General features: G+C 43.2%; 2 protein-coding genes, 4 long non-coding RNA genes and 3 other non-coding genes across 14 annotated transcripts in view; 4 read left to right on the top strand and 5 right to left on the bottom strand.

Annotated features, from left to right (window-relative positions):
* Positions 1–20,276, bottom strand: part of LOC122448400 — a 33,166-nt gene extending 12,890 nt beyond the window's left edge. The window contains exons 1-3 of the long non-coding RNA XR_006271596.1: positions 20,151–20,276; positions 17,238–17,362; positions 16,594–16,686 (exon numbers count right to left, since the gene is read on the bottom strand). This is a non-coding gene — a long non-coding RNA (uncharacterized LOC122448400). The remainder of the gene's footprint in view (positions 1–16,593; positions 16,687–17,237; positions 17,363–20,150) is intronic.
* An 8,603-nt stretch (positions 20,277–28,879) lies between these two features.
* On the bottom strand, positions 28,880–28,986 carry LOC122449108. Its single transcript, XR_006271910.1, has one exon. It is a non-coding gene; the product is annotated as a U6 spliceosomal RNA (small nuclear RNA).
* A 1,742-nt stretch (positions 28,987–30,728) lies between these two features.
* On the bottom strand, positions 30,729–30,801 carry TRNAG-CCC. The gene has a single exon. It is a non-coding gene; the product is annotated as a tRNA-Gly (tRNA).
* Positions 30,802–43,171: 12,370 nt separating this feature from the next.
* On the bottom strand, positions 43,172–43,278 carry LOC122448994. The gene has a single exon (XR_006271815.1). It is a non-coding gene; the product is annotated as a U6 spliceosomal RNA (small nuclear RNA).
* Positions 43,279–48,558: 5,280 nt separating this feature from the next.
* Positions 48,559–55,816, top strand: LOC122448729. The gene is made up of 3 exons (XR_006271732.1): positions 48,559–48,583; positions 50,686–50,769; positions 55,632–55,816. It is a non-coding gene; the product is annotated as an uncharacterized LOC122448729 (long non-coding RNA).
* A 15,027-nt stretch (positions 55,817–70,843) lies between these two features.
* On the top strand, positions 70,844–95,926 carry SEPHS1 (selenophosphate synthetase 1). Of its 3 annotated transcripts, none has more exons than XM_043479456.1 (9): positions 70,844–70,980; positions 73,665–73,934; positions 78,953–79,056; positions 80,921–81,028; positions 81,721–81,842; positions 83,639–83,729; positions 85,636–85,735; positions 92,337–92,549; positions 94,035–95,926. In XM_043479456.1, exons 2-9 carry the CDS (start codon positions 73,742–73,744, stop codon positions 94,247–94,249), a joined length of 1,146 nt encoding a protein of 381 aa, XP_043335391.1. In that variant the 5' UTR covers positions 70,844–70,980; positions 73,665–73,741; the 3' UTR covers positions 94,250–95,926. The 3 variants fall into 3 exon arrangements, with proteins under 3 accessions (XP_043335391.1, XP_043335389.1, XP_043335390.1); XM_043479454.1 differs by having other exon boundaries at positions 81,688–81,842; XM_043479455.1 differs by lacking the exon at positions 70,844–70,980 and adding an exon at positions 71,661–71,797 and having other exon boundaries at positions 81,688–81,842.
* A 14,413-nt stretch (positions 95,927–110,339) lies between these two features.
* On the top strand, positions 110,340–126,688 carry PHYH (phytanoyl-CoA 2-hydroxylase). Its single transcript, XM_043479545.1, has 9 exons — positions 110,340–110,492; positions 114,171–114,229; positions 115,229–115,339; positions 115,977–116,145; positions 119,000–119,081; positions 120,874–121,055; positions 123,265–123,414; positions 125,075–125,206; positions 126,377–126,688. The coding sequence occupies exons 1-9, from the start codon at positions 110,418–110,420 to the stop codon at positions 126,428–126,430; spliced, it is 1,014 nt and encodes a 337-aa protein (XP_043335480.1). The 5' UTR covers positions 110,340–110,417; the 3' UTR covers positions 126,431–126,688.
* On the top strand, positions 110,499–114,163 carry LOC122448316. 3 transcript variants are annotated; one of them, XR_006271569.1, is made up of 3 exons: positions 110,499–111,369; positions 111,937–112,100; positions 113,185–114,163. It is a non-coding gene; the product is annotated as an uncharacterized LOC122448316 (long non-coding RNA). The 3 variants fall into 3 exon arrangements; XR_006271568.1 differs by having other exon boundaries at positions 113,095–114,163; XR_006271567.1 differs by having other exon boundaries at positions 113,086–114,163.
* LOC122448318 lies at positions 117,973–138,324 on the bottom strand. Of its 2 annotated transcripts, XR_006271570.1 has the most exons (5): positions 138,230–138,324; positions 133,887–134,023; positions 132,169–132,232; positions 131,768–131,840; positions 117,973–118,110 (listed from the first exon to the last, which is right to left on the bottom strand). It is a non-coding gene; the product is annotated as an uncharacterized LOC122448318 (long non-coding RNA). The 2 variants fall into 2 exon arrangements; XR_006271571.1 differs by lacking the exon at positions 133,887–134,023 and having other exon boundaries at positions 138,230–138,283.
* Between the last annotated feature and the right edge of the window lie 5,855 nt (positions 138,325–144,179).

The following is a 144,179-nucleotide window of genomic DNA, read 5'->3' as shown; positions in this document are numbered from 1 at the left end:
ATTGTACCTTATTTTTATTTTGTTGTACTTTATTTTTGTTTTGATTTTGCTTGTGGGTGTATAGTTATATGTGTATATTCAGTCACACTTTCTATTATTGTTATAAACCTCTCCCTCTACATTGGGCTTTTGCAGTTCTGTGGAGTTTTCCTTTTTTTCCCTTTATTCTTTCTTCTGTTTTTTTTTTTTTTCTTTTCTCTTTTTTATAATTTTAATTTTTAATTTTTCAAACCTACTATATTTTTTCTACATTTATTCATTTGCCTTTTCTACTGTTCTTTTCCCTTGTAGTTAATCTTTAATGTATATAAATCTTCATCTACCTCTATTTAACTTTGCATATCTATTCTTTCTTTCTTTCCTTTCCTCTCAACATATTTGTTAGCTTTGTTTTCATTGCTTTATTCCCCACTTGGCACCTTGCTTTAGTTTTGTTTTCCAGTTTGTGCTTAAGTTAGTTTTGTTCTTAACTAGTAAATATAATTTTTGATTTCCTCTGTTTGCTGGGTCAATCTACTGTACGTTATTTTTGCTGGATTGTTGTCACTTTGCTCATGGGTGTATATGTATATGTATATATTCCACTATTTTAATTATTATTTGTCCGATTTCGTAACTGCCATTTGTCTGGGGTTCATCTTTGGTTTCTAGCTTTCGGATATTTTTTTTAATCTCACTTAATGCCATAACAAACCACTTGTGGAATCTTTTTCCTGACCAGAGATCAACCCCTGAGCCTTTGGAGTGGGAGCACTGACTCCAAGACCCTAGACTACCAGAGAACTAACCCTAGGGAGTATCAAATAGTGAGAACTCACACAAAGGAAACCACTTAAATACAAGACCCAGCATCACCCAACCACCAGTAGCACCCTGTGCAGGATGCCTCATCTAAACAACAAACAAAACAAAACAAAAATACAAGCCCAATCATCAGCAGACAGGATTACCACCTCACTAAGCCTTGCCCACCAGAGGAAAAACAAACAAACAAAAACTCAGCACAAATCTCACCCTATATGAAGCTCACAAACCACTGGACCAACCTTAGGAGGGCAGAAACCAAAAGGAAGAAAGAATTCAACCTTCTTCAAGGAAAGAATTCAACTTCCTTTGAAGCCTGGGAAAAGGAGACCTCAAACACGATAACTTTAAAAAATAATAATGAAAAGGCAGAGAAATACTGCACAAATGAAGGAACAAACTAGAAACGCAGAAGTCCAAATAAACGAAAGGAAATAGGCAAATTACTTCAAAAAGAATTCAGAATAATGATAGTAAAGATGATCAAAAACCTTGAAAACAAAATGGAGAAAATGCAGGAATCAATTAACAAAGACCTAGAAGAATTAAAGAATAAACATACAGAGACAAACAACACAATTACTGAAATTAAAAATACTCTAGAAGGAATCAATAGCAGAATATCTGAAGCAGAAGAATGAATCAGTGAGCTGGAAGATAAAATGGTGGAAATAACTTCTGAAGAGCAGAATAAAGCAAAAAGAATGAAAAGAGCTGAGGACAGTCTCAGAGACCTCTGGGACCAAACCAAATGCACCAACATTCGAATTATAGGGGTCCAAGAAGAAGAGAAAAAGAAAAAGAAAATCTCTTTTGAAGAGATTATAGTTGAAAATTTCCCCAACACGGAAAAGGAAAGAGTCAATCAAGTTCAAGAGGCACAAAGAGTCCTATACAGGATAAACCCAAGGAGAAACACGCCAAGACACATACTAAGTGTTAGTCACTCAGTCGTGCCCTACTCTCTGTGGCCCCATGGACTGCAGCCCACCAGGCCACTGTGTCCATGAGATTTTCCAGGCAAGGATACTGGAGTGGGTTGCCATTTCCTTCTCCAGGGGATCTTCCCAATCCAGGGATCGAACCCAGGTCTCCTATACTGCAGGCAGATTCTTTACTGACTGAGCTACAAGGGAAGCCCAGACATATAGCCTTTGTTAGTTTAATTAGACACATACTAATCAAACTAACAAAGACTAAACACAAACAAGGAATATTAAAAGCAGCAAGGGAGGAGCAACAAGTAACATACAAGGGAAACCCCATACACTTAACAGCTGATCTTTCAGCAGAAACTCTACAGGCCAGAAGGGAGTGGCAGGATATATTTAAAGTACTGAAAGGGGAAAATATACAACCAAGATTACTGTATCCAGCAAGAATCTCATTCAAAATTGATAGCAGAAAAAAAAGCTTTTCAGATAAGCAAAAGTTAAGAGAATTCAGTACCACCAAACCAGCTTTACAACAAATGTTAAAGGGACTTATATAGTCAAGAAATACAAGAGAAGAAAAAAAAATCTACAAAATCAACTCCAAACAATTAGAAAGTGGCAATAGGAACCTATATATCAATAATTACTTTAAATGCAAATGGATTAAATGCTCCAACCAAAAGACACAGACTGGCTGAATGGATAAAAAAACAAGACCCGTATATACACTGTCTACAAGAAACCCACTTCAGACCTCAAGACACATATAGACTGAAGTGAGAGGATGAAAAAATATATTCCATGCAAATGGGAAGCAAAAGAAAGCTGGAGTAGCAATCCTCGTATCAGACAAAATAGACCTTAAAATAAAGAAGATTACAAGAGATAAGGAAGGGCACTACATAATGATCAAGGGATCAATCCAAGAGGAAGACATAACAATTGTAACTATCTATGCACTCAACCGGAGCACCTCAATACATAAGACAAACACTAACAGACATAAAAGGAGAAGTTGACAATAACACAATAATAGTAGGAGACTTTTTAACATCCCACTCACACCAATGGACAGATCATCAAAACAGAAAATTAATAATGAAACACACCTTAAATGATACATTAGATGAGATGGATCTCATTGATAACTTCAGGACATTCCATCCAACTGCAGAAAATACACCTTATTCTCAAGTGCTCATGGAACATTCTCCAGGATAGACCACATCTTGGGTCACAAATCAAACCTCAGTATATTTAAGAAAATTGAAATCATATCAAGATTCTTCTTTGACCACAATGCTGTGAGACTAGATACATGGAGATTAAAGAACACATTTCTAAATAACCAATAGGTTACTGAAGAAATCAAAAGGGAAATAAAAAAATTTCTAGAAACAAATGACAATGAAAACACGACAACTCAAAACCTATGGGATGCAGCAAAAGCAGTTCTAAGAGGGAAGTTTATAGCAATACAATCCTACCTCAAGAAACAAGAAAAACATCAAACAGACAATCTAACTTTACACCTAAAACTGGAAAAAGAACAACAACAACAAAAAAAAAAAAACAAAATTAGTAGAAGGAAATAAATCATAAAGATCCAAGCAGAAATAAATGAAAAAGAAATGAAAGAAACAATAGTAGAGATTAATAATAAAACTAAAAACTGGTTCTATGAGAAGATAAAAAAAATTGACAAACCTTTAGTCAGACTCATCAAGAAAAAAAGAGGGAAGAATCAAATCAACAAAATTAGACATGAAAAAGGAGAGGTCACAACGGACAATGCAGAAATACAAACGATTATAAGAGACTATTGTGAACAACTATATGGCAATAAAAAAGATAAACTGGAAGAAATGGACAGATTCTTTGAAAAGTTCAATATCCCAAGACTGAACCAGAAAGAAATAGAAATTATGAATAACCCAATTACAAGCACTGAAATTGAAGCTGTGATAAAAAATCTCCCAAAAAACAAAAGCCCAGGAACAGATGGCTTCACAGGAGAATTCTATCAAACATTTAGAGAAGAACTAATGCCTATCCTTCTAAAACTTTTTCAAAAAATTGCAGAGGAAAGAACACTTCCAAACTCATTCCGTGAGGTTACCATCACCCTGATACCGAAACCAGACTAAGACAACACAGAAAACTACAGGCCAATATCACTGATAAACTTAGGTGCAAAAATTCTGAACAAAATTTTAGCAAACAGAATTCAGCAACACATAAAAAAGCTCATACACCATGATCAAGTCGGGTTTATCCCAGGGATGCAAGGATTCTTCAATATACACAAATCAATCAATGTGATACACCATATTAACAAACTGAAAGATGAAAACCATATGATCATATCAACAGATGCAGAAAAAGCCTTTGACAAAATGCAGCACCCATTTATGATTAAAACTCTTAAAAAAATGGGCATAGAAGGAACCTACCTCAACATAGTAAAGGCCATATATGATAAGCCTACAGCAAACATTATTCTCAGTGGTGAAAAACTGAAAGCATTCCCCCTAAGATCAAGAACAAGACAAGGGTGTCCACTTTCACCACTATTATTCAACATAGTTCTGGAAGTCCTAGCTATAGCAATCAGAGAAGAAAAAGAGATAAGAGGAATCTGGATTGGAAAAGAAGTAAAGCTCTCACTGTTTGCAGATGACATGATACTGTACATAGAAAACCCTAAAAATAGTATCAGAAAATTACTAAAGCTAATCAGTGAATTTAGCAAAATTTCAGGACACAAAATCAATACACAGAAATCACTTGCATTTCTATATACTAACAATGAAAAATCAGAAAAAGAAATTAAGAATCAATCCCATTCACCACTGCAACAAAAAGAATCAAATATCTAGGAATAAACCTACCTAAGGGGACAGAACTGTACACAGAAAATTATAAGACACTAATGAAAGAAATCAAAGATGACATAAACAGATGGAAAGATAGTCCATGTTCCTGGGTAGGAAGAATCAATATTGTGAAAATAACTATACTACCAAATGCAATCTACAGGTTCAAAGTGATCCCTATCAAATGACCAAAGGCATTTTTCACAGAACTAGAACAAAAAATTTCCCAATTCATATGGAAACACAAAAGACCACAAATAGCCAAAGCAGTCTCGAGAAAGAAAAATGAAGCTGGAGGAATCAACCTTCCTGACTTCAGAGTATACTACAAAGCTACAATCATCAAGACAGTAGGGTACTGGCACAAAAACAGAAATATAGACCAATGGAACAAGATAGAAAGCCCAGAAATAAACCCAAATGCACATATGGGTATCTTATTTTTGACAAAGGAGACAAGAATATACAACAGGGCAAAGACAGTCTCTTCAATAAGTAGTGCTGGGAAAACTGGACAGCTACATGTAAAAGAATGAAATTAGAACACTTCCTAACACCATACACAAAGATAAACTCAAAATGGATTAAAGACCTAAATGTAAGACCAGAAACTATAAAACTCTTAGAGGAAAACATAGGCAGAACACTCGATGACATAAATCGAAGCAAGATCCTCTATGACCCACTTCCTAGAGTAATGAAAATAAAAACAAAAGCAAGCAAATGGGACCTGATTAAACTTAAAAGCATTTGCACAGCAAAGGAAACTATAAGCAAGGTGAAAAGAAAACCCTCAGAATGGGAGATAATAATAGCAAATGAAACAACTGAAAAAGGATTAATTTCCAAAATACACAAGCAGTTCATACAACTCAATACCAGAAAAACAAACAACCCAATCAAAAGGTGGGGAAAAGACCTAAACAGACATTTCTCCAAAGAAGATATACAGATAGCTAACAGACACATGAAAAAATGCTCAACATCGCTCATTATTAGAGAAATGCAAATCAAAACTACAATGAGATATCACCTCACACTGGTCAGAATGGCCATCATCAGAAAGTCTGCAAACAATAAATGCTGGAGAGGGTGTAGAGAAAAGAGAACACTCTTGCACTGTTGGTGGGAATATAAATTGATACAGCCACTATGGAAGACGGTATGGAGATTCCTTAAAAAAACTAGGAATAAAACCACCATATGACCCAGCAATCCCACTCCTAGGCATATACCCTGAGGAAACCAAAACTGAAAAAGACACATGTATCCCATTGTTCATTGCAGCACTATTTACAATAGCAAGAACATGGAAGCAACCTAGATGTCCATCTACAGATGAATAGATAAAGAAGTTGTGGTACATATACACAATGGAATATTACTCACCCATAAAAAGGAATGCATTTGAGTCAGTACTAATGCATTTGAAGTCAGTACTTCACTTTGAGTGAAGTACGTCAGAAAGAGAAATAAATACCATATTCTAATGCATATATATGGAATCTAGAAAAATGGTACTGAAGAATTTACTTACACAGCAACAATGGAGAAACAGACATAGAGAATAGACTTGACTTGTGGACATGGGGAGAGGGAGGGAGAGGGTGAGATGTATGGAAAGAGTAACATGGAAACTTATATTACCACATGTAAAATAGATAGCCCATGGGAATTTGCTGTATGGCTAAAGAAACTCAAACAGGAGCTCTGTAACAACCTGGAGGGGTAGGATGGGGAGGCAGATCGGAGGGAGTTTCAAAAGGGAGGGGATACATGTATGCTATGGCTGATTCATGTTGAGGTTTGACAGAAAACAGCAAAATTCTGTAAAGCAATTATCCTTCAATAAAAAATAAATTAATTTTTTAAAAAAGAAGATATATGTAACTGAATCACTTTGCTGTACAAGAGAAATTAACACAACACTGTCACTGTAAATCAATTCTACTTCAATAAAATAATCTTTTAAAAAAAAAAGATTGCCCTTCAAGATTGGTGCTAGGCCTGGGATCTACCTTGCCAGCCCTCCAGGCAAACCCAGATGAGTCTTGAATCCTGGAGATTCAGCATTGGTCAGCAATTCCCAACATATCAGAAGTATAAGGTCTAGGGGTGTGTTACAGCAGAGAAACACTAGTATATCTTAAGTCTCTTCTCCTTCCCCTCTTTTTAAAAAAAATTTTTTTTAAATAATTTTATTTATCTTTGGCTGTGCTGGTTTTTTGTTTATGTGCAGGCTACTCTCTAGTTGTGGTGCTCGGGCTTCTCATTGCAGTGGCTTCTTTTGTTGAGGAGCGTGGGCTCCAGGGGCACATGGGCTCAGTAGTTGCAGCTCCCAGTCTCTAGAGCACAGGCTCAGCTGTTGCAGTACATGGACTTGGTAGCTCAGTAGCATGTGGGATCTTCTTGTAGCAGGGATTGAATCCTTGTCTCATGCATTGGCAAGCAGCCACCAGGGAAGCCCTCCTTCCCCTCTTAAGGTGTAAGTTTTAGCATCAGAGAGATGAACATGCACCACGATTCAACTACCTTTGTCAGGGCTTTAGTCAAACCAGTCTTCTTTCAACCATGTAGAATAGACCTGCTTTTTCTAATGTCTTTGAATCAAAAGACACTATCTTTGGAAAATGTATGGGACTATTAGGACTGTCTCATCTATGGAGGGGATCCTCCCCAGTCATACTCTTGTTCACCACTCCACCCCTCCACCATTCACAGAAGGCTTCCTTTGCAAAACTGTACCCTTGCCAGGCTCTGGCAAATTCATCTTTTTGACCTTTGCAAGGACACATTTGCTGTAAGCACCCACACTCATTACATCTTCCTAGGCTAGTCCTTTGTCTGGTACAGAAAGAAGGTCTAGAAGTCAGCATCTGAGGATCTTGATTTCTGGCCCAGCTTTCTATTATATAACCAATCCTCTGCTCCCTAATCCCTGAGTTTCTCTTTTGTCATCTGGGAAAAATATTGAACGTGAGGATCAAATTAAGAATGTGTGTTAAGCTCTAAATGCTTTGCACATCGTCAATCACAGTGCATGGGAGAAATTGTGTCCCTTTGATCCGCCTAGCTGAACTCTTGAGTCTGGGAGTTCCTGGGGATCACACTCAGGAGAGGTAATCACATGCTTTCTGATCATATTCTTTAAGAAGCTGCCCAGAATGTCACCACTCCTTGGGCAAGTTTAGCTTAGAAGACCATTGTAGTAAGACCCTCCCTTGCTGAAAAAGATTTTACCAGTAACAGAGTGTGAAGAAGAGAGCTATATGTGGGGGCAGACAGGATACGGTTGGGGGAGACCCCTGGCTGGTGAACTTGACCCTACTTTGGGAAGATTGGAAAGTTCTTAGGGATAGAATTCAGTGGAAATATGTGTTTTCTGATACAGAATCTTCCCACTTAAAGGAAGAGTAAACACAATAGAAATTGTGGAAATTGATCCATCAGCCTGCTCCAGAGTGGCAAGCATGGACCTCAGAACAGGAAGACTTCTCCCTTGTCACAGGAACCATAGACTTGTCACAGGAACCACAGACTCTATCAATAGAGCCATTATCAATGGGAAGACCAACTGGGGGATGGTCTTCAGTATAGTTCAGTTCCCTGTTCCCGCCACATGCAGGGAGGACTACTCCAAGGAAGCAAAGCAGGAAGGGACAACCCAGGGCACAAGAGGACGATGGAGGAGGCTGAGGAATGAGCCACTGCATGCCAGCCTGAGAGAGAACATTATAGCATTCTGGAAACCAAAATGGCCCCCTCTCCACCTCTTTATGCAAAGTCACCCCTGAGCTCCTCCCAAACTGCTTCCTTCAAAAACTCACGGTATGTAACATAGCCAACAAAAAATGTGCTGTGTAACTCCAGGAACTTAAACCAGGGCTCTGTAACAACCTAGAGGGGCAGGAAGAGGTGCGAGGTGGGAGGGAGGTTCAAGAGGGAAGGGACATATGTAAAGCTATGGCTGATTCATGCTGGTGTATGGCAGAAACCAATGCAATATTGTAAAACAATTATCCTTTAATTAAAAATAAATAAATTGAAAGCACACAAAAAAACTCATGGAACCCTGAGTGCCCACAGAAATGTTCAACAGCCCTGCCATCGGATCATGCTACTGGGAACATTAAACTCACCCCTGGAGCACAGATGCACTTCCCCCCTAAAACACACCCAGGAGGAAAGGGCACATGCACCATTCCTTGCTTTACATAACCATCAGCAAACAAACTCTAGGCTGAATCAGAGGAAGGCAAAACCAAGGGAGCCCAGCTGAATGATTCACCTGCTTGTCAAAGTTTAATACGTGTAAATCTATTGCTGATTCATGTCAATGTATGACAAAACCCACTGAAAAAATAAATAAATTAATTTTTAAAAAAATAAAAAATAATAAAAATAAAAAAAATTAAACTAATAATAACATTAAAAAAAAAAAAAGATGCCATGGACCAGCTTTCACAGCCTGTTGGTTACTACAGGGTCATTGTTATGGCCTTGATTCCCTATAGGGACTCCATGTTGTACAAGCCATAAAATTAAGCCTTGAAATTATAATCTAACCCACAGATTCAGTATAGTTCAGTTCAGTCGCTCAGTCATGTCCGGACTCTTTGCAACCCCATGAATCGCAGCACGCCAGGCCTCCCTGTCCATCACCAATTCCCGTAGTTTACTCAAACACATGTCCATCAAGTCAGTGATGCCATCCAGCCATCTCATCCTCTGTCGTCCCCTTCTCCTCCTGCCCCCAATCCCTCCCAGCATCAGGGTCTTTTCCAGTGAGTCAACTCTTCACAGGAGGTGGCCAAAGTGTTGGAGTTTCAGCTTCAGCATCAGTCCTTCCAATGAACACCCAGGACTGATCTGCTTTAGGATGGACTGGTTGGATCTCCTTGCAGTCCAAGGGACTCTCAAGAGTCTTCTCCAACACCACAGTTCAAAAGCATCAATTCTTCGGCGCTCAGCTTTCTTCACAGTCCAACTCTCACATCCATACATGACCACTGGAAAAACCATAGCCTTGACTAGACGGACCTTTGTTGGCAAAGTAAATAGTCTCTGCTTTTTAATATGCTATCTAGGTTGGTCATAACTTTCCTTCTAAGGAGTAAGCGTCTTTTAATTTCATGGCTGCAATCACCATCTGCAGTGATTTTGGAACCCAGAAAAATAAAGTCAGCCACTGTTTCCACTGTTTCCCCATCTATTTCCCATGAAGTGATAGGACCAGATGCCATGATCTTAATTTTCTGAATGTTGAGCTTTAAGCCAACTTTTTCACTCTCCTCTTTCACTTTCATCAAGAGGCTTTTTAGTTCCTCTTCACTTTCTGCCATAAGGGTGGTGTCATCAGCATATGTGAGATTACTGATATTTCTCCTGGCAATCTTGATTCCAGCTTGTGCTTCATTTAGTCCAGCGTTTCTCATGATGTACTCTGCATACAGGTTAAATAAGCAGGATGACAATATACAGCCTGGACGTACTCCTTTTCCTATTTGGAAACAGTCTGTTGTTCCATGTCCAGTTCTAACTGTTGCTTCCTGACTTGCATATAGGTTTCTCAAGAGGCAGGTCAGATGGTCTGGTATGCCCATCTCTTTCAGAATTTTCCACAGTTTATTGTGATCCACACAGTCAAAGGCTTTGGCATAGTCAATAAAGCAGAAATAGATGTTTTTCTGGAACTCTCTTGCTTTTTCGATGATCCAGCAGATGTTGGCAATTTGATCTCTGGTTCCTCTGCCTTTTCTAAAACCAGCTTGAACATCTGGAAGTTCACGGTTGACGTATTGCTGAAGCCTGGCTTGGAGAATTTTGGGCATTACTTTACTAGCATGTGAAATGACTGCAACTGTGCAGTAGTTTGAGCATTCTTTGGGATTGCCTTTCTTTGGGATTGGAATTTAAACTGACCTTTTCCACAGATTAGGGAAGCACAAAGACCAGAAAAGCTACAGAGCTGTTCTTAGAACACTAGGTAACAAATAGCTTTCAACATACAGACCCTAACTGCTTGGAATGTGTCCCCAGCTCCTTGAATTTCTGGTCCCTGGGTAACACCCCCTTCTACCTTTTAGCTCTCCCAGCTCTTCCACCAGCTTTATGACTGAATTCCGCGTATTAAATCCCTCTCTGTTTGAAATACCTAAAGTGATTTACAGTTCTAATGAATAAACTGATGAATCTTTCTTCAATTTTTTCCCCCCTTTTGGACATTTGTGTACAGGCAGACCTCATTTTATTGTGCTTCACAGACACTTCATTTTTTTTACAAATTGAAGATCTGCGGCAATTCTGTATCGAAGAAGTCTATTAGTGCTGTTTTCCCAATAGCATTTGCTCCTCTTGTGTCTCTGAGTCACATTTTGCTAATTCTCACATTTCAAAATTTTCTCATTATTATTATATTTGTTGGTGATCCGTGATCTCTCATGTTACTACTACAACTTGTGGAATGTTGATGCCGGTTAACTGAGATGCCGGTTAACAATTTTTGGCAAGAAAACATTTTTTCATTAAAGTACATATATATGTTTTTAGACAATGCTTCGCACACTTAATTGACTATGGTGTGGTGTAAACAAAACTTTTACAAGCCCTGGGAAACCAAAAACAGTGTGCAACTCAATTTATTACAATATTCACTTTATTGCAGTAATTTGGAACCAAATTTTCAGTATCTCCAAAGAATACCTGTAAATATCCAAGTTTTCGTGTTTGGGTGCTGACCTTTGTCCTCATGTGGATGAATTCTTTGACATGATCTTTTTAATTTTTTCAGTTGTCAATGTTTATCCTCACTACCCTCTCAACATTGGCAAAGTTTGCCACTTGTCCTTAATTGGGCTTCTCTGCTTTTAGACTTCTGTTACATTAAACTTAGGGCTTCCTTGGTGGCACAGTGTTCAAGAATCCACCTGTACTGCAGGAGACAGGTCATCAGTCCCTGGGTCAAGAAGATCCTCTGCAGAAGGAAATGGCCACCCACTCCAGTATTCTTGCCTGGGAAATCCCATGGACAAAGGAGCCTGGTGGGCTACAGTCCATGGGGTCGCAAAGAATCAGACATGACTGAGCGACTGGACAGGCACACACACACAAACACACATGTATATTATATACACACATGTATATTAAACTGCAGAACAAACTTAAAGCACTGGGCAGACCCAATCCCTTCCTCTGGGGACACTCAGGGCGCCACGGAATCTTTTACTCCACTGGGTCATTAACAAGAAAGGTCTGCCACAGCAGGACCCTGCCTCTGTTGATGGGAGCAATGCATAACTAATGAAGAGGAAAACTGGAAGCCTAACTGCCTGAGCAGTCTCAACATCTTTCTAACAATCTCTACATCTCCCAACCTTCACTTTCCTGGATACCTTCCAAAATGAGTACTCCAAATCCACTTCAGCCCACTAAAATTTTTTAAGGTTTTTAAAAATAGCTTTCCATTTATTTATGCATTTTCTTTTTGGCCATGTGGCATGCAGGATCCCACTTCCCTGATTAGGGATCCAACCCGTGCTCCCTGAAGCAGAAGCATGGAGTGTTCACCACTGGACCACCAGGGAAGCCCCCACTAACATTCTCAAGTCTATACTTTCTCTTCTTTTCCTCCCTATCTTATGACACTTGGTTTCACAGACAGACGTTAGGCCCAACTTCTTAGTTCCCTGTGACACTTTAAATACGACTTGCCTTGGTCTCTGGCTGTGGATCCTAAGACGTCAGAGATATCCAATAACCTGGGAGATTGAAGAGGAGATACTGTAGTGAACTTCCCTGGTGGTCCAGTGGTTAAGACTCTGTGCTCCCAATGCAGGTGGCTCAGGTTGGATCCCTGGGCAAGGTACTAGATCTCACAAAAATCAAAGATCCCATGTGACACAACTAAGACCTGGCACAGCCAAATAAATAAATGTTTATTTTAGAAGAGTAGGTACTGCAAACACCCCAGAGATAGGTACTAGGTCTCTGTTTCAAATTTGAAGTCGTGATGCTTCCATGACCTAGGAAGGGTTCATTACAAAATTTATTAACATCACAGAGACCATAAGAGGCAAAGCCAGGATCTGAACCCAGGTCTTTATGCTGCCACAGCTCTAGCTGGGTCTATCATTCAGAAGCTAAGCTTCTAATAGTGACAAGGGAGTTCAGAAAGCCTAGCCACGGGCAGAGATGCCAGCCACCTGCAGTGAGCCTAGAAAAAATAAACAAAACACTGGATTTTCCATTCTATCCCTACTCTGTCAACACAAGGTACCTCTTGGGTGAACATTCCCTTCAGGTGTCTCCCAGCAACTCTAGAAGCATTATCATGACAACCTCCAGTTCAGAAGAGTCTTTCAGAGTTCATTTCTCCTGAATCGCACAGGAACATGAAGTATGTTATAGGAACAAGGACAGAGGTGTGGCAGGGAGGGGAACGTGAGGAGAGGCTGGAAGTAGTAAGGAGATGACTGGTCTCACCTTCATACACTTATTTCACTTGCTACAATAAACATGCATTAATGTGGAAGGTATCAAATAAGAAAAGTTAGCTCGTGGCAAAGACAATACTATATGTACATCAAATCCATTTTATTATCTTCTTTCTGCATAGATACTTCCACGTGGAAACAGCCTTTCAGTGTTTTTGCTAACTGGATTTTTTTCAGGTTCTAAGTTTGTAAAAGGGTATCTTTCTGAGTATAGTTCCTTTCCCTTCTTCTGCCTCTGAATCACCTACCCATTCTCATTTTGTTGTGGTGGGTTTGTTCCAAAGGGGAATAAATCATAGAGGAAATAGTACATGTACTTTACATTCTCATTTAAACAAGGCCTAAAAAGGCGGGGGGGAAATCTTATTAACACTTTTATCCTCCCCTCAGGGACCATTCTGAATTTTACTATCCTAATATTTACTCACTGCTACAGTAAAACCTTGGATAAACCAACAGGGACGGAGTTGTTTTAGAAAAACATGTGCTTCACAGAACTGGAATTTACACATTTGGGCAATAAAATGCTATTGACTTTTAAATGTTCTGAGGAAAATATTTATGAGCATAGTGAATGAAAGATGGTGACACAGACACACCCAAGTTCCCTGAACACGCCACGCTCCCAGGAGGGGCTTGCACATGCTGTGACCTTTGCTTAGAGCAATCTTCCCCTGCCTTTGCATGTTTAAATCCTCTGCATCCTTAGGCTGTTAGCAGCCAAGACCATTTTCCTCAGGTACACTATATCAAATTTTACTAAAACACATGAACTGTTCACTTAAAATGGGTGAATTCTGCCGTATATAAATTGTACCTCAGTAGAGCTATGAAGAACAAAACACACTGTCCAGGAAGCGAAGCCCACCAACCCTTCCCTCAAATGCAGCAGCTTTACGGTATGGAAATGGGGAGGGAAAGAGTCACACTGGAGAAACCTGATGAAAACTCTATCAGCCAGGACTTCCCTGGTGGTCCAGTGCCTAAGACTCCCCCCTCCAAACAGGGGATCCGGGTTTGAACCCTGGTCACCATGTGGCAACTAAGAGTTTGCATGCCTCAACTAAGACCCAGCACAACCAAATAAACAATAAATATTTTTAAAAAATTAACCCCATCACCATATACAATTATGCTTGTGTGATTTGTTTGCTATATCTTTGGCACGAGGTAAGGACCTGGTTCTTGATACACATTTAGTAATAAACATAGAGCAAGTACAGTGTCGGAGACTGTAAGTTCCATGACAACGGAATTGTGTCTGTCCTGTAGTCCTCTGTATCCTCATCACCTAGAGGTGCCTGGCACATGGAGACAGTCAACAAAGACTCTTCCCCAAGTTGAGCCAAGGAATTCTTTCCCCAATGGTTTGTTTGAATTTGGTATAAAGACATTTTAGCTCAATCTGCCACGTTTCTTCAATAAAAGCCTATGGAAATATTGATGGAAATAATGTTTCTCACCAGATAAACAAAGAGGCACACAGGTCTTGGCCGTAATGAGAGAAGAAAGAAGCCAACACTCAGAGTGAAGGAGGGAAAAGAGGCGGAGCAGGAGGCCACCGGGATGCCCCCCAGGGATGTCCTGTCTGGTTCCCAGGCAACTGGGATCTTCTGTGTCCTGGCTGCCATGCGAAGTCCAATGAACTTGACCATGAGATCCTGTTGCTTGATTCAACTTCACCAAGACTTTATCTGTGACATGTTTGACTAGCCTGTGTTTCTGTTATGAAAGATGTTGGATCAAATAAATGTGGGAAATAAGAGAAGGAAAAGAGACAATAGAGCAGAAATGGGGATCAGAAAGGGAATGTAGAGGCTATAAAAAGGAAAGAAGAGGAAGAACTGAAAGAAATGAAAATGGCCTGATGAGTACACAGAAACAAGCATGAGTTTCAAAGTGTTATGAATTTATAAGAGCTGAAATTCCAAAATATGCAAACAGCTCATACAACTCAATAACAAAAAGACCAGAAAATCCAATCAAATAATGGATAGAAGACCTAATTATTTCTCCAAAGAAGAATGGCCAATAGGCACAAGGAAAAGATGCTCATCATTGCTAATCACTGCTGCTGCTGCTGCTGCTGCTGCTAAGTCATGTCAGTTGTGTCCGACTCTGTGTGACCCCATAGACGGCAGCCCACCAGGCTCCTCTGTCCCTGGGATTCTCCAGGCAAGAATACTGGAATGGGTTGCCATTTCCTTCTCCTTGCTAATCACTAGAGAAATGCAAATTAAAACTACAGCGAGATACTACCTCATACCAGTCAGAATGACCATGATTAAAAATAATAAATGCCGGAGAGGATGTGGAGAAAATGGAACTGTCCTACACTGCTATAGCAGGTGAAGTGAAAGTGTTAGTTGCTCAGCTGTGTCGACTCTTTGAGACCCCATGGACTGTAGCTCGCCAGGCTCCTCTGTTCATGCAATTCTCCAGGCAAGAATACTGGAGTGGGTAGCCATTCCCTTCTCCAGTGGATCTTCCCAACCCAGGGATCGAACCCAGGTCTCCCTCATTGCAGGCAGATTCTTTACCATCTGAGTCACCAGGAAAGATAGTGTGGAAGTCCTTTTAAAAACTAAAAATAGAGTTGCCTTATGATCAAGCAATCCCACTCCTGGCCAAGTATCCAAAGGAAACTATAATTCGAAAAAATACATGCATCCTAATGTTCATAGCAGCCCTGTTTACAATAGCCAGGACATGGAAACATCCCAAATGTCCATCAACAGATGAATGGATAAAAAGATGTGGTACATTTATACAATGGAATATTACTCAGCCATAATGCCATTTGCAGCACCATGGATGAACCTACAGATTATTATACTAAGTCAGACAGAAAGACAAATATCATATGATATCACTTTTATGTTGGATCTAAAATATGATATAAATAAACTTACTTACAAAACAGAAACAGACTCACAGACATAGAAAATAAATTTATGGTTACCAAAGGCGAAAGGTAGGAGGGATAAATTAGGAGTCTAGGATTATCAAATATGCACTACTGTATATAAAATAAACAACAAGGCCCTACTGTATAGCACAGGGAACTATATTCAACATTCTGTAATAAACCATAACGGAAAAGGATTTGAAAAAGTATACACAGATATATAACTGAATCACTTTGCTGTATACCTGAAATGAACTCAATGTTGTAAATCAACTATGCTTCAATTTAAAAATAAGTAAATAAGAATCAAAGTGTTGTGGATTCATTCATTCAGCAAGGATGCATTGCATGTGTTTTAAATCTTTTCGGTCATCTCTGACTCTCTGCGACCCCATGGACTGTAATCCACCAAACTTCTCTGTCCCTGGGATTCTCCAGGCAAGAATACTGGAGAGGGTTGCCATGCCCGTCTCCAGGGGATCTTGCCAACCCAGTGATTGAACCCGAGTCTCTTATGTCTCCTGCATTGGCAAGTGGGTTCTCTACCTGGGAAGCCTAAAGATACACTAAGCACTTACCATATGCCAGGTTCCACTCCAGGTGTCAGGAATACGGCACTCAACCAAAATGACAGACATGACCACTCTAAAGAGCTTGCATCCTGGTGGGGGCTGGAGGGGAGGGACAGAAAGTAAGCAAACAAATAATTAAACAAGAGTGAAACCAGAGACTGGTGAGTATTTAGATAGCAATCTCAAATACAGTGTGACTGAGAGACAACTTTATATTGGTTGATCAGGGAAAGTGAAAGTGAAAGTCACTCAGTTGTGTCCAACACTTTGCAATGAATGCCATGGACTCTACAGTCCACGGAATTCTCCAGACCAAATACTGGAGTGGGTAGCCATTCCCTTCTCCAGGGGATCTTCCCAACCCAGGGATCAAACCCACGTCTCCCACATGGCAGGCAGATTCTTTGCTCTTCGAAGGACAAGAAGATGCAACCGGAGTGAAGGTGGTAGAGGGTGTGTGGGGGCAATGATCCAGTCTGAAGGAGGAACCACGGCTTTAGGGCTCCAAGGAAGGTTCTGAAGCACAGGAAGCGGGTGGCCCTGGGGGGACTTTTGGTAATGTCCAGGGACATTCTGTCCTCACAAGGTGGTGGCAGGGGGTGGTGACACTGGCATCTAAGGGTTAGAGGTCAGGGATACTGCTGACCTACCATGCAAGGGACAAACCCACAGGAAAAGGGTTATCCAAAATGTCAGTGGTGCCAGGTGGAAAAACTCTGCCCTGAGACCATTCCAGCCTTGGCGTCTTCAAGGTGTAGAACACAGGAAACCATGCCTGGAAAAGAAAAGAGGAACACACAGGGCTATGAAATCACCCGCTTTGTACACCTTGGTGAGAAGCTGACATCTCCTTCTATACGTGGCAAGGAGCCCACAAATGTTTTAAAACCGGGCAGTAAACATGGACTCGTTTATTTTTGGAGACAATCACACCAGCTTGTGTGTGGAATGTAGGGGGAGGGGCAAGTGTGAGTGAAAGAAGCCAGGTGGGTGGCTTCTAATAGTAGACAGAAGTGACGGCAGCTTGGATGTTCATCATGGCAGGAGAGACAGAGAAGTAAAGAGCTGAGATGGATTTCAGAGGTCGGACTCATAGGTCTTGATGATAAAGTGAACTTAGAAGATCAGGAAAAAAGGAATCCAAGATTCACAGAAGGATTCGCGGCCAGCTTCATGGGGGTGTGATCAATGCCAAGAGATGTCCCCACCCCAGGCTGGTGGGGACCTCAGTGGAGGTTCAGGGCCACCCTGGATCCAGGTACTGGGCAGGTCCCAGCACAGAGGCTTCAATGCCCCCAGGATGGCCAGTACACTGGGGATGGGGGCACAACCCTGTAAGGAGGCGGAATTCACCACCCTATTCCTGCCCATCTTCATGTAGCACCAGGTCTGGCAAATTCTATAGCTGATCCTGCTTAAAAGCTATTTGGGGCAACCAGACGCTCAGTTAGTGTCATTTACCAAAACAGAAAAGAGCAGGGTGGGGTAAGAGGTGCAGTTTGGGACATATTTAAACTCAAGATGCCTGTGAGACATCACACTGACAAGACCCAGTAGGCAATTGTGTACATCTACCTACAGCTCCCTACCTCCCTCCGTGCTGGGCTTCTGGTGGCTCAGCTGGTAAAAATCCACCTGCAATGCAGGAGACCTGGGTTCAGTCCCTGGGTTGGGAAGATCCCCTGGAGAAGGGAACGGCTACCCACTCCAGTATTCTGACCTGGAGAATTCCAGGGACTGTATGGTCCATGAGGTCACAAAGAATCAGACACAACTGAGCAACTTTCACTCTCACTTCACCTACAGCTCAGGAAAGGTATGAAGTCATATAGAATTCATCTGCTGGTAGATAGTGTTTAAAGCCATGAGAATGATGGTGCAGCTGTTATGAAAAACAGTAGGATGGTTCCTAACACCATTAAACACAGAATTACCAGAGAATCCAGCAATTTCACTTCTGGGCAAAAGAAGAGAAAGCAGGGACTCGGGCCCATATTTGTACACCCGTGTTCACAGCAACATTATTCACTGTAGCTGAAATGTGGAAACAACTCAAATGTTCAAATGCCCATTTACAGATGAAGGAATAAACAGAATGTCGTGTAGACAATGTGATATTGCATGAGTGTGTGCTCAGTTGTGCCCAACTCTTTGTGATCCTATGGACTGTAGCCCACCAGGCTCCTCTGTCAATGGGATTCTCCCAGCAAGAATACTGGAGTGGGTTACCATTTCCTCCTCCAGGGGATCTTCCCAATCCAGGGATTGAACCCAGGTCTCCCGCATCTCCTGTACTGTAGGTGGATTCTTTACCACTGAGCCACCAGGGAAGCCCCACAATGTGATATTACTCAGTTTTAAAAGAGAAGGAAATTCTGACACGTGCTACAACATGAATGAACTTTCAGGCCATTCGGCTCAGTGAAAGAAGCCAGTCACAAAAAGACAATACTGCAGGATTCCACTTATGTGAGGAACCTGAAAGAGTCAAATTCATAAAATGGTGGTTACCAGGGGCTGGGAGCAGAGCAGGATGGGGAGTCATTACTTAATGAGTGTAGAGTCCCAGTTCTACAAGATGAAGACGTTCTGGAGGTGAATGGTGGTGATGGCCACAAAATGTGAACGCACTTAGCGCCACTGACCTGAGCACCTAGAAATGACTAAAATGGTAAATTTTGTGTTATCCACATTTTACAATTTAAAAATGAACTTATTCATTATTATTCAATGCTTCCTGTATCCTCAGCACTGTTCTAAATGCTTTCCATGTTTAAAACTCATATAACCCGGGGGACACGGGTTCAAGCCCTAGTCGGGAAAGATGCCTCATGCCTCGAAGCAACTAAACCCGAGTGCCACAGCTACTGAAGCCCATGCTCTAGAGCCCTTGAGTCACAACTACTGAAGCCTGTGAGCCTAGAACCCATGCTCCATAACAAGAGAAGCCACTGCAATAAGAAGCCTGTGCACTGCTACTAGAGAGTAGCCCCCGTTCTCCATAGCTAGAGAAAATCTGCATGCCACAATGAAGACTCAGTGCAGCCAAACATAAATAAATAAATAATTTAAATATTAAAAAACCCCTCATATAACCCCTCATCACCATCTCTAAGGTAGGTCTGACGTTATCAAGACATTTTACAAACAAGGAAACTAGTGACCAGAGATGTTAAGGAACAGACCTAAGCGCACCCAGCTTCCAACTGGCTAGGGTAGAATTTAACTCAGGTGGTCTGGTTCCAGAACCCAGGCTTTTTTTTTTTTTTTAACATACTGTACTACCTGCCAACTGAGATTATGTCATATGCTATAAGAATACACATTTCACAATAAAACACTAATTTTTAAAGTTAAAGGCTGAAAAAATAAAAAAAAAAAAGTTAAAGGCTGAATTTACGGCCCACAAGCAGTTAGGTCCTGGCTTTTCATCATATTTCAACATCACTTCCCAGCACAGAGCCTGGCATTGCAGATGCAATGAGAAATCATCCAGAGGTGATCACTGTACCATGTCTGAGAAAACCACTCTATGACCAGAGACACTTTTAGGAAATACATACCAGGGGGTCTCCTCTGAGTGCAAAAAGGCCAGGATCCCCCACGGCCCCTTTCCTGGTCCTTAGGAGGATTCAGCCTGGACTCAGCCAGCAGCGGGGCAGGAGGCCAGGAGGGCAGGGCCCCAGTCCCAGGACAGGTAGGCCTGGGGGAGAGAGGTGCAGATCTTTGGCGTCAGAGAGAGGCAGTTACTGGGCTATTTTTAAGTTGCTCTGCTATGTTATCAGTTAAACCTCTCAAGCAGAAGCAACACCAAGGCCACAGAAACTCCAGGCCTGCAGCTAGGAAAAATATGGTGGCTGGACCATGATATACAAAAGTTCTCATTTATGAAGCAAAGTTGGAACTGGCTGGCAGAGGGTAGGTAAAAACCACCCATGTAGATTCACTCTAGGGGTCAGAATTCCCTTGCTCAGAAACACATCCCAGGGACCTCCCTGGTGATCCAGTGGCTAAGACTCTGCACTCCTAACGCAAGGGGCACGGGTTCCATCCCCAGTCAGGGAACTGGATCCCACAAGCCACAACTAAGAGTTCGCCTGCCGCAACTAAGACCCCACGCAGCCAAAAAATAAATAAATAAATAAATACTTAAAAAGAAAGAAACAAATGCATCCCAGACTGTTAGGAACCCACAGCCAGTGTCAGCTCTGGGAGAGCCTGAGTCACTGAAGTGGATAGAATGCAGGAAAGGGCCAGGTGAAAGGATGCAAAATGTCCTCTTGGCTCAAGTCTTAGGCGATTGGAAAAGGGTGAGCAGCCTTATATTGATCCCAAGGTCAGAATCTCCATGTCCGAATGGCTCTTTCAGACACGGGGAGGCCCAGGCCCCAGAGCAGTGAGCAGGCAGCCCCCCTCAGGTGGAATTTAAGGTGACCCATAGCCACTGCCTTTGAGTATCCTTACCTCTCAGGCCCATTCGTGTGGTGGGAAGGACCCTGACCTCCACTACAGGAGCTGGGTCAGACGTTCTGGGTGGGCAAGACCAGCCCTCAAGACCAAGGAGGTTCTGCTGAATACAGCATTAGCATAGCCCAGAGAAAATGTTTCGTTTAACTTATCGGAAATAGCTAAATTTATATGAAAGGAGGCAGAGAAACGAGACTGTTCCATCATCTTCACTTCCATTCTTACCACTTTTCAAAGAAATGTCGAAAACAACACCTATAATAGTAATCTCAGCGCTCATTAGCTATGTTTTTTTTTTTTTTTAATTTTGAAAATTTCAGCTGCACTGGGTCTTCACTGTGGTGCTCAGGTTTTCTCTAGTTACGGCTCCCGGGTTTTGTTGCTCCACGGCATGTGGGATCTGGATCAAACCTGCGTGCCCTGCATTGGAAGGCAGATTCTTAACCACTGGGCCACCAGGGAAGTCCTTCACCAGCTATGGTTTTCTCCTAGATTTTAATACTTCAGTTCTCTGATCCTTCCTCAAAGCAAGGCAAATACCAAAAGAACAAACCAACATGTTAACATCATCCCTAGGAAATGACAACACAATAAGCAAGAGAACACAGCCTTCCCGGATTACTGAGTTCACATCCAGAATTCCACCAAGCAGAAGAAACAAGTGGTAACATTTGGTGCATCCTTCTGCTTTTTCTTAACCCCTCTTTTCCTCCCTATCAGTACATTATGTTGCTGAGAACACAGTTCACATTGAAAGCAGTCTTGTTTTTTCTTTTACACTTGATCAGACTCATTTCCCAACATCGTTAAAAATTATTAATCGAGGTGTTGAACAGCGGCATAATATTACAAGGTGTTTCATGCGGTCATGTATCTAACCATATCCAATTGTAGGAAGCAACACTGAGGTCGTTTCCAGTCTTTCACGATTACAAATGATGCTGACAGACATCTCTGGTTTATATCCTAGTCTGCGTTTCCGAGCATTTCTTTTGGGGAGATTCTATTAGTGAGATGACTGTCTATAATGTATGTATACTAGTTCTGAAGGCTTTGGGAACACAGGAAAAGAGCTGTTTTTTCAGATTCTGTGACTTCATGGGTCAGGCCCTCCCCCGATACTAATCCAGCATTTAGCCCTATGTTCTTACCAAGGTATCTTCACCCTCTGCCACCTTTCCACCCAAGCACAATTACTACCTCCGATAATTATAGGCTTCTATGATAGGTATGAGGAATTAAAAGGCACCACAGCTGCTACTGGGGGAAAAGGGTGAGGAAGGGTGTAGAAATGCTTGCGTTTACGAAGCGCTTTTCCTCCAAAGAGCTCAAAGGTTTTCTGAGACATGGTCTCATTAATCTCCACAGGTCTGTTATTTTTCCTTCTGATACAGGTCCAGACATAAACCTTATTTGTTAGCTTGTATTTATCCACTCACTGTGTGCCAGCTTTCGTGATGTTCCTAAAGTAGCTTTTATATTTGGGACTTCTGGTTCACGCGGATGACAAAAAAGCCCCATAGCTCACCCTTAAAGGCCCAGAGGAGGAAAACAGGAAGGACAATTGGTTCTCATTTTAAAAACAAACATCGGACTTCCCTGGTGGTTCACTGGTGAAGAATCCACCCACCAGTGCAGGGGACACAGGTTCCATCCTTGGTCCAGAAAGATCCCACGTGCCTAGGGGCAGCTAAGCCCATGCATCACAACTCCTGAGCCTGGGTTCTAGAGACTGTGTTCCCCAACAAGAGAAGCCACCGCAAGAAGCCAGTGCATCACGACCAAAGAGTAGCCCACTCACAACAATGAAGACTGTAGCCAAAAATTAACAAATAAATATATTTACATTAAAAAAGAAAGAAAGAATGAACAGAGAAGCTAAGTAACCCAGCACAGAGTGAAAGGGGGACTGAGGGCAGAAGCCCTACATGACAGTTGTACACGAGACAGGTTGCTTTCTTGAAAGTCACTTGCTTATACCTTTTTGCATGAATACAGTCACAATTTCTGACTTTGTAGATATCCTGAAATGAATTGTGCTAGATGGAATATTGGCTTAGCCAAAGATGTCCACCTCCTAGCCGCAGAACCTGTGAATACATTACATGGCAAAATCAGATGTGATTAAATTAAGGATCTTGAGAAAGTAAGACTATTTGGATGGCATCACTGACTCAATGGACATGAATTTGAGCAAGCTCCATGAGACGGTGAAGGACAGGGAAGCCTGGAGTGCTATGGTCCATGCGATTGCAGAGTTGGATATGACTGAGTGACTGAACAAATTCTGGATAATGGGTGTAGTCACAAGCATCCTTATAAGAGGGAGGCAAAACTTTTATGCATCAAAGGACACTATTGGATTGACATATATACACTACTATATAAGGAATGGGCTTCCCTGGTAGCTCAGACAGTAAAGAATATGCCTGCAATACAGGAGACCCAGGTTTATCCATGGGCCGGGAAGGTTCCCTGGAGAAGGGAATGGCTATCCACTCCAGTATTCCTGCTGGAGAATTCCATGGACAGCGGGGCCTGGTGGGCTACAGTCCATGGGGTCTCAAAGAATCGGACACAACTAAGCAACTTTCACTTCACTTTACTTCTTATAAAGCATAAAGAATAGCACGGGCACAGGCAATTCTACTCGGTGCTCTGTGGTGACCTAAATGTGAAGGAAATCCAAAAAAGAGGGGATATATGTTTAGGAATGACTGGTTCACTTTGCTGTACTCTATGAACTAACACAGCACTGTAAAGTGACTATGCTCCAATGAAAACAAAAAGGACACTGTTACGAATGAAAAGACAAACCAAGAATGGAAGAATATATCAGCGAATTGTATGTCTGATAAGGAATTAATATCCAGAATGCGTAAAGAACTCCTACACCTCAACAACAAAAAGACAAACAACCCAATTAAAAAACGGACTTAAATAGACATTTCTCCAAAGAAGATAAACAAATGGCCAATAAGCACATGAAAGATGTTCTATATCAATAGTCATTAAAGAAATCAAATCCACAACAAGAAACTACCGCACATGCACTGGGATGACTATAATCATAAAGACAGACAGTAACAAATGTTGGTGAGGATGTGGAGAAATTGGAACCCACACCCACTGCTGGTGGGAATGTAAAATGGTCCAGCTACAGTGGAAAATCAGTTTGGCAACTCCTGAAAAAACTAAATGTTGCATTTTCCTATAGTCCCACAATTCCATGTTCTTGGATTCGAAATAAAATCAAAGAAAGAAATGAAAACAGGAACTTAAAAACAGATACTTATACTCCAATGTTCACTGCAGCATTGTTCATAATGTCGAAAGTAATGGAAATAAGCCAAGTGTTCATCAACCAGTGAGCAGATAAACAAAATGGGGCATACACGTTCAGTGGAATATCATTCAGCCACCAAAGGAATGAAGTTATGGGGACTTCCCTGGTGGTCCAGTGGCTAAGACTCCGAGCTCCCAATGCAGGGGGTCCAGGTTTGATCCCTGGTCAAGGAACTAGATCCCACATGCCTCAACTAAAGGTCCTGCGTGCCACAACTAAGACCGAGCACAGAAAAAGATTTTTTTAAAAAGGAATGGAAGTTCTAGCATATGTTACAACACAGATGAACACTGAAAATGCTACGTTAGGTAAAAAAACAAACACAAAAGGATAAACGCAGCCTGATTCCAGTTACATAACATACATGCAATAGGCAGAGTCACAGACACAGCAAACAGACTCAAGGTTACCAACAGCTGGGAGGAGCAGGGAATGGGGAGTTATTGCTTAATGGGCAGAGTTTCTGCCTGGGCCAGGAAGGGTTTTGGAAACAGTTGTGAGGGTTATGCTACATTGTGTATGTAATTAATGCCACTGAACAGTACACTTCAGAAAACGTTTAGGTGCCAAATTTTATGGTACATATATTTTATATTTTACAACAATCAAAGTAAAGAGGGAGTCAAGAGGGTCAAGGTCAGAAAAAAGAGATGCGAAGATGTGAGCAGAGACTGGAGTGATGCACTTTGAGGAGTGGAGCCACGAGCTGAAGAATGCAGGCAGCCTCCAGAAATAGGTAAGAAGACAGATTCTCTCCAGAGCTTCCAACATCTTGATTTCAGCCTTCTAAAACTCCTATGGGGCTTCTGACCTCCAGAACAGTAAAGTAATAAATCATGTTGCTTTAAGCCACTAAGTTTGCGGTAATTTGTTAGAGCAACCATAGGAAACCAATGTTGTTGCTGTTGTTTAGTCACTAAGTTGTGTCTGAATCTTTGCGACCTCATGGACTGCAGCCCGCCAGGCTTTTCTGTCCTCTACAGGGATATGAGGAAACTAATACCCAGACATAAATTCTTATTACAGGCTTCCCAGGTGGCACAGTGGTAAAGAATCCGCCTACCAATTCAGGAGATGTGAGATGCAGATTCAATCCCTGGGTCAGGAAGATCCCCTGGAGAAGGAAACAGCAACCCACTCCAGTGTTCTTGCCTGGAAAATTTCATGGACAGAGGAGCCTGGCAGGCTACAGCCCATGGAATTGCAGAGAGTCAGACATGACAGCACAGCAGCATAAGAGCTATAATACGATTAACTTCACAGAACCCACAGAGCCTTCACATCCAGCCAGGTATCTCTCAACCCTCTCTCCTAACACCATGATCGTGATTCCTAGGCATATCTCAGTGGTATTTCTCTAAAATCACCAAACCACAATCTTAGGGTTCAATTGGATCCCATCCTTAAGATTCTCTGTGCTGAACTCAATGAAGCTGCTTCTTATCCACTGATCACCCTACATGACTTTGCTCCATGAATCTGATCAATGCTAATCAAGTTTCAGCCAGGTGCAGCTGTGGCTCCGTCACCTGAGCTCCATGCCACGAGCTACGGATGCTCTCCACATTGTAGCACTGGGCGGATACAAAGGCTCTGCTGGTTGCGGGTGGGGGTTACAGCCAGAGATATGGACTCAACCATCATCCCCATGGAGCTGTGGTCCATGGTGGAGGCTGGGGGTTTTCTGACAATCGCAGTGGTGCCCCACCCCCCTTTCTTAAAACTGTGGTGATAGACACAGACCAAGGAGGAGGGGTAAACATGTTGGAAGGCAGGTGCCCGGGGCAGTCATTAGCACTCAGCCAACTCACTTCTTCCCAGGAGTGACCTGAGCAGTGTTTGGTTTCCTGCATTTTGCTTACTGTCTAAGTAAATAAAGGAAAAGTGGTAAATCCACCTGCCCTTTCTTTCTTCCTGTTCTCCCCATGAAAATCCCCATGAAAGTCCCACACAGTGGATTGGTAAACAACCAACCAAAGATCTTGTCAAAAAAGAGCCAGGGAGAAAGTGAACAGAAGTCTGACAATCTGCTACTGCCCCTTAAGAGAATGTTTCTCCAAATCACTTATTTTTTAATTACAGAAGGAAGGCATGTTTACTGTAAACAATTTGGAAAGTAGAGAAAAACACACAGGAAAAAAATGCAAATTATCTACAATTTTACCATCTTTTTTTTCTTGCAACACCACATGACTTATGGGATCTCAGTTCCGAAGCCAAGTATTAAACTCAGGCCCCCAGCAGTGAAAATGTGGTGTCCTAACAACACTGGACCGCCAGGGGATTCCCTGTAATCTTACCGTCTTGAGATTTCACTGTCCCTTCTCTAACACCCTCTATACTCTAACTCTGCCTTATTTGGGTTCATAGTTTTGTTAGATTACTACTACTAATATTGTTGTGGTGGTTGTTACTTATTGTCTGACCACCTCAGTAGAACACGAAGTCCATGAAAGCAGGGAATTTTCCTCCCTGAGAACCAAGAATGGTGCTCAATAAATGTTTGTTAAATGAAAACTATTCAAAAAGACACATGCACCCCAAGAGCAGGACTATTAATATTTACAATAGCCAAGACATGGAAGCAACCTAAATGTACATTAACAAATTAATGGATAGAGAAGAAGTGGTACATATATACAATGGAACATTACTCAGCCATAAAAAAGAAAGAATGCCATTTGGCATTATAACATGGATGGACCTAAAGCTTGTCATACTGAGTGAAGTAAGTCAAATGGAGAAAGACAAACACCATATGATATCACTTATATGTGGAATCTAAAAAAAAATAGTACAAATGAACTTACAAAACAGAAATAGAGCCACAGATGCAGAAAGCAAATCTGTGGTTACCAAAGGTCAAAGCAGGGAGGGATAAATTGGGAGACTGGGATTGACATAGACATACTACTACACATAAAATAAATAGTAAGGGCCTACTGTACAGCACAGAATCTAAAAAAGAGTAGACATATGTATATGCATAACTGACTCACTTTGCTGTACACCAGAAACTAATACAACATTGTAATTCAACTATACTTTAATAAAAATTAATTAAAATAAAAAATACTTTGGCATATCAGCTTTTAATCACTTTTCTAAAAAACATATATGTACACAAATTATGTTTATACAACATTATTTTTGTTACTTTAAAAATCATTCTAGGAACTACCCTGGGGCTCCAGTGGTTAACATACTCTGCAGAGAGCGTAGGTTCCATCCCTGGTCGGGGAACTAAGATCTCACATACCAAATGGCATAGTCAAAACTTTTTAAAAAATAAATAGAGAAGTTTAATAAAATAAAGTAAAACAAAGTACCTTTCTATCATCAAGAGCCCCAAAGAGAATATCTGAAATGCTCATGGTCTGAAAAGCTGTGCCCAGATGAACTCAACTGCACATTTATTCTTCTTGGGATGAATTTTAAAGCAGCAGCTTTGGGGACAGGCCTTGGAGGACAAATGACGTCATTGTTTCAGCCTTTAATGGTGCACCTGGCTTACGTGCTTTCCCCTGAGAGTCACGCAGCTGCCAGCGTTTGCACGGATACACTTGAACATGTGAGTAGGTTGCCTGGGAGGTAGGATTGAGTGGATGGACCCTATAGAAGGTCAAGGGCATAAGGGAACCAAAGAACAAGTGAAAAATTAAAGCATTGTGAATGGGTGATGACTGGACTCTACAGCACCCTCTGTTCCTCAACCTCAGATCCTAAGGTACAACTGTGTTCTGTAAGATTAATTTCTTTCTGGGGCTAAACCAGTAGTTAGAAAAAAAAAATTAAACATACTGGGTCAGGACTTCAGCAAGTCATTTAATAAGCCTCTCCTCCTTGGAGAAAAGGTTGAGAGATGTGGATTAAAACACAACGCAGAAGCTTTTTAGCAGAAGACCTTTCATCGACGCAAATGAAGCTGTTGTGGAGTTGAAAAGTCAATGATGGGACTCTATGAGCCGTCAACGGTGGTGCACTGGGCATAGCCACTTCCACTGTCAAAAGTGTCTGATGAATTCAAATACAGTAAGTGCCAACGAATGTCCTGCAAGGTCACTGCATTTTGTTGCCTCACCCATCCTGTTCTTTCTCAATTTACCTTTAGTGCAGCGATGGCCAAGGAGAGGCACTGTGAAGCCATAGTCCTGACTGATCATGTACTCAGACCTGAACCAGGATCAGTTCAGTTCAGTTCAGTTCAGTCGCTCAGTCGTGTCCGACTCTTTGCAACGCCATGGACTGCAGCACTCCAGGCTTCCCTGTCCATCACCAACTCCTGGAGCTTGCTCAAACTCATGTCCATCGAGTTGTTGATGCCATCTAACCATTTCATCCTCTGTCATCTCCTTCTCCTCCTGCCTTCCATCTTTCCCAGCATCAGGGTCTTTTCTTTTCTTTTTCTTTCTCATTTATTTTTATTAGTTGGAGGCTAATTACTTTACAATATTGTAGTGGTTTTTGTCATACATTGACAAAAATATGGAACGCTTCACGAATTTGCGTGTCATCCTTGCGCAGGGGCCATGCTAATCTTCTCTGTATCATTCCAATTTTAGTATATGTGCTGCCGAAGTGAGCACAATCAGGGTCTTTTCAAATGAGTCAGTTCTTCACATCAGGTGGCCAAAGTATTGGAGTTTCAGCTTCAGCATCAGTCCTTCCGACGAATATTCAGGACTGATTTCCTTTAGGATGGACTGGTTGGATCTCCTTGCAGTCCAAGGGACTCTCAAGAATCTTCTCCAACACCACAGTTCAGAAGCATCAATTCTTCCATGCTCAGCTTTCTTTATAGTCTGTCCAACTCTCACATCCATACACGACTACTGGAAAAACCATAGCTTTGACTAGATGGACCTTTGTTGGTAAAGCAATGTCTCTGCTTTTTAATATGCTGTCTAGGTTGGTCATAGCTTTTCCTCCAAGGAGCAAGCATCTTTTAATTTCAAGGCTGCAATCACCACCTGCAGTGATTTTGAAGCCCAAGAAAAGAAAGTCTGTCACTGTTTCCATTGTTTCCCCATCTATTTGCCATGAAGTGATGGGACCGGATGCCATGATCTTAGTTTTTTGAATGTTAAGCCAGCTTTTTCACTCTCCTTTTTCACTCTCATCAAGAAGCTCTTTAGTTCTTCTTTGCTTTCTGCCATAATGGTGGTATCATCTGCATATCTGAGGTTATTGATTTCTCCCAGCAATCTTGATTCCAGTTTGTGCTTCATCCAGCCCAGCATTTCTCATGATGTACTCTGCATATAAATTAAATAAGCAGGGTGACAATATACAGCCTTGACATATTCCTGTCCCAATTTGGAACCAGTCTGTTGTTCCATGTCCAGTTCTAACTGTTGCTTCTTGACCTGAATGCAGGTTTCTCAGGTGGCAGGTCAGGTGGTCTGGCATTCCCATCTCTTTAAGAATTTTCCACAGTTTGTTGTGATCCACACAGTCAAAGGCTTTGGCATAGTCAATCAAGTAGAAGGAGATGTTTTTCTGGAACTCTCTTGCTTTTTTGATGATCCAACGGATATTGGTAATTTGATCTCTGGTTCCTCTGCCTTTTCTAAATTCAGCTTGAACATCTGGAAGTTCTCAGTTCACATACTTCTGAAGCTTCAGTTGGAGAATTTTGAGCATTACTTTGTTAGCATGTGTGATGAGTGCAACTGTGCGGTAGTTTGAACATTCTTTGGCATTGCATTTCTTTGGGATTGGAATGAAAACTGACCTTTTCCAGCCCTGTGGGCACTGCTGTAACACCAGTGTGTAATACCTAGGAAGGTCTCCAGCACCCAGGCCTCTTCACCAGCTCTCATTCTTCTCAGTCCTTTTCTGTCCAGGATCTCATCTTCTGTCTGCTCAAGAGCATCCTCTCAAAGCCCACCTGTCCTTCTTCTCAGGTGCAGCCACTAGACACAGGCTTTTTTAGGACCAGATTAATGTTTACTTATCATTATAATACCATTAGCATGAGGAAGGGTCCATTCCCTTCACCTGCATCCTTGGCTGTCTCACAGTCTTCCAGCCAAAAATGCCATTATGGCAGCCACTTCCTCATTCTCCTTGCTGTTTCTGCACCTACGTCCTGCAGGCTGGTAACAGACCTTAACTTCACTCACTTAATGTGTTCTGTTTCCACTAACCAACCCCCAAATTCCTCTTCACAGCAACTCAATTCTCCTGCTCAGTGCTCTCCAACAAGATCATTAAGGATTTTTAAAAATTAATTAATTAATTAATTTGGCTGAGCCAGGTGTTAGTTGCCACATGCAGGAACTTTAGTTGTGATGTAGGAACTCTTAATTGCAGCATGTGGGACTAGTTCCCTGACCAGGGATTGAACCTGGGCCCCCTGCATTGGGAGCTCAGAGTCTTAGCCACTGGACCACCAGGGAAGTTCCAAGATCATTAAGGATTTTTGGTGCAGGGAAACTGGTCATTTTTGGCAAAGGATATCCATATGAATGTAAATAAGCAAGGAAGAAGAAATCTATGACTGATCTCAAAATTATCAGTCAGACCTGCATGCATCATTGGTGAGAATGCACATGGGAAGAGCAAGTTTTGCTCCCTCTTAATCACATAGAATTTATACACAAATGGACTTATGAATGACTTGTTTGTAAGTAGAGGCACACTGGTACAGTTACATGAAGTGATAACTGGTTGAGCAGCTTTACCACAAGATATGGGCTGGTAGACCCAATGTCAATATTTCCTTTTGTTAAAAAGTATATTTTTTTAAAAATTGAGGTATAGTTGGTTTATAATATGATGTTAGTTTCCAGTGTACAAGACAGATTCAAAAATGTTATAGCTTATACTCCACTTATAGTTATTGAAAAATATTGGCTATATTCCCTGTGCTGTGCAATATATCCTTCTAGTAGCTTACTTATTTGATATATAGTAGTTTGTATTTCTAAATCCCCTACCATCATGCCCCACCCTCTTCCCTCTCCCCAGAAGCAATCACTAGTTTTCTATCTGTATCTGTCTTGTTATATTCACTAGCTTGCTTTATTTTTTAGATTCTACATGTAAGTAATAATATATAGTATTTGTCTTTCTCTGACTTACTTCACTAAGCATAACATTCTCTATGACCATCCACACTATAGCAAATGGCAGAATTTCTTTTTTATGGTTGAGCAGTACTCCATTGTGTATATATACCACATCTTTACCCATTCATCTATTGATACACTTAGGTTGCTTCCATATCCTGGCAACTGTAATCCATGACAGTTTAAAGTGAGGTCTCTAATGCTTGCTAAATCTTCATCTCTGCCCTGTTCATGCCTTTCCAATTTGTGAAAGGATAAGAAAATCAGTGCTGAAGGATTACTTTAAGTAAGAATCAGGGTTCTTGTACAAATATAAAATGAACATGTGTCCATTAACTAACTTATTAAATAACAATGAGGCAGTAAAACATTACAACTGGCTCCAAGGGAAACCCAGAGAAGGGACACATACAAAAGCAATCAGATACTGAAATAAATTTGCTAATAGATGGAAGACTAGCAGCTTCTTTCACAGGGTGAAAATCAATTGCATGTCCACCAGACAAAATTCATTTGCCTCTTTATGGATGAGAATTCTTCGCATTAGCACCATGTGTTTTCTACAATTTATAGTTGCAAATTAGTTTAATCAAAAACAGTGAAAGACACAGACCCCTGTAAAATCAGACAACCCAAGAAGAATCTGCTAGATGACACCCAGCAATTTCACTGAATGGAAACAGTCATCTTTTTGCCCATTTCAAAGCCTTTCACAATTTTTTCCTGACAATAAGAGGAAACAATAATCACAAAGCAATCTGTGGTCTTGTGCAAGTCCAAGAACAAGTGGAGAATAGAAAAGCCTGTGGCTTAGCAGCAGTGCATGCAGGAATGGTTTAGGAGTTTAAATCAGAATTATATTCAGTGTGATGAGTGCCTGTATTATACTCAGAGCATGACTGCCAAAAAATTCTCAAGTTTTTCTTTCCACTTCAGGCATCTTCTGTATAATAAGAGAAGGAAAGGGCCCGCTCTGGTCAGCTGTGATCAGACAACTGGGTTCCAGTTACCACATTTTACAAGGACTAGAGACAGTCAGGAAGATAAAGGAATGTGGGCTGGTGGAGGAAACCAAGAATATCTGGTCTAGAGAAGACAAAGCTCAAACAGGAATGGGATAACTGGGACTTCCCTGGCAGTCCAGAGGTTAAGAGTCTGTGCTTCCAATATAGGGGACATGGGTTCAATCAGGGATCACATGCCAAATGACCAAAAAATAAAAGTAAAAAAATAAAATTTAAAGGAATGGGATAGCTGTCTTCAAATCCTTACATTACAAATGTGAATGAAGGCTTAAAGAAAACCTTCCTAAATAATAATCCAATGAATGGTGATATTGACAACATCAGTCAAGATTTATTGAGCTTTGCTTTCTGGCAAACCCTGAGCTAAGCACTTTACAAGTGTCATCTCATTTACTCTTCATAACAAGGAGAACTTAGTGGCCAAGTCTGGACTTGGCAGACAGAGACATCAAGCTTTGGATGGAACCAAAGGCCTTTAAGTCCCTTTGAGCTTGGAGACCACATGGTTGTGTGTTGCTCTTCTGCTCAAAGATCTCCAATGGATCCCTATTGGCTACTGTATTAGGTATACATTTCTCAGCCTAGCAACAAAGACATTTCATGGGATGGCCCACATTACTGTCTCTGTTTATCACCTGAATACTAATACCTAAAATGTATCCAAATCAGTCATGTCAGGTACTTTACTCAACCAACTCTTTTTCAACTTACCCAACCCTCTATGATTCTACCCGTATCTTTCCATCTCCGATGCTACCTCTTCTGCAAAGCCATTCCAACACCCTTTTTTCCTCCTCTCCTACCATCTCTCTGCACTCCTTCCACCACGTGCTGCCCATTGTCATAGCTAATAAGTACTTGTTTGATCTCTTCTACCAGTTCACAAACTCCTTGAGGGGAGGGATATTGGACATGTGTGTAGAATGGCCCAAGAAGGAAGATGGGATGTAGACAGAAAAGAAGGAGCTTGAGGAACCTTCCAAGGCAAGAGGAACAATCCCAGGTCCTTCACCAGGGGAGCAATTTCTGGAATGCCTCCATCTCATGGGCATTTCCATGAGATGACAGGGCAGTGGGGGCTTCCTCCCTTTGGTACCTAGACCCCGAGAACAAGTCAAAAGGGTTTGATAAATGACTTACTTATTTACTATAGTTGGCATCAGAACTGGACAAAGATGTTTGGGTCCAGATTATAGAAGGCCTTGAACATCAAAACAAAATGAGTGCCTACAGATCCTGGACAGGAAAGTGCCTTCCCTAAGTGATTCTAATAGTCTTGAATGTATTTTTTAAAAATATGCTCGTACAAGTTTCTCTTTTTGTTTGACCTCTCATTTTCCTGTCTTTATAGTTGCTCTGAAAACATTATTTTTGACATTTGATGGGTTTGTGTTTCCTCTGCTTTTTATCATCTCCCACCTAGACCATCCAGGCTTCCCTGGTGGCTCAGCTGATAAAGAACCCGCCTGCAGTGCGGGAGACCTCGGTTTGATCCCTGGGTTGGGAAGATCCGCTGGAAAAAGGGAAAGGCTACCCACTCCAGTATTCTGGCCTGGAGAATTTCATGGACTGTATTAGTCCATGGGGTCATAAAGAGTCAGACACGACTGAGCAACTTTTAATTCACCTTGACCTAGAATACACTTTTCCCCTCCTTCATGGACACGAAAATGTCGTTGGCCAATTTCCCTCTCCCTCAAATCCATAACAGCCTCTTGACAAGTCTGCTTTTCTCTTGACAGTTTTCCCTTTTCCCTCCCCCTTAGTGGTTCCATTGCTCCAAGTCTGTCATGTACTTGGGTTTGGGGTTGGGTTGTACTTGGCTCCTATCTCTTCCTGTGGGAGACTGCAGAGATAGTGAACCTACCCAGCAAACAATCAGGAATTCCTCACTAACCAGTGGGTTGCCTGCACTTTTTATATCTCTTTTCCAGAACCATGGAGAGGGGAGCAGTAGCCACCTTCTCCCCCACCCTCAGGAGCTGGGTGCTGAGAATTCAGGCCATCCCACCAAATGCAAATAACATGAAGATGGTGTTATGAGCTGCCACTTTATTGTCAACCCTCAAAACAACACTCCCACATGGGTTACTACCCCTCTGCCACTGATAAAGATGCAGTGTGGGGAAACTGAAGAGCCCTGATGTCCCAGAGCAAGTGAGTGACAGAGCCAGGAATCAAACTCTAGCCTTACTGACCCCACAGGTATACCTTACCCCCAGACTTCATGTTTTGATGTTTTGCACTGGGCTTAGAAGACTTACATTTCTTTAATGTGCTCCCTGGCAAAAATTCCAAAAAGTAAAAACAAACTGCTCCATTAAAAAAGTCACATCTCTTACATGTAGCCGTCCAGTTTTTCCAGCACCATTTATTGAAGAGGCTATCTTTGCACCATTGTATATTCTTGCCTCCTTTGTCAAAAATAAGGTACCCATAAACATGGGTTTGCTTCTGGACTTTCTATCTTGTTCCATTGGTCTATATTTCTGTTTTTGTGCCAGTATATGTTTCTGTTTTTGTGTTAGTACCATGCTGTCTTGATGACTGTAACTTTGTAGTATAATCTGAAGTCAGGAAGGTTGATACCTCCAGTTCCAGTCTTCTTTCTCAAGACTGCTTTGCCTATTCAGGGTCTTCTGTGTTTCTATATGAATTGGGAAATTTTTGTTCCAGTTCTGTAAAAACTGTCATTGGTAATTTGATAGGGATCACATTGAATCTGTAGGTTGCATTTGGTAGCACAGTCATTTTCACAATATTGATTCTTCCTACCAAGGAACATGGAATATCTCTCCATTTATGTCATCTTTGATTTCATTAGTGTTTTATAATTTTCTGTGTACAGTTCTTCTATCTCCTTAGGTAGGTTTATCCCTAGATATTTAATTCTTTTTGTTGCAATGGTGAATGGGATTGATTCCTTAGTTTCTCTTTCTGATTTTCCATTTTTAGTATATAGAAATGCAAGTGATTTCAGTGTATTGATTTTGTATCCTGCAACTTTGCTAAATTCACTGATTAGCTCTAGTAATTTTCTGATACTATCTTTAGGGTTTTCTATGTACAGTATCATGTCATCTGCAACCAGTGAGAGCTTTACTTCTTCTTTTATGATCTGGATTCCTTTTATTTCTTTTTCTTCTCTGATTGCTGTAGCTTGGACTTCCAGAACTATGCTGAATAATAGTAGTGAAAGTGAACCCCCTTGTCTTGTTCCTGATCTTAGTGGGAGAATGCTTTCAGTTTTTCACCACTGAGAATAATGTTTGCTGTAGGCTTATCATATATGGATGATGATGCTGTGAAAGTGCTGCACTCAATATGCCAGCAAATTTGGAAAACTCAGCAGTGGCCACAGGACTGGAAAAGGTCAGTTTTCATTCCAATCCCTAAGAAAGGCAATCCCAAAGAATGCTCAAACTACCGCACAATTGCCCTCATCTCACACACTAGTAAAGTAATGCTCAAAATTCTCCAAGCCAGGCTTCAGCAATACGTCAACCGTGAACTTCCAGATGTTCAAGCTGGTTTTAGAAAAGGCAGAGGAACCAGAGATCAAATTGCCAACATTCGACGGATCATCAAAAAAGCAAGAGTTCCAGAAAAACATCTATTTCTTCTTTATTGACTACACCAAAGCCTTTGACTGTGTGGATCACAATAAACTGTGGAAAATTCTGAAAGAGATGGGAATACAAGACCACCTAACCTGCTTCTTGAGAAACCTATATGCAGGTCAGGAAGCAACAGTTAGAACTGGACATGGAACAACAACTGGTTCCAAATAGGAAAAGAAGTATGTCAAGGTTGTATATTGTCACCCTGCTTATTTAACTTATATGCAGAGTACATCATGAGAAACGCTGGGCTGGAAGAAGCACAAGCTGGAATCAAGATTGCCAGGAGAAATATCAATAAGCTCAGACATGCAGATGATACCATCCTTACGGCAGAAAGTGAAGAGGAACTAAAAAGCCTCTTGATGAAAGTGAAAGAGGAGAATGAAAAAGTTGGCTTAAAGCTCAACATTCAGAAAACTAAGATCATGGCATCTGGTCGCATCACTTCATGGGAAATAGATGGGGAGACAGTGGAAACCGTGTCAGACTTTATTTTTTGGGGCTCCAAAATCACTGCAGATCATGATTGCAGCCATGAAATTAAAAGATGCTTAGTCCTTGGAAGAAAAGTTATGACCAACCTAGATAGCATATTAAAAAGCAGAGATATTACTTTGCCAACAAAGGTCCATCTGGTTAAGGCTATGGTTTTTCCAGTGGTCATGTATGGATGTGAGAGTTGGAATGTGAGGAAAGCTGAGCGCCGAAAAATTGATGCTTTTGAACTATGGTGTTGGAGAAGAATCTTGAGAGTCCCTTGGACTACGAGGAGACCCAACCAGTCCATCATAAAGGAGATCAGTCCTGGGTGTTCATTGTAAAGACTGATGCTGAAGCTGAAACTCCAATACTTTGGCTACCTCATGCGAAGAGTTGACTCATTGGAAAAGACCCTGATGCTGGGAGGGATTGGGGGCAGGAGGAGAAGGGGATGACACAGGATGAGATGGCTGGATGGCATCACCGACTTGATGGGCATGGGTTTGAGTAAACTCCTGGAGTTGGTGATGGACAGGGAGGCCTGGCGTGCTGCCATTCATGGGGTCGCAAAGAGTCAGACACGACTGAGCGACTGAACTGAACTGAACTATCATATATGGCCTTCACTATATTGAGGTAGGTTCCTTCTATGCTTATTTTTTGAAGAGTTTTAATTATAAATGAGTGCTGAATTTTGTCAAAGGCTTTTTCTGCATCTATTGAGATGATCATATGGTTTTTATCTTTCAATTTGTTAATGTGGTGTATCACACTGATTGATTTGCGTATGTTGAAGAATCCTTACATCCCTGGGATAAACCCAACTTGATCATGGTGTATGAGCCTTTCTATGTGTTGCTGAATTCTGTTTGCTAAAATTTTGTTGAGGATTTTTGCATCTATGTTCATCAGTGATATTGGTCTGTAGTTTTCGTTTTTTGTGTTGTCTTAGTCTGGTTTTGGTATCAGGGTGATAGTGGCCTCATAGAATGAGTTTGGAAGTGTTCACTTCCTAACACCATACACAAACTCAAAATGGATTAAAGACCTAAACAGAAACTATAAAACTCTTAGAGGAAAACATAGGCAGAACACTCGATGACATAAATCAAAGCAAGATCCTCTATGACCCACCTCCTAGAGTAAGAGAAATAAAAACAAAAGTAAACAAGTGGGACCTGATTAAATTTAAAAGTGTTTGCACAGGAAAGGAAACTATAAGCAAGGTGAAAAGAAAACCTTCAGAATGGGAGATAATAATAGCAAATGAAACAACTGACAAAAGATTAATTTCCAAAATATACAAACAGCTCATACAACTCAATACCAGAAAAACAAACAACCCAATCAAAAAGCAGGAAAAAGACTGAAACTGACATTTCTCCACAGAAGACATACAGATGGCTAACAAGCACATGAAAAGATGCTTAACATCGCTCATTATTAGAGAAATGCAAATCAAAACTACAATGAGATATCACTTCACATTGGTCAGAATGGCCATTATCAAAAAATCTACAAACAACAAATGCTGAAAAGGGTGTGGAGAAAAGAGAATGCTCTTGCACTGTTGGTGGGAATGTGAATTGATACAGCCACTATGGAAGACGGTATGGAGATTCCTTAAAAAACTAGGAATAAAACCACCATATGACCCAGCAATCCCACTCCTAGACATATACCCTGAGGAAACCAAAACTGAAAAAGACACATGTATCCCATTGTTCATTGCAGCACTATTTACAATAGCAAGAACATGGAAGCAACCTGGATGTCCACTGACAGATGAATGGATAAAGAAGTTGTGGTATATATACACAATGGAACATTACTCAGCCATAAAAAGGAACGCCTTTGAGTCAGTTCTAATGGGTGGATGAATCTAGAATCTATTATACAGACTGAAGTAAGTCAGAAAGAGAAAGATAAATATCATAATCTAACGCATATATGGAGAAAACAATGGCAACCCACTCTAGTACTCTTGCCTGGAAAATCCCACGGAAGGAGGAGCCTGGTAGACTACAGTCCATGGGGTTTCAAAGAGTGGAACACGACTGAGTGACTTCACTTTCACTTTTCACTTTCATGCACTGGAGAAGGAAATGGCAGCCCGCTCCAGTGTTCTTGCCTGGAGAATTCCAGGGACGGGGGAGCCTGGTGGGCTGCCGTCTATGGGGTCGCACAGAGTCAGACATGACTGATGTGACTTAGCAGCAGCAGCAGCAGCAGCAACGCATACATACAGAATCCAGAAAAATGATAGTGAAGAATTTACTTACAGGGCAGCTGTGGAGAAACAGACCTAGAGAATAGACTTGTGGACATGGGGAGAGGGGAGGAGAGGGTGAGATGTATGGAAAGAGTAACATGGAAGCTCACATTACCATATGTAAAATAGACAGCCCACGGCAATTGGCTGTTTGGCTCAGGAAACACACACAGGGGCTCTGTATCAACCTGGAGGGGTGGGGTGGGGAGGGAGATGGGAGGGAAGTTCAGGAGGGAGGGGATATGTGTGTACCTATGGCTGGTTCATGCTGAGGTTTGACAGAAAACAACAACATTCTGTAAAGAAATTATCTTTCAGTAAAAAATAAATTAATTAAAAAAAGGTCACATCTCCCATTTGCAGCAATGTGGAGGGACCTTGAGATTATCATACTAAGCAAAGTAACCCAGATAGGGGAAGGAAAATATCATATGATATCACTTATATGTGGAATCCAAAAAAAAAAAAATGATGCAAATGAACTTATATATAAAAGTTAAATAGACCCACAGACATAAAAAAACAAATTTTTGGTTACCAAAGGGGAAATGGGGGAGAGGGATAAATTAAGAGTCTGGGATTAACATATACACACTACTATATATAAAACAGATAACCAACAAGTGTGTATAGCACAGGGAACTATACCTACTATTTTGTAATAACCAACATCGGAAAAGAATCTAAAAAGGAATATATATGTGTATATATACAAGGGGGCTTCCATAGTGACTCAGTTGGTAAAGAACCTGCCTGCAATGCAGGAGACCTGGGTTTGATCCTTGGGTCGGGAAGATCCCCTGGAGAAGGAAAAGACAACCCACTCCAGTACTCTTGCCTGGGGAATTCCATGGACAGAGGAGACGGGCAGGCTACAATGCATGGAATTGCAAAGAGTCAGACGTGACTATCCGACTGTTCACTTTGCTGCATACCTGAAACAAACACAACATTGTAAATCAATTATACCTCAATAAGAAAGTAAAAGAAAATAAATTCACACCTGAACACTCTTGCCCAGTAATACTAACCCTCTTGTAAACATATTTGCTGCGTCACCTGTACAAATATTCCTCATCAACACTACCCTTTGTCTGTTTCACAATGTAAAACGCAACAACTGTAAAAAAGGAAGGATCACCCCAAAACAAGGGTCAATTGCTTCAGGGATGCATTTGCCATGTCATCTTCTTTTCTCTTCTTCTTTTCCAAGATTGTCCCTCCATTTCTGTTTCTGGAGGTTTCCTTTTTTAAAAAATTAGCAAGGTTTTAATGAACCGGTTCACTTTCTTTTTTAAAAACATTATTTATTTTTTCAGTGCTGGAGAGGGTGTGGAGAAAAGGGAACCCTCTTACACTGTTGGTGGGAATGCAAACTAGTACAGCCACTATGGAGAACAATGTGAAGATTTCTTAAAAAACTGGAAATAGAACTGCCTTATGACCCAGCAATCCCACTTCTGGGCATACACACCGAGGAAACCAGATCTGAAAGAGACACGTGCACCCCAATGTTCATCGCAGCACTGTTTATAATAGCCAGGACATGGAAGCAACCTAGATGCCCATCAGCAGACGAATGGATAAGGAAGCTGTGGTACATATACACCATGGAATATTACTCAGCCATTAAAAAGAATTCATTTGAATCAGTTCTAATGAGGTGGATGAAACTGGAGCCCATTATACAGAGTGAAGTAAGCCAGAAAGATAAAGACCAATACAGTATACTAAGGCATATATATGGAATTTAGAAAGATGGTAACGATAACCCTATATGCAAAACAGAAAAAGAGACACAGATGTACAGAACAGACTTTTAGACTCTGTGGGAGAAGGCGAGGGGGGGGATGTTCTAAGAGAATAGCATTGAAACAAGTATACTATCAAGGGTGAAACAGATCACCAGCCCAGGTTGGATGCATGAGACAAGTGCTCAGGGCTGGTGCAATGGGAAGACCCAGAGGGATGGGATGGAGAGGGAGGTGGGAGGGGGGATCGGGATGGGGAACACATGTAAATCCATGGCTGATTCATGTCAATGTATGGCAAAAACCACTACAATATTGTAAAGTAATTAGCCTCCAACTAATAAAAATAAATGGAAAAAAAATACTATTTATTTATTCATTGGCTGCACTGGGTCTTCATTGGCTGCGGGTGTTCTCTAGCTGCAGTTTGCAGGGGCTACTCTTTGTTTCCGAGCTGGGCTTCTCATGGCGGTGGCTCCTCTTGTTGTGGAGCACAGACTGTAGAGCATGCAGTCGTCAGTAGCTGTGGCATGTGGGCTTAGTTGCCCTGAGGTTTACAGGATATCTCTGGACCAGTGGTGGAACCCATGGCCCCTGCATTGGCAGTGGATTCTTAGCCACTGGACCACCAGAGAAGCTCTCCCTTTCACTTTCATTCCCTCCCTCTGAACAGGTTCACCATCCTGGTCTCCTCTCTTTGGTCCCTGGATAAGCCCACAAGCCCCCTTCCCTTAGACCCCTGTCAAGTTTATAGCATCCTCAAATTTTGCTCAATTGAAGAGGGGTGTGTTTACACCCTTCCTGTTCCCTGCAGTGATCTTCCATCCAGAACGTAAATTTATCATTTTCTTTTAAAAAATTTTTCTCAAAGGGATGCCAAGGGATTTAAAAAAAAATCATTTTAATTGCTCAAACAAATTAGAAAACAATTTAAGAGGAGGGACTTGCCTGGTGACCCAGTGGTTGGGAAGTCACCTTGCACTGCAGGGAACTCAGGTTCAGTGGCTGGTTGGGAACAAAGATCCCACATGGTTCAGGGCAACTAAGCCTGTAAACCACAACTGAGGAGCCTGCATGTGGCGACTACTGAGCCCGCGTGCAGTAGGCTCCTAAATGCCACAACTAAGACCCAGTGCAGCCAAACAAATAAATACTTTTTTTTAAGGTGTAAAAGGGTATAAGTCCATGTCATAGTCCCTTGCTTTCTATACACAGGCCACCACTCTCACCAGTTGGTTTGCTAATTCAAACAATAAAGATCTGTGTATATAGTTTACTGCTCCCTGTGTCTTCAAGTTAACTTTAAAGGTAATTCACCCATTCAGTTCAGCCAGTTTGAATCACTAATCCACCTTTAGTCTTGACTTAAATGACACCTCTTCCTGGAAGCCTTTCCTGTCCCTCCCAAGCCTGCAACACTAGGCATTTGCCCCACTGTCCATCATGCTTACCAAGAAGGATGGACATTGTCTGTTTCTTATTTGGGGGTGCAGGGTCAGCACCAGGCACACAGAATGCATTCAGGAAATGTTTGCTGAATTAACATAAATATTATCTGGAGATCAACGTATACTCCGAACTATGCATGAAATCTGTGGAATACAAAGGCAAATGGACTAAGGTATCTACCCTAACCTTCCTGGAATCTTCATATAACAAAAAGCAAGAGAAAGATCCACTTTCATTAATTCTACTTTTAATCTAGGTTCATTAAGTAGCAGTATTTCTCATTTGCAGGATCTGTTCTTTCTCTTATTGTTACTGTGTTCTACAGTCTCCCCTTTTGCCAAAAGTTGTCCTAGGAATCCCATGGGTTTGCTTTGGCCCAAAGCATGAAAGGCTGAAGATTTCACCTTGCCTTCTTTGCCATTTTTACTTTCTTCAAAGTGGCAACTTAATGACCCCCTCAAACACCAACTATAGAGAACACTGGCAAGCAATCAGCTGCGAGAGGGCACCACCTATTTTTATGACTTCATTTGAAAAGTTACATTGTTGTTCAGTTGCTCAGTCCTCTGATTCTTTGCGACCCCATGGACAGGAGCACACCATGCTTTCCTATCCTTCACCATCTCCTAGAGCTTGCTCAAACTCATGTCCATCAAGTCCATGATGTCACCCAGCCTTCCCATACTCTGTCATCCCCTTCAACCTCTTCCTGCCTTTAATCTTTCCCAGCAACAAGGTCTTTTCCAATGAGTTGGCTCTTCCATCAGGTGACCAAAGTATTGGAGTTTCAGCTTCAGCATCAGTCCTTCCAATGAATATTCAGGATTGATCTCCTTTAGGATTGACTGGTTTGATCTCCTTGCAGTCCACGGAACTCTCTAGAGTCTTCTCCAACACCACAGTTCAAAAGTATCAATTCTTCGGCACTCAGCCTTCTTTAGGGTCCAACTCTCACACCCATACGTGACTACTGGAAAAACCACAGCTTTGACTAGACAGGCCTTTGTCAGCAAAGTAATGTCTCTGCTTTTTAATATGCTGTCTAGGCTGGTCATAGCTTTTCTTCCAAGGAGAAAGTGTCTTTTATTTTTTTTTTTTTTAAATATGGAACGCTTCACGAATTTGCGTGTCATTCTTGCGCAGGGGCCATGCTAATCTTCTCTGTATCGTTCCAATTTTAGTATATGTGCTGCCGAAGCGAGCACGAAAGTGTCTTTTAATTTCAAGGTTGCAGTCACCATCTGCAGTGATTTTGGAGCCTAAGAAAAGAAAGTCTGTCACTGTTTTCATTATTTCCCCAGCTAATTTGCCATGAAGTGATGGGACCGGATGCCATGATCTTCGTTTTTTGAATGTTAAGCCAGCTTTTTCACTCTCCTCTTTCACCTTCGTCGAGAGGCTCTTTAATACCTCTTCACTTTCTGCCATAAGGGTGGTATCATCTGCATATCTGAGGTTATTGGTATTTCTCCGGACAATCTTGATTCCAGCTTGTGCTTCATCCAGCCCGACATTTCGCATGATGTACTCTGCACATAATCTAAATAAGCAGGGCAACAATATATAGCCTTGATGTACTCCTTTCCCAATTTGGAACTAGTCTGTTGTTCCATGTCCGTTTCTAACTGTTGCTTCTTGACCTGCATACGGGTTTCTACATACAGTTTACAAATATACAGTCATCCCCTGGTATCAGCGAGAGATTGCTTCCAGAATCCCCACAGATACCCAAATCCGAGGATGCTCAAGTCCCTCATATAAAATAGCATACTATTTGGACTTACCTGTGGTCCAATGGCTAAGAATCCAAGCTCCCAATGCAGGGGACCCAAGTTCAATCCTTGGTCAGGGGACTCAAGATCCTGTGTGCCACAACTAAGACCTGGAGCAGTCAAATAAATAAAAATAAACATTTTAAAAATAAATAAAATAGCACACTATTTGCATTTAAACTACCACATAATCCTTTGTACACTTTAAATCATCCCTAGATTACTTATACTACTTGAGTGCATGTGTGCTAAGTTGCTTCAGTCATGTCTGACTCTCTGTGACCCCATGGGCTGTAGCCTGCCAGGCTCCTCTGTCCATGGGGTTTCCCAGGCAAGAATACTGGAGTGGGTAGCCATTTTCTCCTCCAGGGGTCTTCCTGACCCAGGGATCGAACCCCTTGTCTCTTAAGTCTCCTGCATTGGCAGGCGGGTTCTTTACCACTAGCACCATCTGGGACACCCCTTATACTACTTAATACAATATAAATTCTATGTTAAGAGTTGCAAGGGCATAGCAAATTCAAGTTTCTCTTTTTTTCTGAGTATTTTCACGCACCGAGGGTGCGGAACCTGTGAGTACAGAGGGACAACTGCAGTCTTGAAATATACTGGGAGGCAGTGTGTGTTGGTACCCTAGGGTGTCAGAGCAGGAAAGTGGTATAAGAGCTCAGTGGGGTCCATCTGGGTATCCTGCCAACTTCCAGACACAGCGCAGTCTGGCAACAGCTCTGAGCTTCTGCTATGTGACAGGAGAGGGTCTCTGAGTCATCATTGTGGGGGTTTGTGATATGTTAATTAAGTTTACAGGGCTTCCCTGGTGGTTCAGACTGTAAAGAGTTTGCCTGCAATGTGGGAGACCTGGGTTTGATCCCTGGGTTGGGAAGATCCCCTGGAGAAGGGAATGGCTACCCACTCCAGTATTCTGGCCTGGAGAATTCCATGGACAGAGAAGCCTCGTGGGCTACAGTCCATAGGGTCGCAAAGAGTCAGACATGACTGATCAACTTTCACTTTTCAACTAAGCTAATGAATGCAAATGACTGTGACAGCAGTTGACTGGTCCTGAGGGCTCAGTGTAGCTAAGGGAGGAGTGATAATTCCTGCACGATGATGACAACTTTGATACTTATCATTTTAAAATTATTTAAAAATGCAAAGCCATCTTACTATGAAATTCTACTTAAGTGAAATGGAGCAAATGTTCTCTGCATCAGCCTTAGGCAAATCACCTTGTCTCAACAGTATTTTTCACACGTCAGAAACGATGTGTGCGTGTGTGCATGCTCAGTCCTGTCCAACTCTTTTGTGACCCCATGGACTATAGCCTGCCAGGTTCATATGTCCATGAGATTTTTAAGGCAAGAATACTGGAGAGGGTTGCCATTTCCTTCTCCAGTTTCTGCCATTGCTGATATTTAAATATGACTGCCTGCCTATTAGATATTATGGAATTATTATTTGTGTTCTTAGGTGTGATAGTGGTTTTGTGAGCAGGTAGGAGAATGCAAACTGAAGTATCATGATGTCTGCAAATGTTTAGGAAAAAGAATGTTCAAGTTTGTGTATGTGTGTGTGTACAGGAAGAGACTGAAAGGAAGAAACAGAGAAAATATACCATTTTTACAAAATGATCTTTGAATTCCTTATTTGCAGTCAATTCAAATTTTCAAGAGTGCATCAGAACCCTATGACCAAATATAACGAACACCATTTTTAAAACCAACTGTAAGTCTATCCAAAGGAGAAACAGATTCTTTTTGCTCTAATTCTCTAATTCTGGCCTTTAAAAATCTAAATATTCTGTCTTAACAAAGTTTCAAAACTTCTGAGTACACTAGAAATTATAACTTTCCAAGGAGGCTCTCCTACACTGCTGGTGGGAATGTAAACTGGTGCAGCCACTATGGAGAACAGTATAGAGGTTCCCCAAGAAACTAAAAATAGAGCTACCATATGATCCAGCAATCCACTCCTGGGCATACATCCGAAGAAAATCATAATCTGAAAAGATACATACATTCTAATGTTCATAGCAGCACTATTCACAAAAGCGAAGACATGAAAACAACCTAAATGTCATTGTCAGATGAATGAATAAAGATGTGTATATATATATATATATATACATATATATGGATGGATATATATATGTATATATATATATACACATATATATCAGTGGAGTACTATTCTGCCATAAAAAAGAATGAAATAATACCATCTGCAGCACATTGATGAACCTAGAGACTATCATACTAAATGAAGTAAATCAGAAACAGAAAGACTAACACCATATGATATCCACTTATACATGGAATCTAAAATATGACACAAATGAATTTATCTACAGAATAGACTCACAGACATAGAGAACACACTTGTGGTTGCCAAGTGGGAGAGGGGTAAGGGAGGGATGGATTGGGAGTTTGAGATTAGTAGATGCAAACTAGTGTATACAGGACGGATAAACAACAAGATCCTACTGTATAGCCCAGGGCACTATACTTAATATTCTATGATAAACCATAATGGAAAAGAATATGAAAAAGAATATATATATGTATAACTGAATCACTTTGCTGTAGAGCAGAAATTAACATAACATTGTAAATCATCTATACTTCAATATAAATTTTTAAAAATTATAACTTTTAAAAATTCTGCTCATTGGTTTTATTTATCCTAATTTTAACCAACATTTTGACTCCTTTCTTCCTATGATCCTTCATGCTTCAGGCATTCATAAGAACAAGTCTTGCTTTTCCCCTCTGGATTTTATTAACATATGTCTTCATTTGTTCTTTCATCCCCATCATTTACAGAGATTTCTCACTTCCTTCCTTGCTGTCAATGTTTTCCTAGATTTGTCTCCTGTTTGGGGCAGTAATTTATTTCTCTAATTTGCCCTGCCTTCACTGCACTTCTGATTTCCTCTACATCTTTTTCATTATCTTCTGTCACCCTCTATTTCATGGAAAGTGGGGGCTCCCGGGTATCCCAGCTGGTATCTCCCATCCCTCTGTCTTCCTTTGTTACATGTAACCCTCTGAATGCTGTTTCAAATCTGCTGTGGCTTTATTTAAAATAGAATATATATGTGTGTGTGTGTGTGTGTGTATACGTATACATACACATTCATATATATACACAACACTTAAACTTTTTTTTTTTAATTGAAACTCCAAGGCAGAAAGGTTTTCTCCCCAAGACTATAAAAATGGAGCCTGCTCAGAACCAGTCCTCCACTGTCTGGTCTTTTGTGAGGAGCTTATTTGGCTGATTAGGTGCTCCGGGACAGGAACGCGGGCGCACCTCTGTCTGTTTACTTAGCTGGCTTCCCGTCCTCACCAGGCGGAGTTCACCCTAATGACCGCCCCCCCAACCCCTCTCCCCTCCCCCCTCCCCCCCTCCCCCCAGCCCCCGCCGCTCTCAGAGCTTCCTGTCATTTCACCTTTTCTCTGGTCCACAGAACCCTTGAATGATAATCCTCTTTTATTTTCCTGAACTTCTGAACTCTTCTTGCGTCTCTTACCTCCGGTCTTTGGCAGTCAGCCTCGGATTCCTTTATCTGCCCGCGGCCGGCGGGAACTTTCTGCCCAGAGAGAAGAAGGAGGACCGGTTTCCAGCGAGCCTCCGTCGTTTGTCGCCTTTAAGCATAAGGCCGGGCCACGCTGCATTTTTCTTTGCTCCTGTTCTGTCTTCCCTGTTAGCTGACCTAACTTTTCCTTCCGTGTCCGGACTCAGCGTTCGGTGGTCTTTTTTCCTTTTTCTCTGTTATCTGGTCTCCGTGGTAGGCGCTCCCCCCTCCCACCTTTTTGACTGAATCGGGGCAAACCAGTCGTCCTTCCAGCCCACAGGTACCACGTCGTGGAAGGTGGTTCCCCTCTTCCCCCAGCCGTATGCACACCGGAGCCGGTCAGCTTCAGGAATCGGTCGATTTCAGGAGTCCAGCTCCTTCAACCCCGTCTTTACAGGTTAAGTGCCCCGGTTCTTCATAATCATGTACCCCCACTCTGTTCTCAAAGGTGGAAGGATCATTCTGCCATCTCTGCCATGTGCAACATTCCTCTGTCCACTCCCCAGTGTGGCCCAGTATTTCACTTGGTATTTCATTATTATGTATTTCATTTCATTGCCCTGGCTTATTTCATGGGTCGTGGCTTATTAGCCATACCAGACTAGCATCTTTCATAACCACATTATTTCTCATCTTAGGCATAAAAACGTTTGTTTCTCATCCTGCTTGGTGTAATGCCACTGGAAAATTAAGTCACAGGCACCCATTTCAATCCCCAAATATTTTTTCAGATGTGTCATGTATTGTCTTCCTTTGAAGGCTCAGTACCACTTATCCTAGGGAAACTAAATTTCACCAATGTGTCTTCTGGGATTATAGTGGAAGACTTTGTACTCTAAATTCTCTAAACAAAATCCCTGCCTTGGAATGTTTTTCAGATGACAAAATGCCCTTTCTGAATGACTGGGTGATCAGTTCCTCTCAAATCAGTCAACAACTTCCATTAAGTCCTTTCTCCTTATGAAAAACAAGAAACGCAATATCACTTTTTACCTCTCTCTGACTTTTATTAAGCACAATTTTTCATCTTCTCCCAAGTCCCACCTTGACACCTGACTTCTTCTATCCCTTTTCTGTTCTAGGTCTATAGCTAAAACTCATCAGGAGAAAGCTATTCTCTGTGAATTGCTGTTAGTATGCCATCAGCCGTTCGGTCACCAGGTATTTACCAAGATATTCTCGTGGACAGTCATCACAAAAATTGCCGTGGCAAAATCCCACAATGCCATGGCACTGAATCAAGTTGGGAGGAGTCTCCCTCACTTGTAATCACAAAATGCCCAGCTCCCCTCTGGATCTACCCCATCCACACATCGTGTAGAATGCATAGTGCCAGGAAGGAAAAACCTTTCCTCTCTCCTCTCAAACTCTGTCCCTATGGACCTGTAAATTAAACTAACAAAAGACAAAATAACAGGAAAAAAGACACACAATTTTTACTAACATTTTACATGCATGGGAATTTATAGAAAAGAATAAAACTTAAAGAGGTTATCAGATTTGGGGGCTTATATATCATTTTAAGAAAGGAAGGGGGTTTTGGGCTTCAAGGCACAATAAATTGTGGGAAGTGGCTAGGATATGGGGCTTCCTTGGTGGCTGAGACAGTAAAGAATCTGCCTGCAATGCAGGAGACCCAAGTTCAATTCCTAGGTTGGGAAGATTCCCTGGAGAAGGGAATGGCTACCTATTCCAGTGTTCTTGCCTGGAGAATCCCATAGACAGAAGAGCTAATGGAAAATAAGGGTTATTTCAGTAAAGTCTGTTTATGCAGACTCTTCTCGGTGCCAGTTCTCTGTCTCTGGTGATATGAGTCATTCTCCTCTTCCTGGTACAGGAGAAAGGGACTTTGGTCACCGAGGGAAATTTATGTTCTGCTCTTAGGTGGCTAAGGGGAAGCCAGAGAACTCTCAGGGCTTCCCTGGAAGTGCAGATGATAAAGAATCTGCCTGCAATGCAGGAGACCCGGGTTCGATCCCTGGGTTGGGAAGATCCCCTGGAGAAGGGAATGGCAACCCACTCCACTATACTTGCCTGGAGAATTCCATGGGCATAGGCGCCTGGTGGGCTACAGTCCACAGGGTAGCTAAGAGTCGAACACGACTGGAGTGACTTAGCGAGCAAGAGAACTCTTCCTGTACCTGTTGATTCTCAGTTGCCTTCAGCTCAAAATAATCTTTATGCTAAAGCAGCATATTGGGCAGGGGGCATCTCCTGGTCCCCTTCAATGGTTCCATCAGTAAGTGCAATGGTGCCGACATTTTCTACTGGCGCCTTACAGAGAGCACTACTTTCTGATTAGCAGTCCTATTTTTCTGTCAAGTAAACTGTGGGTTTGAGAGGTTAATCCTCTTCCTTGTCTAATCTGATCTCCAAATGATTCCATTCAGAACTTGTGCAGTTCTATAATCTCACTCTTCTCCCCTTTCCATATTATCCATGTAGCTGCCACCGAAATTGTTTTAAAAGATCTGTTCTCCTCCTTAACCTTCATAGTGGGGACCCCTTGGCTTCTTCTCTCTGATTCCTCCCCATCTCCCTGAGCAGAAGAATGAAAGACACTGAATCAAGGAGAGACCCAAAGGAAGCTCAACTCTTGCAGCCATAATTAGAACCCACAACCTGTGCCCCAGATCTCTGTACCCTGTGGTTCATCCACAAGCTTGTGCTTGTGACCATCTTCTGCTTTAGTCTCCAGGGTTCCAGAGAATCCAAAACCTGTCCTCATTGCCTCCAGCCGGGTGCTCCTGAGCTGATGGTCCAGCTGAGTCTCCCCAATTAAGATTCTCTCTAAACATGTGAGCCATTTGGGGTAGAAACAAACTAAGGACCTACAGAATCACAGATTTTTAGAGTTGGAATAGCCTTGGGCAGGAGTATGTTCCCCACTGAAAGAGCATGCAGGCTGGGTGAATTTTACTGATGATGGGGACAGGTTGGTAGACCATGGGGGCAGGACGTGCCTCCAACAGGAATCAAATCTGTTCAGAAGCTCTATTCATATTTATTTTCTTCTGCCACTAATCCTTCCTAGTGCCCAAATTTCATGATGTTATTTGAGTGGAATTAAATTGGAACAGTTTACATTACCTGATTAATTAGACTCAGCTTTGACTACAGTGATGAAGAGGTCTAATCCTGTTAGTGTAACATTCTGCCTGTCAGGTTGTGGTTACATAACACTATGGGGGTCTGGGAGAGACAGTTGGGCTATTTGTTAATGGATAGAGGTAATTAACTTGAACTTTATTTTTAAAAATTAGGAGGGCAAAGCAATGGAATATTATTCAGCTATGAAAAGGAATGAAGTACTGAGGCATCCTGCAACATAAATGAACTTCAAAATAGTAAGTTATTAATAAATGATACAAGCCAGACACCAGAGGCCACTGATGACATGATTCTATTTATAGGAAATATCCAGAATTGGGGAGTTCACAGAAAGAGCCCACACATGGGTGGTTGCCAGGGGCTGGGAGAGGAGGGAATGGAAAGTGACTGGGAGTGGGGTTTCTTTGAGGAGTGATGGAAATGTTTAGGAATTACAAGAGGTGTTTGCACAACATTGATAATATATTAAATGACAGAATTGTTCATTTTAAAGTGGTTAACTTTACATTATATGAATTTTACTTCAGTTTAAATATGTATATATAGAGAAAGACAGACAGAGGGAGTAAGAGCTCACCTGATATTGATCTTTAATTTTTGTATTAATTCTTTAATGGACCCAAGTAACATATGATCTGAAATTCTTGCCATACACCTTAAAAGGGTTTTGTGTGTGTGCTTCTAAAATAACTAGAAGAGGGAATTCCCTGGCAGTCCAGTGGTTAGGACTCTGCACTTCTACTACAGGGGCATGGATTTGATCCCTGGTTGGGGAACTAAGATTCTGCATGATATGGCACAGCCAAAAAATAACTAGAGGGCTATGAAGATGAAAGGCATAATTGACAAAAGTGTATGTTAGATAAAGTGGCTCTGAGAATTGGTCAGCAGACGTTCAGGTCAAGGCCACAAGTGTTAACTGAGAGCCCAATGTTCAAGACCCAATCCCCAACACAATGGGGAGGCAAAGAACACTCCAGCCTCCCCCTCTCCAACTTGAGATTCTCAAGGAGGGTGTGCGCACAGGAGTGACAAAACAGAGTATGATAAGTGAGCAAATAAAAAGTGTAAACATAGTCTGACCGAGGGTCTAGGCTTCAGTGCCCCTCTGCTTTTGAAAGGGGTCAAGCAGGATGAAGGTGGTAACGTGAGTATTAGAGGCAGAAGGACAACAAGTTAAGTGTGGAGGCCCTGTTTAGAGGAGTCATCTGTTTAGAGAAGTCATCTCCACCTTGGACTGGGAAGAATCAGCATTGGGGTAAACCACACATGTGTGAGAGGTAGTGTTCTCACCCTCAATTTTCAACCCTAGTCTGTGAATCGACTCTCTTTAATCCTATGTTGTATCTATCAGGCCCTCAGGCAATGCCAGTTTGCACGCGCAGACACACACACACACACACTGAGATACCTGTCTCAGTATTAAGCTATGACCAAGTGCTTTCTAACATGTAAGTAATCTGAGTGACCTCCTGGCCCTCAAAATCCTTGCCTATTTGATTCTTGGGCTTCTGTTATTTTACCAAAAGGCAGAGAATGACAGTCTATAACTAAAGCTAAAATTTAAAACGTTAAGTACACTCAAAGAGGTAACATAGCCTAAAAAGTATCTTATACACAGGCACCAGATTTTAAAAAAATAGATACATCAGGCTTCATCCAAATTAAAAAAAATTTTGCCTCAAAGAAAGCTATCCAGAAAGTGATGATCTGCAAAATGGGGGAAAAAATTTGCAAATCTTCTATTAGTTAAGGGTCTAGTATCCAAAATACATTAAGAACTCTTAGGGACTTTCCTGGTGGTCCAGTGGTTAGGATTTTGCCTTCCAGTCTCTTCCAGGGATTGAACTGCCTGGTTGGGGAGCTAAGATCCCTCATACCTCTCAACCAAAAAACCAAAACATAAAACAGAAGCAGTGTTATAACAAGTTTTAATAAAGACTTCAAAAATGGTCTAAATCAAAAAAGAAAATCTAAGAAAAACCAAAACCTCTTACAGCTGAACAATGAAAAGACAAATAACCCAACTGTTTGGAAAATGAGCCAAGGATTTGAAAAGACATTTCTCGGAAAATGTACAAATGGTCAATAAACACCTGAGAAGATGTTCAACATCATTAGCTATTAGGGAAATGCAAATGAAAACCACAATGAGCTAGAACTTCACATCCACACAGATAGCCATGACCAAAAAGGCAGTAGATAACCAGGATGTGGATGTGGAGAGATGGCATCCTCGGGTGTTGGTGGTGGGAATGTGAAATGGTGCAGCCACTTTGGAGAACAGTTTGGCAGATTCTCAGAAAGTTAACCATAGAGTTCCCATGTGACCCAGCAATTCCACTGCAAAGTACATAACCAAGAGAAATGAAAACATTTATATTATAAAAACCTGTACAGGAATGTTCACCACAGTATTATTAATATTAGCCAAAAGGTGGAAACAACATAAATGTACATTGACTGATGAATGGATAAACCAAGTGAGGAGCACGGAATACTCTTCAGCCATAAGAAGGAATGAAGTGTTGATTCATGTTACACATATGGATGAACCTTGAAAACATTCTTCTAAGTCAGGGGTCCCCAACTCCTGGGCCACAGACCAGTACCGATCCATGACCTCTTAGGAACTGGAAGGAGGTGAGCAGAGGGCAAGCGAGTGAAACTTCCTCTGTACTTACAGTCACTCCCCATCACTCACATTACCACCTGAGCTCTGCCTCCTGTAAGGTCATCAGAGGTATTAGATTCTCAAAGGAGTGTGAACCCTACTGTGAATTGAGCATGTGAAGGATCTAACTTGCAAGATCCTCATGAGAATCTAATGCCTGATGACCTGATTCTGCACAACCATGATGAGCTGCATGGTTCTTTCATTATATATCACAGTGTAATAACAATAGAGTGCACAATAAATGTAATGTGCTTGAACCATTCCGATATCATCCCCCCCCCGCCCGACCATCCGCCTCATCTGTGCAAAAATTGTCTTCCATGAAACCAGTCCCTGGTGCCAAGAAGGTTGGGGACCACTGTTTTATGTGAAAAAAGTCAGACACGAAACTCATATACTGTAGGATTCCTTTTATAGGAAATGTCCAGAAGAGGCATATCTCTAGAGACAGAATGTAGATTAGTGATGGCAGTGAAGGGAATGATGGCTAAAGGACATCGAGTTTCTTTTACGGGGTGATGAAAACGTTCTGGAATTAGTGGTAATGGTTGCACAATTTTGGAATAGAGTAACTACTTAAAATGCATGAATTTCATGATATAGGGTATAAATCACCTTTATCAGCTTCTGAGCACACACCTTAGCTGGGGGAAAGCGTGAAGCAGCAGGAAGTGGCAGGCGTCCCAGGCTGGTGGAGTAGATAGACCCAGACAGGAAAATGGGCACTTTGCCCTAAATTTCTTTCCATCTTGGCCATTTTAAGTCATCTTTCCTGCACATCTTTCCTCTCCAACTGAAGAAGGGAAGTAACCTCCACTGAGGGATGGAAAGTAACCAAAATTGACATTCTTAGCCTTGCAAGTCAGGCAGCAAAAAACAGACCAGTGACTTTCAAAAAAGTGGAACCAACAAAGCATGTATCTATTCTCTCACCGCTAAGAAAGAGAAAAGATGACAAATCCTGGCTTGGGGAGGTGCTCACTTGCCAAAAGATTATCAAAAGCATGTGGTCCCAAGGCAATTGCCTGTCTCCGCACACACATCTCCAAATGATAGAGTGAGCTGGGCTTGTTTATATAAAACACGGTCCAGGGATCGGATGGCCAGTGTGGTTACGTGGCACTGCCCACTTGAGAAGGTAATTTTGGAGCTTCGTGCGGAAGGAGCATCCTTGGGGGATCTACCAGCTGGGATCAGGTGTCTGATCCCACACAACAAAAGGAGATACCCATTCCGTAACCGGAGACAGGGGTTTGACTTTCAAATTGTTAACAGACCTTGGATCTAGCGAAATGCTTGGGACAGAAAAGCAAACGGCCTTTGGATGAGTCCTGAGGTAGGTTGGATGCTCTCCTGAAAGACTCCAGTCTGATTAAATGTCTCCCGTCTTCCCTCCTACAAAACTGTCCAGAGCAATCACTGAAAGTTTAGAGAAGGTCTTTTGACTTATGGCTGCGGTTCATGGCACAATTATGTGATGCTGATAAAGAATCACATTGATTAATATGTGGGATCTTAAAACGTTTTTAACAGAGGTATGTGAGAGGAAGTATTTCACAGCAGGTCAGGAGGGGACCAAATATTTCAATTTGTGGCTTCTTCCATCTGGGGGAAGAAAGCTGGCTGGAAGATGAGACGAAGGTGGGGGAGTCAGGCTGGGGAGTGAAGAGAACGCCAGCGCACAGACACAGTGGAAAGGTTGGGACCAGAAAAGTGGGATGAGACACAGAGCAAAAGCTGTCTCTTGCCAAAGAGTTTGAGAAGTGGTTGCTGCTAACGTACATGGTTTGCAGATTTTTTTTTTTTTTTTGGTTTGCAGATTTTTTAAAAATTGTCCAACTCCACACAGCCTCAACCTGTAGACACCCAGGAGCAGAGAAACGCAAGATTAAATAAGAATTCAAACAGTGAATAAACACAAGACTGTATCATCTCCTGGACTGGACTACAGGTGCTTCTGCCCATCTCTGCCTTGACCACAAGTGTCTCTGTTAGTCTCTTCCAGGGGTTTTAGGGGAAATGCTGATATGGGTCATTAACATACAATGAGAAATTTTAAACCCTAACTTATGTTATTTAGGCCTTTTCAGGACAGACTGTCTCCCAAGATCTTTGCTTTTAAGTTAACGTAAATGCACCTTCTATTCTTTTCCATTATTTCCCCTGTCACTCCATGGGGCCTTTTCAGGTTATATTGGGATTCCCTCCAAGCATAGATTCTTGGAGCCTGAGCCATCCCATAACGTAGCTGCTGGCTTCATGAGGCCCGGAGCACTTGAGACATGACTAATCCAAACTGAGACGTGCACTAGCTGTAAAATACACGCCAGCTATCAAAGATTTAGGGAGATAATTTAAAAATATTGGTTACAGTTTGGGTAAATTGCGTTCCATAAAATATATCATTAAAATCTATTTCAGGGACTACCCTGGCAGTCCAGCAGTGAGGACGTGGTGCTGCCAAGGCCGGGGGCCTGTGTTCAATCCCTGGTCGGGGAACTAAGATCTGGCAAGCCACTGGGTGCGGCTGAAAAGGAAAAAGAAAAGGGTAAATAAGATCAATTTCGTCTGTTCCTTTTTCACTTTTTTAATGTGGCTGCTAGAAAATTTTAAACTACACCTGTGGCTCGCATTCCATTTCTGATGGACAGAGTTTCCACACTACAGTGGGGAAGTCTCTAGGAGGAGACTGTGGTAAGCAGGGTTTCCAAGCACACATGACCATATAGCCATTTTTCACATGGCATCTTGCTCTAGTTACATGTTGATTCTCCTTCACGGGTCCCCCCAAACATGATCATGTCCATTAATTCCCTCAAGATACTTACTTAGAGTCCTGCTGAGTGAACGGCAGTAGCTGTAGTGTTCAGCTCAGAGGCCTGCCTCCAAGATACTAACCTGTGGGGGGTGGGGAAAGCAGTTGAGGCGTTTTGAGAATGTAGCTCGTGATCCTGACAACCTTAACAGGGTCAAGATCAGCAGAGTAACTTTCCTGTTCGTGTTCAACGTGAGGATGGTTTTAGCAAAACTGAAACAAAAGTCCATTTTATCATTTCACCATATCCCATGGAATCATAGAACTTGACATTGGAAGGTATTTAACTCAATGCCCCACATCATAGTCTAGATTAGGGACCAAACATCCAGGCACTAATAACATCTTGAATATTTTACTGAGTGTCCACTATGTCCCAGGCTCTTATTTCATGCTCCCCAATACGCTTAGCCAGTTGGTACTATCATGACAGTGCAGTTTCATAGGTGCTGGGAAGAGCAGAGAGGTTGGACCAACTCTCTGAGGTCACACAGCTGGAGGGAAAGGCTGGTATGCATCTCCACTATGCTTTGCTGCCTCTGGGAAGTGGAAAGACTTGCAAATACATCAGACCTAACATTTCAGCTCTTGCAGGTAGTAATATACAGTGTTTGCAATAGACAAATGACTGCTTTAATGCAATCAAAAGTAATATAATCATTTTAAACAATTTTAGAGCATATGGCCAGAAAACCCTTGCTTTTCCATTTTTTCATACCTACAGGTAGAAGTTGGCTGTAATACTTATTTTAGTTTAGTTATAGCTACATACTGGGCATCCATGTCTTTTGTGAATTTACATAGTAGAGTTTCCATTTGCAGAAATAGGAACAAGACTCCCTTGTAAAAATCTTTGAGCTTTTCAGATTTCAGGGCCACACTGGCGAGACTGGTGTTCTATTCAGCCTTGATTCCTGCAATGACGACCTGCATGCCCACATCATTTAACATTTTGAAGAGACTGTTAATTAATTATTATTAATTCCTACCTTTCTCAAGATGCAGAGAAGGAAATCTAAGTACAGAACCATCCACAGCCTCCTTCCCTGGGCCAGAGCCCACTGGAGCAACGATCCTAACTCAGAGCATTAGGTTATGCTGCCTCCTACTGGCCAGAGGGAGATTCTGCATGAAACACAGCAGGAGGAAATGGTCATTCAACACTTCTCAACTTTATTACTATAGACTCTTTCTAAAGGGAGAAAAAATCTTTTAAATATACCTAGTGTGTTACTCTTGCCTGGAAAACCCCATGGACGGAGGAGCCTGTTGGGCTGCAATCCATGGGGTCGCCAAGAGTCGGACACGACTGAGCGACTTCACTTTCACTTTTCACTTTCATGCAAGGAAATGGCAACCCACTCCAGTGTTCTTGCCTGGAGAATCCCAGGGACGGGGGAGCCTGGTGGGCTGCCGTCTATGGGGTCGCACAGAGTCGGACATGACTGAAGTGACTTAGCAGCAGCAGCAGCAGCAGTGTGTTAAAAAATTAGATGTCAGAAAACTAAGATTTAGTTTTTCTGGTGTCAGAAAACTAAGATTTAGTTTTTCTGGTGTCAGAAAACTAAGATCATGGCATCCAGTCCCATCACTTCATGGCAAATAGATGGGGAAACAATGAAAATGGTGACAGACTTCATTTTGGGGGCTCCAAAATCACTGCAGATGGTGACTGTAGCCATGAAATTAAAAGACGCTTGCTCCTTGGAAGAAAAGCTATGGCCAACCTAGACAGCATGTTAAAAAGCAGAGACATTACTTTGCCAACAAAGGTCCGTCTAGTCAAAGCTATGGCTTTTCCAGTAGTCATGTGAGAGTTGGACTACAAAGAAAGCTGAATGCTGAAGAATTGACACTTTTGAACTGTGGTGTTGGAGAAGACTCTTCAGACTCCCTTGAACTGCAAGGAGATCAAACCAGTTAATCCTAAAAGAAATCAACCCTGAATATTCATCGGAAGGACTGAGGCTGAAGCTGAAACTGCAATACTTTGGCCACCTGCGTGGTGGTTTGCTCTCAGGATTATGTACCTCTTGCGGTTCCTGAATAAGGTTGGCAGTAACGATGACCTTATATCAAGGGCATCTCTCTACTTCACTTCTGGTGCTGATTCTAACTCTATTCCTATAGAACAAACTCGTCCCTTGGCTTCTGTGAAACTGTACCTACTTTTCTTTACTGTCTATACCTTTTTGTCTTTTTCTCTCAGAAAACAGGAGAGGGTGTCTTTGCCCCATTTCAGTCTCTCATCCTCTTACACTTTCTTATTTAAAAAACTTCTTAAATTTATTTTTATTTATTTCTTGGCTGCACCACTTGGCATGCAGGATCTTGGTTTCCCGTCCAGGAATCAAACCTATGCCTGCACTGGAAGTACAGCCTTAACCACTGGACTGCCAGAAAGTCCTTTTTTTAAATACATATTTTTAAAATATTTGTTTACTTGTTTGGCTGCACAGGAGTCTTATTTGTGGCAGGAAGGCTCTTTAGTTGCGTGCAGCATGGGATCTAGTTCCCTGACCAGGGATTGAGCCCGGGCCCCCTGCATTTGGAGCGCAGAGCCTTACCCACTGGACCACCAGGGATGTCTCTCTTACACTTTCTTGTAATGAGAACTCCTCCCTCCAACAGCTTCCAGTTCGACCTTCTCCGTAAACCCGACCCACCTCCGAGGCCTTCGCAAACAGAATTCGCCTTTCTCTCCTCCAGGCAAATACATCACCCTGTCCTGAGCTCAGTCGCCTTGCATAAACAAAATATCCGTCTTCCCCTCTAGACTCACAGTAATTTGAGGACAGAAGACCACGTCTCAGACACTTTGGAACAACACCTTTACTGATATCACTTGAGCTTGGAAATATGCTTAGCATCATTAAGGAATTATCTCGACTAAGATGTCTAAGAGATTCATGACGTAATACAACAGACACATAAAACACTGGAATACAGGATGAAATGTGAGAGATAAATGACAGGTTACGGAAGCTGATAAAGCCTTGGACAAGGCAAACACAAAGGAAGAAGCAACTGCCTCCAGCTAGAGAGGGAGGAAATGGCATTTGAGACTGATCTGAAATGATAAACATGGATGGGGCTGAGGTGGGAACAGTGGAGTTGTCATATACAGAAACTACTTCAGACAGAAGAAATATAAATAAAATAAAATACAAGCCTCTGAGACAGAAAGTGTGACTATCTTCTATGAGCAAGGACAAGTACGTTTTCTCCACAGTCACCTTTCAGAAGGGAGAGAGAGAAACGTAGATAGGGTCAGTTCACTGAGGGTCTTAAGCGCCAAACCAAGGAGGATATCTTGACCAGGTGGAAGCTGGGGTAGAGTGTCATGGTGCTGGTGGACCACAGCCCCCCCCCCTCCCCCCCGTGCCCAGGTATACAACTGTGCCCCACTTTCCCATGGGAGTTGTAGTACTTTTGGGAAAATGACTTGAACTTAATCTGCCCCAGGAGCTTGGACACACACAGACATCGGACCTGGGGCGAGCAGCTTGGAGGGAGGCTCCGTGGAGGATGAGTCTGACTTGGAAAGAGTCTGATCTGACGAACCTGGCACAGTCCTGAGGCCCAGCCTGAGGGGGGGTGGGGGGAGGGGCTCCAAGCGCCCCAGAGCAGTGGGCCCCAGAACAGAGTGACAGCAGAACTGGGGTGGTGTATGCAAGCGTGCTGAAAGGGCTGCACGCAGGATCCAACAGTGTTCTCTTCACCTCTGGAACACTTTGGGACGCAGGCAACTTGTGGAAGGACACTCCCTCCCTCCCTCCCAAATTGGGTGTAAAAAGGAGAGGGCATTCTCTTCTTCATACAAGAGCAGTGGTTCCCACATTTGAGGGTGCACCAGAATCGCCTGGAGGGCTTGTGAAAGTGACCCCTACGGGGCCCCAACCCCATAGCATCCTGAGTTTACAGGTCTGGGTAGGGACCCCAGATCTGCATTTCCAGTAAGTTCTGAGGTGAGGCTGATGCTGCTGGCCCAGTGAAAACCGTCATGCAAGAGCATCCCTGGGAGGAAAACGCTATCTGAGAGTAGGAGCCACGTCTGTCCTGCTCATCACGGAGTTCCTATCACCTAGGAACATGCCTGAGACGTAAGAGGACCTCCAGAAATACATGGTGAGGCTTGGCCCTAAACAAATGCAAGGCCAGAGAGCCCATGTCCCATATAGCCCAATCACAGAGGGAGAGACTGCCCTGGTCTTCAGATGGAAGAATTTTTAAAATTTATTTTTTGATTGATTGAAGGATAATTGCTTTGCAGAATTTTGCTGTTTTCTTCCAAATATTAGCATAATCAGCCATAGGGATACATATGTCCCCTCCCTCTTGAATCTCCCTCCTCCCTCCCTTCCTGTCGCACCCCGATAGGTTGTCACAGAGCTCCTGTTTGAGTTCCCGGAGACATACAACAAATTCCCACTGGCTGTCTATTTTACATAGGGCAATGTAAGTTTCCATGTTACTTTCTCCATACATCTCACCCTCTCCTTCCTCCCCTAACCAGACGGAAGAATATTGCGATGGGTGTAACATCTATTTTGTTTTAACCTTTATTGAGTTTTCTTAGTTGTTTTTGTTTTTTTTTTTTAATTTGGTTGCACCATGTGACTTGCAGGATCTTAGTCCCCCCCCCGCCCCGCCCCCCCCTCCAGGGATTGAACTCTCCATACAGCAGTGAAAACTGGCAATTCTAACCACTGGACCACCAGGGAATCCCCTAGATCTTTCTTCAGATAAAATACCACAGGTAGAATTCTACTGTAGCCACCTCCTCAGACTTTCCTCCTCTCCCTCCCACGGGTCATTTGGTGTGACTCTTTCTCATTCTTGTCTTTATGTATTTATCATATATACTTAGTGGCAAGGAGGGAAAGAATCCGCCTGACAATGCAGACCCAGCAAAGGAAATAATCACCATCAAAAAATAAATAAATAAATAATCACCATCAACAACAAATTGTCAGGGGTGCTGACAATTCATTCACCTTAAAGGAATCACTGAACCTCCAGGTGGAAAAAGATCTTAAGGTTCATCCAGTCCAACCCCCCACATGTTGCTTGGATGGCTTGCTAAGCCGAGAAAAGGAAACATGCGGCTCACTCCCCTTGAAAGAAACAGTACCATCGCAGCCAGAGGCCAAGAAGAGCCAAACCCCAAACTTCATCCCAAATCGGACACGGCCCCTGCATTCCAGATGGGGGTACCCTGAGAGACTCGGCCCCTGCATTCCAGATGGGAGTACCCTGAGAGACTCAAACTCAAACTGAATTTGTCTCCAGCATTATTTATTATTCCTCCCTTGTATTCTGTCTGTCTAGTTCTGCCTCTAGAGGTCCCGAGTCCAGGTCCACTCCTGAGCCTGGGCCTGGGCCTTGCATGCTTCAGCACAGAGCAAGTGCTGGACATGGACAGGAACCCTCAGGTGGGAAGAACTCAATCTTTTCCCAAGTGGCCTCTGACCAGAGGAGATAATTAAGGAAGATGGTGTGTTTGGGGGCGAAGGGCAAAGCTGGCCAGGAATTAAAAGTGGAGAACAAAGAATGTGAATAAATAGCTGCTCCTTTGCTGGCAGAACAGTGAACTTCAGTTCACGGAGGGCTTGATTCTGGAGCCCTTTTTTTTTTTTTTTTTTGCTGCACTGGGTCTTAGTTGTGGTATGTGAACTCTTAATTGCGGCATGTGGGACCTAGTTCCCCGACCAGGGATTGAACCCAGGCCCCCTGCAGTGGGAGCACAGAGTCTTAGCCACTGGACCACCATGGAGCCAATTTTTATTTAAACAGTTCTGACATCAGGAAATAGACAGTAAGCCTGAAAATTCTGTCCTCACAGACACAACCTCTCTACCTGTCTTCTCTGCTTCTTCCCCTCACCTCTCCCTCTTTCCTCCTCCCCCACCAAATACTATGGGGGGATCAGGCATCTCACACTTATTGTTCATTACAATACGATCCCTCGCAGAGGAGAGGGTCTTAGCCGCGGGGGCAGTGGTGGGGGTGGGGAGAGAACCAATTATATATCATTCAGAAAAAATGGGAAGAAATGCACCCCTTTATTATGTTGCAGAACCAACCCCTGAAGGACAGGAAGCTAGAAATGGTTGGGTTAGGATCTCTGGCTAAAAGGCAAGAGCAGTTTTCCTTAACAGAAGTGGGAATGGAAGGGTCGAGGGAGGAGCTGACAATGAATCTGGAGGGGCTGGCTCTCTGGGTCTCAGGATTTGAGGGAGGTGGGGAGTAGTCTATGCATTTTTGGAAATTGTGTGCAAAACCTCGCTCATTTTAGTGAGTGAAGGCAGGAAGAGACAGAGATGTTAAAATATAAGTGAGGAAAATAAACTGGCTTTCTCCCCTGTCACCCCTAGTTATCACTCCTGTATCAAAGAGACAAAGGGAAAACCTAACTAATTTTGTAACTTTTGCTACTCTCTGAGTGCAAACAATAAAATCTTCATTTTATATAGCACCAGATTCATCACTTTTGTGCTGAGGAAAAGGGGGATTCGCCAGGGATAACTCCACAGCACAGTGGGATTTTGGAGAGTGTGGGTACATTTGGAGAGGTGCAAAGCCAGAATTTCAGAAAGCAAAATAGTGTTAGTTGTAGTTCAGTGGAGGGTACCCTGCTGGACCCACCACTCAGAGTCATGCACGGGGATGCTGCAGAAAGCAGGTCTCAGGGGGGAGTCCCAGGCTTGATTAGGGGAGGGAGCTTGCAGGGGACTTGCTAACTATGGTCCACTCCAAGGAGCTCCTTTCCTTTAGAAATAACCAACTCAGTGATCTAAGTGGGAAGCAAATTCAAAAAAGAGCAGGTCTATATAAACATACCATTGATTCACTTTGCTGGACAGCAGACACGAGCACAACATTGTAAAGCAACTGTACTCCAATTAAAAAAAAAAAAAAAAATCACTCCTTCTGAAGTCAAACACCATGACTTAAATTTCGTGTGATTTTTTTTTCTTGCCCAAAAGACTAACAATAAAATCTTTTACTGAAGATTGTAAAAGACCCCTGAAGAAAATAATTGATGATTATTTGTAAGGACAGTAGCATTAATAAACTAATGGAATAATAATGCACTCCCTATAGTTCCACTTTTTCCTTCAAATTCTGTTCTCCCACAGCACTTGTCACCATATTACCCAGTTTGGGAATATGATAAAAGCTATTATCATAGCTGGGAAGCTGACAGAAGCTAGGAACTCTCTTTCCAGAAAGGCAAGAGTAGACAGAATTTTCCACATAATTTCAGAAGGTTCATAGATCCCTGCTCCTCAAAAAAAAAAAAAAAAAATCCCTGAAACCTTGACTTCACGCTTGGCATTACAGCATTTCTCTGTCACTGAATGGGATCTTGACCTGTTCACAGTGTTCTATACTGAGCACAGGGCCTGCAAACTAGCAGCTGCTCAAAAGTAAGGCTTGTTGTTGACCTGACGTTTTAGACAAGAATGGTGAAATGAGAGAAGTGATATTTAAAAATAAGAAGAAAGTATGTTTATGTCATGCAAGAAAAAAAAAAGATTGGCCTTTAAGCTGTTTCCCTGTTTTGGGGGGATTTGGATCACTGGAAATGTTCACAGTGTAAAAAAAAAGAGCCAGTTTCTCTTATATAGACAGGAATCTGGAGCCTTGCTCTGTAGTTTCAAGTTGTTGTTCAGTTGCTACGTTGTGCCCAGTGCTTTTCCACCCTGTGGACTGTAGCCTGTCAGGCTTCACTGTCCTTCACTATCTCCTGGAGCTTGTTCAAACTCATGTCCATTGAGCCAGTGATGCGATCTAACCATCTTATCCTCTCTGCCCCCTTCTCCTCCTGCACTCAATCTTTCCCAGCATTAGAGTCTTTTCTGATGAGTTTGCTCTTCGAATCAGGTGGCCAAAGTATTGGAACTTCAGCTTTAACATCAGTCCTTCCAATGAATAGTCAGGATTGATTTCCTTTAGGATTGACTAGTTTGATCTCCTTGCTGTCCAAGGGACTCTCAAGAGTCTTCTCAGCATCACAATTCGAAAGCAACAATTCTTCGGTACTCAGGCTTCTATATGGTCCAACTCTCATATCTGTACAGGACGACAGGGGTAAGCTTAGAGAGGGGCCTAAGGGGACAAGAGTTGTTGTTGTTTAGTTGCTAAATTGTGTCTGACTCTTTGCGACCATGTAGACTCTAGCCCATCAGGCTCCTCAGTCTATGGAATTTCCCAGGCAAGAATACTGGAATGGGTTGGCCTTTCCTTCTCCAGGGTATCTTCACAATCCAGGGACTGAACCCGAGTCTTGACAGGTGGATTACTTACCACTGAGCCACCAGGGAAGCCCCAGGGGAAATAGGGAGGGCCCCCAAAATATCAGGATGCAGCCTAAAATCTGCCTTAGGAATCATGCTCCTTTTCAGAACCACGCCCCTAGGATGCTGGGTATGAGGGGGCCAACAATGAGTGGTCCCAGGCACAGACTCCTAAGTTGCTTTCCCACCTGGGCTGCCAAGGCTCTATCTATCCTTTCTAGGCTCTGAACCTATCACTTCTGGCACTCTTGCTTCTGGATCTGAATTTCTGCCCCCCTCACCCCCCATAGCAGACTGCCATACTTGCCCCCAGGCCCTGAGCCCTGCTCGCAGAGAAGTCTAGGACTGCAAAGACAGGTCTGCAGGCAGTGAAGGACCTGGAAGGAAATCTCCTGTCATCTGCTGGGGAAGCAGGTGATGGTTGAATGCAGCAGTCCTCAACATTTTTGGCACCAGAGAATAGTTTTGTTAATGACAGTTTTTCCACGGATTGTGGGTGGGGGAAGGGAGATGGTTTCAGGATGACCCAAATGTATTACATTTATTGTGTACTCTATTACTATTACATCAACTGCACCTCAAATCATCAGGCATTAGATCCTGGAGGTTGGGGACCCCTGGCCTAGTGAATCTTAAGTCCTGACCTGGATTGAGAGGGAGGAAGAGGGGAGAATGAGGTGTCCTTCCTAAATACCTGAGTGCACCTAGGTCCTATCAAGAGTGGAGGGTAAGGGATAATATGTCAGGCATCTCTGTGGCCTCAACCATGGTCCAGCCAACTGCCACCCTTTCAGTCAGGCCTCTGTGTGTGCAGATAACTCAGATGTATAATGCCCAACCTGGGGGAGGGGCGGAGGCAGGAGAGTAAACCCATCCTACTATTTCAGGGGGAGCACAGAAGTGGGCTCTTTCTCAGCCACTCACTCAGTGAATGCCTGCATCTTTGAGTGTTGACTTGGGAGACAGACAGCCCAGGTTCTAATCCAAGTCCTCCACTTTTCGCCATTGTAATCTGGACAAGTTGCTTACCTTCTCTGTGTCTCAGTTTCCTCAAGTATAACATAGGGATGTTAACAGTACTGAGAAATGGAACATTTCCTTCCATATCAATAAACAAAGGATGTCACAGTCATCGGCAACTACAGCCCTCCGGTGTGAGCTGGTGAGCCCTGAAGAAATTCTGGAAAGAAAGAACACCTGCCATCTAGTTTAGCCATTAGTCTGCAGCCACTCCCTACAGTGAGCCCTGAGGAAACTCAGGATGTGAAAAAACAGGATACTGGCCCCAGACAGCTGAGGTGCATGTGGAAGGAATGATTAAGTCCAGACTCTTGTATCTTCCTGTACAGAGAAAAGCACTAAACTCCCTTTTCTTTTTCTTTTTTTGGAAAAGCACTAAACTCCTTAACATGGGATGTCTGGTTTTCCTTTAATCAACAATAATCTTTTGACATTCAGACTATGTGCCCTTTGTTGCAAAGTTTCTATATAACCTGCTGCTCCCCTCCCCACCCCCCACCCCCCACCCAGCCTCACCTCTCGGAGCAGTTATCTCAGGGTTATTTGAGTTGCTGCCTCCAGGGCTTGAAGTCCTAAAAATTCCTACCCAAGAAAACATAACTCCCAATTTTTAGGTTGTGAATATTTTTTAAGTTGACAGGATCCTGGTGTTACACTGGTCCATCCAAATAATCCAGGAAAATCTCACCCACCCAAAAAAATCTTTAATCACCTCTGCAAAATCCCTTTTGCCAGCCAAGATACCATAAGCACATGTGGATGATAACTCTGGGGACCATTATGCTGCCTACCATGGGTAGGGTTCCCCCATGCATTGCCAGAGAACTCTTCAGAGAGCGAAGACTCTCCGAGAAGAGTCTTACAGGTTTAGTTCTTATTTGCCAGAAGAGGGGGATGTGGTGGTACAACAAAGAACTAGCACCTGATGAGATGCTATGTGGAGAAGGAGAAACTGGGCCTGAAGACCTGCAAGTACCTGGCACGGTTGTATGGCTGAAGAATAGCAAGGGGATACCTTCTGGAGATTATATTAGAGAGGACATTAGAAGCTGGGTCGTGAAGATTTTTTTTTAACCATATTGAGTCTGAAATTTATCAGAAATGCATTTACTTGACCAATACCATTACTTTCGACTGTGCTACAGTTTCTTTAAAATGTGAGGGACTTCCCTGGTGGCCCAATGGTTAGGAATCCACCTGCCAATTCAGGGGACCCAGGTTCAATCCCTGGCCTGGGGAGATTCCACAAGCTGCAAGGCAGCCAAGCCCGTGTGCCTCAACTACTGAGCCCAGGTTCTAGCGCCCTCAGGTTGCAACCACTGAAGCCCACTCGCCCTAGAGCCCATGCTCCACAAGAAGAGAAGCCACCCCAATGAGAAGCCTGTAGCAAAACTAGAGAGTAGCCCCTGCTCGCCACAACTAAATTCCATGTGCAGCAATGAAGACCCAGCGCAGCCAAAAATAAACAAATAAGTAAATCAAAAAAACCTTCTCTGACACACTTTTTATCCTAAAGAATAATGCTCATGAAATCACAAGTTTTACCTGTTAGTTATGTCTTTTCAGTGTACAAGATGTATATATAAGATGTTCCTCCCCATACCCTTAAAATCATCCACACACACCCATGAATGAACTCAATACTCTGAGAAACAGAGCCAGAGGCACATAAACCACCCAAAGGTTTGGAGCAGGGAAGGAACACGATCAGGTTTGCCTTGGATCAATATCATTCCCACAGCATTAATCACTTTGAACCGAATGGAAATCAGTGAAAATCACAGCAAAAATACCATACATGAGACTTCTACAACAGCTGAGGGGAGAGATGAGAAATAAACAGAGAGACAGGGACTGTGGGAGGGGAGCGGAGCAATATGAAGGTGGTAGAGCTGATGGATAACAGCACGTGCAGACTGGGGATGACTGCCAGGGTTCTGGCACGAGCAGTTGAGCAGATAATCATCTGTCCGCCAAGATGCCAAGTAGAGGAGGAGTTGGTGGGGTGGGGGGAGTGGGCAGGGTTGGAAGAGAAATAATTGCTTTGGTCTGGAACATGCTCAATTCGAAGTGTTTATGGAACACTCATGTAAGTATGGGAACACCTGTGTCTGGGGCTCTGGACTGGGGCATCACCCAGAGCTGAGCTGTCTAGGAGAAACAAGCTGTGAGCCATGTGTCACTTTAAATAGTCAGATGACCACATTAAAAAAAAAAATGAAATGAATAATATATTTTATATAACCAAACATATCCATAATATTCTATTTCATGGACTTCCCTGGTGGTCCGGTGGTTAAAGTGCACCTTCCAATGGAGGGGACTTGGGTTTGAGCCCTGGTCAGGGAACTGGGATGCCACATTGCAGCAGGCGGAGCAACTAAGCCTGAGCGTCACAACTAGATAGTGCCTCAACTAAGATCCAACACAGTCAAAATTAATTCATTAAATTAATTAAAAGAAAAACCAGTTGTCCATTTACGGGTGGGTTTATTTCTGGACTCCATTTGGCTTCAGAAGTATTCTATTTCAAGATGAATCAGTATAAAAATCATTAAGCTATTTTACATTTTTTGTTTGTTTGTTTGTAGTCTTCAAAATCCAGTGCACTTTTCACAGAGAGCACATCACATGTGGGACATTCCAAGCTCTCAAAAGGGACAGTGAAGAGTAGTTACCGTATTTATTGGACAGCACGGCTCTAGAAGCACTTGCTGAAGGCAGGCCAGGATGATCAAGCGCCTGGGCGATGGTGGAGGACAAGGACCCTGTTCAGACATTGAGGGTGATCAGATTTGCTAAGACTGGATTTTACAAGGAAGTGCATGGATGGGTCTAGGAGGAAGTTCAGGAGACCCGTTGCAGGTTCAGCCAAGCAAAGAATCTTTGTCACAGTTCCACCCATTACACCTGATAGATATCATCTTTGGGGTGGGGCTGGCAAATTCGTAGTTGTAACAAGCCTCCAGCAGGTAACGTGACCCAGGAGAACCATCTGTTCAGTTGGAGCTGGTAGGACCCGAGACCGCAGGGGGACGGTTCCCAACAGGATGTGACTCTGATGAGCCCCCTGGGGAAGACTCATAGAAAGCTGATGGGGGGAAGCACAGAGAGAGGCTTGTGTTAGGGTAAAGGAAGGGAAGGATGATCGATCTGGTGGATTATCTGACCCCGAGACATCAAGGTATCATGGCTTATGTAAGAGTCCACAAACTCCACTTGGCAGAATTTGACTCAAGGTGTTCTGGAGCTGCCAAAGGGCTCCAACCCCAGGGGATGGGGAGGAAGGAGCGGTTTCTGAGAACGCTCGCCTCCCACACAAAGCAGGGATCAGCCTCAGGCTCGCCCAGCCATTCAGGTTTGAAGCTCCGCAGGGCTCTGTCCAAGGTCTCTTTCATTTTTCACCCCTCTACTCTCATTCCTGGTTAATCTCAACCCTTTCCGGGGGCTTCAAACCCCATTTACATGCTGATGGTCCCCACATTTGCATCTCAAACTCAGAGTCCACCCCCACCCCAAGTGGCAGACCTCCTTTTACCAATTAGCTTCTGCCTAGAATATCGGGTGAGCACCTAAAATTTAACATTTCCAAAGCTGAACTCACCTCTAACTTGTTCGTCTGCTAATAGTTCCCGTTTCAACTAGTAGCCTCACTATTCATCCTGTTTTCCCCAAACCAGAAATCTGGGGGTCTTCTTACACTTCTTTTTCTGATCACACACTAAATCATCTGAAGTTTCTTTCCTAGGTCCGAATTCCTGCAGCTTTGGGTCAGATGCCCTCGAGTCTACGACTGACTTGCACAATTCCCTCCTCACTGGAGATGTGGCCCTGTTTTCCCTTCTGCCCGAGAAAGGGTGTCCTCCTAAATGTGGTACAGCCTTCTTTTACAAGCTAAGTTTGTGAAAACCAAATCTGCCAAACTCTGCTGACTATGGCAGAAACACCAAACTCAGCATGAGACGTGGACCTTCAGAGAGGGTCCTACTCACCTCTCTTGAGTGAGCCACCTTCCCCCTAATCTCCCAAGATCTTTTTTTCAGTTGTGACTTTTTTTTTTTTTTTGCTAAAACGTAAACACACAATACCAAAATGCCTCGGACAACTCACAAAATCGATTTTAAAAGGACGGAGATGAGAGGAATTAAGTGATCTTCATCCCCTTTCCCAGATTCTGGACGTCTGGAGTGCTGCCTGGGGAGTGCCTCACGTGGGTTACCCCAGGCGATTCAGAGGCAAATCTAGGTTTGTCAACCAGTAGGTTATGCCACTCTGACAAAAGTCCAACACATCACATTAAAGAATCTAGGCTACTGTGTTCTTTCCTAACTTCCCGAAGGGCTACGGAGAAAAGACCGCGAGGAGCCTGCAACAGCCCAGTCTCCTAGATTGCACCTAGATCAAAACCCTGGGGAACTGCCAAGCAGAAATTTTAAGAATGAAATAGGCATCTGCGTAGCCTACAAACCTGACATCAGAACCTACAGCACCTTTTGGTTAAAAAAGCAAAACAAAACAGAAAAACGCTCCTGCCCCAAAATATACTTGGAAAATGCTGAACCATTCTAGAAAAGATTGGTCAGAGTTTCCAACTTATCGGTTTAAAGGGAAGCACGAAAAGGCGTCGTAGAAAAGCATTTTACTTCATTGTCTTCAACAATGTGTTAGAAAGTTGAAAACCTGAAAAAAGTAATCTCAGAAGCTGAATCGCTCCCTTGGGTGTTCATTCAAACACATGCAGTACTAGGCTGCCATGTTGACTTGGACCTGTGGAGAGCAAACAATGTAACTGAGGAACCTTAAGCTCTGACTTCCTACCAAATGCATGAAACGTTCAAGAAACTTCGCAGGACGTGTGCGTGTTCACCAAGGCTCGTGTGAGCGCCCAAGCCAGGCTGAACAATAGAAGGGAGAATCGTTATTAATCAAACGCGCCGTCTGTGTTTCTAAATCCTTCGTCGCGGCAGAGGGGGCATTCCCTCTGCTCCCACCCGATTTTCAAATTGTCTCCGTGCTCATTGTCTGCCGGTAGGAACGACGGCAGCGCTCGGGGAGCAGGTACAGCGTCCCGCAGAACGCAGCACGGTTGAATCCCTCCAGGTTTTGGGAAACATTCCCGGCCTTTCCAGCGGGTCAAGGAAAAGGAGGTGGCCCGGGCGCCAAAGGCTGCTGCCAATGCAACTCGCAACTTTTGAAATCAATCCTTTTTGCATCATGCAACGGATGCCACCGCTCCTCGGGCTTGCAACCCCCCACCCCTCCCCCGAGACCAATCATTGCCGCGCTCGGGCCTGCACATCGCCCCCGCCCCCTTTCCCGGGCCGCACGCAGCCACCGAGCCGCTCCGGCCGCGGCCCGCCGCCTCTTAAAGGGAGGGAGCCGGCCCTTAAAGGCCCCTTGCGCGCGGCGCACGGCGGAGCGCGGCGGCCCTGGTTCCCGGCAGGGGCCCGCCGAGCCAGGCCGAGCCCCCGCGGCGCCCAGGCGCGGCCCGGGGCCCTCCCGCCCTCTGCGCCGCCGCCGGGAGAGGCCTTTTTATTCAGGCGACGCTTAAGGGAGCCCGGCCGCGCCCGGTGCATTGTGGGAGCGGCGGAGTCCCGTTCGCGGGAGGAGGCGGAGGGCGCAAAGCGAACCGGTAAGCGCCTGGCTCGGGGAGGGGGGGCGAGACACCAGGCTTAAAGGGGAATATTCGTCCGCAGGCCCAGGGCGGCCGTGCGGATCCCCCCGCGGGCCGCCCGGGCGCGCCGGGAGCCGTGCACGGCCGGCGCTCTGCAGCGCTGCCTGGAGAGGGGCCGAGCCAGGGCTTGGTGGGGCCGCTTTAAAAAAGAAGCACCGCCCGCGCCGCCGCCGCCGCCGCCGCGGCCGCCGCGCGGGGCCGGGGAAGGAGGGAGGGAGGAGAGGGCGGGGGAGGAGTGGAGGGGGAGGGCGGCGGCGGCGACGCAGGGGTTAATTTTTTCGCCCGCCGACATTTTTTGTGCGGCGGCGGCCCGCGCGCGCCGCGAGAGAGCCCAGCCCGGTCCCCGGGGCGCGGCGCCTTCGGGCCCTCCCCGCCTCCCCCCGTCCGCACGCGCCCTCACTCCGGCCCCGCGGGCGCCTCCTGACGCCGGGCGCCCCGGCCCGCGAGCCCGAAGACCCGTCGCGGCTAGTGGGGCCGTGCGGGCCTCGCGCCCTCCCCGCGGCCTGGGCCGCGCGGTTCCCGCTGCCGCCGGGACAGAGAGCGGGCGGGCGGGCATGGCCCGGTCGGCCGCCCCGCTCCGCCTCCTCCTGGCCGCGCCGCACAAAGAACTCGGGCCCGGGTGGCCTTTCAAGGCGGCAGCCAGGGATTTAAGGTGTCCCCGAGCGCTGCCCTCCGCCACCCCGACGTGTGGTTCCCGCTGGGCACGCGCCCCTTGCGCCCACGTCGCCGCGTCCTCCCTGTTGTTTGCTTCCTGGGCTTGGGGAGCTTGGGGGAGGTAGGTACCGGGCCGGGGCTGCGCTCTTTCCCGCCCCCACTCACCGCGCTCCCCCGGCTCTGAGGCCCGCTTGGCGCCCTCGTTTGAAAAAACTAAAACGTGACTGGGAAAGAAAGGGTTAACCGTTGCTTTAAATATTCATGTCATTGTTTTAAAGGTGTAAACAGGCGGCTTTGGGGTTCTAGTGGACTGCATATTATACAACACCCCCCCCTGCCATTAATTACACCTTTCTGCAGGTCCCCCCCTCCCCGCGCCAGTCTCCAAAAAAGCACGATTTTTTTTTTTTTAATTCAGATGTGTGTGATTTAGGTCCCTTATTCTATTTGGAATTTGGAAACTACTGAGTGCCTTCCGGGCTTAAGGTGTTTTAAACTTTTTGCCGTTAAAAATCTTGGAAGATTTAAAAGGAAGCTAGTCTCCTGAATTCCAGATTCCCCTCCCCGCCTTTATTTTTGGATAGGGATTGGAGGTAGGAAAATAACTGGATGCCTCGTGAGTTGGATTTTTTTTCTGCCCCCGGTAGGAGTGAGGCGGTGTTAAGTGCGAGGCATTTGGTGAGGAAAGGACTGTTGTTTTTGTTCCAAACCCTTCCAAGTCAAAGTGTTGCTGGACTTTCCCAGCTGTAAAATGGCTTCAGAATTCCCATGTCTGTAACTTGATTAGCCTTGCACCCTCCTTTTGCACAGGTGTTTTCTTGTACTGTCGGAAGGTTCACTTCTTCACAGTTGTAGGTTTCAAACCAAAATCATTGCTCACCCCAAACATGGTCTTGTAAAGACAGTTTGGATGACTGCCTGAACTCAGGCTTTGTGAGATTTATTTTAAATGAGTGATGTGCTTCCCAAGGGATGGAAAACTCTATAAATGGGAATTATGTTCTTAATCATGAATTTTATAGGGGAAACTGACCTTAAAACTTGGGGTGTCTGTTTTTCTGTACCCAATAAAGCATCAGTCTGGAAGTTTATAAACCCCGGGAGCGCAGGAAAGGTTTTCAGTTAGCCCCAAGGCTTCAAACTTAGAAAGATTTGTTCCAGAAACTTCCAGTGGTACCCCAAACTATAAATGCTAGTGATTTAGTACATTTTATCACTTTAGATCTGCAATGAAACAGTAAGGAGGAGTAGTATATTTTGTCAGTGATTTTGTGTTTACTAGTTAGTTGGGCAGCATTTGCTTTCTAGGAAATAGCACTGAATTAAAACATCAGAGAACTAACTTTCCACTGCTCTGTTGTAGAAAATGAACCTTGCTGTGTTTAGACAGGCTTCCTATTAGTTTTGGATTGTTTTGTGTACTTCTGACTCAGAATCAAAATCCATTTTTCTAAAACCAAATTTAGCATCATAAAGAATTTCATCAAATGCATATCCATCAACTTCCATTTCATCAGAAATGCCTGTTAGGTTTTTTATTTTTCTTTTAGATAGCAAAAGGTCTTCCTGAAAAGTCACTTTAGTCAGGGCATCTCATTTCTAAACCATAGTACTTCCTGGTTGATAGGTGAAGTGACGCGTTTTCCTGTAATGCCACCAGCTAGAAGAACGTTTGGGACTTTTTACTCAAGATGGCACTGAGTCCTATAAGCCAGCTGGCTCCTAGTTCTGTTTTCTTGGCTGCCCCTTGCAGCCACAATTATAACAACATAGATGCAGAATGTGTCTCTAATGGTACAGTCACTTTTTAAGACTTACCTGGCTTATACATCACTGTGTCAAACCATTCTGGCCCCAGATAGCGTTTTCCTATGATACTGGTGATTTCAGCCCATTTCATGTTTACTTTTCACTGTCATATATTCACTTGATTCTTGGCAGGTACTGGTGAGAACTCAATGGTGTCTTTGTGTTTTGGTGCTACCCAGGTGGATCTATAAAGAAACCAGCTGCGTAGGAGAGGGAGGGGAGGAGCCCGGCCGTGAGGTGTGTGGGCCCAAGAACCATGTCTGCACGGGAGTCCTTTAACCCGGAAAGTTATGAATTGGACAAGAGTTTCCGGTTAACCAGATTCACTGAACTGAAGGGCACTGGCTGCAAAGTGCCCCAAGATGTCCTGCAGAAATTGCTGGAGTCCTTACAGGAGAACCACTTCCAAGAAGATGAGCAGTTTCTTGGAGCAGTTATGCCAAGACTTGGTATGTGAACCACTGTTTTCTTTCATATTTCCCGAGTAAAGCATCTTGGATGCATTATTGACAGTGAGTCAAAAGCTGGAGTTCTCTTTTCCCATGTTGGCCTTTTAAAAAAATTTTTTCTGCAAGAAGGATTCAGAGCAAAGCAATGGTAACTTACCTTTTAACTTATTTGGAGGAACTATTTGAAAAGCATCAAGAAATGTGCTTTAACCATTTTTAAACTCTATATGATTGAGACAGCTGTTAACAGTAAAGGTATTTTTTATTAAATCAGATTAGGATAGTCAGTGGTTCCGCATTCTTGTATAGGACTGGGAGAGCAGTGACTGGGTTGGGGGGAACTCAGGGCTCCTCTGCAACAAGCATCACTAGAAAAGTTCTAGGGAGAAGGGAGAGAAAAGTGCTCCAGACACAGAAGGCGGAAACACTGGACTGGGTCTATACTTGACCCCAGCTTGACATCTGGACTTGCAAACTGTGTTTCTTTGACCCAGTTCCTGATGTCCTCAGTGGTTTACCCTTCCCCAAACATTGAGCTCAGAAAGAAAGACTCAGCTACTGGGATGTCTGTTAGCTTCTGTGTGTGCTTTGTTCAGGATGTGATGCAAGACTTGTGATCACTTTGCCTTTTGAGTGTTAGTTGTATATTCTAGGAGCTTGTGGATGTTTTGTGGTTACAGTGTGTGACTTGATCAGTTTTCCTGCATAAGGTTTTAATTGCATTTCTTTTTGCCTGTATATGATCACACTGTCTCATAACATTGGTTTTGAACCCAGGATACTCCTTTCTTTCCTGGTTGTATAGGGCAAAGTTGCTTTGGGTGGGAGAGAGGAAAACTCACTTCCTGCACTCTTAGGGCCTGTAAGGGCTCCTAGGAGCTCAGTTAGAAAACTGCCCTTGGGAATTCCCTGGTGATCCTTGACTAAGACTTCGAGCTTCCAGTGCAAGGAGCTGGTGTTCAGTCGCTGGCCGGGGAACTAGATCCCATATGCCACAACTAAGACCCGGTGTAGCCAAATAAATTATAGAAAAAGAAAACTGTCCTCATCTATCTAATGTCTCAGTGTGGAAAAATACCATGTGAATGAGGTGGAGTGGATGTCAGCTTACTTGGCAAGGAATGAGAATATACTGAGAAAATCGTTAGATAACTCTGTCTGGAAAAAATAAGCTACTGAATGGGCAACAACAAATGCAGTAAAAACCTCATGGATGGGACTTCCCTGGTGGTCCAGTGGTTAAGAATCCCCATTGCAATGCCAGGGACAAAGGGTCAGTCCCTGGTGGGGGAACTAAGATCCCACATGCCTCGGATCAGCTAAGCCTGCAGCCTACAATTACTGGGCCGGTACGCTCTCGAGCCCATGTGCCACAAGTACTGAAGCCCATGAGCTCTGGAGTCCATGCGCCACAGCTAGAAAGTCCGTGCCCTGCCGCGAAAGATCCTGCATGATGCAGTGAAGATTCTGAGTGCTGCACTTAAGACCCAACACAGCCAAATAAGTAATTAAAAAAAAAAAAAAAACTTCATGGATAAAGCAGTAATTCCCCTCTGTAACCACCCTCTTAGACTTGCTGAGCACTCAGGCAGTTGGTCCTCCCAGCAGTCCTGTGGTGCTCAGGAAAGCTGGGTAGCCTGTTTCCTGTCACTTGGTGGGGGTCAGAACTTGAAATCCACATTTTTCCATTCCTCTGCTCACCATACTGCTTGTCATCTGATTTTTCAGTCCAGACATGTTTGCGGGGAAAGGAGCTGTGCATCAGTTGTAACTCAGCAGTGACAGCAAGGGAACCGGCCAGGAGAAAGAGATATAATAAATGTTACTCTGAACACTCTTCTTAACCCTCTTGAGCCTCAGTTTCCCCATCTGTAATATGGGCTACTAATACTTGTGGTTTGCAACTGTTCTGAGTACCAGAAATTATCTGTGTATGTATGTGCACCGTATCTGTACCCACATACATAATAACATACATGTTTTATGTATAATGTGTGTATGTTTACACATAAGTCTGTTGGCATGCTTTAAAATTTTTTCTAAAACTGTCATTCATATTTTCTGCAATCTAAGGATAAGCCATAGCAGTTGTAAAAGATACACGGTTATTGTATTATGACGAACTATTATGGTAAGTATGTCTTGGAAGTTGGTATATATGGGACTTCCGTGGTGGCCCAGTGGCTAAGACTCTGCCCAGGTTTGATCCCTGCTGAGGGAACTAGATCCCATGTACAGCAACTAAGACCCAGCTCAGCCAAATAAATTAAATTTTTAAAAAATTCTTAAAAAAAAAAAAAACTTGGTACATCTGTTGCTGATGCTTAAGCTTTGTCTCATGTTGACAGCTGCTGGCTATGGAGGTAGTATGATGATTTAGGTTGTTTTTTATTATTTTTTTTCTGGATGGTTTCAGTCTTGCTGAAGCCTTCTAGAATTCCCCTTCAGCCACTGATCATTAAGGACACCCTGCTCTGTATTTGAGGTTTCCTCTCCTCTAACATCTTCCTTTGTTCCCACCTACACTGTGCCTCTGTCCTGCTCTCTCTACTTGATGTACTCATTTTCAAAGCCCATGGCCCACCCTAGGCTCACCCTCTCTCTCTTCCTTTCTTGAAATTTGATAGGGGATTTGTAAACCAGTCACTACAGGCTAGTACTGTCCCAAAGAAAGGTGAGATGAGCCCCCTGTGTCATTTACATTTTTCTAGTACAGGTAGTTCTCATTAAAAAAGAAGAATCAGGAACTTCCCTGGTGGTCTAGTAGCTAAAACTTCTTGCTCCTAATGCAGGCGGCCTGGGTTCAATCTCTGAGGAATTAGATCCCACATGCCACAACTAAGCATTCACATTCTGCGACTGATGCTAAAGTTAAGACCCGTCACAGCCATATAAGTAAATAAATAGTTTTTAAAAATATATCAGGTGAATTTAATTTTATTGTATTTTAACTTAATATATAAAAATGTCATTTCAATGCATAATTAATATAAAACACTGCTAACGAGATGCTCGGAGAAGACAATGGCACCCCACTCCAGTACTCTTGCCTGGAAAAACCCATGGACGGAGGAGCCTGGTAGGCTGCAGTCCATTGGGTTGCTACGAGTTGGACATGACTGAGCAACTTCACTTTCACTTTTCACTTTCACACACTGGAGAAGGAAATGGCAACCCACTCCAGTGTTCTTGCCTTGAGAATCCCAGGGACGGGGGAGCCTGGTGGGCTGCCGTCTATGGGGTCACACAGGGTCGGACACGACTGAAGTGACTTAGCAAGCAAGCAAGCAGCGAGATGCTAGCTGAGATTTTTCTCAGGTCCAAGTGTTTAAAACTGAGTGTGTTTTACACTTGCAGCACGTGTCACTCTGGAATTGCCATATCTTACTGTGTGTGGCTGGCAGTTCTCATGTGGATAGCGCTAGACTCTCCTAAGTAAGCATGCAGTGGTGTCCTCGTGGAGAGAGGACACGTGGGTGATGGGAACTTCTTGTCAGCCCCAGGAGTGTGCTCAGGAGTCATGGTTCCCACTCTGATGCTGGATAGAGAGAGAAATTAACTGGTCTACAAATCAAGAAGATTGAGTTCAAGATTCCCATGCTGGGAAATATTTAAAGCTAATTTTCAGCAACTCTTTTTTAGTGTCTCTTTCGCTAGTCCTATAGTTTATATGAAAACCTAAAAGGAAACTCCCTCTTTTCCAAAGTAAATAGTAATGTGTTTGGAATACCCAGTTGTTGGAATGGTCGATTTCAGGAGAGTCATATGAGCTTAATTGTGGTTCTTGCCCTGTTTCCACTTGAGTGCTGCAGAGTAGCATAAGTGGGCATTTCTCTGCACATGCACCAAATGAGATGTACTGTCGCACACTTTCTGATCGCTGGTAATGAGTGTTCCATGGTCACAAATTTGTGAGGCTTGCCATTCTGAAACAAAATCCTCCATTCCCTAACTGGATCTTCCACCAAGCGTTTCTGCTTTGCCATCTAGTGTGGTAATAAAAAAAATCAGCCTGCCATCACAGAGTGATGTTTTACTAAACTTGATTTTATTTCTGTGTCTTGACAGACTGCCCCTGGGACCCGGCCTGTCTGCGGGGGCAATTGTGAAAGCTCACACGTAATCCTGTCTGTAGGATACGGGTGTGATTTATTCTTGTTTCACTTGGGATTCTGGGTGAATCTACCTACTTCCTTGTACTTTGTCCTGATTTGTCCTTTGCCCATTGTGTTGCAAAGTTGAAATGCTTCCTAAGGGCCAGGGGGCATCCCCTTGAGAAACGTGTTGGGAAAGCCCTCCATTCAGGCAGGGGGCCAGTCTAAACTTGTAGTGTTTGCATTACAAGTGATTTTTTTTTTTTTTTTTAAGAAATACTACCTACAGTAACTAGTCTTGACTGTTTCTAAACCAATTTCAGGAAAAGGGAATTATTTCTAAATAGTCCATCAGTTGTAAGATCCTGTGGGTGCCACAGTGCATGTGTGCATGCTTGATTGGAGTGGATGAATACTTGTTCCAGCTTTGTCCTTTTTCCTTTTTTGGTCATTTTTTACTAAAATGTAGACTAGCATTTTATATGTGTAAAATATTTTACAGACTTTCTGTTGGAAAAACAGAATGATGCCCAACGATGTACTCTTGGCTAACTATGGAGAAGACAACCCAAGTTCCATCTGTGCTGTTCTCATCTTGATGGAAATTCTCTGTGGTGCCAATCACATGATAACAGTAAAAGAAAGGAAAATTTCTCTGCAGGGCATCATTAGAGCTTCAGAATTGGGCCATGTTGAAGTTGAGTCCTCATGACTAACAAGTTGTCTTCTCGTCTGCTATCTTAAGCTGGCTCTGTTTCACATTCATTTCAGTTAGACTCCTTGACAGGAAACACACTGCTCTGCTGGCAGTGAGCAGTGCTCCGTAAGAGGCTTGTGCAGAGCCCCTCCTGTCAGAACACTGAAGGGACAGGATGACGCCTCTCCCTGTTGACTTCTGGCTGACCGCGACTCCCCTCTTTGCAGGCATCGGCATGGACACCTGTGTTATTCCTCTGAGGCACGGCGGCCTTTCCTTGGTTCAAACGACAGATTACATTTATCCCATCGTCGACGACCCTTACATGATGGTGAGTTTGACCCGACGTACTTTTCTATCTGCAACTGCTAACTCGCTGGGTTTGGAGTGGTGGCTGGGTTTTGTATGTGCGTGTGTGGGTTTTTTGTTTTTGTTCTGTACGAACTGTTGTTCCTCCTCCCACCGTGACTCTGCCACCGTGAGTCTGACTTGATTGCTCCCTTGCTCACACTTGGCGCCGTGTGTGAGGCAGGCGGGGCGGATGCGGGGCGTCCCCTGCTGCTCTCATATCTGCGCACGTCTCTCTGCCAGAGCACCTGTTCAGTGTGTCTGTGGAATGATGTGTTACTAGTTTTCTCCTTTTGTTTCCTTGTCCATGTTTTTCTTTGACATTTGTAAACTCCACTTTCCTGTGTTTCACTATCCTCTCTAATGGGACAGATCCTGCACGTCTCTGTCCAGAAATAGAGAGCTTAGCATCTCATCACGATGAACTTGACCATTGACCCTGACTCTGGTCACTCCTCTCGCCGTGTCTTATTCCATAGGGTAGCCCGTGGGTCTCCCTGCTGATCATGCTCCACTTAGATACCCCCGCCTTCTCATTGTGGGGTTGCTGCTAGCAGCCCCTCCATCTACCCAGCTGGACCCTTCCTTGCACCTTGGCAGCTCCTGGAGGAGCCAATGAAGAGATTGGGAGCATCCTATCCGTAGGAAGTGCCAAAGGCCCCTCCTGGTGCCAAAGGCGAGGAGGGAGTGTTCACCGCTCAGGTTCCAAGAGAGGCACACGGGCTCCCAGAAACCCGTTTCATGCCCACACACCCAGCTGTCTGTCCTGGAAAGCAGTGCTCCCATGCACGCCATGCCCCTGGTGTCCTACCTGACTGGGGGCCAAGGTGGCTGGAACCAGAATGCCTCCTCTGCCTGCATCTCGCTGAAGGACCTGAGAGCCTAGCAGAGAAGGGGCAGCACACCTCTGCAGCCTGGCCTGTGGTCGGCACCTCCCAGCATGCCGACCAGACTGCCCCTGTTGCCTCGTGAGTGAGTCCCAGAAGGTGATCCAGCCCCCTGCCAGCCTGCCCAGAAGTTTTAAGACAACATAACGATAAACGAGCAATAAAGTGGCCACTGGAAGTGATAGTAGCTTGCAGTTTGATTATCCTTATGTCAGAAGTAAAGGTTGTCATTTTCTCCTTTCTTATTTAGAGAAAGACAACTGTAAAAAATTTTTTCAACCTCCGTCGGCAGTAGAAAATCTTTTATTACCACATTTCTATTGAGCACTGGTTCAGAGTTCTTCAATAAAACCATATAGTTTACTGGGAAATGCCTCCCTTTTTCTTCAGAAAACAGTCTGGTTTCAGGGCTAGGTATTGTTCATTTCTTCCTTTTTTTTTTTTTTTTTTAACCAAGATGATTTTCCTGTTTATCTCATACAGCTTTGGAAAGGAATCCAAAAATTTCTCTGAGTACATAAAACCTATCTTCTCTGTAACCAATAAAAGTTGGCCCTTTTTAAGAATCTGTTCAGGATAAGTGACTGTTCCCACATTTTCTTTAAGACGGTTGTTTCCCAGCATTTCCACTCTGGCTCCTCTGCAACCATCTGCACCACGCCCACTTCTCTCCACCATCTCCCTGCTCTGGGTTCTGCACCTAAATAAATGGCAGGTTTCCCCCGATGTTTTAGAATGGCGAAGAACACAGAAATGCTCTGTGCTGTGCGAAGGAGAGGTGGTGGCAGGAACGTCTGAGCTTGGTTCTGTGGTGGAGGAAAGGCAGCGAGTGTGTGAGGCTCAGCCGCTGAGGCCCAGTCCTGGAAAGTCCCCTCCCGGGTGCCTCTGGGCAGCCCAGCTCTCCGTGTCCGCCCCGGAAAGTCCCCTGGGGTCCCCGCTCACGTCTCCCTTCTCTTCCAGGGCAGGATAGCCTGCGCCAACGTCCTCAGTGACCTCTACGCCATGGGGGTCACGGAGTGCGACAACATGCTGATGCTCCTTGGAGTCAGTAATAAAATGACCGACAGGGTGAGTAGGAGCCTTCCAGCCCAGGGTGTGGCACCGAGGCCGTCACCCTTCTCTCTGGTCACTGGATGGTGACACCGACAGTGGTGGGGTCGGGGCGTCCCACTGTTCACATGCTCACCTGGTGGCATCTGTGGCCTCGCTGCCTGACCTGTTCTTTGACCGAGAGGTGAATTCCTGTTTAGATTATTTTTGACAGGTAATTGGTTTAATCCCCACCCCCTGCCACAGTTCGCCCTGCGCATAGAATTGAGCGTTCAGTAGGCCCTTGTCTGCCCCCACAATGTGCTCCTGGGCCTCTGCTTGGACACAGCTCTCTGGGGCAGACGTGGGGGTGCATGTGAGCTGGTCTTGGTGGTTGAGGACCGTGGAGAGAGCCCATTCAGATGCAGGCAGCCCTGAACACCCAGCACATTTCCAGGGTTCACTTCTCTCATCCAAGCTCCATTCACAGTGTAACCTGCAACCTCTTCCAACTTGTGATAAAAGGGCTACAGAGTGAGCTGTTCCTACCTCTTTCTGTTACTCCCTGCCCCTTCTGGAAACTCTGGTTTTATGATCTTTTCTGGTTTATGATCTTTTCATAACTTTAAGTGTATTGACTCTCTTTTCTGGGTTTTCAGCTGAATGATGTGACTTTTAATTTTCCTTTTAAACCCTAGGAAAGGGATAAAGTGATGCCCCTAATTATACAGGGTTTTAAAGATGCAGCAGAGGAGGCAGGAACGTCTGTAACGGGCGGCCAAACAGTGCTAAACCCCTGGATTGTTTTAGGAGGTGTGGCTACGACTGTCTGCCAGCCCAACGAGTTTATCATGTAAGTCATTTTTCGTTTCATGTCACCTGGCCTGGTTCACTCCCCAAAATTTCACATGACATAAAATTCAGTTTTTTAAAGTATACAATTTACTGGTTTTTAGTATTCACAGACTTATACAACCATCACCACTGTCCAATTCCAGAACATTTTCGTCTCCTCAGAAGAAAACCTTATATTCATAGCAGCCACTCCTAACTCCCTCCTCCCCCACTCCCTGAAATCCACAAATCTATTTCCTGTCTCGTGGATTTGCCTGTTTTGGACATTTCATATAAATGGAACCATGCAACAAGTAATGTTTTATGTCAGACTTCTTTCACTTAGCATGTTTTCAGGGTTCATCATGTTGCACGTGTGTTGGTACTTTATGGCTGAATAACAGACACTCCATTGTATTGGATAGACCACAGTGTGTTCATCCATTCATAGGTCACAGGCCTCTGGGTTATTTCCATCTGTTGTGAGTGATGCTGCTATGAACGTTCATGTGCAAGTTTTCTGTGTGGACATAGATATCAAAAAAGACAGTAAACAAGTCTTGGTGAGGATGTGGCGACATCGCAGACCTTGTCCATGGCTGTGGGGAATGTAAAATGGTGCAGCTGCTTTTGTTCCTCAGGTTCAGTAGTCACCACATGACCCAGTAATTCTTAGATATCTGCCCCTGGGAACTGGAATGTGTGTCCACACAAAAAACTTGCACGTGAATGTTTATAGCAGCATCACTCACTTGTTTGCTGTCTCTTTGATAATAGCTGTCTTAGTGGGTGTGAGATGATAGCTCAGTGGGTTTTGATTTGCATCTCCCTGATGGCTAATGCTAAGAGCATCTTTTCATGTGCCTTTGGGCCATTGCCAGGTCTTTGGAGAAGTTTCTCTCTTAACACAAGTTGTCACTTTTCGTGTTTGACATCTTATTAAGAAAACCCTTGCCCTGTTCTCTGAAGGAATCAGAAGCTCTATTTGTGGAGTGGGTTTTGTGAGCGGTTGCCGGGTCCATGTGCTTCACAATTCCAGAAGTGTGAAAGGGTGTGTCTATGGGTTTTTAACCCACTTGGATGATTGTTGTCTAGTGTCGGGGGACCAGACAACTGCGTGGACAGTTCCTTGAACCAGGACAAGAAAGACATGAGTGCTAGTTGTGAGGGTACTTAGTGAGACAGGAGTTTTGTTCAGGGGGGCAGTCTTTCTGTTTTTAGGGGTGCCTCTTTTTTTTTTTTTTTTTGGTATTTGCCTTCTGTCTTTAAGACAGGGCCCAACCAGGGATCCTGTGTACCAAGGAAACTTACTGGTCATAACTCTGATTTGACACACTGATGCTAAAATCACCAAAACATTAGACCCATAATCGAACAGCCTGAGAAATCCCACCTGCATCTCTGCTATATACGTGTTTGTAAAAAAGAAGGAACAGTGTTTGTTTCAGAATTCTTGTTGCCTCAGAACCCTGGTAGGTCTGTGTTGAAAAGTACAGGGCATGACTGAATCAGGGCCTGATGATGTCTTTGAAGTCAAGCAGTTTGCCTTTTTGGGAAACTAGTAAGTCATTGTCCTGAGTGTTGAAGTCGTGGCCTCTTCACTTTTCATTTAATGTTTTGTTTTGTTCATCAGTCGTCCCAGTAGTAAATGGTAAAGCTCTGCTATCAATACATGGCAGTAGTTGGCTTAAATATGAGTGAGTGACTGCAAACACACATGTGGTCTTACCAGCCTTTTCGTTCTTTTGTTTGACTGATGATGAACTTATCTCCTTGGTTAATTTGATGAGAAACTGCCAGTGTTCTCTTCTTCAGGCCAGATAACGCAGTGCCGGGTGATGTGCTTGTACTGACAAAACCTTTGGGGACGCAAGTGGCCGTGGCCGTGCACCAGTGGCTGGATATTGTAAGTGACCTTCACCTCCTGGTGGCAGCAGTGTGTCTTCTAACATGAGCTCTTGGGGACTTCCCTGGTGGTCCCGTGGCTCCATGCTCCCAATGTAGGGGGCCCTGGGTTCAATCCCTGGTCAGGGAACTAGATCCCACATGCCCCAACTAGAGATGCTGCATGTTGCAACTAAAGATCTCATGTGCCACTAAGACCTGGCCAGGCAAATAGATACTAAAAAAAAAAAAATTTTTTTTTTCTTCTTCTAATGCACTCTTCTAGTTGTAGTACCAGAGAGTATAGTGTCAATCTAGACATTACAGAAATCCTGGGAGTTGTCCCTATTCTTTTATTAAATCCAAGTTTCATGTATCGAGTGCTTGAAGTAGGTAAGCCCCTCCTCAAGGTTCAGAAGTACTCCATAAAGAGAATTTGGGAAACAGTTGAGTTTATCTATTCATTAGTTGTTGAGCTGGCTGTATCTTATCACTGAAAATTAATACATAAGAGAATGTGTGCAAAGTTTGATATTTGAGGTATAAATAAGGCCAGGCTTATTGACAATTTAAATTATTTTATTCATGAGTTTTTTGGTCATTTCTGGTTGCTTGTTTTATCTTTTTAAGCTAATTAGTAAATCAGAACATTTTGATGATAAATCATCTCGTGGAGAAAGCATCTAGAATATAAAGATATTTATCCTGAGTCACTTTTCTACTGCACTGTGATCAATCATTCTTCCTTTAAGACTTTCTTCAATGCCGTAGCAACTCAAAAATGAATAATTGTGATATATTCTCACATATCTCAGTGCTTTCAATGTCTACAGTTGACATCTGAAACCACTAGTCCTGAGAAACAATTGAAAAAGAGTAATTTTATGTTACTCATCAACCAGATAGATCTTAGCTTGACAAACAGCAGAGAGAATCTCTAAGGAGGCCATATTCTTTAGATATTTTTCCCTTCTCATTCAGCAATGATGGGGACATTTCCCATCTAGTATGACCACTTGTGAATCAGACCACAGGACTTTGCTTTTTACCAATTTCTTAAAGATGCTCAGAATTGAAAAAAAGCAAGTTTCAAAGACAAAGTAACAGTGTGATACCCTTTCATAAAGGTCGGAAGCAACCAGAGTATTGTTTGGGCATCTGTATGTATGAGGATACTGCTTTTCAAAAGGCAGGGAAATGACAAGTATAAAATTCAGAATCATCATTACCTCTCAGGGGGAGCTGGGGGGCAGGGAATAAGGGAGGTACACAGAGATAGACTTCCGTTGAGCAGTAGGTTATTGAGTATTGCTAAAAATGAGTGAATTCATGAATGCTGGCTATTAATGGACCACGACTCTATGTCATGAACCCAGCATTGTGATGCTAGGCTCTTTGATTATCAGACTGGGGAAGAAGAGGGAAGACAGTGGCATTTCAGAGGATGTGCTATGTGGTCACTCTCAACATCATTGGAGCCAATGCTAATTTGAACTTCTTTCCCATTCATTTGTCCCACAAGAGGACTTGACCCCAGAATTCAGAGAGAGTCAGTAAGAATATTAACACAGTTACACGAAAAACATGAAAAATGTGAGCCATCAGCTTACAAGGGGAGATGAAGAGGAGAGCCTAAGGTCATTCACAGCTGTCCTGCTGGTTCACGTCTCCAGTAAACTGCAGTGTTGACCACAGAGGTGCGGCTGAGAGCAGAGAAGATGCCATGACGATACATCTAGCGGACACCTAAAATGATAATCACAGGGGTTGGGGCAGTGGGGAGTTAGAAAACTTAATTTTGTGTGCAGAATTAGATAAGTAAAACTCCTCAAGATGACTAAGGAAAAAAATAGGCTCTTTCAGTGGTTAGAAACAAAGATTGATCACATTTTTTCTCTTTTCTCCCTCATCTGTGTTCCTGTCATCAGCCTGAGAAGTGGAATAAAATCAAGCTAGTGGTCACCCAGGAGGATGTGGAGCTGGCTTACCAGGAGGCGATGATGAACATGGCTAGGCTCAACAGGACAGGTATGGCCGGGCTTGGGTCAGCAAGCTTTCTGAGATGCAGGGTGGGAGCTATTTCAGGCTTTGTGGGTCACAGTCTCAGTTGCACTGTTGTTTTTTTTTTTTCTTCCTCATGACTCTTTTTAACGTTTAAAAAAAAAAAAACTTAGCTGGAGGAACTGGCCATCAGCCAGATTTGGCCAGTGACTACACAACCCCTTCTGTTGGTGCCTAGAGCCCTGGTGGGAATCCAAACACGTTGCATGTTCTTGACGTAAGCGCAGGGTAAATGTGATTTGCCTTAGAGGAAAAAAAATCATGCTTATTATAGGAAAGTTTTTAGAAAATATAAAAAGGAAGGGAAAAACATTGTTCATAGTGCCACCACCCCAAAATAACTTCTGTTAATACTTTTATGTATTTTTCTAAGATTTTTATTGATGTTTGGTTGGTTGGTAGTTTACTTTTATCTTATCGTTGATGTTGTAAACTAATGGTTAGCATACATTTTACTTGTGTTTGGAATTTGGGGGGAGCAGGTCATGGAGTGGGATGCCAGATCTTAGTTCCCCAACCAGGGAGGGATCAAACCCATGCCCCCTGTAGTGGAATTGCATAGTATTACCCACTGCACCACCAGGGAAGACCCTGGAATTTGCTTTTATTATTACTAAATTCTATTTTCCATATTATATAATTCTAATACACATGATTTTTAATGCTGGATGTTTTATCAGAGCAATATGCTGTAACAAATTTGCCTTTTGCCTACTTTTGAACAATTTATTTTGAAATCAAATTTTTCTATAACTTTTTTCCTGCATTCCAAGAGTATTTCTTTGGCTCTATTCCAAATTAAGTTGAATTGTAATTATTTAATTCTTTGTTTTCTGATAGTCTCATCACTTACAACCAAGGCTTTTCATTCCTACTTTTCCTGTGCCATGTTTAAGAAGTCTTTTTTTTTTTTGTCTTTCAAATTAAGTAGTTTAACAGAAGGTGATTTGTAATGGATTTATTTTTACTTATATTTGTGCATTTAAGATTCTCCTATCCTTAAGTTTTAGACATTCTTGATAGGGATATAGCAGAAAACTTACGGAGGCGTGTTTGGTCGTATGTAGCAAAATTAAGAGTATGTTTATTTTGACCCAGAATTCCCACTTCCGTGAGTCTATCCCAAAGCTACAGTGGCCAAAATATGAAATAACAGGTGTACAACACTATTCATTGAAGCATTATTTATAATTGTAAAAGAAGGGTGCAATCTAAAGGTCCATTACTAGATGCCTGACTGTGATTATTTAGTCTCCATGCAGAGTGGAATACTATACCCTATAAAAAGGAATGAGAGAGCTTTATTACCAGGAAGCTATATGTAGGATACGGCCAGTGAAAAAAGCAAAGGACAGAGCATATATGTAGTATGCTACATTTTGTGTGTTCATAAATAAATATGAGGCAGTAATACTTGTTTTAACAGTGGAAAAATAAATCATTAACAAAAATTATTACATATACAAGAGAACAGGGAGGAAGCAGACCCTCTGAACATGCTTTGTTTCATAAGTTCAACTTGGAAATAAATGTTTTGTGTATTTTTCTGTACTTAAATGAAAAGAGCATATTTTATGAATCCAAACCAAATTTTTTAAGGTTGTCCAACATACGTCTAAGCTAGTGGCAAAATGACGTGAAGAAGAATTATTTCAAATCTCTTTGAGCCTGGTATTTCCTGGGTACATCCCTAAGACAAAAACCCACAAAAATATTTCATTGTCAGTGGGTTTGTGTTTGTGAGAATGTTGTATATTGAGATAAATAAGTGAATGTAGTTAGGAACAAAGACTTCAGAGAGAAATAAGAAGATCAAAGAAGCTAAATTAATTAAAAACTGTCATCTTTAATTTTGAATTATCGGTGTGAACTCAGGATTATTTTTTTTCTCTGAAAATGTTGATTTCTGAACCTGTTGAAAAGGCCGAGAAGCAATGATAACCAGCAAGGGTGAAGTCTTAGTGCCCCAAGTCGGAAAGTTACTGTTTTCCACTAAAAAGTACCAGGACTCCCTGTGGAAATGACAGGTTCCAGCCCTGGGACAGGAAGTATGGAAGATAAGCTTGATCTCCTGTGCCTGGAGGGGCGATGGTGTCACATCCCCACAATGTCAAGGGGCTCCCACTTGTCATAGGGGTGGAGGGTACAGTTTGAATATCAAAGACCAGAGTGACCATATCAAGTATCTAAACAAATGATAATTAAAACTTTTTGGTCACCAACTTGTTCTGAAATAAAAGTGGTCATCCTCTTATTTTACCTGTCTTGTATGGGGTGAATTTCAGGGAAACCATATTTTCTAAAATAATTCTTTATCGAAGTCACATCTAATAAATGCAGGAAGACTGGTTGAATTGCAAAAGTTGCCATTTTTGCTGTCCCCTTGGTTAAATGAACCTCAACACCAAACATCAGTGGCTGCTAAAAGCTTTTGGTGAAAGGTTTGTGTTGATGATATTACCCCCCCATCACCCATGAAGGATTCTTGCCAGAAAAAAAAATGAACCTGAGTCTCTTCGAGCCTTGGTCCTAAACACCAGTACAGGAAATAGGGAAGATGGTAGCACATGCCTGCATCGGAGAAGATCCCCAAATCCAGAATGGAGGAGATGCTTCAGGAAAAAGTGGCTCAGTTTCTACAAATAAATGACACTGAGAGGGAACTGTTACGAAGTTTCAGAGAGAGCAATCAAATGTAGTGTGCGTTTTGTTGGTATGATAATGATATTGTGGCTGTGTTACAAGTTTTTTATCTTTTAGAGGCACACACAGAAATGCTGATAGCTGAAGGGATACGACTGGGGTTGGCCTTAAAGTTTCCTATTGCACCTCTCACATCCCCCAACCAGTTGGCAGGAAAAGATGAGACCCCAGCAGATCAATGGTAATGCTTGAGGCTGGGTATTGTTAGGTATGTGGAAGTTCACTATGGTGTGCTCCTCTCTCTGCTTCTGTGTTGCATTGAAATTTTTGTAATAAAAATTAGCAACAGTCATTCCCTATAAGAGAAGAAGTGGTGACCAATACCTTAAAAGGAGAATCCCTTTTCCTCAGTGGCTCAGGAAGTAGAGTCTGCCTGCAGCGCAAGAGACCTGGTTCGATCCCTGGTTCAGTAAGACCCCCTGGAGAAGGGAATGGCCACCCACTCCAGTGTTCTTGCCTGGAGAATTCCATGGACAGAGGAGCCTAGCAGGCTACAGTCCACGGGGTCACAGAGAGTCAGACGTGACTGAGTGCCTGACACACACTTCCTGACTGTAGGATTCGGTGTGTCCGCTTGTCTGCTCTGGTCCTCAGAGCTTGTCTAGGACGGCCCTGGGAAGAGCTGCAGTGTGGGTCACGGCTTTGTTGAGTGCCCTTGACTGCCCACTGTGCCAGGTGCAGGTAGGTGTGTTAATAGGACGGCCTGTTTTCAGTGTTGCTTAGCTAGCACTATGAACCAGAATAGGGTCAGCTCTTCACTCAGCATGTGTTGTTGAGGATATACCTAAGTAAAAGATTCAAGTCTAAGGAAAGATAAAAGAGAGGTTTTATGTACTTGTGCTTAGTCGCTAAGTTGTGGCCGACTCTTTGGGACCCTATGGACTGCAGCCTGCCACGCTCCTCCGTCTGGGATTTCGCAGCGAAGAATACTGGAGTGGGTAGCCATTCCCTTCTCCAGGGGATCTTCCTGACCCAGCGATCGAACCCAGGTCTCCTGCATTGCAGGTAGATTCTTTACTTTCTAAGCCACCAGGGAAGCCCCAAGGGAGAAAATGTATATCAAAAAGAAGGTCTTTCCTAGTGGTGTAGTGGGTAAGAATTCACCAAGCCAATGCAGGGGACACAGGTTCAGTCCCCAGTCTTGGAAAATTCCTCATGCCATGGAGCAACTAAGCCTGCATGCCACAACTCCTGAAGCCCACACGCCCTGGAGTCAGTGCTCTGCAACAAGAGAAGCCACTGCAGTGAGAAGCCTGAGCACAGCAACGAAGACCTAGTGCAGCCAAAAAGAAGAGAAAGCGTTTACCCCAGAGCACTTCTGTAAGCATAGGGCATGTTTCATTTCATGAGAAAGGCGTTTAGTTCTTAAAAATTAGCAATTCAGTTACTCCCCCCCCAAATGAAATACATAGGTGTGACTCTGAAAACATGTCCGAGCTCTGTATGAGGAAAACTATAAAACTGATGAAACAAATTAAAGATGTAAATAAATGGAGGTATTCCATGCACATAGATAGAACTCAGTATTGTCAAGATGTCAGTTCTTCCCAACTATGGGTATAATGCAGTACCAGTTGCAGTTCTAGCAAGTTATTTTGTGAGTATCAGCAAACTGATTCTGAAGTTTATATGGAAAAGCAATGGACCCAGAACAGCCAACACAGTGTTGAGGTTGGAAGAATGACACCTCCTGACTTCAAGACTTCATATAAAACTGCATGGGATGGAGAGGGAGGTGGGAGGGGGGATCGGGACGGGGAACACATGTAAATCCATGGCTGATTCATGTCAATGTATGGCAAAAACCACTACAATATTAAAAAAATCTAATAGAATAATTGTAAAATAAAATAAAAATAATAAACCAAATCTAATTGGAGAATAATTGTAAAATTTGAAAAAAAACTGCAGACATCAAGACAGTGTGTTGTTGGTTTAAAAAGAGAGATCAATGGAATAGAATAGAAAGCTGAGAAATGGGCCCGCGTAAGTATAGTTGAACTGATTTTTGACAAAGGAACAAAGGTAATTCAAAGGAGAAGGATAAATCTTTTAAACAAATGGTTCTTGTAAAATTAGACATCCATAGGTAAAAAATAAATCTGGACACAGGTCTTAAAACCATCATAAAAATAAACTCAAAATGGATTGTAGACCTAAAAGTAAAATGCAAACCTGCTAAACTCCTAGAAGATGGCATAGGAAAAAACTTGGGTGATCTTGGGTTTGATGATAGCTACTGAGATAACACCAGAAGCACAATCCATAAAAGAAAAAATGGACAAGTTGGACTTAATTAATATAAAAAACTTCTCTATAGAAGAGACTGAGGATGAAAAGACAAGCCACAGATTTACAGAACACATGTGACAGAGGACTGGTATCCAGAATTTTCAAAGAACTCTTAAAACCCAACAATAAGAAAATCCAATTAAAAAATGGGGGGGAAGATCTGAATAGATACCTCACCAAAGAAGATATACTGATGGCAAATAATTACGTGAGAAGATGCGCCACATCATATGTCATTAGGGAATTGCACATCTACTGGAATAGCTAAAGTCAGTACCAAATGTTGGTGAGGGTGTGGAGCAACCCATTGCTGATGGGAATGCAAAATGGTACAGCTGCTTTTTTTTTTTTTCCTTAACTTTATTTTTTTTCCATTTATTTTTATTAGTTGGAGGCTAATTACTTTACAGTATTGTAGTGGTTTTTGCCATAAATTGACATGAGTCAGCCATGGATTTACATGTGTTCCCCATCCCGATCTCCCCTCCCACCTCCCTCTCCATCCCATCCCTCTGGGTCTTTCCAGTGCACCAGCCCTGAGCACTTGTCTCATGCACGTCAATATTTGTTTATTCAAAATTGCCAAAACTTGGAAGTAGTTGGTAAATATATAAATTTATATTTATATAAATTAATATAAATATTAAAGTCCTTCAGTAGTTGGTAAATATATAAATAAACTGGTCCATCTAAACGGTGGAGTATTACTCAGTACTGAAGAGAAGTGAGCTATCAAGACATGGAGGAGCCTTAAGGACACATGACTAAGTGAAAGATATCAATCCAAAAAGATCAAATACTGTATAATTCCAACTCTGACCTTGTAGAAAAGGCAAAAACGATGGAGAAAGTTGACAGATCAGGGGTTGAAGGAATGGGTGAGAAGGTGGACCTTGGGATTTCCAGGGAAGTGAAAATACTCTGTTTGATACTCTAATGACTGGATACACAGTTCATATAGCTGCTGCACGCATAGACATCAAGGGTGAAGCCCAGTGTAAACTGACCTGGAGTTAACAGTAACGTGTGGGTGCTGACCTGTCATGGCAGCACACTGGTGCTGGCTCTTCCTGGAGGAGGGACGGGTAGGGGCAGGGACAGTGCAGCAACTTTCTGCTAAATTTTCTGTAAACCTAAGACTATTCTAAAAAATAAAATGTTAATTTTTTAAATTAAAAAAATAAAAGATTAACCTTTGAGATACCAGGAATGTACCTTGAATTTAGATCAGACAGTCTTAAAAGGTCTTGTTCTTTGATTTTAGGAGAGTATGACAGGTTTATCTTCCGTTGAGGTAGCATTTCCTCTCTACAGATAGTTTACTAGAACTTTACTGTTGGTTGAAGCTGCTGTTCTGAGTGATTCAAAATGAACTACAAGACCAACTTTCAGAATTTCACTCCAGATTTTACCGATCTTTAAAATCCAGCTTTCGTCATTCCTGTATGCTGTCTTCCTGACGATTTGGCAGTTTTGAGACCAAAGCGTCTCTAAGATTTTGAGTTGAGGAGGGGTGTTTTCTAGGAGTCTGTTCATGATACCATATGTCAAAGGCTTCTCTGTTCTCTGGCAGCGGCAGGACTCATGCACACGTTCAACGCCCACGCGGCTACTGACATTACGGGCTTCGGGATTCTGGGCCACGCACAGAACCTGGCCAAACAGCAGAGGAACGAGGTATCCTTTGTGATTCACAACCTTCCCGTCCTGGCCAAGATGGCAGCTGTGAGCAAGGCCTGCGGAAACATGTTTGGGCTCATGCATGGGACCTGCCCAGAGACATCAGGTACCAGGGCCCTGGCCCGGGTCAGGGGTTAACGCTGGTGAGGCCAGTGGGACCTCCCTGAGGAGGGGGAAGCCAGGTCTGGGAGCAGGGCCCCAGGGTGTGAGGTCTTGGCTGGGAGGATCTTCAGCCTGCTGCCCTCTGCCACGGTGTCTCCGGCCATCCTTCCTGTGATAAGCAGCGCTGTTTTCAGTCCATTGTTTGTGTGTTTGGTGATGGGATGGGAAAAAGGGAGGATACGGGGAAAATAGGTCATCACTCAGTTTCCATTGGAAACTGAAGAAATAGCCAGTGTATCCATAGGTTACATTGACGAGGCTGTATTTTTTCCGTGCAGAAGTCTAAAATTGCTGTTTTAAGAATGAAATAGTACATGATATCTCCAAGTTACCATTTTTCTTTTTGTCCCTTTTTTTTTCCTTTACCTGGACTCTGTTTCATCCTTTCAGTTCCATCCCCCACCCATACCTTCCCTCCCCCTAGTTTCTCTTACTTCTGTTATTCTTCCTCTATAACTCAGTAACTGTTTCCCTGTCCTAGTAAAGGAGTTGAAACATCTGGGAATTAAGTAAAGTTACCATGCCTAGACTGAAGCCCTAGGTAGTCAGTCTGAGGTGGGCCTGGTCATGAGAAATTCTGACCCCTGGAGGCGAAGACCAGGAAGCCCCACCCAGGCACCAGCCCTGGGGGTGGGGATGGGGGTTCATCTCAGATGGGCCTCTCAGCCATAGAGAGGACCCTGCCACTTCCTGACCTCAAAATTAGGAAATCCACTCTCTCAAAGTATGCTCCAAGAGGGAGCTGGGCTATTGGTAGAACAGCACCTGCTGCCTGGCAGGTGTGGAATCAGTGTGGATAAACTAATGAATACTCCTAATACAGTCTGTCTCTATTAAAAAATGGGAAGTTTCTCATTTTTTGTAAAAGGTCATATATATTTTTTTCCCAATTGTGTTTCTTCTACTTACAAATACATGAAATTATTCTGGCCTAGCTACTCGGGATTTATTTTCACATATTTTGTATTTTTCTGTTTTGAAGTTAATGACAGAGCCAGTGACAGAACCTAGGTACTTTGAGGCACACACACTTTTATGGCCTTAGTTTTTAAATTAAAAAAAAAACAAAAAACATGAAAAGCCTTTTTTGGTAAACTGAGGACTCCATGTAGAGAATCAGATTGAAAATGAAAAGATCTCTTTTGTTAATCCTTACAGTGTTGCCTGGGAAAGATTGGCACCACATACCTTACTGCGCCTCAGACACTTCACTCCTACACAGCATTAGATGATTCACAAGGAGGGTGTTTTCATGACTTAAAGTTTGTTGTTGTGTGTGTTTTGAAATATAGTAGGAGTTGAGCAAGGAATCACTTAGCGACTCCACAGTGCAGTCTGTGAAATAAACGCAGGCAGTGCAGACCTCTTATGGGGAGACAGCGGCATCACTGCTAACTGTGTTCCTTTTTTCTTCTTTCCCTTTTGCCAGGCGGCCTCCTGATCTGTCTACCGCGTGAGCAAGCAGCTCGATTCTGCGCAGAGATCAAGTCCCCCAAGTATGGTGAAGGCCACCAAGCATGGATTATTGGGATCGTGGAGAAGGGTAACCGCACAGCCAGGATCATAGACAAGCCCCGGATCATTGAGGTCGCACCGCAGGTGGCCACCCAGAATGTGAACCCCACGCCCGGTGCCACCTCGTAATCTAGGCCAAGGCAGCTGTGTGGTTTTGTTTTTAAATAGCTCTATTTCCTTTATCATCATTTCAATTAAAGACTATAAACAACAACGAAAAATCTCATTGTGTCTACACATCTGGTGACCTTAGGTCGATTTGTGAGTGGATGCAATTAATCAAATAAAATCCATTGCCTTTTTTTCCCGTTACATTAACTGAAGATGCACCTAATCTTGAGGCAGCTTCTGAGTTGAGAATTATATTGTTATCCAATACTGTTGATTCATTTTGAATCTTTAGACACTTATCTCTTGCCGAGTAGGCTCTTTTTAAAGGTGCTTTCATGTAGCACAGACATTACCTGTCGTAGTGTCATAGCAGTTTGTGTCTTTTCATTTTATGTATATTTATCATTATCAGCCTGATCCTTTTTGAAGTGTCTGGAATGGTATTCTGGTGGTATTCTGGAAAGACAGGCTTGGTGAGGGAGTGACACAGCAGTGTCCCGATAGCAAGAGGGTTGCATGAGTCCTTCTAGTCTTCTAATTCAAGAGCATCTCTTAGACCCAAGAGTGCATTCAGCTAAACCAGGCAAGTGCTTAACTCTGCATGGAAAGCACTTTGAAGACAAAAAAGAAATGTTCTTTCTTTCTTTTTTTTGTAGCCTTCCTAATACTTGCAGTAGTATCATTAACTGTTTTCTTTATTGATAGCAAAAAAGGACACTTTTTGCAATGTAATTAGATGTTCAATAGCACAGCAAGGAATTGCCTCTGAAAGGGGGTTCATGTATAATACTCATTTACAAGTCAGCATATAATTAACTACACAAATAATTTTTAAATATAATCAATAATAAAGACTGTTCTGTGGATAGTCGTGTTTAATACATTTTATATTTTGTATAGTGATTTCAGACCTTTTGTTTCCTTAAAATCCAGCTGTTTAGCCTGATTCTTAGCATTATTTTGTCCTTTGCGCCAGTACTTTTCCGTGCACGCTTCCTGTGATCTGTGTGGAAACCTGCATTGGCCAACCATGCAGCTTGAACTTCAACTTGTTATTCAAATAAATATTTAATTTTTTTTATTGCTCTTGTATAATCAGATGCCCCATTTAGTATTATTTTAGAAGCATCAAGAGGGTTTTGGCTAAAATACAATTTATTGGGGGAAAACTAGATTTTAGTTTTATAAAACTTTTAAGTCTTTCACGGGACCTATATTTTCTTGAATTAAATTTTGTAGTTCTAGAACAAATAGGTGATCTAAAAAGGTGTTTATCCGTGTTCGTTAAAAACAGAGGCTTCCTTTTATTTTCACCTACTGAACCAGTAGGAGAGGCTCCTCTCCTCACGTGTCACACTGTCCCTGCATGTCCCACCGCCCGCTTCTGAGCGCTTCCTGCCTACAGGCACCAAAGTCGAGAATGGCTCAACTTCTTGCCAAAGGAAACCACCACGCGGGAGCAAAGCCCTGGAAGAGGCTCTACCGTGGACACGTCCTCCAGGAGCCAAAGCGCAGCCTCTTCGCACATGTTACTGGAACTCAAGCCATTAACTTCAGTGTATAGAACCAAGGGGCTGCAGCAGAACTGAAATTAACTGGACATTGGGTAGGGACTGATGACCATGTCGGTTCTCAGAAGCTACAAACTGGTCGTCTGCAAAATAAAATGCGTTGGAAACCTCTGAGTGAGATGAACATACTGTTGAGCTTTTCTTTTTTTCTCCCCCTTTAAGATTGTGTGTGTGATGGCTAAATCTGAACTACTTTCAGTATTGATCGTGTCTTCAATGCTGATGGTTTCCTTGGTGGCTGGTCTGCCGATAAAGTGAGCTAATCGAATGATGCTCTGGGAAACGATTGTGGAGATTCATGTTTTATAAAGAGGAAATGCTGGGTATTTAGAGGTCCATGTAACTGAGGAGGAATAACTGGGCTTTACAGGAGTGTTTCATAGAGTGGGTCCAGAGCATACCTACATTAGAATCACCTGGGGATGCTTGTCAGAGTCAAATTATTGGGCCCCAAACCAGACTGACAGAATCAGAATTTTGGGGGTGTGGGACTAAGGGAATCAAGTGAGCACCCTGTGTGGCTGGGCACACAAAAGTTAGAAGTAAATGTCTAAAGGAGTGTTGTGGGGGTCTGGGATGGGGTGGACAACCAAGATGGGGAGAGCGATCTTCCTTTTACAGTATGCGTTACCAGGAGTTTTTCTTTTAAGCCTTGACCATTTATTGACATCTGGGTCCAACAAAAGAAAAAACCAAGTATCCTGACCCTTCCTTAAAGAATCAGGTGACTGTCATGGACTATTTGAGTTCTTGGTAAAACCTACATAAAGTATGTTAAGATTTGGTGAATGGTAAATAAATAGGCAATTATTTAACTTCTTGATAGCACTTTAATACTTCGCACTGAGTTATGTTCATCTTTGTATAGAGATCTATTGTCTTTAAGCCTTATGATATATTTGCAGCCAAAGAACAGTTTGTTAGAAGGCATAGCACTGGTGAGGATAGCCTTGAGAGCCTGGGCCCTGGGAAGCTCATTAATTCCTTCAGGAAACAGGAGTTACTTGACAATATTAAAGCTGGGCTTGCTGACTGCAGCCTGTTGAAGCATTTATTGTGACTTAGTCCAGAAAAAGAAACTGAAATATTGTGGAAGAGATGTGTACCATTCCTTTTAGGCTTGGTATTTTAAAATAACCTAGCATAGTTTCTAAGTTCTGCATGCTTAATGATGAATAAATGCAAGTGGTTTAAGTCATTTTGATCGTAGATATGAAAGCCAATTTCCCGTCTGAACTTAGCATTGCCCTTAAAGGAGTTACATCAGAATTCTAAGTTTTACAGTGCTATTCCGTAGAGACAAGAATAGCTCCAATATTCTTTATTTTTCGAAGTAATAAAGCAAGCATAGATATTGATGCTTCAGATACTTAACTATCGTGTGTGTGTGTATAAGTGTATGTGTGTATCTCCCTGAATTTCCACAGCTCATCATCCTTTTCCTCTAGATTAGAGAAGCTACATAGACAATATAATTTACTTTCAGTGGTAATCTGTACCTTTTCTCATTAAAGATCCACAGTGAACCATGCAATTATTAAACATGCCAGGGTCCACCAGTAAAACCCACAAAGCCCTGGTCTTAAAGGAACATGGAAATAGCATTTTGTCTCTGGTTAAGTCTGTGTGGAAAGAATGGGAGTGGGTGTATTTTCAGGCCTTCAGTGAAATAATTGGTAAGATGGGGAGTTCACAGGTTCCAGAGATATTCAAGAATTGATTGAATCCAAATCTGCCACCTGCTGTGGGTTAGTCAGCAAACACTGGGTGAGTAGAGTTATGTGTTTCATGGTCCTTAAATATTTGATGTCCAATTCTGAATATGCAGTTGATCTTTTCAGTGGGTTCTGATGGTTTTTCTAGTCCTGTTGCTTTTAGAGGGAGTCTGTGCTTGGGAGAACTGCATATAATAAGCCTGTTAAATCTTCGTGGGAAGAAACGAAAAAGAACTTCCAGAGTATGAAATAATGGAGATGAATAAAACTAAGAGAAACACCAAACAGGCAATGGAGCTTTTTAAAATGTGACATATATTAGATGTATTATTGTGCAACTTGTTTCTTTTCACTTTATATACCCTGGACCTTATTTCCTGTCATATTTAATGATAGAAATATCCCCACTCATGTTAACCCTGACGTTGTATCCCATTGTATGGCTGCAGGATACTCGGACCTTGAAATAGAAATATTGAAGTTATTTCTTATTGTCCGGTTCACTCACTTCAGTTCTGTGAAACACTATCCTTAAAATGTTGAAAACGCTCTGTTGTCCTTCCATGCCCAAGCTAATCTGATTTGGGGATTTTTCAAGTACTGTAGCTCTTCACATAGCCCTCCAGGGCAGTCTGCTAGAGCTCACTCCTGTTGCAGTCAAGTGTTAGCTCAAACACAGTACTTTTTAAATAAATTAACAAGAAACTGCTCATGTGGCCCTGCCAAGTGGGGCAGCCGGTAGGATGATTCCTCCACCAGTTGCTGCTGAGCCCTGGGCACCCAGAGAGTCTGGGCCTCCAAGTGCAGTGTGGCATCATCTGCCTTTCTGCAGTGTAAGGATAAGCCAGCAGATTGTGAGCAATATTTTTGGAAACAAATATTTTAGAAATATCCAACCCCCAAGTGGCTTCTCAGATGGCTCAGTGGTGAAGAATCTCCCTGTCAATGCAGGAGATGCAGGTTTGATCCCTGGGTTGGGAAGACCCTCTGGAGTAGGATATGGCAACCCACTCCAGGATTCTTGCCTGGAGAATCCCATGGACAAAGATAGGACACGACTGAGCGCGCATGCACGCCAATCCCCAAGTCCTTGAATTGTAAAACAGAAAAATTCTGAATTTGCCATATCCTCTAAGGATCTTCCCCTCCTCTGGTTTATAGTGTTTCCTTCTGACCCACCAACTTCTCTCCCCATCCCCCGTCCCCTCTGCCTGCAAATACTTGTAACAGAGTAATGCCGCAGAAGTAATGCCTCATGCAGATCCTTAAGCCCATGACAGGTACTCACTATCTTTCTCTTTAACTAGACTTTGAACCCTCTGCTAACATGAATGGTTGCCTGCATTCTTCTCTATTTTTCCCTGTAGATGGAGACAGCCTTGGGCAAATTCGGTACCCAAGAAGTATCTGAAGTTGCATTGGTTCATTTATCTTCATTTCGAGGCTGATAATTACCCTAGTCCTCTTGACATTTTTCAATCCAAACAACTCCATAAGTGGTAATTTTATCCATTCATCTCCCGCTGAGTTTGTACATACATGTATATATTATATCTTTTAGTTTCTAGTTCCTACTGAAAGATTAAAAACCTCTGCACCACACATTCTCTCAATTCTTCAGCTTGTTTTAATTATGGCTGACTTCAGAAATGGGCTTACAGAAAATAAAGCCCAGATCTCTTTGTCTGGAATGGATTTATAGGAAGTTTGTCTTATAACGGTAACACACAACTTAATTATACTTGTGTCCTTTCAGTTTCAGTTCAGTCGCTCAGTCGTGTCTGACTGTGCGACCCCATGAACCGCAGCACGCCAGACTCCCTGTTCATCACCAACTCCCGGAGCCTATCCAAATTCATGTCCATTGAGTCGGTGAGGCCATCCAACCATCTCATCCTCTGTCGTCCCCTTTTCCTCCTGCCCTCAATCTTTCCCAGCATCAGGGTCTTTTCAAATGAGTCAGCTCTTCGCATCAGGTGGCCAAAGTATTGGAGTTTCAATTTTAACATCAGTCCTTCCAGCGAACACTGGACTGATCTCCTTTACGATGGACGGGTTGGATCTCCTTGCAGTCCAAGGGACTCTCAAGAGTCTTCTCCAACACCACAGCTCAAAAGCATCAATTCTTCAGCGCTCAGCTTTCTTTATAGTCCAACTCTCACATCCATACATGACCACTGGAAAAGCCATAGCCTTGACTAGACGGACCTTTGTTGGCAAAGTAATGTCTCTGCTTTTTAATATGCTGTCTAGGTTGGTCATAACTTTCCTTCCTTCTTTTAATTTCATGGCTGAAATCACCATCTGCAATGATTTTGGAGCCCCCCAAAATAAAGTCAGCCACCATTTGCACTGTTTCCCCATCTATTTGCCATGAAGTGATGGGACCAGATGCCATGATCTTAGTTTTCTGAATGTTGAGCTTTAAGCCAACTTTTTCACTCTCCTCTTTCACTTTCATCAAGAGGCTGTTTAGTTCTTCACTTTCTGCCATAAGGGTGGTGTCATCTGCATATCCGAGGTTATTGATATTTCTCCCAGCAATCTTGATTCCAGCTTGTGCTTCATCCAGCCCAGCATTTCTCAATGATGTACTCCGCATATAAGTTAAATGAGCAGGGTGACAATATACAGCCTGGACGTACTCCTTTTCCTATTTGGAACCAGTCTGTTGTCCCATGTCCAGTTCTAACTGTTGCTTCCTGACCTGCATACAGATTTCTCAAGAGGCAGATCAGGTGGTCTGGTATTCCCATCTCTTTCAGAAATTTCCACAGTTTATTTTGATCCACACAGTCAAAGGCTTTGGCATAGTCAATAAAGCAGAAATAGATGTTTTTCTGGAACTCTCTTGCTTTTTTGATTATCCATCGGATGTTGGCAATTTGATCTCTGGTTCCTCTGCCTTTTCTAAAACCAGCCTGAACATCTGGAAGTTCACGGTTCACGTATCGCTGAAGCCTGGCTTGGAGAATTTTGAGCATTACTTTACTAGTGTGTGAGATGAGTGCAATTGTGTGGTAGTTTGAGCATTCTGTGGCATTTCTTTTCTTTGGGATTGAAATGAAAACTGACCTTTTCCAGCCCTGTGGCCACTGCTGAGTTTTCCAAATTTGCTGGCATATTTAGTGCAGCACTTTCACAGCATCATCTTTTAGGATTTGAAATAGCTCAACTAGGATTCCATCACCTCCACTAGCCTTGTTCATAGTGATGCCCACTTGACTTCACATTCCAGGATGTCTGGCTCTAGGTGAGTGATCATATCATCGCGATTAACTGGGTCTTGAAGATCTTTTTTGTATAGTTCTGTGTATTCTTGCCACCTCTTAATATCTTCTGCTTCTGTTAGGTCCCTAACCATTTCTGTCCTTTATTGAGCCCATCTTTGCATGAAATGTTCCCTTAGAATATATAATTTTCTTGAAGAGATCTCTAGTCTTTCCCATTCTATTGTTTTCCTCTATTTCTTTGCAGTGATCGCTGAGGAAGGCTTTCTTTTTTTTTTTTCCCCTAATTAAAAAAATCGTAAAAATCTATGAAAATGAAAGTTAAGGAGTAATGGGGGAGTAATAGGGAATTTTAAAGGAAAATAAAAGAGAAAAAATAAAAAAGAAAAATATAAAAAGAAAAAAAAATTTTTTTTTTTTCCTTACTTAGAAAAAAAAAAGTAAAAATATATCTAGGAGTTTCTCTGGAGCTGTTGCGGTCAGTGTGGGTTCGGCTCAGTTTCAGATAGCTCCTCGTTCCAGCTTACACTTCTCGATATCTACAGGGCCCTTCCGGTGAAGTCGGTGTTTTCTACAGGGATTTTAATCTGTTGCACCAGTCCCTTCTGAAGCGGTTCCCTTTGTTTATTTGGCTTCTGTTTGCCGGTCTCTTCAGAGCCTCATTTCCGCCCTGACACAGGCGGGCGGAGGTGGACTCTTATTCAGTTAGCTAGTTCCGTTGCGCTGCTGGGAGGGGCTGACGCTGCGGGGATGGGCTGGCGCTGCGGGGCGGGGCTGACGCTGCGGGGAGGGGCTGGCCCTGCGGGGGCGGGCTGGCGCTGCCGGGAGGGGCTGACGCTGCTTTCTCCGTCTGCGCTGCTCAGGCTCCCGGCTGTTCTATATGGAGCGCGCCCCGCGCTGCGCTAGGTTCCAGCCCTCGGGTGTTACACAAAAGCGCGGAAGGAAAAGCTGCGCCTGCTCTCTGTGCCTTCCCCGTCAGAGCGGTCCAGGCAGCGAGGGGCTTGATGGGCGCACTATCCCCAGGTGTGGCGCACTCACTCCCTTCCGCGGACCCAGTCTCAGTTTCCGCTGGCGCCAGTCGGGTGCGCGCGCCTTCCGCCCTCTGCGTCCCCAGCCCCAGTCCCCGCCCGCGCCGGTCGGGTGCCTGCGCCCTGTGTCTCGCCGCGACCTTCCCCTCCCCCCTGCCTCCTGCCTCCGGCGGGGCTGGGCGGGTCCGCAGCCTGCGACCTCTTCTTGGGACTTTCTCCGTCCCTTTGTTCTGCGAACGGCCGGCAGTGTGTTCCGGCCGGTTAATTTTCTCTCTTTTGGTCTCCCACAGTTCAAGTTGGCACCTCACAGAAGCTCCCTCCGATTGTCCTCAGGGCACTCAGGCCCGGACCCTAGCCCAAGCAAGGCCGCCTAAGACTCCCTTCCCGGGACGGGTCTCCGTCCTTAGCTCTTTTGTCTCACTTTTTATCTTTTATATTTTGTCCTACCTCCTTTCGAAGACAATGGTCTGCTTTTCTGGGCGCCTGATGACCTCAGCTAGCGATCAGAAGTTGTTTTGTGAGGTTTGCTCTGCATTCAGTTATTCTTTTGATGAATTTGTAGGAGAGAAAGTGGTCTCCCCGTCCTACTCCTCCGCCATCTTGGCTCCTCCCCTGAGGAAGGCTTTCTTATCTCTCCTTGCTGTTCTTTGGAACTCTGCATTTAAATGGGTGTATCTTTCCTTTTCTCCTTTGTTTTCGCTTTTCTTTTCACAGCTATTTGTAAGGCCTCCTCAGACAGCCATTTTGCTTTCTGCATTTCTTTTTCTTGGGGATGGTCTTGATCCCTGTCTCCTGTACACTGTCACGAACCTCTGTCCATAGTTCATCAGGCACTCTGTCTATCAGATCTAGTCCCCTAAGTTTATTTCTCGCTTCCACTGTATAATCATAAGGAATTAGATTTAGGTCATACCTGAATGGTTTAGTGGTTTTGCCCACTTTCTTCAATTTAAGTCTGAATTTGGCAATAAGGAGTTCATGATCTGAGCCACAGTTCACTCCCTGTCTTATTTTTGCTGACTATATAGAGCTTCTCCATCTTTGGCTGCAAAGAATATAATCAATCTGATTTCGGTGTTGGCCATCTGGTGATGTCCATGTGTAGAGTCTTCTCTTGTGTTGTTGGAAGAGGGTGTTTGCTATGACCAGTGTGTTCTCTTGGCAAAACTCTATTAGCCTTTGCCCTGTTTCATTCTGTACTCCAAGGCAAAATTTGCTTGTTACTCCAGGTGTTTCTTGACTTCCTACTTTTGCATTCCAGTCCCCTATAATGAAAAGGACATGTTTTTTGGATGTTAGTTCTAAAAGGTCTTGTAGGTCTTCATAGAACCATTCAGCTTCAGCTTCTTCAGCATTACTGGTCAGGGCATAGACTTGGATTACCGTGATATTGAATGGTTTGCCTTGGAAATGAACAGAGACCATTCTGTCATTTTTGAGCTAGCATCCAAGTACTCATTTAGGACTCTTTTGTTGACTATGGTGGGGTAGCCATCATATGAAATGGCTACTCCATTTCTTCTAAGGGATTCCTGCCAACAGTAGTAGATATAATGGTCATCTGAGTTAAATTCACCCATTCCAGTCAATTTTAGTTTGCTGATTCCCAGAATGTTGACGTTCACTCTTGCCATCTCCTGTTTGACCACTTCCAGTTTGCCTTGATTCATAGACCTAACATTCCAGGTTCCTATGCAATAGACCTCTTTACAGCATCAAACCTTGCTTCTATCACCAGTCACATCCACAACTGGGTGTTGTTTTTGCTTTGGCTCCATCTCTTCATTCTTTCTGGAGTTATTTCTCCACTGATCTCCAGTAGCATACTGGGCACCTACTGACCTGGGGAGTTCATCTTTAAGGGTCCAATCTTTTTGCCTTTTCATACTGTTCATGAAGGGCATAGTTGTGCCCTTAGAAATACCTTTATCCTGTTTTCCTTAAATTATTTCCATAAGAGAAGACCATGCTCTTCATGGGATAGAGGTAGAAAATGTAATCCAGAGCTAAAGGAATGGAAATAAGTAGTTATTTTTTTCTTGTTTCCTTCCTCCCTACCCTACTACCTTCACCACAAAATGCCAGAGATCAGCGGTTCTCAACAGGATGAGAGTGTTATATGTCAAAGTTACCTGGAGAGGTTTTTCCTTGGGTTTATGGCTCACCCAGGATGAGCTCATCTCTAGGTCCTTAAAAGGATCACATCTGTGTGGACAAAGAATGTCACCTGCCATATCAGTAAACAAAGGGTGTTGCGGACACCTAGTCAGCAGCTGCCCCCTGACTGTGCAGGCTGAGGGGATTCAGGGTTGAGAAGAAAACAAGATACTGGCCCGAGATAGTTAAGGTGCATATCAAGGGAATAATTTCAATGAGCCAAGACTCTTAAAAAAAAAAAAAAAAGACTCTTGCATCTTCCTAAACAAAAGAAAAGCACTAAATTCAGTAACTTGAGATGTCTCAGTTTTCCTTAATAAATGGTAATATTTTGATATTTCACTACCTGGAGGTTTTATTTTGTCTGTTGTCTCAAAAACTATGTATCCTGGCTTCTCCTCTACCTCTTCAGAACAGTTTCTCATAGCTCTCAGAGCTGCATCCCCGGGCTCAAGTCCTCAACAAGTTCGCTGAATAAAACTTAACTCTCCACTTTTAGGTGGTGCATTATTTTCTTTCAGTTGACATCCGCAAAGGCCCTTTCTCCAAATGAGGTCACGTTTATCCTTTCAGGTGTTAGGACATGGATATATTTTTTGGAGGGATGGCTTTTGTGAGGGAAGATCAGAAATTCTGTTCTGAGGTGTCTGTTAGAAATCCTAGCAATGTGAAGTAGGATATGTAGGGTCTGGAATTTACTGGAGAACCTAGGCCAGAGATAGAAGTGTGGGGATCACCAGTTTACAGAGGGAACTTAATGTCATGATGCTCAAGGAGATTACTGGGGGAACTAGAGTTTAAATGATTCTAAGAAATATATAAGCAATGGTGTAGGTATAATTTTAAATTTGCTGAAGAACTAGATTCTTTATTTTTCAATTCAGTGAGTTTGGGAAAGAGTATGGGTGATGGTGTTGACCCTTTAAATTCTACGTACAAGTAGTATCACGTAGCATATGTCCTTCTGTGACTAGCTTATTTCACTTAGCATAATACTCTCCAGATTTATTCCATGTTGTCCCCTATGGCAGGGTGTTCTTCTTTATTGAGGCTAAATAACTTGAGAAACCTGTATGCAGGTCAGGAAGCAACAGTTAAACTGGACATGGAACAACAGACTGGTTCCAAATAGGGAAAGGAGTACATCAAGGCTGTATATTGTCACCCTGCTCATTTAACTTATATGCGGAGTACATCATTGAGAAACGCTGGGCTGGATGAAGCACAAGCTGGAATCAAGATTGCCGGGAGAAATATCAATAACCTCGGATATGCAGATGACACCACCCTTATGGCAGAAAGTGAAGAACTAAATAGCCTCTTGATGAAAGTGAAAGAGGAGAGTGAAAAAGTTGGCTTAAAGCTCAACATTCAGAAAACTAAGATCATGGCATCCGGTCCCATCACTTCATGGCAAATAGATGGGGAAACAGTGCAAACGGTGGCTGACTTTATTTTGGGGGGCTCCAAAATCATTGCAGATGGTGATTTCAGCCATGAAATTAAAAGAAGGAAGGAAAGTTATGACCAACCTAGACAGCATATTAAAAAGCAGAGACATTACTTTGCCAACAAAGGTCCGTCTAGTCAAGGCTATGGCTTTTCCAGTGGTCATGTATGGATGTGAGAGTTGGACTATAAAGAAAGCTGAGCACTGAAGAATTGATGCTTTTGAGCTGTGGTGTTGGAGAAGACTCTTGAGAGTCCCTTGGACTGCAAGGAGATCCAACCCGTCCATCGTAAAGGAGATCAGTCCAGTGTTCGCTGGAAGGACTGATGTTAAAATTGAAACTCCAATACTTTGGCCACCTGATGCGAAGAGCTGACTCATTTGAAAAGACCCTGATGCTGGGAAAGATTGAGGGCAGGAGGAAAAGGGGACGACAGAGGATGAGATGGTTGGATGGCCTCACCGACTCAATGGACATGAATTTGGATAGGCTCCGGGAGTTGGTGATGAACAGGGAGTCTGGCGTGCTGTGGTTCATGGGGTCGCACAGTCAGACACGACTGAGTGACTGAACTGAACTGAACTTTCCATTGTATATACATACTTCATCTCTATCCATTCATCCACTGGTGGACACTTACACTTGATAGGTACAGAAAAGAGAATCTGCATCTCTCTGAAACTTTCTGAGAAAAAGTCCTGCCAGAATGTGTGTGTGTGCTTAGTCATTCAGTGGTGTCTGACTCTTTGTGACCCAATGGACTGTAGCCCGCCAGGCTCCTCTGTCCATGGGGATAAGCTTATATATATATATGAGGACATGCACATATATATATATATATATATATATATATATATACACACACACACACAAGGGACTGCTACTAAGCCATAAGAATGAAGGAAATATTGCCATTTGCAGCAACATGGATGGTTCTAGAGAAATCCACTTGGTTTTTGCAAGTCAGACAAAGAAAGACAAATGTATGTCACTTACATGTGGAATCTAAAAGATGATACAAGTGAACTTACAAAACAGAAAGACTTGACGATATAGAAAACAAACTTATGGTTACTAAGGGGGAGGGAGGATAAATTAGGAGTCTGGGATTAACCGATCACACTACTGTATATAAATAGGCAGAAATAAGTACCGTACAGCACAGAGAATTACTGAAATACTCAGTATCTTCTAATTACCTATAAGGAAAAGAATCTGAGAAAGACTATATACACATAAATGTTCATGTATAACTGAATCACTTTATTGTACACCTGAAACTTACACAATACAACTATACTTCAATAAAAAAACAACAAAAAAGAAAAACGTTGGGTAGATACAAACCGAATTGACCCATTTATTTTTCCCTCCTCCCCACAGTCCCCACATTTCACCAGGCGAGGGCAGTATGAGACACCCATTTGACCATTACCATGTCCACAGGGAAGATCCCCTGGAGGTGGGCATAGCAACCCACTCCAGCATTCCTGCCTGGAGAATGTCCCCATGGACAGAGGAGCCTGGAGGGCTACAGTCCATGGGGTCGCAAAGAGTCGGACACGACTGACCAGCTAAGCACACACGCAGAATCCGGCAGGGCTTTTTCTCAGAACGTTTCAGAGATGCAGATTCTCTTTTCTGTACCTATCAAAAGCCAGACACTTCATTTCAAACTATGATAAACATAAGTGCACCCCTTGAAAACGCTTGATGATCCAGTTGACAAATACAGGATCAGGCTCCAGCTGTGTGATGAGAAGTTAGAGGGGAATCAGATAAGAGCTGATAAGGACAGGCCCACGGTCCTTCTGTTAAGTAAAAGAATTGAGGAGTCTTGGTAAGGAGGAATCATGGGCAAAGAATAAAGGACTCAGGTGGAAGCCCAAGGACAGCCCTTTCTTCTTTCTGCCTCTGAGAACACAGGCAGCAGCTAGTAACTGAGTCCTGCTTCTCTCCTTGACTATGGCAGTTTCACCACATTATATAAAGGCATCAGTAAGAAATGAAAACAGGTTTATGATGTGAGGCACTCTGATAGTAACTCTTTCAGATAAAGAAACAAAAAGTGAGAGGGAAAAACCCAATGACATGGTAAGTCAGCTATCTGTAGATATGACATGGGAAAGAGATCTTATGAGAAGAATTTCTAGTTCTTACAGCCACTATGGTAACCACTATGTAAACGGTACCTCAAAAAATTAAAATAGAACTACCATATGATTCAGCAATCCCAGTTCTAGGTATTTATCTAAATGACTTGAAATCCAGGATCTTGAAGAAATACCCACACCCCCATGTTCACTGCCGCAGTATTATGATAGCCAAGATACAGAAACAACCTAAGTGTCCATCAGTGGATGAATGGGTGGAGAAGACAGATTATGTATACACATGGAAAGTTATTCAGCCTTAGTAAAGAAGTAACCCTGGCATGTGGGACAACATGGAATAAATCTTGAGAGCATTATGCTAAGTGAAATAAGCTAGTCATAGAAGGACATATGCTACTTGATACTACTTGTATGTAGAATTTAAAGGGTCAACACCATGACCCATACTCTTCCCCAAACTCACTGAATTGAAAAAAAAGAATCCAGTTCTTCAGCAAATTTAAAATTACATCATATACCATGGCTTAGACATTTCATAGAAATCATTTATTTCCTAAACAACTTTAAAAACATTAACCAAACTGTTTCTAATATTTCAGACAGATTCCTGCTAAATTAAAGGGGACTTTTGGAAAGCACATGTTACTTCCAGCGCTGAACATCATGAATTTTCATTCCTGCAGCAGATGAGTGGAAGGATCAGTTCAGTTCAGTTCAGTTCAGTCCCTAGGTCATTTCCTCCCCTTTGAAACCCCATGGACTGCAGCACACCAAGCTTCCTTGTCCATCACCACCTCCCAGAGCTTGCTCAAACTCATATCCATAGAGTCAGTGATGCCATCCAACCATCTCATCCTCTGTCATCTGCTACTCCTCCTACTTTCATTCTTGCCCAATATTAGGGTCTTTTCTAATGAGTCAGCTCTTCCCATCAGGTGGCCAAAGTAGTGCAGTTTCAGCTTCAGCATCAGTCCTTCCAATGAATATTCAGGGTTGATTTCCTTTAGGATTGGCTGGTTTGATCTCCTTGCAGTTCAAGGGACTCTCAAGAGTCTTCTTCAACACCACAGTTCAAAAGCATTAATTCTAAAAACAAACAAACAAAAAAAAACCCAAAAGCATCAATTCTTTGGTGCTCAGTTTCTTTATGGTCCAACTCTCACATTTGTACATGACTACTGGAAAAACCATAGCTTTGACTAGACGGACCTTCGTCAACAAAATAATGTCTCTGCTTTTTAATATGTTGTCTAGGTTGGTCATAGCTTTTCTCCCAAGGAGCAACCGTCTTTTAATTTCATGGCTGCAGTCACCATCTGCAGTGATATTGGAGCCCCCCCCCAAAAAAAAAGTCTCCCACTGTTTCTATTGTTTCCCCATCTATTTGCCATGACGTGATGGGACTGGATGCCATGATCGAGGTTCCTGAATGTTGAGCTTTAACCAACTTTTTCACTCTCTTCTTTCATTTTCATCCAGAGGCTCTTTAGTTCTTCGTTTTCCTCCATAAGGGTCGTGTCATCTGCATATCTGACGTTATTGATATTTCTCCCGGAAATCTTGATTTCAGCATGTGCTTCATCAAGCTGGATATTTTGCATGATGTACTCTGCATATAAGTTAAATAAGCAGGGTGACAATATACAGACTTGATGCATTCCATTCCTGACTTGGAACCAGTCTGTTGTTCCATGTCCAGTTCTAACTGTTTCTTCCTGACCTGCATACAGATTTCTCAGGAGGCAGATAAGGTAGTCTGGTATTCCCATCTCTTTTAGAATTTTCCACAGTTTGCTGTGATCCACACAGTCAAAGGCTTTGGCAGTGTCAATAAAGCAGAAGTTGATGTTTTTTTGAAAGTCTCTTGCTTTTCTGATGATCCAACGGGTGTTGGCAATTTGATCTCTGGTTTCTCTGCCTTTTCTAATCCAGCGTGAACATCTGGATATTCACCACTCACGTACTGTTGCAGCCTGGCTTGGGAATTTTGAGCATGACTTTAGTAGCATGTGAGATGAGTGTATCTGTGTAGTAATTTGAACATCTTTTGGCAAAGCCTTTCTTTGGCTTCGAATGAAAACTGACCTTTGCCAGTCCTGTGGCCACTGTTGAGTCTTCCAAATTTGCTGGCATACTGAGTGCAGCACTTTCACAGCATCATCTTTTAGGATTTGAAATACCTCAACTGGAATTCCATCTCTCCACTAGCTTTGTTTGTAGTGATGCTTCTAAGGCCCACCTGACTTCGCATTCCAGGATGTCTGGCTCTAGGTGAGTGATCACACCATCGTGATTATCTGGGTCGTGAAGATCTTTTTTGTATAGTTCTGTGTATTCTCGCCACCTCTTCTTAATATCTTCTGCTTCTGTTAGGTCCATACCAGTTCTGTCCTTTATTGTGCACATCTTTGCATGAAACGTTTCCTTGACATCTCGAATTTTTTTGAAGAGCTCTCTAGACTTTCACATTCCATTCTTTTCCTCTATTTCTTTGCAATGATCATTGAGGAAGGCTTTCTTATCTCTCCTTGCTATTCTTTGGAACTCTGCATTCAGAGTTTGGAAGGATCAGCTCTGTAGAATAAAATATGTGGAACGATGCAGTTAAGTATGTGAGTTTTGTTCTGGTCCTATTTCCGCGTGGGAGATTAGCCCCTGTGGATTAGTCTTCCTCTGGATGTGACAGAGCCCATCTTTGGACTCTTGCAAAAGCAAAGAACTCTGACAGGAAACACCCTCACCCAGAGGTCGGGCTGGAGAATCTGCGCGCAAGGCCCGGGCCAACTCGGGAGGCGGTGCTACCCCAGCCCCGCCTCCTCGTCGAGACAAGGCCGCCCCAAGCCCCTCCCTCTAAGCGGAGGCGGGGCCCCCGACCAGAGTGAAGTGCTCCAGGCCTGGCGCCGGGTATTGCCCTCCCGCAATGGATCCGGACCGAGCTTCCGCTCGCTTGCGCGTCTTGCTGCGACACCTCGCTTGCCGCTCGGCGGGGACCGTTGTATCCTTTGGGTTCGCGGGGTTTGAGCCGGAAGTGTGGCGGCTTTCAGGGCGCATTGTTCAACCTCCCCGTTGGCTCTTCCTGGCTCCGCAGCACCTGTCTCGTGATGGTCACATCTCTTTAGGGCGCTGGGGGGCCAGGTCAGGTGCGTCCCGAAGGCCCAAGAGGGGACTTGTCCGCCCGGTGGGTCTGGGGCTGCTGGCTCCAGCTCGTGGAGTGGCGTCGCTGCAGCCTTCTGGGCCCTCTGTTCCCCGGCTTTGGGAGGGGAGGGTGCGAAGTCCAAGCGGGCCTGCTCTCTGCTGCCCAGTCACTTTCTGTACTGGATCGCACCTGATCACAGGGCTGCCCAGAGACAGAGACGAACCCCGGGATGCAGAGCCCCCTTGAGGAGCAGAGGGGTCCTCTCGGGCTGGAGCTGCCCCCCAGCTCTTCCTTCTCCAGGCGAGCCCGGTGAAGCTTACACAGTTTCCTGGAGAAGCGCTGGGCGTCCTGTGTCCGCTCCTGATCAGGCCTTCTGAAATTAACCCCAAGTCAATCTGTGCGCCACCGGTGTTGGATCCAGAGAGAGGTCACTGTGGGACTCAGAAATCAACTTGCTTTACAGAATTGTTTTTGCGTGTTCAGTGATCTCATTCAGGGCCCAACACGGGCTGGGATTTCTTTCTTTTTTTTACCCTTAAGTGACTGCATTCGACTCTGCTCTGCTATATTTAGATTCTGAAATCTCTCCTGAAACGATTATACTATTTCTTTTACTTCCATTGTTGCTCTCCCAACTGTGTTCCAAGCCTTGACGTATTCGAATCGTTATAAATTTAAAATCTCCCCCACAAACTGGGAAAGGGAACCCAAGTGATGATGTAATCTCACTTTACAGGTGAGAAAGCTTTTGAGGTTAGGAGAAATTACCATTCCTGAGCAAGGTCAATTAACGGAATCAGTGGTTGTCAAAGCGTGGTCCCCAGGGCAGCCCCCCAGGACTACCTAGGTAGTTGCTACAAATCCAGGTAGTCAGGCTCCTCTGAGACCTGTGGTATCAAATGCTTGGGGGCGGGACGAGCAACCTTTCACTTGGTGTGATACTATTAATAGTTCAGTTTTGAGAAGTGCCAGCATATGAGCCTACATATAACTGGAAGTAGATTAAGGTTTCCGGGTCCAGTCTGTTACTATTTTAAAATTTTAATTGTGGGTTTTGTTTTGTTTTTTTGCGGGGGTGGTGGGGGGTGAGGTTGTGGGAGGAGGGCGGGCATGCTCACAGCACCTAGGCTTTTAGTTCCCCGACTAGTGATCAAAGCCATCTGTGCCCGCTGCAGTGGAAGCACGGAGTCCTAACCACTGGACGGACAGGAAATTTCCTAAAATTTAATATTCTGATCTCACTGGACTTAGTTATAATCGTGTCAAGGTCAGAGCTTGTGTTTTTTTCATCTCTATTTCCTAGAACAGCACTGTCCAATACAAGCTCCTGTGATGGAGGAAAAATGTCTTTTGCCGGCACTGTTCAGTGTGGTGGCTACATGTGGCTATGAGCACTTGAAATGCGACAGTCAACTTAAGGAACTGAAGTTTTCATTTTAATTCATTCAATTTGCATAGCCAGAAGTGGTGAGCGTCTCTGCCTAAATTTTCAGTGAATATGTGTGTGGTTTAGGCTTAAAGAAACTACTAGAAATTATGTGGCAATTTCCTCCCAACCTTAATGATTCCTTTAAGAAATAAGGAATAATTTTTAAAGTATCAGTGCAGTGTTTAAATGTACATAAACACAAAGAAGAAAATCTATATGACCCATAATTCGACTTCTCACAGATTATTATTTGTAAACACTTTGGTCTTTTTTTTTCTATGTATTTACATAATTGCATAATTACATGTTCAGGACCATGCTGTACTGTACAGATTTTCGAATCCATTTTTTCCCAGGATTACTAGCTTTGTATAGTAAACATAGTAAATGATTATTAGCTTTGTAAACTAAGAAAACTCTCCAAGAACAACAATAACTAAAATAAAAACCATAATGCAGGAGTGGGAGAGAGGAGAAAAGGACTGGAAGGCTGATGTCTGGACTGTCCTGGCAGCCACATTTTGTTGAGAACATCTGACAAAGAGGTTAACTCTCTCCTTCGGGGAAAACAGACAGTAGCTAGTAATTGTGACTCCTGGCCCCCCTCTTTCCTGGACTTTTTTTCATTTTCCACATTGGAGGCTTGTGGGATCTTAATTTCCTGACCAAGGCCTGAACCCAGGCCCTGGGCAGTGAAAGGCCCAGGTCCTAACCACTGGACTGCCAGGGAAGTCCCATCTTCTTGACTGTTATATTGTCCCCACTTATATACAGACATCATTCAAAAAGGATCACATGTTTATGTGAAGTGTCATTCAGAAAGTAGCTCTTTCAGCTAAAGAAACAATGAAAAAAATGACCAAAACAAATGAGATCCTAAGTCAATCATCTGGTGATGACTGGAGAGAAAACTAGAAGGAACTTTTAGATGTTTTAAGATATTTAAGAATGATACTCTACTGTGTGGATCATATTTTTCTTGGAGTCATTGTTAATTTCATGAACTTTTTTTTTTCTTTTGAGAAACCACAGGTTGGTCAGAGCCGTGTGAAAGGCTGTATGCTGCATGCAGATCTTAAATCGAAGGCAACTAATGTTTCTTTATTCCACTCATTCTCCAAGTATTTTCCAGCCTTAATACAACTGAAAGATGCAACTCAGTTCTATCAGAGTGATTTTAAAAACGTTTTATTTTATATTGGAGTCTGTGGATTAACAATTTTGATAGTCTCAGGTAGACCAGCAGAGGGACTCAGCAATACATATACATGTATCCATTCTCCCCCAAACTCCCTCCCATCAGGCTGCCACATAACATTGAATAGAGTTCCCTGTGCTATACAGTAGGACTTTGTTGGTTATCCATTTTAAATATAGCAGTATGAATGTGTCAATCCAAAGCCAGAGTGATTTTTTAACTGAGGGCAGCATCTTGGAGCTTGAACTCTAGTAGGGGTTTGAAAAAGTTCTCTGGGTGAATCTGATACCCATCATACCCACTTCATCTGAGAAACACTGCTTTACAGAGAGGTACTCCATGAAACTAACAAGTGCTTATTCTTGAGTCAGAGTTGGCAAACATTTTTTATAAAGGTGTTCTTTTTTTTTTTTAATGACCAGCCAAACTGTTTCTAATATTTTGGACTAACTCCCACTAAGAGAAAAACTTCTTTTGAATAGAACACGGTTCTCCTTATTTCTAGAATAGAATAGAATAAAAAATTTCCATTTTTATTCACTCAGTAGTTTGGTGAAAGGAATATCCAGGGGGAATAAAATAGATGGAAAGTATGAATACAATGTTGGTCAAGTCTCAGCTCAGCTGTTTTCTGCTGGGTGACCTTGGACCAGTTACTGAACCCTGACACCAGCCTAGGGTTTCTGCTCTGTGCAGTTGGAATAATAAAGCTCTTGGCTTCCAGGCACCTCCTTAGGTTATTGTGAAATGAGATGATCTAAGCAATAGTGCTTCGGAGTGTTTGTGTGTAGTCAGTGTGCCTGATGACTGTGTAGGGCTGGTCTTCCCTTGTGAAAACCAATCCAGGGTGGGTTGATTCTAGAAGGGTGATGCCTACACTTCACTTGATTTGCCTTAAATCACATCCTAGATAGCTCGCCACACTTCGGGGGTTGGTTCTCTTGCCAGTTTCCATCCCCAACAATTCCAGTAAGTAGATATAATTTTAATTCTTAACTGTACAATGTATATAAAGGTGTTTTTTTTTTTCCAGTGATAACTCAGTTATAAAATACATATTGGCTGATAAGATTTATTATACAAATCCTCTGAATCCAGGACTTGTTCTCATTAGAACAATTATGGAAAATTTTGAAGACACTTTTTGTATGTATTTTAAAATTTAGAAAGAAGGGAAAATGTCACAAAGTGCATAAGTTTATTTTGCAAAATTAAGGCATGGTATATCTCATTTAAATAGCCAGTTTTTTGGTCACTCTGATATCTCAGCTAGCATCTTTGGTTTATCTTAAAGTCATCTTTGAAGTGGAAGACATTGATCTCCATGGGATATTCTCATAGAGTCAGAGTTCCAAACTAGAGGAATGGACAGGGGGATTTGAGTTTGTGTGTGTGCTTTACACTTACTTCGATTTTCATACTTGATTTCCTCCATAAATGCATGAATCAGACAATTAAAAACATAAAATATATTATTTGTTTCCTTTCTGAAATATACATATTTGTTACAGATATATTTTAAAATCACAGAAATCGGGTAAATTTAGAAAATCATTCATAATGCCATTACATAAAGGCAATAAAATGTTTCACTGTGAAACATTTTTGTTTTGGCTTTATTTCTTTATAGTCTTCTTGTTTTAAACAAATAGTGTCTTGGTTTTACATCACTGTCATCACATTTTAATTTAATAAGCACTGTCCTTGCTATTATATGTTCTTCATTTTTAATGTCAAGTCATATCCCATTGAAAGGATATAATATAGTCAGTTAATTATTCTTTGTTTTCTTGGTGACAGTAATTAATACTTTGATTTAAAACTTAAAATTTTTTCAGATTATTTGTTTAAAGTTCTAGAAATAAACTTGCTGAGTGGAAGAGTACAAACATTTCTGAGGTTCTTGATAAATATTGTTAGGTTATGATTTTTAAACTGGCCTTATTTGAGATTTTTTTTTCCCTTTAGGTATACTCGGGAGAATAATGTTCTAAGCCTAGAACAGAGAAAATTTTATGAAGAAAATGGATTTCTTGTCATTAAAAATTTGGTGTCTGATGCTGATATTCAACGCTTTAGGTACAGTAACACCCTTTGATATATAACAGGAATGTGTATTCTGTGTGTGCAGTGGGACTATGGGTAGGATTACCTTGTGAGTGTTCAGATATTTTTCAGGGATCAGGTTTGTTAGGAAGCGGCTTGTTAGAACCTGGGTTTGAGCCAGAGTATCTTTAATCTCAGCCTCTTCAGTTAATGTTGTAGGTGTAGAGCAGTTTCCTTAACTTTTCCATGCCTGTTTCTATATCTGCAGAATGGGGGAAATAACAGTATTTATGTGCTAGAGTGGTTTTAGGACTAAACAGGTAAAGTAGAGACGGAGTTCTTTGAACAGGGCCTGGTGCATAGTGATGCTAGGGAAGTGTTTGCTATTTTGTTCTGATGAAACCAAATCACAAATATTTCCCACTGGTCCACTAAGCTAAGGACTATTCAGATTCTGGTGGTGAATTTCAACTCCACAGTTAGGAGGCAGGCACTTCTGAGTTGGCCATTTTCTCCTTCCTGTCATCAGAACTATTCGACATAGGATTGAGGACCACTTAGTGCAGAGAAACCACTCCCAAGTCTTGGAGTCTTGCCACAGAACAAGGGGAAGGCCAGGCAGGTGCTTAGCGCCTTCGGTGCTGACATCATTTACCAATGAATTTTCTAGGAATGAGTTTGAAAGAATCTGCAGAGGAGAGGTGAAACCATTCGGATTGTCGGTGATGAGAGATGTCACCATCCCCAAATCAGAATATGTGCCAAGTGAGAAAGTGGTTTCCAAGGTCCAGGATTTCCAAGAAGATGAGGAACTCTTCAGATACTGCACCCTCCCTGAGGTTCCAGATCTTCCTGTGCTTTCTTTCTCTTTAAGCTAATAGCCCATCTGCATGCCTGCCTCTGAAATCTTTATAAGTTTTTTTGTTTTTTTCGTTTTACCTTGCCCTTTTCTACTGGGCTTCCCAGGTGGCGCTAGTGTTAAAGAACCCCCCTCTACTGCAGGAGTTTTTAGAGACATGGGTTTGATCCCTGGTTTGAGGAGATCCCCTGGAGAAGGAAATAGCAGCCCACTCCAGTATTCTTGCCTGGAGAAGCTCCTGGACAGAGGAGCCTGGAAGCTACAGTCCATGGAGTTGCAAAGAATCAGATCTTGCTGTTTTCTACTGGGGCCCTATAGCAGTGGTTCTCAATCAGAGGCAGACATTTGGCAATGTCTGGAGACATGTTTGCTTGTCAGGCAGGAGGGGTGGTGGGTTTTAATGGGTAGAGATCCAGATGCTGCTACTGGGTCCAGGGATGCTATAATGCACAGAATAGCCTGTTGCAGCAAACAAAGAATGATGCAGCCCAAAATGTCAGTAGTGCCAAGACTGAGAAATCCTCATAATTTTGCTGTTTTTCCTGGAGAAGAGCAGGAATTCTGTGTAAGGAGAGCACATTCTCACACTCCCTACAGGCATGTCCACGGGGAATAAAGTGCTGAGGCTTACCTATTGCAGATCATTTCAATTTGTTTTATGAATCTGGTCAGCAGAGGTGTCTGTTTTTAAATTTAAAGTAGGTTTCTTAAAATTATTCTTTAAGAGTAGTTCATAGTTACAAAAATATCTAGTGTGGAATGGTGTCTGTTTTTAAATTTAAAGTAGGTTTCTTAAAAATTATTCTTTAAGAGTAGTTCATAGTTACAAAAACATCTAGTGTGGAATGACATGAGTGAAAAGTAAATTCTTGTACTCTCAGCACCACTCACTGTTCAGTTTATATATTCATCTAGAATCGTTTCAGGTATAATCAAGCATGTTTGTATAACCCCACCTTTTGTGTAACAGGAAGCATCCTGGTTGTCACCTTGTTTTTCCCACTGGTAGTACATATGAGACATCTTTCCGTTGGTGTCTATGGTTCTACTTTATACTTTGTAAACTATTGCATAGTATTCCCTTGCATGAATGTGTTGCAGTTTCTTTTTTTATTATTTTTTTCTCATTTATTTATTTTTGCTCATGCTGTGTCTTCGTTGCTGCGCATGGGCTACTCTCTAGTTGAGGTGCATGGGCTTCTCATTTCAGTGGCTTCTCTTGCTGCTGCTCGCAGGCTGCAGAGCTGGCTCTCAGCAGTAGGAGTGCGTGGGCTTAGGTGCTCCTTGCGTGTGGAATCTTCCTGGAGCAGAGATCAAATCCATGTCCCCTGCACTGGCAGCGGGGTTCTTATCCACTGTAGCATAAGGAAGTCCTGTACTATGGTTTCTGACCATTCATTTAGAATGGTTTAAAAGGACACTTTGCACAAAATACTTATTAGAACTTATACCCCAAGTGCTGTTAGAAAGTCTGATTCATGAAGACTGCACAGCTGAGGCACCTGGGAGGTCTGGCCTCTTGAGTTGGGGACGAGAAGGGATGTGGCCCCTCTGAACCCCGCATTCTTCCCAACTTCGTGTCCTGTTTTGGAAATGAAAATTGTGAGGGTGGATCTTGATAAAAGCTGGAAATTATCGGCAACATGGGATAGAGTGTCTTGTCAGGATGTTCCTATGTCTGTAACCTGCAAACCATGTGTCTGGTGGTTCATGCAATGATTTTTTAGGCGGTAGATATTCTTCTAATAGCTAGGTGTTTATTTTAATATGTATTGGAAAAATGAACCAGCACCTCAAACCCATGATTTCAAGAATAGTATTAATCAGGATAAGACTAAGATAAGACATGTAGAGAATATCCGCTAAATATATTGGGAAGTTCTTCAACGCAGAACAGAAAATCTGAGGATGGCTCTTGAATGATGACCGTTGAGAAAATCACAGCCTAGGAGAGATAAATTGGAAGACTGGGATTGACACGTACACACACTGTATATAAATCAGACAACTAATAATGATTACTGTATAGCACAGGGAACTCTACTCAATACTCAGTAATGGCCTGTATGGGAAAAGAATCTTAGTGTATATATGTATATGTATAACAGTTTCATTTCACTATACACCTGAAACAAATACATTATAATTCAACTATACCCCACACAAAATTTTTTTAAAAAAGTAAAAAACAACCCTTTTTCCACTTTTTGAATACCCCCAAAATGAGGAAAACAAACTTTTTATTAAAAAAAAACAAGCATTAGGCTGGACTCCTGGGATTTTTGTAACATTTCAAGTGTTTTATACTTAAATTACCTACATTCCTTATGCAGAAGAGATCATATAAGTGAAAGCCATAGAAGGTGCTTCATTTTTTGGAGTCAGACAGAAGTAGAGATTGAATATGGATGTGAATTTGAGCAAACTCTGAGAGACAGTGAAGGATAGGGAAGCCAGGTGTGCTGCAGTCTGTGGGGTCTCAAAGAGTCAGACAGGACTTAGTGACTGAACAACATCATCATCTTTTTCTTTCAATTGGCCCTGCCAGTTTGGGCATCTTTTTCATCGGAGGTTTAATTCCTGCCCTTCGTAGCTGATGTCTCAGAAAAACTCATGTCTCTCTTGTAGAAGAAGCACTTAGATTTTCAGTTGGTTCCAAAAAGCCTGTTTGAGAGTGTTTCCGATGATTTCCAGTTGCTCCCTTTTGCGTGGTTTGTTTGCAAGTCTGTGAAATATTGGTTGACTGATTTAAACGACGCCAACTGGGTTCTAGTATAGATAGATATACTCTGTGCCGCATGCTTGTGCATCTGATTTCCCTCCTTTTTCCTTAGATTCTGAAGTATGTGGAGTGCTTCACCGGACCCAATATTATGGCCATGCATACAATGCTGATAAACAAACCTCCAGATTCTGGTAAAGAGCTCTTATTGGTAAAGGAAAAGAAAAGCAAAGAAAGAAAGAAAGAAAAATAGCAAAGTGCACAACTGCTAAATTTTTACATAAATGAATATATATACTTTCATTTAAGGCTCAAAGTAGCTTACACCATAACAACACTGAAGTATAATAGTGATGTCGATGTTAACTATTGGGTTATTGCTGGGACTATAGACAGGTGGCTTCTGAAAGATGCAGTTTAATAAAACACGACTGTCTCTCTACCCCACAGACTCCTGATAGTCAACATCTCTAAGCTTTGTTACCCAGTCTCACTGATGCATGAGAATGTGCACTTTGCCTTCCTGATCTGAAGACAGTATTATTAGTAACAAATTTAAAACTGATTTATCACATACCATAATTATTCTTAAAAGTCCATGTACTTGGTAAAATGTAGCTTCTAAGCCCTCCCTGCTAGAGAGACTGATTCAGAAAATAGAACCTAGAAACCTGGATTTTATTAACCGTACTCGGAGATGCTAATGCAGATGGCTCTTGGGCCACACTGAGAAATTCAGCTGTATCAGTGGCAGGAAATCAGCCATTAGAGATCTTTGATCCATTTCTACTTTGTCTCTGTCCTGATGGCCAAGGGAGGTTTATGCCCTAAGCCTGTAGCCTAACATCAGCAGGCCTTTCCCTCCCTGGGTGTCCTGGCTGGAGAAATCCCCTGGCCTGGGGGAACCACGTTCAGAGGGCAGTTCTAGGGGAGACTGTGAATGTGGGTGTAGTATCTCTGATTCTCCACAGTGATTGTACACCAAATGGCTCTAGTTTGGTGGTGAAACCTCTGCGAGTCCTACTATTTATATATTTAGTTAACTAATGAATACTTTTTAAATATCAGCCACTTAGTTTATCAGACAGCCTCAGATTTGACCACTCTCTTTAACTAGTCAACCTTTTTGGGGAATACCCTCCAATGTGTTGGCCACCTGATGGGAAGAACTGACTCATTAGAAAAGACCCTGATGCTGGGAAAGATTGAAGGCAGGAAGAGAAGGGGACAACAGAGGAAGAGATGGTTGGATGGCATCACCAACTCGATGGCATGAGTTTGACCAAGCTCTGGGAGTTGGTGATGGACAGGGAAGCCTGGCGAGCTGCAGTCCATGGGGTCGCAAAGAGTCAGACTCAACTGAGTGACTGAACTGACTTGGAGCATGCTAAACTCTGTGCCCAAACCAGAGTTAGGGAGGAATAAAGCACAATGGAGATGATGACATATGTGCAGATTTCTAGAAAATAGTGTAAGTATTCCTCGGTTACCAGGAACCCAGAAAGAATTACAGATAGGGTCCAGAGGCTCTGTGCTGATTCCGTCTTCTAATTTGGAGAGGCAATAGCACCCCACTCCAGTAATCTTGCCTGGAAAATCCCGTGACCGGAGGAGCCTGGTAGGCTGCAGTCCGTGGGGTCGCTAAGAGTCAGACACGACTGAGCGACTTCACTGTCACTTTTCACTTTCATGCATTGGAGAACGAAATGCAGCCGACTCCAGTGTTCTTGCCTGGAGAATGCTAGGGACGGGGGAGCCTGGTGGGCTGCCGTCTATGGGGTCGCACAGAGTCGGACACGACTGAAGCGACTTGGCAGCAGCAGCAGCAGTAGTCTTCTAATTTGGTGCTCATCTGTAGAGGCTGATTTCGTTCAGCATTGTCTCTTCTGTTTGGCTTTTGCAAGGATAGTTCATTGTTCTGGCTTTTCAGGCAGAGGAGAAGAATTCTGGGACTCGAGTTTATTTTAACAACAGATTCTGTTTCAGGCAAGAAGACATCCCGTCATCCCTTGCACCAGGATCTGCACTATTTCCCGTTCAGGCCCAGCAATAGCATCGTTTGTGCCTGGACAGCCATGGAGCACATTGACCGGAACAACGGCTGTCTGGTTGTGCTGCCAGGGACACACAAAGGCCCCTTGAAACCCCATGATTATCCCCAGTGGGAGGTAAGTCTGCTAGACGGCTGAGTCTTGATCAGAACATTTTGTTGTTTTGATTTCACATTAGTATACATAAAGAGCTTTGCCAATAAGATGACATTTCCTTTCTTAGGAAAACATTGTTACTAGGATTTAGAATGAGGAGCAGGGAAAATTCCAGGATGTCTGATCAAATGATCACCTTTATTCTTTCAACAAGTACTTGAAGGCCAACCGAAGAGGTGGACTTTGGTGATGCTATAAAAGATCTGAGATTACAAAGCCTAAATGCAGAGGTCAGACACAAACACGGTAACAGCAGATGTGTGAGCCACATGAGTCGTACACACTGACTGGTTGCTGTCTCAGTGAAGAAGAGGATCATCTGCTTCCACCTGGAGAGACCAGCAGAGAGAGGCTCTGGGGAGGACTGAGCAGTATTCCATTATGAGGCTGTTCCATGGTTTATCAATTCAGTTGGTGATGCTGGAGAACTGGTCAATGCTTTGGGGCCCATGAGTGAGGAGATCAAATCATTTCTTCAAGAACCTGGCACAGAATGTATTGCAGGAGTAGGAGTCCAGAGACAGAGAAACTGGAGAGGACACCCATAGCGTTTTAGATGTAAGGCAATAAGCTCTCCGAATCCTGTAGTAATGATCAAGGTCGGAAGAGCACAGTGATTGTACACTGTGGCAGAAAGAGTACACTTAAGGCAGAAAGAGTACACATGTTTCTGTGAGACGTAAAGAATATGGCTTTCAGGACTTCTGTGTCAAGTAGTTAGAATTCTTGAACTGAGGATTATTGCTAGGTGAAAATACCTTGAGTCTAGATTCTGCTATAAACTCTGAAATTCTTCAGTTAAGTTGTGGTTTAGGGAAGGTTGTTGCAAGCAACAGAAGTGGGCTCTCAGTGACTCAAGCTGAAGGGAGGGCCACAGGGACATGCAGCATCCGTGGGCAGGCTGCCAGCTCTGGAGGGTGAGGAGGAAAGAGGAAGCCCTTCTTCAGTGGGAAGAGTTGGGCTGCAGCACCTGGAATGGTCAGGTGAATCTTGACTATGTCCAGTCGCTTCAGTCATCTGCTCAGATTCAAAGTAGAAGCAATGGGAGGTCAGACGAGCTTATCTTGCTCACACATGCACATTGGGCAGGAGGCAAAGACTCAACACAGTGCAACAGGGAAGTAGTCACTCCCAAAAGGAATTTGAAGTTGGAATAGTCTTAGGAAAGGAAATGGGATGCTGTCCTCCAAAGACCCATAAAAGATTGCAAACATTGTTATTCCTCATTTCAGTTTGTTTCATAAAGATATAACTATTAATGCAATAACTAACTTTGAAAATATTTTTTAAATAGTTAGAAAATAGTCTGAGGGACTTCCCTGGTGGTCCAGTGCTTAAGAATCCACCTTGCAATGCAGGGGACACACATTCAATCTAAGATCCCACATGCTGCAGAACAACTAAGCCCATGTGCCAAAACTGGAGAAGCATGGGCTGCAACTGAAAGATCCTGAATGACACAATGAAGGTGCCACGTGCCACAACAAAGACCTGATGCAGCCAAATATACAAATATATATAAATACACAAATATAAATATATATATTTTAAAAAAAGAAAATAATTTGAAAACAAACCATGATTTTTGTTTTTTTCTTTTTGTGCATTGACTGACTTGGAAAAACAGGGAGTGGAAAATATTTTAAAAGCTAATGTTTTAATTTACTATTCTTTCTTTACTCTGGATGTTACCTACGTGGTTTCTGGGCTGGGAAGGACCGAGTGTTTTCTCTCTGCGAGCTGGGAGATTAGTTAACTTCTTAGAGATACTCCTAAGTAATAGAGGAGTGATTGATGCAAGTTCCAGGTGAGGAGAAGAGCATGCTGGGAAAGAATGAGCATGGGTTCACCAGGCAAGGTGATCTCCTGCATTCCCACAAACGCAAACCTGATCTGGGTCTTCAGTTATCATTCAGTAATGAATAGTAGGTGGAAATTCCACCTTTTTCATCAGGTCTAAAAAATTCATTATTTTAACATCAACACATGGCTTTCTAAAAGCAGTCAACTGAGAAGGTTTGGTATATGGAAGTTTTAAAAAAAATCTAATTTATTTATCTCTTCCTCTTGAAAGAACTTAGAGAAGCTTTGTTTTCCCTGTTGAATCATTGATAAGATTTTTAATTCTTGGCTTCGTCACTTTTGGACTTAGCTTCTCTCGTGTTTTTAGGGAGGAGTCAACATCATGTTCCACGGGATCCAGGACTATGACAAAAACAACGCCCGAGTGCACTTGGTGATGGAGAAGGGAGACACCGTTTTCTTTCACCCTTTGCTCATCCATGGATCTGGTCGGAACAAAAGTCAAGGATTCCGGAAGGTACACGTTCACATCATAGCACTGTTTGAAGATGAATGCATGAGGAAGAAAAGTATCCCAATACATGAAAAGTTAAAGGATTTGTAACTTTTAACTCAGCTGCCCTTTAGTCTGGTGCATTTTCCAGGTAATATTTTTGTCTCCCTTGTCCTTTTTTGCTTACAGCAGTAAGAAGCCAGATGACCTTAGGATGCCATCACTAGTGAACATTCATGGAACTGCTCCAGACAGAGAGCTTAGTCACTTGGCAACTGACAGCATGTTTTCAGAGGAAAAGACAAAGGCAGACATACATACCAAATAATAACATTTGGAAAATATACAGGTCACAGAAGGGGAACGTCTGTAATATTATTGCTATTGGTTAAAATATTATTGATTGGAAAGGAAGGTGTGAATTGGCAACCCGGAAATCAGATATGGCCATATTTTTCACTCCTTAGCCTCAGAGTGTTTTCAGCTTTATGAGATCAGTGCTTACATTAAAAACTGACAGAATTTCTCATAAATTCCCAGATTTCTTGCTTCTCTAAAATTCATCACCTTGATGATACTCTGGGCTCACATTTCCCTAGGATGACATGGCTGTTGATACTAAATATTAGTGTCTTCTTTGTGGCTGAGTGAAGCTTTCCAGTTTATGGCAACAGCCCTCTTGTCTCCCTGTGACTGAGGGTTAGTTGTCAGATTTCATCCTCCATTCATTCAGATATCCACCAGGCTCAACAGGACTGACATGAGCGTGAGGCAAGAAGGCAGCTCCCTCAGAGGCTCAAAAAATCTCAGTATCCAGTTAAATAAAATCTTAATGCCTTGGTTAAAAGAAATAAAAATTAATGCCAAAAAGTCCATGGGTGAGCACAATGCCAAAAATTAAAAAAAAATCGGACCCTCTAAAACCATGACATCTAGAACTGTGACAAAGGGGTATACAGGCAGTTCACTGGAAATAGTGTGTTTTAATATACTAACGTGGTGGTTTTTTTTAATATTTTTGACTGCTTTAAAGTTGGGAAAATATTAGCCATTGATAAATGCATAACAGCATACAGGTAGGAGTGTACATGTCTTCTCTTTTGCCTCAGGCTCCAGTGTGGTGTAGAATAGTACTAGGGTTTCCATGGGAAATAAAGTTTGTGACTCAACTGCCTAGAAATCTGTAAGAAGTAGGAAGATCTTCCGATGGGTGCAGTCATCCTAAGATAAGTTGTTACAAGGAAGGTGAGTTTCAACTATTGCCTTGCAAGTTAAATCTGTTTATAAGTCCTTTGAGACTGGGGAGAATCAAGTAACTTCCTTCTTAGCTTCAAAAGGAAACAAGATATTTTTCACATAAAATACAAGAGTATTTCATGTGAATGCTATCAGGCTGGAATTGCGCTTTGGATTGGAGAGGGGTGTCTGTGTATTATTTTCCCTTGCAAGGTCTTTTCAGTTTTTCTTCTGCTATCACCTGTGGCCATTGAAATACCAACTCATTACAACCTCCAGTAACTTCTGTAACTGAGAACGTGATGAGAAACCCTGCAACACATTCGTTAGTAGGACTTGGCAATATCCACTCATCGAAAAATCAAATGCTAAAAAGTTAAAGACTTCTTCCTTACATAATTGTGTTCCCTTCCCCGTATACACTTTTGGATCATAATAATTTCCACAGGCAATTTCCTGCCATTTCGCGGATGCCAACTGTCACTACATAGATGTGGATGGCACCAGTCAAAAAAACATTGAAAAGGAAGTTGTCAACACGATCAGGAAAAAGTATGGATTTAAAGACATCACTCTGAAGGTATGTTTGTATGAAATGACAAGGTAAAGCTCTCGATTTTTTCCTTCAAATGCTTAATAGTGTCATACCTGATTCATTTTGAAGGTATGAAGTGCTTATGTTTACAGCTCCTTTTGGAAACCTTGCTGAGACCTTCTAAGAATGACAGTGGGTTTTGTTTGTACTACTTGCTTCCCCAGTGTGGGGGACTTGGATTCTGTAAGTCTTTGGGCAAGCCATCGTGTTCCAGAACAGACAGGTAGGAGAGGAAATAGAAGATTCAGAGATGAGGAAATGGAAGACAAAGCAATTTTGTGAACTCATAGCTGTGAAAGGTTTGTGCTGTCATCCTTAGGCCTCCTTTATTTGTAAAGAAAGCAATTCTCAAGGAAGTGTTTGTTTGGGTCAGTTTGCATTGGGAAAAAAACATATATATTCTGTGAGGTCTGTCAGGGTTGTACTAATCAATCAGTTCCTCTATTTATTTTCACGACTGTCTCAGCTATAGTTTATCGACTTTACTTAGAAGAACAACACTAACTCTGCTATAGAGTTCTTTGCGGGCACAAAAGCATGTCCCTGTCCCTTTTCTTCACCAAAACTCAATGGAGCAGTCGAGATAGCTCCACGCTGTTAATGAGAACATGAAGAGTTCAAGAGACTGGCCTCAGTTACTTAAGTGACCGAGATTTCAGAGGAGGTCCAGTTCCAAAATCATTCTGTAGCATACTTTGCTGTTTGCAGAAAAATAAGCAAAAGAGTTTGAATTGTCTTATTAGGAACTAAGAAGAAAAAACCAATCCAGTAGCCTAGGACATCATTTGCAGGAGCAGATCATTCAGAATGGGGCAGGCAAATATCACCAAGGACATCGGGACCTTAGGTATTAAACTGCTTTCTGAGCAAACATAACAGCCCGTCCGAACACCGGTAATCAACACAAGTACCAAGTAAAGCATGATGACAGTGTGAGGACTCACTGTCTTGGCTTATGAAACATGATTTTAGATATTGGCAAGTAAATTAACTGGAGTCTCAGAATGTGGTTTTTATTTACTACCTTATGACTATTGTGGAGGGCTGTCTTTTTCCCCCCCTATTTAACGATGAGTAGATGCCAGAAATCTTTGTCTTGTGGTGAACAGGTAAATCCAAGTTCCCAGAAACTGATTGTGTTGGTATTATTTGCAGGATGTTTGGGCATTTCGAGGGCGTGTCGTGAAAGGAGAAAGAATCAACCTTTGAAATAGCCCTTCGCTCAAACTCTTGTCAAGAAAACCAAGGTGCAACAAGATGTCAGAGGAAAATCTTTTCTCAATGAGATGATCTAATCGTTTCTATCCATGTTAACAAAATCCAAGTGCACGGATGCAGTATTTAATTCCATATGGGTAATAATGCAGTATGGTGGGATGCCTTTAATGGATATAAGATAGTAAAAGTGAAATATTACTGTTTTAAGGAAAACTTGGGGTACAACTAATAAAGATGATGCATAAAGAAGTGTGTTAAGTCAGTTTCTTTCATTCAGTTAACTCTTTACGCAAGCAAGGTTTAATGCTCTGAAACAGAGAACCCACCACCTCCCAATTTTGTGTTGTGTGAGATTTCTTTTCAAATCTGGAACAATGAATATTAGAGGTGCAGTTAGTGAAGGGCCTAAGAAGGGTATTAGGTTATAAAATAAGGATGGAAACTCACATTCTAACACAGGATTCCTTCCATGGCCTCTCTAGGCCACCACTCCCCTTAAAAAAACAGACTGGATGTTTCCAAGTCTTTTTCTCTAAAGAAAGAAGTCCAGGGTAACTTTCTCTGTCAATTCATATTTGGCATGGCAACTGAAAACATTCACCATTTATGAGTGAAACCTAACCTCTTTCAAGGTTCAAGAAAGCTTTTAAAATAGTTCTGGTTTGGATATCAAGTGACATGAGTTACAGAGATTTATTTAAATAGAGCATTGTATTTCTCCACCTGCTGAGGGCAGCAAGGAGTCATAATTCTTATTTTTATAAATTCTAGTTGAAGCTTTAATAAGAAAAACGTAATAAGGAAGAGTCCCTTTCTTTAAGCAAAGCATGTGTTTTCCTAAGTGTCGATTCACTGTTTCTGTCAGTTTCTCTGTAAGGACACCCAGTTTAAGCTCAGGTTCATGTGGAAACTGGGGAAGACATGAGAATCCCTGACATGCTCTCAGGACTATGGAATAACCGGAAATAAAATGTATGTGTGGAAAGTCAGCATAAACAGCTTGTGTAAGGCACTGTTTGCAACAAACTGTTCAAACTTACTTTAAAATACATTTGAAAACTTAGACTTCAACAGGAAAATCAGACAGCAGAATGTCATTTCCCTGGTGCAATTCTGAGTGACCTGCAGCTAGTCAGTCAGGAAACTTTTCCTCTTTTTTCTGTGTCCCTTATGTCAACTAGTTCATCTAACAAATATCCAAGCATCTGTTACTGAACGAGGTTCATTTTGCACCAGTTTCTAGAAATGTGTTTAAAGCAGGAATGCTGGGACCAGAGATTTGCAGCAAAGAGAAAAGACAGAACAGATTCAGGTCTGCCACCTCCAAGGAGTAGGGGAGCACTCCATGTGGAAGCGCATGGAAGCACAGGGGAAAGGGGACCGGGAGAGTGCGGTCAGGTATCATCTTCATTATTGTGCGCAGGTGTGAGTAAGCCTCGGGCCTCTGAAAGCTCAGAATTGGAGGTGCGTGGCAGAGACTGGGGCTTCCCAAGGTAGCTCAGCTGCAGTGAATCCACTTGCAATCCACCTGCAAGAATCCATCTGCAATGAAAGAGGCCTCGGTTGCTTTCTTGGGTCAGGAAGTTCCCTTGGCGAAAGTGAAAGGTTGTTGATGAACCATGCAAGATGCTGGGATTCTTGGCCTCTGGAGGAGAAGAATTCAATCAGGGGCCAGAGATGAGGTTTGATTGCTCAAAGCTTTTGTGTAATAAAGTTTCATTAAATTATACAAGAGAGAAAGCTTCTGACATAGACATCAGAAGTGGGCAGAAAGAGTCCCCCACTGCTAGTCTTTAGCTAGATGTTATACAGGTGCCAGCAGGCTGCTAATTAAAGAAAGGAAAAGTCTCAAAACTCAGAGAATGGCACCAGGTAATTCATCCCGGGCCATAAAATGATTGACATGAATCTTGGAGAAAGGCAGATTTCCATACAAATATATAGTTTCGTTAACATAGATTAGGAGAAAAATGTATGAGTATAACATACTGGCTTGTCATATCAGTTCTTGTCATATCTGAGCCTTTAGGCGGAACCGACTTGAAGACAGAGTCTAGGGTAAATGCATAGTATATTAACAAAGCTTAAAGCAAACGTTTCCGTAAGAAAAATGCATTGGTTAGCTCAAGGTTTGAGAAAAGTTCAGGTGGAACTAGGTGTCATTATGGCAACACAGGATTTTAAGAGAAACCTCTTTTTAAATTTGTATAGAGAAGGGGAAAAAATATAACACTAGTTTGTTTCCTCCTGCCACTTAAGAGAGAGAGAAAAAAAAGTCTGACACTTGCAGCCTATTTCCTCCATTTGGAGACCCCTGGCCTTCCTACCTGTTACCCTCTCAAAGGGATAGGCTACCCACTCCGGTATTCTTGGGCTCCCTGATGGCTCAGATGATAAAGAAATGGCCTGCAATGTGGGAGAGACCTGGGTTCCATTCTGGGTTGGAAAGATCCCCTGGAGGAGGGCATGGCAACCCATTCCAGTATTAGTCCATGGGGTCGCAAAGAGTCGGACACAACAGAGCAACTAAGCACAGCGGAGACTGAGTGGGGTGGGGCTCAGCCCTGTGGTGTCAGAAGTTCATCCAGCAGACACTGGCACGTTCCCAGAGGGAAGGTCGACGGTCCTGTTATAGCCACGCATTCTGGGACACAGACTCACGCAGAAGGACAATGCAGATAATGAAGTACAGTTTATTATACCGGTGGGCCCAAGGCAGAGTTCCCTCTTAGCCAAGGAGCCCGATCGACTTTTCTGGAAACCTTATATACCTTAAGCATACTGGTCAAGCCCACATCCCCAGAGTCCTTAAACCTAGCCTGGAAAGTGTTAAAGGGAGATACAGTCAGGTTACAGCCATGATTCATCATCAGAAGGTCAGCTGGTTATACACTGTAGCCTACACCAGGGGGGGCCATAAAGATTACAAAGGTGACCGACTACATAGGGGATTATCACCTTCTTTTTGGCGAAGGGAAATCTTGGTATGGAATCTGGCGTTTATCAGTCTGGGAGGGCGTTTTGGCTGTAGATATGTTATCCCCATGACTACCAGGCACATGGTCCAAAGCTCACTGAAAGTGCAAGATGTTGATCCCTTCTTTTTCAAGATGGAGTCAGCTCAGCCTGTTCCTTTTCTCCCTCAGTCTTACCCAATCTTAATCAGTTCACTTGCAAGTAGACACAGCCAACTGCAAGTTCTGGGACAGCAACTCAGGGAAACATCTTATTACTTAGGCTATGTTGCAGTTGGAGGACATGCGAGTCTTCAGTAGCACAGTGAGTACAACCTCACTTAGTGGGGGCCGGGGAGATGGATTTGACTGACCATTTACCCATGCGTTCAAATCCACTCCATGTAGCAGGACCTCATATGGAATAAAGACAGTAGCAGGATGAGTTTGGACTGCCTACTTTGCTTATGGGAGACCCTGGAAAGGTAGGAGCTGGTAATTGAAGGGTTAAGAGGGGAATATTGCCAGATCATGGCAGAATGAGGGAAAAGTCTGGCTTCACCATGGGTGAAAGGTGATTTATCCTGGGAATATGTGTATTTCACCAGAGACTCATCTAAAAAGAGTACATGAGGCCCTCACAGTGCAGAACAAAAGAAATAGGACAGATCCTCCTCTTCTATGATGTTTGGGATGAGTGTAAGAAAACAAAAGTTGGCTCCTGATATCTGCTTGGAATTCACCCCTTTTAAGCAGCAGATTAAATGAGTTTGAAAAGCTTATGATTGCATCAAGAAAACATGGTAACATTTCCCAAAGCCAATTCTAGTAATAGTTTCATGGTTTAAACCAGCGCAAATCTACCTGAAACAACCTTTTCTTACTAACTCAACACAGCCTGAATTAAGCTCTCCTTCAACCCAACTCTGGTATCCATCCTGTATATAGTACATGCCACTACTTGGATCTTAATACATTTACTGAAAGTATGATTTTCCCATTTGTAAAGATCCTGCCTTCCTGAATAGAGAGGGTAGGACCCTTGAAGGTCCTGCCTCTTCCTTTGGGCACTTTGGTTAACACTCACTGCACCCTCACCTACAAGACACTTGCTATTTATTGCTTGTTCAACATGAGCAGCAAACTTCTCTGCTCTCTCTCTTTTTCTCTCTCTCTCCCGTGGCACACGGGATCTTCTGTCCCAACCGGAGACTGGACCTTGCCCTCTGCAGTGGAAGCACGGTGTCTTAATCACTGGACTGCCAGTGTCCAGTGTCCCTCATGTTTGTAACTGTTTCTCTTACATAAGAGAGCGTGTCCCTCTAACCCTTCTAGTTTGTTGATGGGAATGTAAATTGGTACAACCATTATGGAAAACAGTATGGAGGTTCCTTAAGAGACTGAAGACAGAATTACCATATGATCCAGAAATCCCTTTCTTCAGCATATATCTGGAGAAAACTCTAATCTGAAAAATACACGATCCCCTATGTTCATTGCAGCACTATTTAGCCAAGACACGGAAGCAACCTAAATGTCTGTTGACAGATGAATGAATAAAGACAATGTGGTAGTTATTTTATATATACAATGGAATATTACTAGCCATAAAAAAGAATGAAATAATGCCATTTGCAGCAACATGGATGGACCTGGACATTATCATAGTAAGAGAAGTAAGTCACACAGAGAAAGAGAAATATCATACATGATATATACCTGGAATGAACTTACAAAACAGAAACAGAATCACAGATATAGAAAACAAACTTATGGTTACTAGAGGGGAGAAGGATGTGGGATGCATAAATTGGAAGATTGTGGTTGACATATACACACTACTATATATAAAAGAGATAACTAATAAGGACCTACTATAATATACAGCACAGAGAACTCTACTGCATACTCTGTGATGATCTATGTGGGAAAATAAGAAAGAGCAGATGTATGTATATGTACAAGAATTCAGTTTGCTCTATACCTGAAACTAACACAACAATGTAAATAAAAAAGGAGGAAGTGTGTGTCCCTCAGACATAGACTTGGTCTGGGCAGCCTTGGCACCTATTTCTGGTTCCTGACATGTTCTTCCCTGAGTTTTCCAGCCAGCTCTGACTCCACTGCATTCTTCACTAGTACCTCTTTTACATATGTTGGGGGTAGGGTGGCCAGGAAAGGAGGTGACTGTGACGAAGAAGTTTGGTTACTCACCCCGAAGCTCCACAATCATTGTGATGGTGTTGAGTTTGATATCTCTTTTTTTCAGTCTGATATTCTTTAAAAATTAAACTGTAGTAAAATGCACATAACATAAAATTTACCACCTTAACCATCTCTAAGTGTATGTTTCACTGGTATTAAGAACACTTACAAGGTTATGTAACCATTTTTGCCATCCATCTCCAGAACTCTCTTCATCTTACAAACTGAAGGAGTCTTTGGGTCTAGAAAAGAAAACAACTGTCTCAAAGGCCCTTGTTGAATCATCTAACTTCGGAGAAAATAAAACTGAACTTTAGGTCATGCTCTGATGCTCCGGGCCGGCTGCATCTACCTGGGACTTATCACCCGCTGCCCAAAACCTCCCACCCCCTGTTCAACTACAAATGCCATCTCAACTAAAGAATACCCAAAATATCCTGGCTGACTAACGTTTCCCTTAACGCTTCCACAAACCTCCCTTTAAATATGAAGCCTCCCTGATCCCTCTCTGGCTCAGCCTGGTCGTTAGGCCGACTGTTGTCCCTCCTTGCCTGAACAAAGGTGACCTACCTCCGTTGAGGTCGTCTCTCCTTCTTTTCTGCCTCGGCCCTCCTTACATTCTTGGTGCTGAAACCTGGGAGAGGGCGAGGCACTCGTTTCACTCTCCCTCACCCTCCCCCCCACCCATCTCATTGTTTTCCCTTTTCCCGGAGTCTGGGAGCGTGAACACCCGCCCCTGAGCTCACTTTCTGCCAGGGCTCATAAGTTCCCCTCTGGGACGGGACGCTTAGTGCCTTCGTGAGCCCTGCAAGCCTTGTCCTAAGGTTTTATTGGTGCTTTGCATACCTCCAGGCCTCCGGCTCTATCCCCTTTCTCTCTCTCTCTCTCTCCCAGAACAGGGAACTCTTGCCATTTGACCGCTCTACATGCAACACTCCACTCAAGCCGGCCCCTAGATTAAGGTGAGGTCTGAACGGTGTTCTAGAGGCGCCCTAGAACCCAGTCCTCTTTGGGTCCCGGGGACCCCCGGCCGAGGGGCCACTCTGTAGGCGACGGTGGGGGACGCTCCACCTCGACACAGAGCTCTCTTCTCATAACTCCTATTGTGATGACGGGTGAACTCCCAATAGGAGCCTCTGCTTGCCTTTCAATTAGGGGGTCTGGCCAATCTGTCCCAAAAGATTCCCCTCTGGCCTGTGTTCTCAAAAATCTCAAACCGCTCTCACTCACTGAACTCAAAGCTAACCGCTTAAAACAACCCTGTATACAGATCTGGCCTCAATACCAATTAGACAATCAAGACCACTGGCTTGAATTTGGCACATTTGACTTTAACATTCTTCAAAATCTCACCGACTTCCTTAAACGAAATGGCAAGTGGTCGGAGGTCCCATATGCCCAAGCCTTTTAAGGGCCCTTCGGAGCAGGCCCTCCCTATGCCAGGCCTGCTCCACCCACGAGGTCCTTCTATGCACCTTGCCTCCCAAGCAAAAGGGCTCTTCTTCAACTAATTGCCCATCTCGACCTTCCGCACTCCCGGAGTTTGACCCTGTGGGATGAGCCCCCTCCCTACCCGCCACCCCGCCACCCCTCTCCTTCCCCTTCATCCAACTCACCTACTGGCCCTGAAACCTCTCCTGACTCCCCCTCGACCCCGCTTCCCCATCTCCCCGACTCCCCCTCCCCTCCTCTCCTCCCCACCTATGGCTATGGCTATGGCTATGGTCACATAGCCAACACATGTTTCCCCTGAGAGAGGTGGCAGGACCAGAAGGCCCCACCTGAGTCCATGTGCCATTTTCATTGTCAGACATGAGCCAGATAGAAGAAAAGTTAGGATCATTTTCTGAAAATCCTACCAGATACAGAAAAGAATTCCTGAGACTCTCCCAGGCCTATAACCTCACATGGAGTGATGTATATATTGTATCCTAAATGCCACTCTCACCCTAGATGAAAAAGACCGTATCTGGCAAGCGGCAAAAGCCCATGCCAATCACTTACATAACCAAGACTGGGATAGCCCAGTTGCTGATGAGGCAGTGCCTCAATTAGATCCCCATTGGACGTACCAGCCCAGTGACCCAGGTATCAGGAGACTCAATCATATGATTACCTGCCTTCTAGGAGGAATGCAGAAAAATACTCATATCCATGTCAATTATGATAAAGTCAGGGAAATCACCCAAGAGGCAGACGAAAATCCAGCCTTATTCTTGGCAGGCTTCACAGAGGCAGTCCAGGAGTATACCAACCTAGATATCACTACCCCTGCTGGGTTACTCTACCTTCAAGTTCAGTTCATCAGCCAGTCCGCCCCTGACATTAGATGCAAGCTTCGACAACTAGAGAAGGGCCCTGAGGCCCCCCGGAAAGAGACTTCTAGAAGTAGCCTTCAAGGTGTTCAATAATGGAGAGGAGGAGGCTAAGAGAGAAAAAGACCATGAGAGAAAAGCTAAATATGCCTTTTTGGCAGCAGCAATTAAGGGAAGAGATCGGCCCAGCCCAAGTCATCCCAGACTGGGGCTTAAGACCCACCCCGGACCCTGCTTCCGATGCAACCAGTCAGGACACTGGGCAAAGGCATGCCCGAACCCGCAGCCCCACACAAAAGCATGCCCAACCTGTGGTCAGTGGGGACAGTGGAAGATGGACTGTCCCCAGGGACGCCCTGACACGCCTGGGGAGGTCCCCACCTCCCAGACCTGAAGAGTGGAATGTCCACAGGGATGCCCTGGCACCCCTGGGGAGATCCCCACTTCTCTCCCAGAACCCCAGCCCAACCCTACGCGAGCTGTTCCAGTGACGGGGCCTGGATTCCAGCCCCCTGGCCCATGTCCTTAACACAAGCTTGGAACTTAGGGTGGATGGGGTAGTGGCCGGGAAAAAGACTTCCTTTATAGTAGCCACTGGAGCTGCTTTCTCTCTCTTAACTTCCTACCCTGGCCGAACTCAACACTCAGAACTCACAATCAAGGGGGTCTCTGGAGTCCCCTTAAGGTAAAAAATCAGCCCTCCATTACTCTATCAATTTGGAAAATCGACCCTCATACACTCATTCCTCGTATGCCTCAGTGCCCAGTGGCACTCCTAGGGAGAGATTTGTTATCCAAATTGGGGGTCTTTATTACCATACCCCCCTGGATACAGTCTCTATATTCTTCATGCAGATGGCACCTGGACTGTCCCTATCCCTCACCCCTGACCTTCCCTTGGATCTACCCACCTTAGACCCCCAAGTCTGAGACACTGATCACCCACCCCATAGCCAAACATCATCCCCCAGTCCACATTACCCTAAAGGACCCCTCAACTATAATCACCCAACAACAGTACTCTCTCACCTCAGAGGCCCACAAGGGACATAAGCCTATCATAGACCGTCTTCTTCAAGCCTCTATCTTAATTCCTACCCATTCACCACACAACACCACTATTCTGGCAGTAAGAAAGGGACCAAACTCTTGGAGACTGGTCCAAGATCTGCAAAATATCAATGAGGTCATCACGCCGACATTCCTAGTAGTCCCTAACCCTTACATCCTTCTGTCTGCCTTTTTCACCATCCCCCTCCACCCCCTCTCCCAACCCCTTTTTGTCTTCACCTGGCAAGACCCTGAGACTCATGTTTCCCAACAACTAACATGGACAGTTCTCCCCCAGGGGTTCAGAGATAGCCCCCACTTTTTTGAACAGGCTTTACAAAAGGACCAACAGACACTTGACCTAGCCCCGAGTCATCTCCTCCAATACATAAATAACCTTCTCCTTTGTAGCCCAACCTGAAAATTCTGCCTCCAACATACTGCCAAACTCCTTGGGGCCCTGGGATCCTGGGGTTATTGGGTGTCCTGATCCAAGGCCAAAGTAGTACAGACAAACGTCACCTGCCTGGGGCTTTCTATATCTCACCAACAAAGAACTATTTCCCCAGATAGAATCCAGCCCTTAATTAACTGTCCACTTCCAAAACCAAAAAGGGAACTCCTGTCTATCCTCCGTCTCCTAAACTTTTTCTGTATCCCTAACTTCTCCCTCATTGCAAAGCCTCTCTATGAGGCAACTAAAGGATGTCTGGATGAGCCCCTCTTTAATCCCTCCTTGCTGGCCAATCCTATTTATCAGCTCACCCAGAGCCTCCTCTGAGTGTCAACTCTTCACCTGCCAGATCACACCAGACCATTTTTCTCTTTGCACATTCCAACCAAGGACAGGCCGTGGGGCTTCTATGTCAGCGGGCTGGAGACACCTGGGCTCCCATAGCCAATCTATCAAAACAGCTGGACATGGTGACCAAGGGGGTGGCCTCCCTGTATACAGACCATGGCTGCTATCACAGCCCTCGTACCTGAAGCAAATGAACTCTCTAGGCATGCCCCTTGAACAGTCTGTTCACACACCTTCTGAGACTTACTATCACATCGGGCTTTCCTCTCCCTTCCCCCTTTCAGGGTATAGTTCCTACATGCCTTTATCCTCAACCCTCAACGCTCATTCTCCCCCTGCTCTCCTCTTAACCCCGCCAGCTTATTACCCATGTCCTCTACAACAGATCCCCTCCTACATAGCTGCAGCCTAACAGTAGATCTTACCCCAAACCCCTTCCAACATTTAACAGATCAGCCCATTCTAGACCCAGACACCCCACATTGGTTCGTTGATGGTAGCTCTCAAAAATCCCCACCCTTCGTGGCAGGATATGCCGTCATCCAGGGGAACCTTTGTCACAATCACGGGACCCACACAATTGAAGTTTCACCTCTGCCATCTCACACCACCTCCCAACAGGCAGAACTGATAGCTCTCACCAGGGCTTTGTCTCTGTCTAAAAAACTAAGGGTTAACATCCACACAGACTCCAAATATGCCCATAACATACTTCACTCAAACGTCCTAGTATGGAGAAAAAGAGGTTTCCTAACCCAAGGGATCCCCGTTATTAATTCAGACCTGATCCACAAACTTCTAGAGGCAGCACTCTTACCAAACAAAGCCGCCATCCTCCACTGCAGGGGACATCAAAAGGGAAGTCTCATATCAGCCTACAACAATGCTGCAGACCAGAAGGCAAAGGAGATAGCCCTATCCCATCCCTCTCTCCAGTCCCCTGTCATCTTAGCCCTGACTCCATCCGATCTTCCCACCACCAGAGAAATCCTCTCTTATCTACACTCACTCTTTCATCCCTCGTCCAAGACACTCCAACAGTTCCTCTGTAACCACTTCCCCATATCCACTGCTGACCAACAATATTTAGATAAACTTACCTGCTCCTATCAGACATGTCAACATACTAACCCCAATTCCAACCTTAAACCTATATCCTTTCCAACCCATCAAATGTGAGGCAGCCTACCAGCACAGGATTGGGAGACAGACTTTACTCATATGCCCCCGCTTTGGAGAGTCAGATACCTCCTGGTCCTTGTGGACACCTTTTTGGGATGGGTAGAAGCATTTCCCACTACAAACAAGAGAGCCCACACTGTGGCCCAAATCCTCTTCACAGAAATTATCCCCAGGTTTGGCCTACCTTCATCCATACAGTCTGATAATGGCCCGGAATTTACATCCAAGGTCACCCAACAACTTCTCCCACAGGAAAAAAAGAGCTGTCATAACCTCCCTCCTGATTGGGACCGGCAGAGCAGCAGCCCTAGGCGCTGGGATTGGAGGCATCTCGACCTCGGCCCATTTCTACTACAAGCTGTCCCAAGAACTTAATGAGGATATGGAGCAGGTATTGGAGTCCTTCATTTCGGTCTAAAGACAAATTAACTCATTAGCTCGCCCTACAAAATAGGCGAGCCCTGGACCTTCTCACCGCAGAAACGGGAGGGATCTGCCTTTTCCTGGGAAAGGACTGCTGCTATCTTGTTAATGAAACGGGCATAGTCCAGGGCCGAGTCAAAGAACCTAGAGACAGAATTAAACGCTGCAGGAAAGAGTTACAAAACCTTTACACTCCCCAAAACCTGTTCCAACAGGCCTTCCCTTGGCTGCTCCCTTTCTTGGGACCATTGCTACTTATCATTTTATTCCTCTTATTTGGACCCTGTCTCTTTAGTCTCTTTCAAAGCTTTCTCCAAGAACGGATTTGGGCCATCTCTCGAGACCAGGTCAAGACCATTCTTCTTCTCGAGAGCCTCACCCCAACCTCAGGAAAAGGAGACCCTGGGCCCTAGGACGATCCTTCTTTCCAGACACAGAACCATCGCCCCTGTCTAGCAGGAAGTAGTCAGAGAGATACGGCGCCCTTTTCCCTATTTTTTATGATTTCAGGGCCTGGAATGAAGGAGTCTTTGGGCCTAGAAAAGAAAACAACTGTCTCAAAGGCCCTTGCTGAATCATCTAACTTTGGAGAAAACAAAACCGAACTTTAGGTCCCGCCCAGATGCTCCGGGCCGGTTGCATCTACCTGGGACTTATCACCCCCTGCCCAAAACCTCCCACCCCCTTTTCAACTACAAATGCCATCTCAACTAAAGAATACCCAAAACATCCCACCTGACTAACCCTTATCGCTTACACAAACCTCCCTTTAAATATGAAGCCTCCCTGATCCCTCTTGGGCTCAGTCTGGTCATTAGGCCGACTGTCACCCCTCCTTGCCTGAATAAAGGTAACCTACCTCCGCTGAGGTCGTCTCTCTTTCTTTTCTGCCTCGGCCCAAACTATACCTTATACAAACTAAATTCCAACTTCCCATTTACCCGCTCCCCTCCAACCCATGGTACCAGTACTCTTCCTTTTATCACTAAGAATTTGACTATTCCAGCTTCCTCATACAGGAGGAAGCATACAGTACTTTTCTTTTTGTAACTGACTTATTTCCAAACTCTCTCTGCCCTTCTGGGGATTTCTGTTCTAGGTTAGAAGTCAGTGACCCTTTTTGGTAAATAGTTTTGGCTTCATTGGCTTTACTGTCTACTGCAACAATTCAGGGAGGCTGCCAGAGTCAACAGTCATGGGAACAGGCATTGGCCATGGCGCAGTAACATCCTATTTACAAGGGTGATCTGCCAGATTGCCCTGGCTCCCATTTGCTCACCTGATCTCGATACACAGAGTCAGTAGAACAACAAATCCTTTGCACTTTGGTAAGAAGCACCTGGCCCGGTGGGAGCTGTGTGTGGGGTGCCCACACCTCACTGCTTCTTCAGGACAAAGAAGGTGCCAAGGAGCCTAGCCCTGCCCAGTGAGAGGGTGACTTGCTTCCACATGTGCTGGATAGCTGCTTCTATTTTTCTCTTTTCTTTTTAATAATGTATTTTAATTTTTTAAAATTGAGAAATAATGGACGTATAACATTGTAACTGTCTCAGGTGTACAACATAATGATAATTTATGTACATACTGCAAAATGACTACCCCACAATAAGTTTAGTTAGCATCCTCATCTTTTTCCTTGATGTGACCTGTTAATCTCAGTTAAGTCTGGGACATCCCTGAGAGTCTGTATCCCAGAAAGGAGTTGTTTGAGAGGCGGTGGAGATGATGATATAGTCACAGAGTCCACTTAAATATAAACATCAGTATCCATCAAAAAGGTCTGTCTAATCAAAGCTATTTTTTCCAGTAGTCATGTATAGATGTGAGAGTTGGATAAAGAAAGCTGCGTGTCAAAGAATTGATGCTTTTGAACTGTGGTGTTGGAGAAGACTCTTGAGAGTCCCTTGGACTGCAAGGAGATCCAACCAGTCCATCCTAAAGGAAATTAGTCCTGAATATTCACTGGAAGGACTGATGCTGAAGCTGAAGCTCCAATACTTTGGCCACCTGTTGCAAAAAACTGGAAAAGACCCTGATGCTGGGAAAGATGGAAGGCAGGAGGAGAAGGGGACAATTTAGAGGATAAGATGGTCATCACCAACTCGATGGACATGAGTTTGAGCAGGCTCCGGGAATTGGTAATGGACAGGGAAGCCTGGCCTGCTGCAGTCCGTGGGGTCGCAAACAGTCGGACATGACTGAGAGACTGAACTGAATTGAACTGAACTGAATCCATCAAAAATCTTGACTACAAACAACAGACACTGATCCCGACCATGGGCATCAGCTGTGTGCCATGTTGGCAGGCTCTTTGGGGCTCTGAGACACATGGGAAGGGTAGGCTGGGCCAGTGGCCAAAGCCATGACTGTGACCCTCCCCACTCCTGACCCTGAGGCCCCTGCTCTGGAGCCAAGCGCTGGGGACAAGCTCTGGGGACAGAGTGTGACTAACATGCCACATGCTGGTGGCTGCAGAGGTGGAGACAGAACACTGGCCCTTTGTTACTCGTCTGAGACAATTTTTAAAAACTGTGGCAAGGATGGAGTGTGGAGGTATCTTTGGTGAAAAGAAGGAGTTAGGGGCCAAAAGAATATACTAAAAGACTTAATTCCTGTCTCTCTGCATCAATGACTTTGTGTCTTCTTTCCAGAACAAAAAGCCTCAAAGAACACAGACTTTATTAGAGAGTAAAACTATCTAGCTTGTGGTAGATATCAAAAGAGATCATACAGTGTAGCAGGCATTCAATGAGTTAGTTCCAATGTTTATTAATTCTCACACATGGGAGATAAAAGATAAACATGTTTTGCTTCATTTTTTTGGTAATCCCCACTCTGAAGAGTAAGTTAGTTGGTTTGCATAGGAGATGAGACTTGAAGACTCAGGAGTTCTAATTCCTGCTTTCTATCATACCACACTCAGAATATCTGCTGATGGTCTTTACTCATTTGCTGCTGTTCAGTCACTCAGTCGCATCTAACTCTTTGCCACCCCATGGACTGCAGCACACCAGGCTTCTCTGTCCTTCACTCTCTCCCTGAGTTTGCTCAAACTCATGTCCATTGAGTCGGTGATGCCATCCAACCATCTCATCCTCTATGGCCACTTCTCCTCCTGCCCTCAATCTTTCCCAGCATGAGGGCCTTTTCTGATGAGTCAGCTCTTCGCATCAAGTGGCCAAAGTATTGGAGCTTCAGCTTCAGCATCAGTCATTTCAGTGAATATTCAGAGTTGATTTCCTTCAGGATTGACTGGTTTGAACTCCTTGCCATCCAAGTCACTGTCAAGAGTTTTCTCCAGCACCATAGTTCAAAAGCATCAATTCTTTCAGCTATCTTTATGGTCCAACTCTCACATCCCTACATGACCACTGGAAAAACCATAGCTTTGACTATACAGATCTTTGTCAGCAAAGTGATATCTTTGCTTTATAATATGCTGTCTAGGTTTGTCATAGCTTTTCTTCTAAGGAGCAAGCATCATTTTTTTTGCTTGAAGAATTTCTTTTTTTTTTTTTTCTTTTATTTTTATTAGTTGGAGGCTAATTACTTTACAATATTGTAGTGGTTTTTGCCATACATTGGCATGAATCAGCCATGGATTTACATGTGTTCCCCATCCCGATCCCCCCTCCCGCCTCCCTCCCCATCCCATCCCTCTGGGTCTTCCCAGTGCACCAGCCCTGAACACTTGTCTCATGCATCCAACCTGGGCTGGTGATCTGCTTCACCCTTGATAGTATACTTGTTTCAATGTTATTCTCTCAGAACATCCCACCCTCACCTTCTCCCACAGAGTCCAAAAGTCTGTTCTGTACATCTGTGTCTCTTTTTCTGTTTTGCATATAGGGTTATCGTTACCCTCTTTTTAAATTCCATATATATGCATTAGTATACTGTATTGGTCTTTATCTTTCTGGTTTACTTCACTCTGTATAATGGGCTCCAGTTTCATCCATTTTATTAGAACTGATTCAAATGAGTTCTTTTTAATGGCTGAGTAATAGTCCATTGCGTATATGTACCATAGCTTAGGAGCAAGCCTGCAGTCACTGCCTGCAGTAATGTTGGAGCTCAAGAAAATAAAGTCTGTCACTGTTTCCATTTTCTCCCCATCTATCTGCCGTGATGTGATGGGACTGATGCCATGATCTTAGTTTTTTGAATGTTGACTTTTAAGCCAGCTTTTTCCATTGTCCTCTTTCACCTTCATCAAGAGGCTCTTTAGTTCCTCTTCACTTTGTGCCATTTGGGTGGTGTCATCTGCATATCTTAGGCTATCGATATTTCTCCTGGAAGTACTTATTCCAGTTTGTGATTCATCCAGCCTGGCATTTCACATGATGTACTTTGCATAGAAGTTAAATAAGCTGGGTGACAATATACAGCCTTGATGTACTACTTTTCTGATTATGAACCAGTCCATTGTCCCATGTCTGGTTCTAACTGTTGCTTCTTGATCTGCATACAGGTTTCTCAGGAGGCAGGTAAGGTGGTCTGGTATTCCCATCTCTTCATGAATTTTCCACAGTTTGTTGTGATCCACACAGTTGAAAGTTTTAGCATAGTCACTGAAGCAGAAGTAGATGTTTTTCTGGAATTCTCTTGCTTTTTCTATGATTCAACAGATGTTGGCAATTTGATCTCTGGTTCCTCTGGCCTTTTCTAAACTGAAATTGTACATCTGGAAGCTCTCAGCTCACGTACTGTTGAAGCCTAGCTTGAAGGTTTTTGAACATTACCTTGCTAGCATGTGAAATGAGCGCAATTGTACAGAAGTCTGAACATTCCTTGAAGCATTGCTCTTCTTTGGGATTGGAGTGAAAACAGACCTTTCCCAGTCCTATAGCCACTGCTGAGCTTTCCAAATTTGCTAGCATGTTGAGTGCAGCACTTAAACAGTATCATCTTTCAGGATTTTAAATAACTCAGCTGGAATTCCGTCACATTCTTAGTAATGCTTCCTAATGCGTGCTTGACCTCACACTCCACGATATCTGGTTCTAGGTAAGTGACCATATCATCATGGTTATCCAGGTCATTAATATCTTTTCTTGGGTATAGTTCTTCTGTATATTCTTGCCACCTCTTCTTAATCTCTTCTGCTTCTGTTAGGTCCTCACCGTTTCTGTCCTTTATTGTGCCCATCTTTGCATGAAATGTTCCCTTGGTATCTCTAATTTTCTTGTAGAGATCTCTAGTCTTTCACATTCTATTGTTTTCCTCTATTGCTTTGCATTGTTCGTTTAAGAAGGCTGTCTTATCTCTTCTTGCTATTCTTTGGAACTCTGCCACTAGTGCCAAAGAAGCTGAACAGTTCTATGAAGACCTGCAAGACCTTCTAGACCTACAAGAACTAGCAAACCAAAAAAAGATGTCCTTTTCATCATAGCGGATTGGAATGCAAAACAAGGAAGTCAAGAAACACCTGGAGTAACAGACAAATTTGGCCTTAGAGTAGAAAATGAAGCAGGGCAAAGGCTAAGAGTTTTGCCAAGAGAACGCACTGGTCATAGCAAACAACCCCTTCCAACAACACAAGAGAAGACTCTACACATGGGCATCACCAGATGGTCAATACTGAAATCAGATTGATAATATTGTTTGCAGCTGAAGATGGAGAAGCTCTATACAGTCAGCAAAAACAAGATCCGGAGGTGACTGTGGCTTAGATAATGAGCTCTTTACTGCCAAATTCAGACTTAAACTGAAGAAAGCATTCCAAACAACTAGGCCATTAAGGTATGACCTAAATCGAATCCTTTATGGCTATATAGTGGAGGTGATGACTAGATTCAAAGGATTAGATCCCATAGAAAGAGTGCCTGAAGTACTATGGACAGAGGTTCATAACACTGTACAGGATGTGTGACCAAAACCATCCCCAAGAAAAAGAAATGCAACAAGGGAAAGTGGTTGTCTGAGGAGGCCTTACAAATAGCTGAGAAAAGAAGAGAAACAAAAGGCAAAGGAGAAAGGGAAAGATAAACCTATCTGAATGCAGAGTTCCAAAGAATAGCAAGGAGAGGTAAGAAAGTCTTCTTTATTCATAATCACAAGGAAGATCATGGGTGTGGTTTATTTTCCTTGGAAGAACTCAGAGAATGTGTGACAGTAAATGTTTATGTGAGCCCTGATTCCTGAAGCCTCAGAGCTGGAGGCAAAACCTCCCGCATTGACTCTGCTATGGAGAGCAACCCCAGGATAGGAGAGTGAGGGAGGAGAGGGAAGCCTGGGAATGAAAGGGAGCAGAAGCCAGGTGGCTGGTGTGACACTGAATCAGACAGACCTTCACAACACATCAGCCTGCTGCTTGGTCACAGGGTTATAGGATGGGGTGGGGGAGCAACTGAGCAATTTAACCGCTGACTCTTTCCCTTATCCCTGGGGTATAAAGATGGCATGGTCAACTGAATTTGGGGAATGTTAAACAAAACCAGATTTTTCCAGCTGTAGGGCTTGTTAGAGCCTTTGGCCACTCAACACCCTAAGCCCCATGTATGTGGGCACCTTGGAAGTCAATTTTTTTGGAGTAATATCAACTTGACCAATAATAGCAGTAGTAGCTGACACTTGGATTTTGCCTTACTCCATGCCAAGCACCATTGTAAGTGCACAACTTTCTTGACACTTTCAATTCTCATAATGATTCTCATAGTGTAAATACAATCACCCCGTTTCACAAAAGACACAACTCAGGCAAAGAGAGGGTAAGTAGTTTGACCTAAGGTCACACAGCTACGAAACGGAGAAGTCACGATTTGAATACCAGCAGTTGGGCTCTCCTTGGGGATGGTCTTGATCACGAA

This window comes from Cervus canadensis, chromosome 10 (genome assembly GCF_019320065.1).
Source record: "Cervus canadensis isolate Bull #8, Minnesota chromosome 10, ASM1932006v1, whole genome shotgun sequence".
In the NCBI taxonomy this organism is placed as follows: domain Eukaryota; kingdom Metazoa; phylum Chordata; class Mammalia; order Artiodactyla; family Cervidae; genus Cervus; species Cervus canadensis.
Note: the sequence above shows the minus strand (reverse complement) of the source record. Positions and strands in the feature narration are given on the sequence as shown.

Excerpts from the sequence above, each read along its gene's own strand:
- PHYH (XM_043479545.1), top strand. The coding sequence starts at position 110,418 with ATGGATCCGGACCGAGCTTCCGCTCGCTTGCGCGTCTTGCTGCGACAC. Across the intron at positions 119,082-120,873 it reads AAACAAACCTCCAGATTCTG|GCAAGAAGACATCCCGTCAT; the intron begins GTAAAGAGCTCT and ends ATTCTGTTTCAG. Across the intron at positions 123,415-125,074 it reads AAAGTCAAGGATTCCGGAAG|GCAATTTCCTGCCATTTCGC; the intron begins GTACACGTTCAC and ends TAATTTCCACAG.
- SEPHS1 (XM_043479454.1), top strand. The coding sequence starts at position 73,742 with ATGTCTGCACGGGAGTCCTTTAACCCGGAAAGTTATGAATTGGACAAG. Across the intron at positions 73,935-78,952 it reads AGCAGTTATGCCAAGACTTG|GCATCGGCATGGACACCTGT; the intron begins GTATGTGAACCA and ends CCCTCTTTGCAG. Across the intron at positions 85,736-92,336 it reads GGCTAGGCTCAACAGGACAG|CGGCAGGACTCATGCACACG; the intron begins GTATGGCCGGGC and ends GTTCTCTGGCAG.